Below are 135,973 nucleotides of genomic sequence, written 5' to 3' on the forward strand. Positions count from 1 at the left end.
TATCTAACGAAATTCAAATTTCGAAAAGCTTCTTGTCTTTTGGTTTTGAACATTCTTTTGTGGTGGTGCTCCCACAATCACTCATTGTGTCTGTTGGGGCATGCCAGCGATTCAGTCAATAGATCGCCTTTCATCCTACAATCTACTACTCGTAAATGTGAGCAATTTTTATTATTCTGGTGACTGCTAACGAAATCGATATCAATATCTGGGCTATTAACAAAATCAGTGGAACGGCCGCCATCTATCGGTCTCTGTTCTACGTAAATTTATGGAACTTCTCGGCAATAACAATTAATAAAAATTGAACAAAAAAGAACTCTGGACCGGAGCCTAAGGTTACCCCTTCGAAAAGATATCAGAACTTAATCAAAGACGATCGAATCGAGAGACAACAAAAGAGCATTTCGGAGCGAGACTGGATGCTTGTTCGTGCGACTGGTATTCCAGTCATAAAGTTGGCCAAAAACCGGCACAACCGTTAAGGAGCACATAGTTCCAGAGTCTAGACTGGGTAATCCTTTGAAGATCTTGTCCAGGCGATAAACTTGGCTATCTGTCTGATTAGTGGGGCCTAATGTGACAGCCAAACGACGTTCCAGTTGCAGTGTGAAGTGAGTGTTTTCCTTCCATTTCCATTTCCAGTCCCACCTTAACTGTAGTTTTGAGTGATGTAATTGGAGCGGCTTCTATTTGTGGCTGGGAATGGGTCCCTGGATGATGATGATGATGACCCAGGGGCAAGGCATAAATCAACCAGAAACCGGTCTCTCCTTCCCATCTCTCTCTCTCTCTCTCTCTCTCTCTCTCTCTGTCTTTCTGTGTGTGTTTTGGTAGCCATCCTTAGGTAAGAAGTTGGCACCCTTTTCCTCTCTCTCTTGAAGGGTGATGCATCAGAGATCCAAGAGTTCGTTCTACCAATATTCATTCCCCCCGCATGTGCCAATGAGATTTATTGTAGCGCCTGTGTGTGGTCCCTCCTCCTTCGCTCTTGACTTTTTTGTTATTACTTTTTGTATATATTTTTTGTTTAATTACAATTCAATGAACTTCGAGTGAACTTCGCTCAACAGGTGGGCCCTTTCTCTCAAATGATTGACATTGAACTTATCTCAAAAAATGATATCATCTACACAGAATACTTCTGTAGCAGAACACACCGATTTCCAATGAAATCAATAATCGGATTCTCATCTTTTTTTGAATGTCAGCCTCGTATATCAATTTCATGTGGTACCGTTAAATGATGCGGCAAACCCCAAAAGGAATTTCCGAACGAACCCAAAATTGTGCTCCTTTTGAAACATTACCTAATCGCAGGGCCTAAAGACCATTGCCAGTTCCAGAAAAAAGCACTAATTAACTGGTAAAAAAAAAACAGAAGAGGAGCCACGCCCTCGAGGGCTGGCTTCCAAACCAGAACCAAGATACAAATATATATATATATGTGTATCTTTTTTTTTGTGAAGCCCTAATTGAAACAACTTTATTACCAACCAAAATATCGAATATTGTATTTGCCTGGAGGATATTTACAAGAACTCGGAGGAAGGAAAGGCGTCAACGTACACAATTTTTATGTGTGTGCAAACGGATCTTTCGGAGGCTTTTTCGAATCGATTGGAGTGGCGCCTCGGACCTCAGTCCGAGTCCCGGGTTACTTCTTTTACAACTTTCGCAGGAAATGGTTCTGGAAATGCTGCAGTTAAAAAATTGAAACAAATAATTTACGAGCTCATAACGAAACCCGAGAGAGAGAGAGAGAGAGAAACAGAGAGGAAGCTGGAGCCAAGATCGATTCGACTGCGACTCTCAGACGACCCGCGATAGATTAAGAGTTCATTCAGAGTAAAAAAAGTGTCAACTATCAGGGGGATTCACCTGAGAGACAGACATAGCGATAGGGAGTGGGGGGGTAGGGGGTATAAGGTTTCGCCGATCAAATGAAATTGATATTTTCCAAAGAACAAACAACATTTCTGTTGAATTTTTCGATGGTGCAACAGGTTTTTTTTTCGTCGTTAGATCATTTTATTGTCGTTTGTTTTTCCCCATAAAATATTTCGACATTTTTATTGATTTCTAGTTGCATTTTTGTCATATTTCTTATCCCCCAAGTGACTCATTCGCTGGGACTTTGGCCTCTTGACGCGCATTCGTTTGCGTAGAGCCCGGGCCGGACGCGTCATTGGCAAACATTTTGGTCATGCACCATAAAACATAACCAAAAATACAATAGTTTTGTGCCAAAAATATCTGAAGGTGAGGTTCTGGAAAAGTGGAAAATACGTCAAAAGCGAAAAACCGCAACAATTGACGTTGCCAGGATTTTTAATTTTAAATTGCTTCTGGAATTGAGGCATGTACTTTCTGCGGTTCTGTGTGGACTTGTGCACGTAGTCCCATTTTCTGCGAACCAGTCAAGGGTATAATATGCAGATTTGTATTGCGAAATAGGCGCCAAATCTTACTCATTTCCGATTTGGCTGTGTTTGTTTGTTCTATAAATTTAAAAATATTTCTTTTTGCGGTTATTCTTTGAATCTTAAAAATATCCCGCTCATGTTTCATTAAATAAAAAAAGACTCCCCTTATCACTTACCGAAATTTAAATTCCGCGCCCATCTGCCCTCCGGCTAGATGCAACTCTGAGTCATGTGCTGCCATCTGGCAACCCTATGCCTACTACGTAGGCAAGGCAACCGCGCTTACGTTACGTCTTTCTATTTGTCACTGTTTCGGTTTTTTTTCCTCGACCCGGACTAAAATGGCTAATTTAGTCGCTAGAATAACGGTTAAAACGGGCGCACTAGTCACGCAACGCACAAATGTGGGCGTGACAGTGTGCAGATATGCCAAGTACTCGAGTGGACCGGTGAACACAAGTGGATTTAGCAAACGAACGCATCGCTTGCTGTCGCTGCTGGGCGGCAGTGCAATTTCCGTGGCGGCAGTAATTGCATTCATAAAGCTCCGTGCCCTGGACAATACCGTGAATGCAGTTAGCCTGAAGAAACGCATGGTAAATATGTCCATAAAAAACCGCAACAGAATAGTGGGAAAAAAGTTGAGTGCCTGTTGGGAAAAAAGTCAATAATCTTGGACGTAAAAAGACTCGCGCAGCTATTTTTAGATTGGGGCACTACTACGTTACGCTGTGCTGCGACTGTGTTGCTCGCTTCGTTACGTTAGCCAACAGCTGTTTTCAGGTGGTTTGTTGTGCTCGCGGCATTCGCTGCACTATTTTCGATCTTTACGAGTTCATTTAGGCTTTAATTAGCCAATCAATGATTTAATTAGCTGTTTAATGTCAAGTTCCTTTCGATCTATGGATTCCGTGGGCTTACACGTAGGAAAACCCAGAAATTTGGTTCAGGGTCGTTATCATTCCACCACTCCACTTGGATGTTGTAATTTTTGTTGTCGTTTTTGTTATTCATGTCGGTGCGTGTCCAAGTTCAATGAAACAACAATTGCTAGGGAGGAGGGGTGGCTTTTTGGGAGTCGAACCTTTTAATACCCTAACAGGTGGATCTTTTGTATGGCAGCTATATGATATAGTGTTCCGATCATGCTGGTTCCGATTTATATGCCTCTTTTAATCATACAAAAGATCTATGCTAATTTTCGGGCCAAATATTGGTAAACTAATTGAGTTCCAAGGGAACCCTCTGCCAAAAACAAAAGCCCCCTTAAAGCAGCAACATTTACCCGCACGTCATTTGTCAACCTGTTGACATTGTCTCTGGGTGGGGTGGGGGGGGGGGGGGGGGGGAGACAGACGCTGACTGCAGGTGCGTGCCGCCCTACAGAGGGTGTCTCCGTAGATAAGACCCCCGAGTATTTCCTCGATTTGTGGTGTGAAATGTTAATATTTACATTGGTGGTAGGAGTGGAGGTTGGTCTTTGAGCAATTGCTTATCAGAGCAGAGCTTTTGGAAGTAGGTGAGAGATAGAGGATTATATTCCAAAGTACTTTGTATGGTCATTATTAGTCATGTTAATGGAGGTAGGGGAAGCCCTTTATTGATGGTGATCGTTGCTTGAGGAAATCCCATTGATATTTCCTGTGAAAAGATGGCAAACACCTCATGAATATGAATATTGAATATTTCAATAGATTTGTCCAACAATGACTTGATTGCTTCCTTCCTAAAGGAATATCAAATTACCCACCCAAATCTTAATTTGCTTGTCGGCAGAATCTTCAAATTCCAGACAGATCACCCCATCTTTCTGCGTATCTCAAGATCAAATACCCATAATGCCACATTGTAAGTGCCACAAATTCGTACGAAAACATGCCACACACCTTGAAAAATGCATTAACAGCAGCGACAAGGAGATATATGATATGATATGATGAAGTGGCAAAGTAGTTATGATACGGATACGCCCACGCACCTGCAGGCGGCTGTACCGAAATGCTGACAGAATGCCAGTTACTGACAAATTTATCTATTCTATCAATCGATCTGGTTGCTGGATCTGATACACCCACAAAATGTATGTACCCAATGCCAGACACAGGCGTGGCCTGAGCTTCAATCCGGAGTTTGGTTTTGGTTTTGATTTTGGTTTCAGTTTTTGTCCCTGACATGTGTGTTATGACAACTGCGCCGACGACTGCGCCTGATGATGATGAATGAGTTTTAATTGTTGCCTATAAAGCCACCAGCGCCTGCAGCTATATCGAATCTCCTCTCCTTGTTGTCTGATCTCCACCAGGTCCACCAACACAGTGGATCCAAAGCCACGGATATCTGACCAAGAAGCTGGGAAAGAAATAAGGCAAATATTAGAAGAAAGTGTTTGCAGATAAAAGAGGTTCAAAATGTTAAAGATTTAATTAGGGACCATTTCATCGTAGGCATTGTTTCAAAAATCATCTCTTTCTAACATCTGTAAAATAACAGAATTTAAGTAACGAGCACACAAATAAATGTTCATGTGAGCATCATTACTATGTGCTCAACAAATATGCTCTTTTCTTCGCATAGTTCTTTCTCAAAGAAATGATCTTTTTGTTAATTTTTCAAGCCATATTCTAGAAATGTTTTCTTGAGACTTTCCTGCCTTGAGTGGAAGCTTCTTTGGCGGGAGTTGAAACTGCCATTTTCAAATATTTTTTTAATGAAAAAATTTAATAAATTACTTCTTTTAGTTACAAATAAAACCCACCAAAATGTTTTTGCAGAATACTTTATTTTGCATCGATACAAAATTACTGAATCGGTGTCCTATATCTTACACCGTTTGGTAAATTTCTAAGGCTACTTCTTTGACTTTTGAACTACTGTTCCTACCGACTGCAGCCTGCCGAATGATGTCAGCTTTTGGCTTTATGAAGAATTGTATCTGTGGCCTCTTGGTGTTTTGGTCTTTGGTTTTTTCGGTCTTGAAGCGTGGGCGTGGCTGCTGCCGCTGCTGCATGCACATGTCTAACATTCAAATTGGCCTTTGTTCGGAATGAGTGTCTGTGGCAGGAGGAGTAGAGTTATGGCCTGGGAGTTGTCTTTGCACCACAAATAAAATACAATTGAGTCATTCCTGTGGGCCCCCCTACGAGACAGGGTCTAGATTACACGTTATTTTTTTCGGTTTTGTGGGTGGCATTAAGTGTCAGATTTATTGGGATGAGGATGTTCTCAAAATCAATTTGACACTTTATTTGCCCAAAGGCGCAAACACACAACGTGGGAATCCTGTCCAGTCGATCGTCAAAAATTCAAAATTCAAATTAAATTTAAATGCAAAAAGATCGGTGCATGTACGATCCGAAAACCGGATCAAATTAATATTTCTGAGAGCAGTTGGAGGCCTTCCCACTGGGGGCAGGCAGGCATTAATCAAAACGTCACCAGATTGGAGACCCCAGACCTCAGAGATCTCGGAGCAGATCCCCCAAAAGCTTTTGTTGTCTCGGCTTTGGGTCTGCCTTTGTGACCAAGCGGCGGAAATATCAGTGTTCGTGGCGCGATCCAATCATTCCATTGATTTATTTCAATTATACGAGAGTATGCCATGCCCCCACCAGTACAGGCCAGGCCAGGCATGGCATATCAAGTTACCTTTAACAATCCTTTCGATTTGGCACTGATTCAATGTTCCATCTTCCACTCTTTTTTCAGCGCGATGATAGCGAGCTGGAGAATGTGAAGCTTACGGCACGGGAGCGTCGCTTCATCAAATTTGCCTCCGTGGAGTTCGACGATCAGTTGTACATGACGCCCCAGGACTTCCTAGAGTCGGTGGTAGAACAAGAGCCCAGACGTGAGTGCTATTTTTTCGATATTTTTAATGCATTTTTCTACTAATTATACTTTGTTTTCATAGCACGTCTGAAGCGCCGACAGCTGTCCAGCGATGAGGTGGACAAATACAAGGAAAATACACCTGCATTGAAGAAGGGCTCCACGCGTTTGTTCCGCAATTTGAGAGATAAGGGTAAAGGACATCAGTAGAGTCTTTTTGGAGCTTAAAGAGAATAGGGATATATGGTTTGCATCAAATGATGATCTAATGCGAGCCTTAAGGCCTTGAATACATCAATATTATATTTAGAACTCAAAGAAAATAAGAATCGCCATAAATTTGTTTTGATGGAAGCCTTAAATAGCTTCAAATTAAATTTAAATTAAGGTTTCTGCGAAATATACAGTCTCTAGCGTTGAATGTGACCTTTGTCACCTTTGAAATATGTGAAATTGTTGTTTAGGACCATCAAAACGATCAAATTCAAGAATTTAGTCATATAGAACGGTCTTCCACATTAAGAAGAGACTAAGACCATATGAATCGATAGGATTCTGCCTCTATTGAAAGCTTTATAGAGCAAAAACCTGGAATAATGTATGGGATAGATGTCTTAAAGCCATGAAAAAAGTTTCTGTAATAAAATAAAATCATAGAAAGTTGCTAAAATTGTATAGAAAACTAGATTATAGTTATATGGCATATATACATTACTTTGAAAATTTCTTTAAGCTCCAAAACGGATGGTTTATATGCACATTTTCTCATAACAAACTTTTCTTTTGAATTCCAGGCATTGTCTCCTACACGGAATACCTTTTCCTGCTCTCTATACTGACAAGTAAGACGATCCATGATTAAATCTTCAGAATATCCCATTTAATATACTTTAACATCTAAATTTTATAGAGCCCAAATCTGGTTTTCGCATTGCCTTCAATATGTTCGACACAGACGGCAATCAGCGCGTGGACAAAGAAGAATTTCTAGTGGTAAATAGTGGGTGACTGCTACCCCTACCATTCATGGGTTCTTTCTATTGATTTCCCATTGATTATCGTATGATTTACTTATAATTTATAATGCGTTTATTCATTAGATAGTTTCCATTTTGGCGGGCGCCTTTAAAGAGAATCAAAATATTGATCCCCAAACCAAAAGAATTGTAAGCATTGTTTGTGTTTCCTTTCATTTAATTTAATTTAAGTCTATCATTTAATACGAATTAATTGTGAAGTAATGGAAATTCGTTAAAGCCAGCCCTAGGGCAATGGATGTAAGCAGCACCAACAGACAGTCAGAGACTCAGACACCTTGCAATTAAGATATGATTTCCATTTATTTTTCTATCCGATATATAATTTGTTTTATTTGTTAAACCTCATGTGTATCCTCCTCCTCCTCCCAATCCAATCGTATCGCTAGCTGTCGCGTTTAGTGTCCTATGAGGAGCAAAGAGAGATGCAGAATAGCCGTATGCCCATGGCCAAGAAGGGTCTTGTAAGTGGGAGAATAAATCCGTAAACAATTGTGTTGGCTTCGCTTCAAGAGCAAAAAAAACCAGGCTCCAAATATGCCTCAAAGTCGCCTAAGTCCTCCGCTTACGTTGTGTTATGCTACGTTCTGTTGATATTCGTTGTTACGTTACATTAAATTATAGATCATATGTCTATATGTACATATATGCTGTTGCTTAAGTATACCTTTTGTATTGCCTTTGAAGTTACTTTTGTTTTAATGTTCTTTTGCGTTTATCGTTTTTTATACCCCACCCCAAAACTATCAAAAATTCCCACCACAAACCATAATCCTCACTAAAAATAAAACCCCCCTAACTTTTCTTCTCTCTAAAACCCAAAAACCCCAAAACACAAATCCATACTATCCATGCCGGCATGTACATATCCCAGATGGAGCGCATTTTCAGCGGCGCTTGGAAGGAGAAGCACGGCGAGCAAGAGTCCCCGGAGCTCGAGCATGAAGTGCCACCCATTGAGGTAATCCCAAGCATGAGATCGTCCCCAGAGTGTGACTAACAAGTTCTGGGTTAGAGCCCATAGTTTTGCTAATCCTTTCTGCCTTTAATCATTCCTAGAAGAACTATGTCAACGACGGCGAGGGACTGCAGCGCCGTCATGTGGTTCCGACCACTTTGCAGCTGCATTTCTTCGGCAAACGCGGCACTGGCGTCATCAACTATGACAATTTCTATCGCTTCATGGACAATCTGCAAACGGAGGTGCTGGAACTGGAGTTCCATGAGTTCTCCAAGGGCAACAGCATCATCAGTGAGCTGGACTTTGCCAAGATTCTGTTGCGGTACACATATTTGGCCACCGATGAGTACGATGTCTTCCTGGAGCGACTGCTGGAGCGTGTCAAAGATGAAAAGGGCATAACCTTTCATGATTTCCGTGACTTTTGTCATTTTCTCAACAATTTGGATGACTTTACAATTGCCATGCGAATGTATACGCTGGCCGATCGGGCCATTTCGAAGGGTGCGTCTATATATCCTTTACTCTCTGCAGAGACCCAATCTATTCTCCCTTCTTTCAGAGGAATTCTCACGCGCTGTGAAAATCTGCACGGGCTATAGCCTCAGTCAGCATTTGATTGACACTGTCTTTGCCATATTCGATGCAGATGGCGATGGTCTGTTGTCCTACAAGGAGTTCATTGCCATCATGAAGGATCGCCTGCATCGCGGCTTCAAAGTAAGTGGTCGTTTCTTTGATTACAACGAGGCTCTGGACGCCTATGACGAGCCCGATTATCCCATATTTGTGGCCTGGCGCCATCGCGTCTGCCGGCACTTGGACTACTTCATTGACAGCGATGCGCTTTGGCACTAATTAGCTTAATTAAATCACTCGTTTAGTTGCTCGTTGCTGTATCATTTTATAACCGAATGTCCTGCGCTCTCTCTCTAATCTCACTGTTTTTGTTACTCATTTGATTGTGCTTTCGTTTTGCCTGTAAGCGTTTTTAGCTCTAAGCTTAATGTTTTTCTTAGTTAATTCAAAATCTCTTAACAAAAGCAAGCACATTTCATATTAATTTTAGTATTAATTTTTACTTAAAAATTGGCCATACAATCATTAAACTCTGATTTGCACAAGAAATTTGATTTTTATTGGTTTTGTTTCCTGAAAAAAACATCGAAATGTAAGGAATTTGTTAATATGTTTTATTTTCACTAAAATCTTCAACATTTCCATTGATTTGTGTACCTTTTGCGACCATCTATATAGTTTTTTAGCTGCTTATATTTTCTTTTCCTTAGCAAGAGGATGTTCCCGATCTAGACGAACGTCTAGAGGTATCCCTTGAATCGCTCGAGCCCCAAGGCGATGCGGAGGTTAGTGGGTGCCGCCAAACCCACAGTATTCTTTGCTTTTCACTTGCTTTTTCTCTGCCACCCAATCACTTGTGTGTCTCCCCCATTTTCACTTTTCTTTTGTGAGCCATCACCGCCTCCCGGTCTTTAACTAATCCAAAATCAATCCTTACAGTCTGTGGCCAAGTCCGAGGGCTGGGATGCCTTCAGGTTCTGTGTGCGCCAGGAGATGAAGACCCTAATGAAGTCCTCCAACTAAGGCTGGATCGCGGCAATGCCACTCGAGGGAGGGAGGAATCAATCTACGCCAAAGTGAAACAAAACAAAAATTCTAGTTGCGAATATTGCTTTTCTTCTAAAGAATCAAAATCTCTTGTATAGAAACTATGTATTTAAAAAACCATTGTTAATGCATCGAATTATTTATGAAATTTATGAAAAATGCCTAGAAAATGTTGTTGAAATCCCTTTGTTATAGCATAATTAATAAATTGTTTTTTCATGTTTTTATTAAATATTTATTTAGTTTTTCATTTTGATTAAGACTTAAAGATTTGCTAGAAAATGCATTCAATTCAAAATCGCATAGAGATGTGTCTCTTTCCAATCCTTTTTACTTCTCTCAAAAATTAATACTAAGGTGATTTTTAGAATTAGGTATTCCGCTCGTCAGGGTACGGACGTCCTGCCCGGAAGTACAGCAGGGGGTACAGCACTTAACTAATGCATAAATATAGTATCTAAGTATATAATTCGGTATTTGTCTAGATCATTTTTTCACTATATCAAAAACAGAAAAATAAAAATTATCACAGTTAAATTGCGTGCATTCGTCAGACGACGATGCTACACCCTATAGATCCTATATCGTTATCGTTATCATTACCATTATCCGCTCTGTTAACATCATCTATCTTTTTTCTGGTATACAAAATATATATATATATCCTTCCATCATTGCACATTGTTTTTGCTACTGAATTATTGGGAATTGGTTTTGGAATAGTTTTTGCAGCATATACACAAATTGCAAAAAATATTATTAAAAATATATACTAATAAAATTAATGAATCAATAAATGATTGCATTTAAATCATAAATAATTGATGAATCTGTGTGTATCCTAGTCCTGTGTTGTGGGCGGCAAAGTCCAGCTCACGTACTTCTCCTTCTCCTGCGTGTCCTTGTAGGTGCTGCGATTAGCGGACGCCTTCGAGCGACGGAACTTGAAATTGGCAAACACATCCCGCTTGGGATCACCCTCCAGCGCCAGGGGCTGGTGGCTGGCGTCCAGCTCTAGGTTCCGCTGCAGACCGACTCCCGCGATGGGCAGCTCATCGCTGGCTTTGCGGAAATTATACGAACCCTTGCGCAGCTTCAACTGCTGCTGCAGCTGCTGACTGGCCGTGGATGGAGGCGTCTTCTTGGGGCTGCCAATCTTCGGCAGTGGCTTGGGATCCCGCATCAGCAGGGGAAAGAGCGCATCGTCGGCCTCAAAGTACCAGGGACGCGAAAAATGATAGCCAGCACTGTAGTAAGGCTTGAAGATGGGCTCGTTCGAGCAAATACTGAAGGCGTGATACGCGTGCGAGATGAGCTGCGGGAAGCGTTCCACCCAGTAGTTTGTGAACTCGTGCGGTATGCAGCCGAGCATCTCCTGGGCCGCTGGCGTCAGCTCATGATAGTGATGCTTCTTGTTGCGCAGCGCCCTCAACAGATCTCTCACACTGGCGCCCATATACCCGCGATACTTTCGCAGGTCATCGGTGATCATGGGATCCAAATGCTCATTCCAATCGTCCAAGACCACAATCCGGCCATTCTTCTCCAGCGATTTGAGGGGCTCGGTATGGAACTGCAGTTTCTCCACACGATCGCTCACGTCCTGCAGGAAGGAGAGCATTTTGGGCTCATCCCAAAACAAAGGATGATTGCCTATACAGCGTGCGGGAGGACGCGACTGGGCATCCTTGTGTATCATGTCGGAAATCAGTTGTTCAGCCAGAACCTACAAGAAAGGAAGAGAAAATTAATGAAGAGAACGCTTGAAGGCAGGCATTTTTCTGCTTACAGTCTTGCTATTGTCGCTGTCATCATCGGAACGCAGCTTCGACAGATTGTACTCATGCGAGAGTATGTTTGCCTGGCGCTTTAGATTGTCTCCAAAGGCATGATGTCCCCCACTCAGGACATAATAGTAGACGCAGCCCAGCGAGAAGATATCCACAGCAGTGGTCTGTAACAGAAAAAGCACTTTAAAAGAGATCCCAAAGGAAGATCTGCAGACGGACGTACCGTTCGTTGTGCCCTCATCATTTCGGGAGCTATCCAACCATCTGTTCCCGTAACGCCCGACCGACGGGAGAAGCTTGTCTTTCCAAAGTTCAACTTTTTGCACAAACCAAAATCAGAGATCATCACTCGTACCTTGCCCCTGGCATCGGGCAGGGAGATCAGAACATTCTGTGGCTTGATATCACGATGGACAATGTCCAGGGAATGCAGATGACTCAATCCGGAGGCTGCTTGTCCCAGAACCTGCCACACATCAATGTGATTCTGCAGCTCCACCGAACGATCGCCTTCGGTGTAGTCCTGCAGCGTGGCGGCACACAGCTCCACGGCTATGTAGCGGAACTGACGATCCTGCTCGGTGCAGAAATAGCGTACAACATTCTCATGGGCATCCGATTCGCGTAGCAGCGCCACTTCGCGATCCGCAAAGGTGAAGCATTCGGGAAGGAGTCGCTTGACGGCCACAGACCTCTCCTCGAAAGACCCCTTGAAGACGAAAGTGCCCTCGCAGCCCTTGCCCAGTACTTCGTTGGAATTGAAGCTAATCTTTCCGACACGCACCTGGCCATTGCCCAGATCAACCAGATCCTCGGCACTGATGTTGCTGCCATTGCTCCCCTTGCTGCCGCTTCCGTTTATGCCATCCGCAGTCATGGCCAGCGTTTTGGATCCATTTTCGCTCTGCTTCTGCAGCTCCCGCATAGTGCTGCAGGTGTACCAGAACAAGGCAATCATACCCAGAACGATCACAATCAGTATCTGATGGACCTTTCCGCTTGGATGTTCCATGAACCACTCATTGATGAAGGCCTGAACCTTGTTGCTGTTCTGCAGGATGATGGTCTTTGTCCGATTGATGGTATTGCTGTTTGTCCGCTGATTAATGCCAATCTCCACCAGTTCCGGATCCGTTTGCACGCCAATATCAGCGGCATTCTTCTCATTGTTGGCCAACAGCCCATAGCCATCATTATAGTTGTCGATAGTCGCCAGACTCTGGACATCTTTGCCACCCGCTGGCGTGGGGGATAGCTGCAGATTGGCATTCGCTTCATTGGGCATATTATAGTGGCCCAACATGATGCCCGAGTGCTCGCGCAGCACATCATTGATGTAAACGGTCTTGGGATCCGTTTCCTTGTTGGTATTTTGCTCCCCAACGGGTCCATCGAGGAGTTTTACGGGTGGTGTGGTCGATATTCTGGCCGTATTCTTGTCCACCAGCGAGGGAATGGCATACAAACCGCTCTGGTGCTCGCCCACATACAACGATTGACTGAAAGATTATAGACTCATTAGGAAAGTTGTCAAGGAAATGGTCTAACCTCCGACTTACAATAGTTTCACGGTGTTTACATTCCCTGTTTTGGATTCCTCGAGTATCGCCTGATAGGCCTCATCCGAGAGCGTGGTAAAAGGCACACTGAGCAGCCCATCGGGCCCCAGCAGGAAGGCAGCCACTACGGGACTGCTCAGATCTCGCTGCCACAAGAATTTCCCATGTTTGCGATCTAGGGTCACGATCTGTCCATTTGTGGTGGTCGTCAAGTGGATGTATTCTGCGGAAACCAAAAATGTATTAGCCAGGGAAATGCTACTGAAGATTCTTTCTCCTATTTACCATATTCCTTGACCAATTCTGGTGGCGCACTCAGCGCATTGTAGTCATAAAATGTTATATTCCATGGCTTGGCATTCTTGTCCTTGGCCAAGCTATCGAACATCATCACTGTGTACTGTGTTCTGCCCAAATAAATGGCCCGCGAGGTGGCCCAGCCAATCTGTTCGCCCTCCTTGCCATCCATTGTGGCATCCCCAAAGCCCATGACCTTCTCGCGTCTGCCTGTCTTCGGGTCCACCATGTACCAGGTGTCGCTCTTCTTCCCGGAGTACAGTATCCCGTCCGAGGAGCGACACGGTGCATTGGCCACCAGTTGGGGTATGGTGTAAGGCAGCTTCTTGAGGCTGCCCATCTGCCCCAGCTGATAGATGCTGCCATCTCGTGGATCTGGCAGAAAGTGTGGCACTTGGAGGTTCTCCTGCGGCTCGGCTACAATGGGGGGATCTGAAATGGAGGAGGGTGGAGGTATTTGCGTGATTATTAATGATTCATCAATGATTTCAAATTTAAATATTGATTAATCGATTCAGTGAGTTATCGATGACATATCAAGCAGTTCAATGAAGGTAGTCCAACAAGCAGTATGAAAGGAAAAGCAGCTCAAGTAGTAACAAAGTAAGCTTCTCATAAATTCCCACTTAAAATACTTGAAGATAAGACGTATCTTCATTTCTTTGGCAAAAGGGGGAATCATAATCTTCATAGCCTCGAATCGACTATCTTTCATACATTTTCGAATGCATTAAAGGCATTTATAAAAAAAGTTAAACTCTTTTCTGTCGTACCTTCAAATTGGTGTAGCTTTCATGTGAGTTATCAACCCAGTTTACAATCTCTAGAGCTTGAAATGTAATAAAATCTGTATAAAATTGATTCCAGATAGCCCTTATCTTATTTATTCTATACAAATTTAAACACGCGAATGAGGCTAGGGGAAGGTGTAATCAATATTATGATCGTCTGTTGGCAACGAACACTAGCCATAAACATTTGGAGCCACATTTACAAACCCTTTCCACTGAAAATCAGAAAACCTATTCATTCAACAGAATACATTGTATTTTATTTTCCTTGAACGAAAATAAATACCCCGCGAGAGTAATTTAAGCCATAGAACAGTTGGTTAAACAACCCATGCATTCTTCTGGCAGATCTTTGTTTCTTCTACATACTATATGATATATGTTTACCCCCCGGCAACCAACCTGTTGGCAATTTCTGTTATCGCAGAATAACGAACAAATAACGACTTGAGCGACAAATGCAAATGGCTAAAGCATGGGGACTGGGTGGAAGCGATAAACAGAGTCGGAGTCAGAGTCAGAGGGAACCAAAAATTGATATATTACCAAAGTCCCACGCGCTTCCAGGCACTCCATAATATCTCTCCCTACGGAGAGTTCTTATCAGCACCCCACACCCAAGGCACATGGCTGTGCTAAAAGAGGGATATATTTACTAATACAATCAATTTCTGGGGCAGGTCATTTAACCCACTCTGGGCCGCCGGGCCGCACTTTCATTAGCATATAGATTCTAATTAACTTCCACCGCTATGAAGACACCAAAAACAAGTTTCCGCCGACATGTGATGAGGTAATATTGAAAGAATAAAAAGTATCCCATCCCGCCCTATTCATATATCAGAAATATAGATCTGTTATGTTATGTTATGCCTGGGCAAATCGTAGTAATTATTGTGTATCGTCCCACAAACAAATTAATGGCTTCAATGAATCTCATACGAGTGCACACGAAAAATATACTATATTTTACGGATGTATATTTTACTTTGAAAACCTCAGGTCAGGCCAGGCCTGTGGTCCATATGTTTTTTTCGCCTGTGTTGATGATTGCAGTTCCCCGAATACATGCGACAAGCATTGAAAATTTCTAATTATACAGACGTTCATCCGAAACCAAGTTATCGCATAAAACAATCTTTACGGGGCGTGGATTCTTTTTTTTTTGTGTTTCTCAAAAACCAAAACACATGTGCTAGGAGGATTGAAATTATTATCTGGGGAATTATTGGGAGGCATAACTGAAGCATTATGTACTATTTGGAGACTAGCAAAATGCGTTTTGAGAGCATTATTAATTGAAAATGTTAGCACAGCTATCGCAAAAGAAATCCCAAGAGTACTATTAATAGGAAAACTAAGAGAGCTGCGAACCAAAACAACATAAAAAGAGACATCTAGGGTTTAAAGAAAGTCGAATTTCGAATGCTCTTTTTGAATTCAAATTCAAATTGGATTATCGATAAGCCAAACAAGGCAGCCCTGGCATAAGAAATCTGACACTAGTGTCATCTTCCTCTAACTACAGTTAATTTATTTACAAATGATAATCAGTGCCTTAATTGGATAAAAAGCCTTGTTTCAAATGGCTTCTATGACACAAAAAAAATCAATAATATAGCAGTTCTAATTGTAAGTAAGTACGTCTTTGTCGCAGCTGTAGAGACGAGGAAGAGGAGGAGACAGTGAAACATCTGTTCTGCTCCTGCCCAGCTCTCAGCAGAAGAAGGCTACAGCACCTGGGCGCAGCCTTTCTACACGACATCTCAGAGATGTCCAAACTATGTCCCAGGAGGATAGCGAACTTTGTGAGAGCATCTGGATGGGATAATTGCTGACAGGAAGTCTCACAACGCAGGAAGGAAATGATCCTATGCGGTATCACAACGGGCCGAAACCGGCCTAAGTGTGACGGGTTCCGAGCGAGCCCGGCAGCCGCCTCAACCTAACCTAACCTAAGTATTTCTTTCATTGACCAATAAACACCTGTCTAAACGATTTGCATATCCCACTATTTGTGTTCCATTTCTTTAACCTTCGAGACGATGAATCACATTTCCATTGTTTTGCTAATTCTGTAACATGCTTTAAGCACCCCAAACGAGTATATTTACTAGTAAATACTATTCTAGAGCTTGACCGGCAGATTATAACAACAATTATAACCTGTAGACCATTAAAAATCGCAACGTCACGCCTGATAAGTAATTCAAATTGTCTGACAAATCGCTCCAAAGTCTAAAAACACCCACAAAATGGGGTGTAGAGTATAAGCAACTGGTGATATCGCGAAGGCAACTTAATTGAAAGGAATTGTGTGGCTGTCTAGATTGCGTATATACGTGAGACCTCTTATCAGGGCACAACGCAAAGAGAACATAGCATGAGAGGAGGGAAAATTATAGAGAAGGAAACGTACTATACATCTTTCCTTCTAGCGTTTCACCATCTGTTTGTGTTGTTACGGATGTCACGGCAGTGGCTACCGATGAGCTCATCAAAACGCATGTTTATGTTTCACAGAATTTCGCACAGATTGCATTCCAAAGTGCATTTGCATTTGCATGGAAAGTCTTGGAAGGAGTACGCCGGTGTGGTGTGGCATATGGGGGCATATGTCTCATGTCTCACACACAGTGGCACGCTCCATAAATGGGGTAAAAAGTTTTGGGAAGCAACCACAACTAAAATATAGAGCACGGGGCATGCGGCTTTGGCTTTCATGTGGACGTGGAATGGGGAATGAGAGCCGGTCGGGGTTTCGCCTTCATGTGGATGGAATGGGAATGTGGAATGAGTATGGTCTGCGTTGTGCGGGTAATTACCATCTGCTATTGTCCAGCGTATTTCACTTGTAATCGGATCGATGGCCGTGAGACCGCCACCCAAAGTGGAGAACACCATCAGGGCCTCCTCATCGCGGGCCAGGTCCGTGCAGTCCTGCAGAAAGTATGTTAAAAACCTCAAATGATGACCAACATAACACACAATTTGATGAAATATTAATTGACATTTGTGGGACATGCGTGAACGCACTGAAAACCACCCGGCTGGCTGGCTGACTGCCCGCCTCTTACCGTCTTTTCTTCAACGCTGCTGCTGCTGCTGCCACTCACAACTTCTGCCGAGTCGGCGGCCTTAGCTGATGCAATCGAGCCGCTGGCAAGTAAAAACAACACGCTACAAACTAAAACGTAGAATCCCATTTTGCACAACATCATCAAGGGAACAGAGACGGGCAGAGAGAGGGGGACGAGAAAGACCGTGTACAATATTTGCGTTTTTTTTGCACTTGCAATTAGTTTTTGTTGTATAACTCTGGCATATTTTCATGCCCTTTTATTTCATTTCAATTTCTAAACACTTCCAGCACTTGCAGGGGCTTAATTCACGCATTTTATTTCCATTTCACATTCACTTAAATTACTTCCATTCGCCATGTTTCGATATCGGGGATTGACTTATTCCGATTACGACTTATCGATAAGATGTGTAATGAACAACCAACTTAACCCAACTTAGCCCTCTCTAATTAAAGTATTCAATTCTCTCTATTCAAGTAGTTCGAGCTAACCCGCAAAATAAAGTCTTTAAAGTATTCTCTCTATTCAAGTAGTTCAAGCTAAGCCGCGAAATAAAGTCGTTTTTGTAAATTTTCCTTGTATATCCGTCTTATCTTTCCTCTTTATTAACAAACAAAATAACGATATCTTTCACCTGAACTGCACTAAAATTCTTCAAGATTCATAACTTTTGTGGAAATATTTATAATCCCTGTGGTCGACAACGGGTTAATCGTTTCTATCCATGATGAAAAATCACATTCCTCAATTTGGATATTCCGTGGAATATTACCAGCTATATAGCACATTTAGCCAGGCCCACATAATTTTATACAATAATTGAATTAATTTTCTACTTGTCTGGCTTATTTTAAATGTTTGCTTTTCTTGGATTTAGTCTAAAAAGGTTTTAGCGAAGAAGGTCAAACAAATGAAACGTAATAAAACTTAAGAGAAAAATCGTTCCAATTGCTCAATTTCTTTATTGCGTTGAATAATGCTGCCAAAATAAAACCCTTAGTTCTGTCCACATAATTTTATCCGATTAATGAATCAATTTTTTATTTAACTGGTGTATTTTTAATACTTGCTTTTATTGAATTTTGCGTAAAAAGTGGTTTTAGCGAAATAAGTCAAACAAAAAACGAGGGGGAACGTGGTGAGTTGCTGCGGACACCGCAACTCTACAGTTATACCCGATACTAAGTCAGTATGGCTCTCCTCCGGCAGACGCCGCTAATATTAAACGACACGACAAAGAATGCGTGCGAGAGAGACAGAAAATCAGTCTGTGCGTGACGTCGGGCGCTGCGTAGCCAATGCAAATTGATTTGTTCCTTTTGGCTACAAAAATTATCTGATCTGATCCAAATTCAGCAACCGGATAGATATAGTAAATTCTCTATGATTCTGCGTTTTTAGTTTTCTCGAATCTGCAATATTGTGGATGCAACAGATTTTCGTCCTTTGTGGTGGCGGATGGGGGTGGGGCGAAATTCTGAGACATACGTTTTATAGTGACATCTTAAAGGAGTGTGTGTACCAAATTTGGTTACTCTAGCCTTAATAGTCTCTGAGATTTGTGGTTGCCTCAGATTTTCGTCCTTTGCGGGGGCGGAAGGGGGTGTGGCGAAATTTTGACACAAAACGGTCAAGGTCCGATATCACAGGAGTGTGGATACCAAATTTGGTTGCTCAAGCTCTTATGGGTTCTGAGATCCTTGAACTCATATTTTGCAATTGGCAAAACCGACCATGAAACCTGTGTGTTAGAGTGAGACAGAGCGAGAAAGAGTGAAATTGTTTTCATGGTTCTGGCTGTAATAATTATACGATCTGGTTCAGATTTTGCACTCTAGAAGATATAGTCATCTTCTACGATCCTGCTTTTTTAGTTTTCTCGTATCGTCGAAATTGTGGATGCCACAGATTTTCGCCCTTTGTGGGGGCGGAAGTGGGCGGGGCACAGTTTTGAAATATTTTTGGAGCAGTGACATATCACAGAAGTCTGGATCCAAAACATCGTTGCTCTAGCTCTTATAGTCTTTGAGCATTAGGCGCTGAAGGGGACGGACAGACGGACAGACGGACAGACGGACGGACGGACAGACAGACATGGCTCAATCGACTCGGCTATTGATGCTGATCAAGAATATATATACTTTATGGGGTCGGAAACGATTCCTTCTGGACGTTACACACATACACTTTTACCACAAATCTAATATACCCCAATACTCATTTTGAGTATCGGGTATAACAAGTAGCGAAATAGGTCAATCAAAACAAACGAAAATGGAAATTGCTCAATTTTGATATTCCATTGAATAATTCTGGCTAACTAAAACCCTTAGTTCTGCCCACATAATTTTAGGCCGTTGATGAATAAATTTGCTTCAAGATTGGATAGTTTTTAATCCTTGCTTTTATTGTATTTATTGTAAAAAAGGTTTAAACGAAAAAGTTAAACAAAAAAAGAGTCGCTGTATTGCGTGTAAGCCGTAGTATAGACCTTTGTATACCCTATTTTGTTAATTTTATATGAAAGTATTAATATTGATATGAAGATAAAACGTAACTAATAAAGACCTTTTCTCAAAATGACATTTTTTAGACATATTCATGTATATGATGAGTGTTTTGTATACATATCTCGATCCTGATACCTATTCTTGGTCCCTACAAGAAGACAATAAGCTTTAAAATATCGTTGAAATATTGAAAATAATATTAAATAATATTGAATAATATTAAAATATATTGAAAATAAATTGTTTTTGCCCAGATAATTTTATATGATTGCTGAATCAATTTTGATTAGGATTAACTACTTTTAAACAAAAACACAGTTTCAACAAAAATGTTCAATAGTCGCAGGTTGTGACGTCAATGTTGCTGGTATTTGCAGACTCATTTCTTGTCAACCAGAGTGTGGTCATTTGTATACCCTATTTCGTTAATATTATATAATGAAACTTGTTTTCTTTTTTTTTTTTGCATTTTTTTGGAATCTTCACGCATTTGATTGAACTGGCGCCAGTTGGGGCAGTATTGTTTAAAAGTTTTTTAAAGAAATTATGAAAACGTACGCTTTCTTGTCCGATTAGATCTGGAAAACCCCCTTGGTTTACCAAAGAGCTATCCAGTCTAAAAAACTTAAAATCAAGACTTTATAAAAAATTTCAAGAAGTGGGTTCTCCTACTTCTCACTCTCGTTATGTAATAGCTCGGTCAAACTTTTCAGTTCTTAATGCTCAATGCTATAAGAACTACCTATCTCGTTGCAGGATACGTTTTTCTCAGGACCCTAAACAGTTTTACTGCTTCGTAAACAGTAAGCGTTGAACGTCCGCACACCCATCCTCGCTATCATTTTGTAATACGTCGGCAAATAATGATCAGGCAATTGCCGATCTTTTTGCCCAGTTTTTCCAAACCACCTATTCTGAGGAACGCTACTCTGGTCAACCGTACCCATACGGATTACCGAGGTCGAACGGCATTTTCAGTCCCTTGTTAAATGAATATTCCCTACTTCAAGATCTTCGACTAGTTAAGCCGGTGTTTTCACCGGGTCCAGACGGGGTTCCAGGTTGTGTACTCAGGTACTGCGCCGAGGCTCTGTGTGGACCATTGCTTAAACTATTCACCCTGTCCATTGATTCCTCTTGCTTCCCCCCAATCTGGAAGGAATCGTTTATAATTTCTCTCCATAAAAAAGGTAGCAAGTCTGATGCAAAAATTATAGAGGTATAGCAAAGTTATCCGCTATTCCCAAATTGTTTGAGAAGGTTTTAACTCCGCACTTGCAACATCTCTGCAAGTCACTTATATCTCCAACTCAGCATGGATTTATAAGGCGGCGATCAACCACCACGAACTTGTTAGAGTTTACCTCTTTCATTATTAAAGGCTTTCAAGGTAACTTACAGACGGATGTTATTTACACCGACTTTAGTAAAGCATTCGACTCTGTAAACCATTCCCTTTTAGCACATAAACTTGACCTTTTAGGGTTTCCGCCCAACCTCCTGAGATGAATTTCTAGCTATCTTTGTTCTAGGTCTCAAAGAGTCCTCTTCAAAAACTCCCTCTCTTTACCAGTAAAGGTTTCTTCGGGAGTACCACAGGGCAGCCATCTAGGCCCCTTACTCTTCACACTCTTTATTAATGACTTGCCTTCAGTATTAACATACTCTCGAGTACTTATGTATGCGGATGATGTTAAACTCTGTGTCCAGTACAAGGACATTTCATTTCATTCTCGCTTGCAATCCGATCTCAATAGCTTTCAGTCATGGTGTTGTGCAAACTTGTTACACCTTAATGCCTCGAAATGCAATGTTATGACATTTCATCGTTCTAACCCTTTGTTGGCTCCCTACACCCTATTTGGGGGTTCTCTTGAGAGAATTACCCTGGTGGATGATCTGGGTGTTATGTTAGATCCCAAGTTAAAGTTTTCCGAACACATTTCTACCATGGTAAATAAGGCCATGGGCGTGCTTGGGTTTATAAAGAGGTGGTCAAAGGAATTTGACGACCCCTATACCTCGCTTGTTCGTCCGATCTTAGAATACGGCTCCTGTGTATGGTGCCCTCAGTACAAAGTACACCAGGACCGTATAGAATCAGTACAGAAAAACTTTTTACTCTTTGCTCTGCGGGGCCTTAACTGGGATGCGGGTGTAAGACTCCCATCTTACTCTAGTAGACTATTATTAGTAAACCTCCCATCCTTAGTTAACCGTAGAAAAATGCTTGGTGTGATATTTATGCACAACTTGATCAGGGGTGACATAGACAGCCCTGATCTGTTGAGCCGCATAAACTTCACGATTCCTATTAGACTGACTAGAAACTTTATACCGTTGTTCCTTCCACTTTGTAGATCGAATTATTCCTTGCATGAACCGTTTAGGGTCTTATGCTCGGATTATAATTCCCTCTACCATATTATATCCTCCACTAATTCTGTTCCTCTTATTAAATTACTAATCCTTACACACCTTTCTAGTAATTAGTAATTGAATTGGTATTTGTATTTTGTATTTTATTGCATGCTTAATTTCTTAATAAGTTTAGTGCTAATTTTCCTCGAATGTTAGTCTAATATCTATCTTTCTGCATGCTCGCGTTTGGTTCGGCTACGCACCGCGCGTCATGCGGCAGCGCCCCTCGATCGGTTGGGCGGGAGGAGGGCTGCGTTTTGCCTGGGATCCGCGCGTAACAGCCTTCTGCTGGTGTCACACGGGCCACTTGACGGTGCAGTAATTGCATCGCCTCTTGATAGATGCAGTCATTGCATGTCAACGTCCATATGAAAAGCGAATGATTGAAAAGGATAAAAGTGCAATCCATTGGAATAAAAGTGATGCAGGAGAGTGAAATAAGTTCTAGCAATACCGATTCTTCTCGCAATTATGGGTGTTTTTTGTAGTATATATCTGCCAGGAATATATGTACACCAACATGGTAATTACTGTAGTTCGCCCTACCTCATATACTTCTTCCTTGCGCGTGGTGTGCCAACTGGTTTTTCAAAAGAGATACTAACAACACATACCACGAAAGCATTTAATTTGTGTGTGTGTAAATTTACGTGTCCGACGCCATTGAGCTATACGGGTGTTGGTTTTAAATTATTGGGAACTAATAAGACAGTTAAGAGACACCATGAGAATCGAAGCACCAGAATCGTTTTGGTTGAATAAGACTGTCTACAGCAATGCTGAGAGGTTATACTACGAGGAATGTAGTCAGATAATCGAGCGGGTAAGCAGTACATACATATATACATATATCGTGCGCAAAGGATTGTGTATGTATTGGTGTTTACATGCCAAGCCGGGGGCGCTGCCACACTGTTGCGTTTACCCGACCACCAATGCCTGATTTCTATCGAAAAATGCTCACACCACACTCAGCTGTTTTTTTGCGACGACAGCTGACCGTTCGACAGTTTAAAATTTGTGGCACTCAAAAAACAAGCCAGGCCGGGCGTAAAGCACAGCACACAAAATTTTGATTAAATTATCTTTTCCTTTGACCCGTAACGTACAGGTTCCCGCTGTCCGCACTAAAAAGATCAAAAAGAAGATCAAGGCGATGGCGGCAAGACAGAATCCACAAAATTTACTTTACGTGAGTACCGTGAAGCGAGCTTTTGCCTTGAACTCCAGCTCTAACGTACATTGTGATACGCATTACAGTTAAATCCCCTCACGCTGGAGGCGAATTTCTTTTTGGAAACCCTGGAGCAGGTGAGCCTCAACAGCGAAGTCGAATTGGATCACGAATTGGCCACGCTGCTTGAGCGCATTATGGTAGGCATCGAAAGGTATATGGACCGGAAACCCACCTATATATTGCCCGCCAACGGACCCGGTGAAGGTGTGGCCTTTGTGCCGCGGAAGGATTTGCTTAAAATCAAACGCACATTCAACTGCATCGCATGTGCAAACCAAATGGTTGGAACAAACATTTCCAAGGTTGTGGCGCATTTGTCCGAAAAGCACTACCAGAATCCCAATAACGTAGTGGTTGCAGCTCAGGGGAAGCAGGATAGGATACAAACTAAGGTGGCACCACGCGGTCGATTGATGGAAGTTCTGCCCAAAAGTAAGCAGCGTCTGTATGTGTGCTTTTGTCGGCTCTTGTCTAAATGCTAATTTTTTTGTTACAGAAGCCAAAACCTTGGTTACTTCCGATCTCACAAAAATTTTCAAGGAAAGGTATGGGGTTGCCGACAAGCTGAAAGTGATAACCGAATACGATGCCATCGAGGAGGATCTAATAGGCGTGCTGACGCCAGTGTTTCCCAATTGGGCGATGCGCATTTACAAGTTCGGTTCACGCATATCCGGCATTGGCACACGCTGTTCCGATCTGGATGTTTTTGTGGATATTGGTAAGTGCATTCACTCACCCGATGCTGATCTTTCACGGACCATTGCATTGCATTGACAGGCAACACATTCGACATATTTGAGCACCGCGCCTCCAAGGAAACGTTGGCCAAGCTGCGGGCTATGCGTCCAGCCTTTTGTGCCAGCAACAAGTGGCGCATCATCAATGTAAAAAATCCCTAAACTCACGTCATTCGTTTGATAATTAACTCGGATTTTTTGAGCAGGTCATCGAGCAGGCACGCGTTCCCATCATCAAAGTCTCCCATCTGACCACCGGCATAGAGTGTGATATATGCCTGAATAGCCTGGGCTTCTGCAACACCAACTTGTTGAAGTACATATTCGATATACAGCCGCTGGGTAAGCAATCCCAAACAAACAGTCACAAAGTCACGTTCCATTCTCAGAGCAATGATCGTTCTTATCTTTGCGGCATAATACAGCTCAATACATGTGCATCTATGCGAAAAACTGGCTGGAACGCTGCAAACAGACGGACATATCCACATACAGCATTACACTGATGGTGATTTATTTCATGCAGCTGCACGGCCTTTTGCCCTCAGTTTTTGCCTTGCAGCATGAACAGCCGTTCAATCAGTTCGTTGGACGTAAGTCGGACTTTTACGGCACATAGCATATATCATGGATCTAATGCTGTTTTTCGATTTCAGCTTGGATTGTGAACTTTGGACAGAAATCTCTTCAGGATCTGCGCCTTCCGGAAGCCGATACGGATGCGCCCGCAGTTCGAAACATTTTGGGCCAATTCTTTGCCTTCTATTCAAAATTCGATTACGAGAGATTTTTGGTGTGTCCATATTTTGGTAGCGCTGAAGTCCAAATTCAGCACGTTGAGAAGTTAATGCCAAATCGGTAAGCTATTTACGTACAACATACACATTGTGGGCTAATTGTTCTTTTTAAATTGTAGTTATAGCAAATACACCAGAGAGAATCCCGAGTGTACATTGCAGTTGCGAAAGCCAATGGTGGTCCAGGATCCCATACAGCTGAATCATAACGTAACGAAGGCGGTAACCCGATCTGCACTGAAGGTGTTTATAGATTATTGCGCTCAGACGGCGTCTCTTATGGGTGAGCCATCAACCAACTGGCGACAGCGCACATAAATACAGAATATGAAACGAACCCTCCGCCCCCATTCTGACGGCAGAATCGCGGTTTTCTTTGCTTTCGACTTGGTGTTTATAAGAGTTTCTTATTGTAAATAAAATGGATTTTGCAACGCTCGCATCGTTGGACAATCCAACCGTTCGCAACAACAAGAAAACGAAAAAAAAACATATTGCTGACTTTGTATATTTCACTAAAAGGCATACAAATATCGCTCAATTGTATAATTTTTCTGCCTTATTCAGCAGGATTTGGTTTCAATTGCACTAATACACTAAAAAGCATCGAATGGCACACACGCTGGATGGGAGGCCAGGAAAAATACAATACCCCACGCTCTTACAATGGCTATACGTCGGGTACACGACCAAAGATCTTCAACAACATATAGATGGTAAAGCCCACGATCATAACCAGGCCCAGGAGATATACACGATTGCGCCAGTGCTGCTTGGACTCCTTCATCATGTTGACCACGCGTATGGCCGACTCTTCCGTTTCCTCAATGCTGCCATTATTATCTATGACAAAGTGTGATTGTTCGCATTTCTTCTCCAGCGGCATTTGTGACTCAATCCGGTGGCTCGCCTCTGCCTCGGAAAGCTCATTGCGGGCAATCAAACGCTGCAATTGTTTGTCCGAATCGCTGAAATAATCAATTCTTAGCAGAAATCCAAGTCAAAGGCGAGGTAAAGATAGCCTACCAAGAAACGCAAACAATTTTGTAGATAAAATCCATGAGAATGCCAGTCTCGAAGAGCAGCGGCAGATCTAGGACAATCCACGAATGTCCTGTGACAAACAGTTTGAACGCCCGCCAGAAGATCTTACGGTGTATTTTGGGATGAGTAATCTGGTTCAGTTTACCACGCAACTCCTTGTCCTCGAAAATCATGCGTGCAAGGACAGCACGATTTATCTCCTTGCTAGGGAGCAGCACGTCCTCGCCAAAAGTAGCGCGTATCTGTTCCCAGGCAGCTTGACCTGGTTCCACGACTAATAAAATTAAATACGATAATTAACGGTAATTGCTCTCAATTACAGCAAACAACAGATTCTTCAGATTTCGTCTACTCACTCTCCCTGGCGATTTTATCTGCATCTATGACGGGAATTCCGTGCCGTTCAAACACTTTGCTAACGGTACTTTTGCCCGTGGCAATGCCACCAGTTACAGCCACAATAAACATATTTCAGTAATACTTAAAACGAGTCTGGGAATGTTTTTTATTTAAATAATTAATAAAACTCTGGATGCAGAAAACGCGAAGAGGACAAAACAAATACTGTTTAACTACTGCTCGATTCCCAGCACTGCCATGCCCCAAATCTAGTATTTTTGATTGAAAATCTAGTATTTTCGATAGAAAATATTACATCCCTGGCTGTCAGCATTTTCCATCACTTTTTTTCATAAAACAAAGATGGCGTAGAATTTCGTGCGTCGTTTTTGCAGCAACTTGTGAATTTCCACGCGCATTTTTTTTGTGAAAAAGCGAGTTTCTACACGAAGTTCAGTTTGCACCTGAGAAGCAATAGTCAATATAAACTCAAAGATCTCTTTAGCGAATTGAAAACAAAGCAAAGATGGTGGACAAAATTGAAATGAGCCTTGACGATATCATCAAGTCGACCCGCACGCAGAAAAAACCACAGGGTGCTCGCGGCGGCCCCGGCGGAGCACGTCGGCCGGCTGGACAACAGCGTTTTGCGGCTGGCGGCGGTCCTCGTCGCGGCGGTGGAGCCGGTCCATCGCCAAGGAAACCAGCTCCAGCAAGCGGTGCTGGCGGCGTGCTCAAGGGTCGCCGTAGTGGCGGTGCCGGTGGTGGCGGCGGCGGCGGCGGGGCCATACAAAAGGCAAAATTCGCACGGGTAATACATACGTTTTGTCTCATGTAGAGCCAAACAAAAAGCATCAGAGCAGCAAGAAAATATCCATGCATTCACAAGGACACTGCCGGAGCGAGCTCGGCAAGCGGTAATGTCCGACAGCTGCATTCCAAACACTCACACCATTGCGTTCATTGGATTCAAAATGGCCACCATGAATGGCAACTAACGGTGCCAGAGCGAAAAAAGTAGCTGTTCAAATGGACTTCTCCACACTCCTCTACTCCTAGGATCGGCTGTTTTGAAGGGAATTCCTCGCCTGGTATCACCTCGTCGAAATCCAGTTCCTTTTAATACAGTTTTTCCAGACAGAAGCAATGAACGATCGATCAGCGTTTCGTATTGAGTTCTTTCTTTCCCCAGTTCCCAACGTTAAATAATTTTCATGCACATATTTTGTGTGTTGTTCTGCATTCGATGGCGCTGGCGCTGTCCTCATGAGGCTAGGATACCGACAACTGCTGCGACTGCTACGACTGCTACTCCCACAATATTTGATACCCAACGCGCTCAAACCAACATACCCTTCTACCTAATACTACCCCCACCTTTAGGGCGATGTGAACAGCGCTTGGAAGCACGATATGTATGATGGACCCAAGCGCGGTGCTCCCAGCTCTGGATCTGGCCCAACCCTCCTGATTGTTAACAATCTGGATTACGGCGTCTCGAACAGCGACATCAAGGAGCTATTCAATGAATTTGGACCGATTAAGAAGGCAGCCGTGCACTACGATCGTTCAGGTCGCTCTTTGGGTACGTTTTGAAGACTCTCCTATCCAATCAACCCATCTAACTCTCTACCTCTCATCCCACAGGCACCGCAGATGTAATCTTCGAGCGTCGCACCGACGCATTGAAGGCAATTAAACAGTACAACGGAGTGCCATTGGATGGACGTCCCATGACCATACAACTGGCCGTTTCCGATGTCAACGCCTTGACCCGTCCAGTGGCCTCAGGGGATATCAAGCATCGTGTGGGCGGCGGTGCCGGTGCAGGGGCTCCATACAAACGCGGTGGTATGTACACACCTAGCGATCACAAAAATCCCAGTCCTAGTACTTACATTTCGATTAATTTTGTAGGTGGCCAGGCCGGCGGACCACGTCGCGGAGGCTTGCGACGCCCGGCCCCGGGCGGTGGCGCCCCCAAGCCCGCTGGCGGAGCACGCCGCGAGCGGAAAGCCCCACCCACTGCCGAGGAGCTCGACGCCGAACTGGACTCGTACATTAATGACATGAAGATCTAAATAGTTAATAGTCTGATATTTTAGTCTAACACAAAAAAAATGAACACCCCACTAGTCTTAAGGTTTACCATAAAGACGGAATATCCCTATGGTACAATAATCTAATTCTACATCAGCAACGACGCCGCGCAAAGGAAAGAACACGAAAAGGAAGTTTGGAACGAGTTCTCTTTTTATCTTAAAAGAGATGGACACATTTAATTTGTAATGCGCCTACTGTGTGTGCGCAGATTAATATTGCAATGTGGCGAACATAGTTGAAATACAATTGAGCTGTATTTATTTAAAATAGAAATATGCTTTAACGAACTGAGAACGAACGAAGATGATTTAATGGACTCTTTTTTTAATTGTTAGGCTAATAGAAATAATTTCGAGCCTGAATAATCTCGTGCTCGGATCACGCATTCTCGATATAAAATAAAACAAACTCAATTTATAATTAAATGGGTTATTGTTTATTTTTGGAATATTACATCAATAATTAGAAAAGGCCGTGGTGTTTTTTTTTGTTTTTTGACAAGTAGTCCTTTTGGGGACACTTATTAAGTACAAAATGCAAAATCAGAAGCTTCGTTTTGGTAGTTATTTTATAGGTGGTAGAACTTTAGTCATGGTTCGTTTTTTTCGTATTATTTTTGTGTTTAGGGCGGAATCACGAGTCACTTAGATGTTCAACAAATGCGTTAGACGTTTAGAATAATAATGAAATACATGAAAAGGCAACGAATTAGGTTAGGATAGGGTAGGGGATAGATTTTAGAGAGCTATGTAGTATGTATTTCTGCGGCTTCCTTTTTCCTGCAGATCCGATTAATGATTTTTTTAATACATATATATATAAATGTAGGTATGGTGTATACGTATGTCTATAAGCGATTTATATTTATAGGTTTATGTTTAGTTGATGATTGTGTATGTGTATGTCTCTGTGGGGAGGGCGACTGAGGATGTGTTGTTGTTTTTTGTTTTGTTGGTGTATGAGTCATTAAATGCTTGTCTGGGCCTCCTCTTCTACCAGAAGCCGCCTGACGAGAATCCACCGGGTGGTACTCGTCCGCGCGCCTCACCATTCGTGGCCGCCGGCTTGTTTCCGGACTCTTTGGGCTGACTGTTGGCCGTGGTCTTGGTTTCCTCCTTCGGGGAGGTGATCTCGTCGCGCAACTTCTCCACCACTTTGTTGGGGTCAGTCGATCCCATGCAGGCATTCAGATTGGAAGAGTTTTGCTGATTGTATTTGGGACGCGGGGCGGGTACGGCGGTTTCTGGCTCCGAGAAGATATTGGTGTGTCCGCCGCCCGGTGGCTTCAGTACACGGCTGGAGGGACGAGCGCTGCTGGTCATTCCAATTTTCAATTCGGTGGATGTCATTTTGTTGCTTTTGTTTTTATCTGCTGCAACGAAAAAAATAGAAACAAACGTGAAATGAATATGCGGCGGATCTGCAGCTCTCACTTTACAATGGCATACAATAAATTCTAGCCCATAGAAATATGTAGTATTACAGTCACGCCACTTGCGGATGTGGCCAGCAGCAGAATAAAGCGAATGACGAAGCGCGCCTGTCGCCCTACTGAGGAAACTCTGGTTTCGAACGGCTAGAGAAAATGAGAAATTCACATGGATGTGTGTGTGTGTGAACTCTCCACCGCCCCAATGGGTGCCTGGCTATTGGCCCCACTCTATACACATAAATTTATCATCTCTATCTCTCTATTTTTGCTGGTTGCGTTCTCTTTACACTTTGCCGTTAACTGTAATTGCGCGTTTTGTTGCTGTCGCACTTTCTTTGTTGTTGCTGTTTTTCGTTTTGGTGTCAAGCCTGACGGCACGGTGGGATAAAACTACACAGCCATTGCCAATAAATAGTATTTCCATGTGGTGGTAGTTTCTGTTGCTTTTTTTCATCATTGCTCTTATGGTTTAGCTGTGGAGCGGGGAAAAGAGGTCATAGTGGAGGCGATGACAAATGCTGTAAAACGTTTGTAATGATGCGTCATCATCCTTTGGGATGGGGATGGCGCTGCGCAGCCCCAGTGGTGTAACGCAGTGGGGTGGCAACATTCACCACACACAGACATATACACGCGCAATTATGTTGGGGCACGGCGTAAAACAAAGCAAAGTGAATGACCGCATTGAGTCAAAGATCTCCAGCAGCGTGGCTATTTTACTTCCCATAATAAATGCTAAATGGCAATCGTTTTTCGGCTAAGCAAATAATTTAGACCATCAGAAGCAGGCAGAAACAGCAGACTCTTATCAGTGCTGCGATGTTTTGAGAATGCCAAAATAGTTTTATCTAGATTTTCAGTTTCCGATGGTGAACCAGCCAGATATTGCTTGAAGAAAACTGAACTGGCAACACTGTGCCTGCCCTTAAGCGCGCTTGCCGGCTCACCCATACTCGAAAACACACACACATGCATATAAATAACATTAACGGTGAAGGTTTGCTGGTATTTCTGTAGAAATTATGAGTAATGAGCGATCTAGATATAGCTCGAAATCGTATGTACTCTCTCGCTCTCGCCCTCTCTTTCGGTCACCCTTCTCCGCTCTTTTTACCTATTGTATTTCGCTTTGTTATGGTTTCGCCATTAGCCAAAGACAAGGCGATCAACAGCCAAATCATATATGGAAAAAGCACATTAAGACAGTCGGAAATCAAGTCTAACCAGTGATTGGGGAATGGGACCTACTTAAACGTATTTTCGATTATAGCTAAAACCGCGATGCACACCGAAACTGGCAGAGCAGGGGGGGCAAGGCAAGGCAGGCAGATTTTTTTGCGCTGTAGTCCGAGATGGCGGCGCGGCGTCAGCGTCACTTCCAAAGAGTAGAATCGCGCGGCTGGCTACAATTTCGGTTTAAACTGCCTCTAGCTAGTTTTTCAGGTGCCTGGCCCCCAGTCAGCCGATGCATGCCATCGTTCCGACTAAATGAGCAACATGGCCGCTAAAAAAAAGACAAAGGGGAGCGCAGAATGGAGCATAAAACAGGGAACGAAACCCAAGAGGATGTGTTATTTATATGCATATGGCAGCTGTGCTAAATAAAATTTAAAGGCAGCTGCACCACACGGCAGACAGACAAACGCACACACACACACGCACATAGCGCTTGCGCTTCGGCACATCCCAAGCCCCGCCATGGGAACAAGACACCACAAAATTCCATGACACAATGCTGATATGCGGAAAATATTGATTTATTTTTGGGCACATGGCAGTGCTGCTCTAACTGTTGATTCAACCCATTAGCGCAACTTTAATGCTTACCTTACAATATACTTGAACACTTATTAAATGGTTTGGCAAACAAACGAAAATTTACAAAAATTCAGCAGAAGACGACGCGCACGGTGACCGTTTATTTTCAAAATTGGTTGGGACTAGAGGTGGAGAACTATCGATGGCACTATCGACACTATCGATGGTAAGGCACTATCGCGCTACTAAACTATCGATGGTTCAATGTTTCGATAGTGGGCGACAGTGGTCGATAGTATGGTTTACCCAGCAAAGAAAATTTGTGTGGGTGGGAAATATGTGTCAATTTCAGTGATAATATCGTCAAGTCGAAAATCTTTCACCACAGTTAAAAACAGTAGGGGAAAATATGAAGAATGCTTTATTGGAGTCGATCAAAAAACGCCTATCTACATATGAGCAACGGACTGTAACTAGGATGGCCACGATATTAGATCCGCGCTTCAAGAATGATGGATTTCAGCTCAACTCAAATGCTGAGCAAGCTTCAGTCTTTCGGAAAGGGTTTTTAGCAAGGCAGGGAAAATTGTCCCTAAACGACGAACAAGGCTCAAGAAGGAAAATGTAAACGTTCTGCTGTTTTTGAATAAAAATCTTTGGTTACAATACAAAACATACAACAGAATCCAAGAAATACAAAAATTTAAATATATATTAAGAATACAAATATATGAACATTATACAGAGTTTCTTTTATTATTTTTAGCTTCTAGTTGGACAGCATATTTCATTTAGAATTGTAATAATGCTTTTAGCATCGAATCAACCGTCTTTTTACACTTTTAAAAACACTCATTTGTATTACGACTATCGAACACTATCGATGGTACTATCGCCCAATATCGATGGTTTTGAAAATACTATCGTCCACTAACGATGGAGCCTACTATCGATAGTTCTCCACCTCTAGTTGGGACCAGTGTAACCGCGGGTCGGTGGATTAAATTTACCGGCCGACCCTCTGAAATATACAGTCTCATTTTAAAAATATACCGTAAATATACTGACGAGTTCAAGTTCTTTTATACATATTCCCCGATTTTGATATTCCGTTGGATATTATTAGCTAGATAGAACATTTAGCCATGCCATCATAATTTTATACGATTGATGAATCAATTTTCTACTTGACTGGCTTGATTTAAATACTTTCTTTTGTTGGATTTAGTCTAAAAAAGGTTTTAGCGAAAATGGTCAAACAAAAAAAGGTTTTAGCGAAATAGGTCAAAACAAAATAGCAAAAGAGAATAGTCGTTCATATTGTTCAATTTGTATATTCCCTTGTATAATTCTGGCTAACTAAACCCTTAGTTCTGCCCACATAATTTTGGGCCATTGATGAATATATTTTCTTCAAGATTGGCTAGTTTTTAGTCCTTGCTTTTATTGTATTTTGGCTAAAACAAGGCTTAAACAAAATAGTTCAACAAAAAAACAGTCGCAATGTTGCTGGAATTTAAAGACATGATGCGTGTATAGCCTTTGTACACCCTATTTTGTTAATTTTATATGAAGATTGTTATGGGCGGTTTTGGAGAGAGCCGATAAGTATCAGGGCTGGAGAAGAAAGAGACAGCGGCATCTATAGTGGATCCTGGGAAGCAGTGGCAGAGTTGCGTGGGAGGAAAGGAAACGGTGCGAGGAGGAAGAAAAAAAAAAAAAGAGGAGAGTTTCCGGTGGAGAATAGTGGAGGCCGCACGTGCCCTGAAAGAAAAAAAAAGGAAACAAAATTGGTGATCGTGGAGACGACGATCCCACCAAGACATCAGCGGCAGGCATCAACATCAGCAGAAGCGGCGGACCGCGGCAGCAGCAGCCCGGTACTGGCCAGGCCGGAAAACTGGTGCGAGAACCGGCAGCGGAGCACCGACACCAAGGAACCGTCAGCGGAGCACCGGCACCAAGGAACCGTCAGCGGAGCACCGACTGGAGACACGTTTCTGTCCCCACACACCAACCCCCCCGGGGAAAGAATCCAGACTTCAAAGCAGAAATAAACCCACACGAATCAATGTCACACACCTTCATCCACACACATCACACCCAACCCACGCATGTATACCCTCATTCATAACACATCACATAACATCACCACATTTCACACATCTACACCCGTCCGACCCACAATTAAACAATATATCACGATCATATAAAAAGAACACCACGATTAAACGTAAACATCAGCAAGCATCAGGAAGCAACAACTTCTATCAAAGGGGGCTGCTAATTCGGCCGAAATAGGGTTTATTTTTTTTTGTTAGTATTTTTTTAGTGTTAGTATTTGTTTCCTTTATATAAACCTAGATTATGAATTAATGTTCAAGAAGATAAAGTAAGAAAATATAATGGATATAAAAATGAAAATTTGAACAGAGTCATGAGTGAATAGAAAACGGTAGTTGGGTGGGACGAGAGCGAGAAGAAGAGTGGGACCCTGAATATGAAAAGGGAGCGCTCATGGAAGGTGGCGCTCATGGAAGGGTGGGACCATGCTAGGGATAACGAAACCAACTATCCCCGCTGACGAAAGTGCCAACGAAGACAAGTCTGTCCTATAAACTAGATTTGTTTTTTTTGTATGTTTTTTTTGTTTTTTGTTTTGTTCAATCCGTCCCCTGACTTATCGGGTCGGAAACACCCCTGACATCCCCGTGAGCTAGCTGGGAACGATAGGCCAGGGTGGCAAAGAGGCGGATCATAACAAGATGAAACTTAATTTATTAAGACCTTTTCTCAAATTGATATATTTTAGACATATTCATGTATATTATTAGAATCTTGTATCTCGATCCTGATACCTACGGATCCTGGGATGACAAAGATTTTGTCACTCCCATCATATCCTTTTCCCTAGGGTATGACAATTAATGTTGCCGGTAATCATTGTTGTGAACCGGTTATGACGACTTATTCTTGGTTATTCTTTCTTCCGTCGAGTATTCCCAGCTATATAGATCTCTCATTTTTGCCCAGATAATTTTATATGATTGCTGAATCAATTTTGATCAGGATTAACTACTTTTAAGTACTTGCATGTTTTTTATTTTGACAAAAACACAGTTTCAACAAAAATGTTCAATAGTCGCAGGTTGTGACGTCAATGTTGCTGGTATTTGCAGACTCCTTTTTTGTCTACCAGAGTGTGGGCATTGTATACCCTATTTCGTTAATAGTATTTTGTAATATTATAATGATACTTGTTTTCCAAGCTGCTTTCAAACGTAATTAGTAAAGACCTTGTCGTAGATTGCTTTTTTAAGGCATATTCATACATTCGATGAGGTTCTTGTATATAAGTCGTGATCCCTATACCAATTCTTGGTCTCTGTAAGAAGACCACGAATTGCAAAATATCGTTTAAAACAGAGACTTTCTAGTTTCTACATTAATTAGAGCCTGGAATGACACACATTTCCGCTATTCTATATCATCCATTTCCCCCAGGGTATGTGTGCATGGAATTAGCAACATGTTTGTGTATGGAATGGGACTCATTTGTTGTGAACCGGTTATTGCCAAATCGAATATTTCAAGCTATAGATGCCCACTTAGCTTTATCCCATAGATAAATGCATTTTTTACAAGATTGCTTCTTTTAATTACCTTAATGTATTTTATTTTGACTAAAATACGGTTTTCAAGTAAATGTTGCCGCAACAGTGTGTATGGAATGAGGCTCATTGTTGTCAACCGGTTATTACAGATTCTACCGGATTCAAATAAATACCAAAATATACGGTCTCATTTTCAAAATATACCGAGTGGTGCGCGCCAAATCTAACTTTTTTGAATGTGAGCGACAAGGATTTAAATGTTGTCAACCTTACAACATTACCGATTCAACAAATACGACCATTCCCTCAATTTTGATCTTCCGTCGAATATCAGCTATATGGAAGATTTAGCCATGCCCACATAATTTTATACAATAATTGAATCAATTTTCTACTTGACTGGCTTATTTAAAACACTTGCTTTTATAGGATTTTCTCTACCCAATTAACCGATTAAATAAGTAGCGAAATATACCTTATAAGTTTCTTAATATACCGTAAATATACCTTCAACTATATTTCGTCTTCAAAATATACCAAAAACGGTCACACCGATGGTTAACTAACTTTTCAATTAAACAGCTAAAGAAAAAAATTAAATATCGTAGCATAAATATTTATATATATTTTAAATAGCAGATTTCCGGTCAATAGAAATTTTTATAAAAATCATCCTTTAAAAATAGCCAGAACTAGCTAAAAAACAGCTGATGTGGCAACATAGCTGGCAGCTTTATTTTGCGCTATCCAATACTAAATACAAAAACAAGTGTTCTTTGCCGTGATAAGGAAGCCGCAATCAAAAGATTTCATTATTTGGTTAAACAATTACAGAGCAACGCGTAAAAACTATGCACTGGAAATAGTCAGAAACATAATTAGTTTACATAAAAAACAAAATGCAAAAGCAAGAGGAGGTCCTATCGCGCCTCAGGCAGATCTTGGACATATTTCTGCGCGATAACTTTTCCACAACCAACAATGTTTACTTTGAGAAGCTTCTAACGCACATAAAGGCTAAGGGTGAGGGCAAGAGTGTGTTTCTTTATGTACTATCTACTAATCAGAGATCTAATTTTGCATTCCACCACAGAGAATGTGTATGTGCTCCAGGCGCCGTTTATCATCGATTGGGTCGACAAATGCATGACCATGGTAATGGAGGACTTTAACAAAATCCATCCGAAGGTGATATCGTTCATGTTGAATCTCACCAGCTACTTGGCGTCCAACGAGTGGATGATTGTGCGCCTCCGTGAACTGGATATTGTCGGCAGGTGAGTCTCCTACCCAGAACTGGCTCCGTTCTAAACCATCTCGTGCAATTACCTTGCAGAACCATTACATTCCTGAAGTCGGGAGATCTCCAGTTTAGTCCGTCAATCAAACTCGGAGGAATACGGCTGATGAAGTCCGTGGCTTGCTTCAGTATGGGTCTGGCATTCATGAAAATCCATCGCACGTGGACATTGCTGATTCAATACTCGAATAACGATCACACGCTGTATGTGGTGCGGGAGGCCAGACAGGTGCTCTACGAGATTCTGTACAAGTCGTGCGACAAGCTGCACGACAAGGCTGTTACCCTGGAAATACTGGCCGAGATAATGAAGCCCATTCATGATAATCTATACAAGACCACTGATCCCGAGGTGCAGGAACGCATTCACATCAATGTGGATGACAATGAGCTGTTGCACAAGATCTCGGCCACATTGGATCTGCTTTCGTACGTTCTGCAGCAGACGCTTGTGCACGAGGAGCGCACAATGCTGATCTCGCTGATGAAGGAGTATCACGACTTTGAAATAACCATTTGGAAACTTATCGACATGACGCACAATCCGTACTTTATGGAAAAGATCTTCACCACACTGAGCAGCTACTACTTTGCCCTTCTGACGCACGAGAAGCTGCTCAATCCGGACGTGACCGAGCCCCCCGAACAGTTCACCGACTTTGGCTTGTCCTTTTTTAATCTCATGAAATTCTTCATTACCCGAAGAGACGGCGTCGGTTTTGTGAAAATGGCCGAACTGAATCATATACTTTGGAAGAAGCTTGGCGCTCGTGCCCCCAAGGAGATCATCATCCAGCATGAACGAGTGTCGTTTGAGAATCAGTTGATCCTCTTCCATATGCTGCCGTTGCTGTTCTCCATGAAATATGCCCAGAGGCAGGCGGACGAGGCTTCTCGCACTGAACTGTTTGACGCTTACGTTCTGAAATTAATGGAAATGTCGTGTGAGCAGACCTTCCGTATGTGCTACAGTATGCGCGATGCATTCTTCACGCCCGAAGGTGTGGCGGGTGGTCTGTTCACGCCAGAGTTGGCCAACAAGTGCATACACAGTATACTCTCTCTGGAGCATGTGCTGGACCGGGAGCAGGCCATTACCGTGTGCCAGGCATTGCTGTATGTGCTCCGCGAGGTTGTGGCCCTGAGTGCCCTCGGCAATTCGGGCCAGGATGACTGTCACAGCGTTAGTAGCGCGGGTAGTGCTGGCAGCATCTACCGTGATCTTTATCCCCGCGGCACGGAGTTGGTGGTGAATGATCCCAAAGTTCTGCATTCCGTCATGGTCGGCCTGCGTACGCTGATCGAACGCTTCAAGATCACGTGGAAGGAGTCGGTGGAGACGATTGGCCTGGTCAATTGTCTGGCATTTGTGCTGGAGAACACCAACATGGATGCCAGAGTGAGAATATAATGAAATATTCCTTATTTGAGGACAGTTTCACTTATTGTTTCTGTATTTTCCAGTGCACTGTCCAGGCGTTGAAGCTCGTGCAGCTGGCTGTGGAGCATTTCCTGTCGCCGAACATGGCTCTGCTGGTGGACAATCTGCAGGGCTCTGCCTTGGTTTGCCTGGGTCCCATTATTGTCAAGCGTATGCATGATACCACGTGGGAGGTGCGTGATACCACGCTGGAGTTGACCACCTCCATAGCCAGCATTTCCCGTATCAGTAGGTTTCCACCAGAAAAACTATGATCAATTATTATTAACAATGATGTATTTGCTTTCATGTAGAGTTTCCCGCCTTTCAGCAGTTTCTGATTGACGCAAAGATACCTCCGATTGTCTACGAAATGGCCAAGAATGATTCAGAGAGCTATGTGCGCGCCTCAGCCTTCAAATGCCTGTCCCAGATGGTGTCCATCAATCTGCTGTGGGAGAATTGTCTCAGTCAACTTGATCTTGTGGTACGATAGTGATCTTTTTATTCCCCTAGACGTTTAACATCCTCTTTTGATCTGCTTCAGGATCATCTACTGTATGTGCTGTATCGCGACAACGATGATCTGGTGCGTGCAGAGGCCGTAAACACTTTGATGAAGATCTACGAACATCGCAAGATCCACCAGAAGTACAAAAATACACTCTTCTCCACCCTGAACTACTGCGTGGTCGGGGATCATCACTCAGAGGTGAAGCTAAATGCTCTGGTTTTCTGGCGCAGGGAGTTTTTCCGCCAGTTCAGCAACCAGGGCATGATCGACGGAGTCTTTCCCACAGTGACCTTCTCCAAGGAGCAGAAGAAGATTGTTACTCTGACGGAGAAGGAGATTCAGACGAGCATTGCAAAAGTGTTTGGGGAGGTGCAGCAATATGGTTACTTTGGCATCATCATTAAGTGTCTGCGCGAAGAGGTTTCTGTGGAAGTGCTGGAAATCATTGTACGAGGCCTCAAATTAATGAACGAAAAGTTCGAGCGTTTCAAGGGCATTATGGAGGAGGTTGAGTTGAGGTCGCCACCCCCGAGTGACGAACAATGTTCCTCGTTTACCTTTAAACCTCAGGAGCCAACGCCACACCCATCATCTGGACGTAGCTCCCCTATGAACCCCAACAAAGCGGATGAGATTATCGAGGGTATATTGAACTCGCAGGATGCACAGCTGCTGGAGACGGCCTTTCAGACGCAAATGCAAATCAACGACGAGGATGACGAGAAGCGGCACTTGGACGAGTTCTACTACAAACAGTTTGCTATGCCTTATCGAAAATTCCTTGTGGAGCTGAAGACAATTGACTTGGATAATTTGATTAAACAGCAAGAGGAGCGGTTTGAATGCATTGAGAACTTTACATCCCTGCTGGATGATATTTTGTGTGCGATAAAGCATGATGATGCGAATATTATTTCCGATTGTTACTAACTTGCTGGTTAAGCTGCACTGTTAAGCGAGCTGGAAGTGTCTTTTCTGAAATAGAAATTATTTTTTTAAATATATTTTTGTATGTCTACATATGAAATGAGATTTCATTCCGAAGAAAGATCGGATAATAATAAAGCAAAGCACCGATTAAATTTAAATATTAAAAAAGATTACAATTATTTAATTGTGGCGCTTGCGTAAATCGATATCATTATCGGAGGGGCCTGTATGTGAATTGTCCTTGTTCCAACAATTTCAATTGACGCGCTCAAAGAGGGCCTAATTGAGAGTTTATCGGTCCCTTGCTCTCTTTGAATTGGTTGAGGCTCTCTTTTTCGCTCTCTTTGAATCGGTTAAGGCTCTCTTTGAACGTTGTATAGGCCAGAATCATATTTCGCAACATATCTTCAAATACCAGCAACATTGACGTGACACCATGCGACTGTTTTTTGTTTAACTTTTTTGTTTAAACAGCGTTTTAGTCAAAATACAATAAATGGGAGTACTTGAAAGTAGTTAGTCTTGAGCAAAATTTCTTCATCAATGGCATACAATTATGTGGGCAGAGTTAAGAATCTCATTAAGCCAGCATTATTCAACTGAATATCAAAATTGAGCTATTGGAACGATTACTGTCTTCGGTTTTTTTGTTTGACCTTTTTCGCTAAAACCTTTTTTTAGCCAAAATCCAATAGAAGTAAGTATTTAAATTAAACCCGTCAAGTATAAAATAGGTTCCTAAATTGTATAAAATTAGCTGGGCAATGCTGAGAGATCTATATATCCTGTAATATTCGACGGAATATCAAAAGCGAGGAATATATATAATAGAACTTGAACTCGACAGTATATTTACGGTATATTTTTAAAATGGGACGGTATATTTTGGTATATTTCTGATTGTCGATTTTGATCTATTTCAGCTTTATCGAGTCCGCGGTCACACTGAACTGGACAGAACAGCCGCGCGTCGACGACGAAAACAAGAAATACAATTTTTAATATTAAATCTTAACGGAGGGCGGATTTGAAAGAACGGCTGCAGAACCAAAATGACTAATATAACTTAGAGTTGCTAAAAACCTAGTAAACAGTTTCATCAGATTATTTATTTACTTGGTGCAGCGGAAGGCGGATTTGTTCGAATGATATTCTCCTGAGTAGGCGGTGCAACATAAATATTTCAAAAATAACAAGAAACATGCAGTTGCACAAACGAAAAGCAAAGCGAAAATATGGCCTGTAAATTATGTCATAAATGTGAAAGTGTTTTCCAGTTGCATTGCAACAACAAATGCAACATCGTCCACGGCACGCATGTGAAAAAGGAGTGTGAGTGGGTAGAAAAAATCAATTGAGAAAGAAAAATTGCATTTTCGCTGCCGCCACCAAAACGAAAATAAGTGAAAAAAATAGATAGATATATATATTAAGTGCGTTCGCGAGTGTGTGAGTGTGTGTAAGGAAACAAGCAGAGTCAAGCAGCAGAAATAGCAAAAGGAGACACAGCAGCACCAGAGAAGACGACGACGACAACAACAACACCAAGAGAAACCCGCCGCCCCATCAGTCGACAGAGCGGCCAGTAATAAAGAGGAGAAAAAATGAGTTCAAGTTGTGAAAGGTGTGTGCCGTTACACTACAACTAGCATTACAACAAATGGCAGCAGCAGCACCAGCAACAACAAAACCAACCTCTAGACAACGCAAATGTCGAAATTGTGTACACAATTTATTAAGAAAGCAAGCGGCAATAGGCAACAATGCAGAGGCTTTTGTTAAATAAATTGTCTTGAATGCAGAAAATTTCAATGCAGAGTGCAGCTGGGTGGTGGGTGGCTTTCACAAGAGAGAGAGAGAGAGAGAGAGTGTCAGAGCGAGAGAGGTGAAGGAGGTCCTCCTCCTCTTTAAGGCGAGCCGCCTGCCGCTTTGACAGCTGCGTGCTGAAGAGAGTGTTTGAGTGAGTGCGTGTGTGCGTTTCTTCGTGTGGGTTTCCAGTGAGCCGCCCTCTCCCCGGTCTCTCCCTGCATTTCTTTAGCTTGATTAAATGCTAGTCTAGAGGCCGGGCCGGCTCGGGTCTTGGCAAATTTATGCATTTTTTGGCTTTTGAGCCAAGCGTGCCTGCAAAATCGATTTTCTTGCAAGGCGCGGCAACAAGCGTCGTGCTGCCAAATATGCCAAAAAGAGAGCCCAGCCATGGCTGGCACCCTCTCTTGCTCGCTCTCACTCCTTATTTGCGTGTGTGTGTGTGTGTAGGAAAGGACGGCCGTTCTCTAACTGCAATTTTCAAATAAGGAAAAACCGGATAACGCTTGACAAAATATGTCTGTGTGTGTGAAGAGAAAAGCCCAATTGAACGTGGGGGAAAACCAGACACACACACACACATTCACGCACATAGTACTATATAATGAATGAGATCTCACGCACAAAAGCCAAATTTGGTCAGCTTTTTTCCGTATAGAAATTTGCCTCAATGAATGAATGTGTGAAATATTGAATGACAACAGCGAAGGGAGGGACTTTGTTACGTTCTTTTTGGGGTTCCTTTTCCTGCAGATTGTTGTTGCTGTTGCTTTTTGGAAGAGTATTTTCTGTTATTATTACTTTGGTTATAGTGTTGTTGTTGCTGCTGTTGCAGGGGCGTGTATTACAAAATATCTTGTACTTACGGTGCATGAAGAGGAGCGCACGGGCGTGAAGAGCATTCCTGAAATGTTTTTTTGGGCGCTCTAAAATAGAAGCAATCGCATTTTATGTCTTATTTATGTGTATTTCTTGCCCGCTCGTTTGCGTGCTATCCGTCCTTGTCTCTCCATCTGTATCACTTTCTCTCTTTTTGGCCTTACAGAATAGAATGGGTAGAAATCATCGAGCCACGCACCAAGGAGCATATGTATGCCAATCTCACAACTGGCGAATGCGTTTGGGATCCACCAGAAGTAAGTTATTCCATTTAAATATAATCTACAATGTTTACAACTCTCCTGGGAGGACATTCTTCCCAGAAGAGATATCAAGTAAGGAAAGATCACCGCAGAAATTTACAGTGAAGAGAGAGAGAGAGACGGGGTTCATTAACCCTTCAAGGGGCTGTGTGGCGAGATCCTCTCCTCAATGATTAGATGAACAATTTGCTGTCCGGCTGATTTCTTCATTATTATTCTGGGTCACTTGTTTGCACAATTTTCATGCTTGTGGTTTGGCTTGCAAATTTTCATAACCCAGTTCATAAAGTGGCGTGACCAAGGTTAATTATATTAAAATATCTGTCGAATGATATAACTATTCTGCTATAACAGCCAGAGAGAAAGCGTTTGCCGTCTTTGTTATTTTGTTCGAGCTTCCCTTTAACCTTTTCTTAATTTTCTTTCATCTTTAAAAGCTTACATTATCCTTTTCTCTACTTCTTTTCATCTTTTATTACTACATTTTCTCTGTCCTTACTCCCTTTCATCCTGCATAACGAAGATTTTCATAGAGTTTATTTTCTTCTCCCTATTTTAAATCAAAACTAACATTTTCATAGAATATTCTTTGCTTTTCCCCCATTTTAAATCAAAACTTTTCCTTTTCAAGCGAGCGAAAAAAAAGAAGGAGAAACTATTAAGTTGGAAATTGTTTGCTCAAAGCCTTTGCTACCATCTCTTTCCCTCTCTTGCTTCTTTTCCTCATTCTTCCTTTTTCCTGCTGGCTTTTCTAATGCGGCAACTTCCAAAAGGTGTTGCAGGCTAATAACTTCGGTCTCGCCCGCAGGCAGCCGACTAGCCAAAGCAGAAAGGCAAACACAGACCTGGTTATCCTCATTTTGCCTCTATACGGTTTCGGTTTTATTTTTTGCCCTCTCAGTGCCGGAAGTAGTGAAAATTTCATTGATTTTGTTGTTGGATGCAATGTCCTCGTCGACTGCTGGAGGACGGCCTCGTTTCGCTCCTGATTGCACTCACACGCATGTAATTTTGGGTGCATGTGTGAGTGCTGGCTCTGCTTCCTTAATGAGAGTCCTGCTTGCATGCTGAGAGAGTGCATAGTCTGTGTTTGCCTTGGGCCTGGCGGTCCGTGGGTGTCCATTTGACGCCATGATTTATTGCATGTGGTCTGCTGCCTGACCCTTTCTCATATCGCCTCTTCATCTGTGTGTGTGTGTGTGTGTGTGCTTGTGCTTTCTCTCTGCCTCTCTGTTACTCCTTCGAGTGTTTATTTGTGTGCATTTCATTTCGGTTTTTGTCACTCTCACTCTCTGTTTGAGTCATAGCCAACGTCACCCACACACGCAGGCACAGACGCAAACATACCGTTCTTGACATACCGTATGACACTTACCGAAAACAACGTGGAGAGAGATGACACCAGAAATGCTACAACATAGGTCCCCCTTGATTCATTATTCCTCTTCAGATAGTACACCATTAAGAGAGTTTCAACAAGAAAATTAGACCCAATGACTTTTGTAGGTCCCCATCGCAGCATTAATTCATTAGCATTAAGCAAGTGTCATACCTGGTCCAACAAAAGAGAACAGAAGAGCAGAAAAACAAATAAAAATGTATGTAAATATCAATGGCTGTTTTTCGCAGCAAGAATTTGATCAACAGAGTTAATTAATTATGCATCGTGGTCTATGAATAAAGGCAGGACATTCCATATTTGCGTAAAACATTTCCCCTTAGAGAATCCTCCTCCCATCTCATTTTTGCGTGCACCCTAAGCGACAGCAAAAGCCCGCCCTCAATTCAGTATCTGATTGCAGCGACGTCAACGCCAGCGTAAGCAGAGACGCCAGCTGCAGTGCAATTGTTGCTGCTGCGGAAGCGAATCCTTTTCACTGCGCAATATAATCTAAAGAATTTATGCAGAGCAGCGTGAAAAAGACATTATTAAAGGAGTCAAGCGGGGAGGGAGATGATCATACTCTACTTCCTCTTCACATCCCCACCGATGCTTCCTCTCACCTCGCTTTGCCTTCATTATGCCACCCCGGCAGCTGTCTAACGTGCTCGAAATTAGCAACATTCTCTCTGCTTGTCACAGAGGGTATGCTTATTTGACCAGATGTTGGTAAAGCAGAATGGAATAGGCGTTTATGACCCCATAAAGTATACATATGTACTTATTCGGGATTATAAATAAAAGCCGAGAAGATATAGCCATAGTTTTTAAATTGAATCAAAGTCGTATAAATCTATTAAATTGCTGCCATAGTTAGATGCGACAAGGGTATTAAGCGCGTCGGCTCTCTAACTGAAACTCCTTTTTTTTCTCTGCCGCTGCCGCTGCTACTCTTCTTGTTGTTGTTGTTGTTGGCCAACTTGCAGCTTTTTGTTTTAGCTGCGCTGCCGAGTTGCTTTTGTTGTAGCGTGCTGCGCTCTTTTTGGTGTCACCAGCAGAAAGCAGAAGCAGCAACAACAAAAACAACAGTAAGAACTGGTGGACTGCGTTCATTGTACGTGATTTGAAATTTATTCACAGTTGGGACTACTTTTTTCTCTCTCTGTCTCTCTGCTTTTTATTATAAGTCGACATGACTCCCTTGCCTTACCCCTCTCACACTCCCTGGGCGCTTTGTCAACTTTTTCATACTTTTTCTGTTGTTGCTTTTTGCTCGTTTGCCTTTGTAAAACTTCCGGTTAATAGGGACCAGCAGAAGCAGAAGAAAAGGCGACAGCAGAGGAAGCAGCCGAAGAAAGCACACAAGAAAAAGTTTTGCCCTCACGACGAACGTCGTTCGTTTCATGTTACAAAATTCGCCCCGAACGAGAAGCCCCCCGAAGCCAAGAATAAAACGATAATGTTCACGTGCGTCCGCCGGCGTCACCCAAAACCAGGAGAAGAGTGGAGAGCTAGAGAGGGGTAGTCCAACGATGGGGGTAACCAAAAGCGGCGCCGGTGGTTTGGCTCCTCAAAAATGGGCAAACCCCGATCTGGGCCGCCCCTTCTTGCAGCCTACCAACAGGTCGCAGGGGGAGACACGATGGTGTCACTGTGCTACTACGCAATCGTCAAAATATTTCAAATTGTTATTGGTGGGTATTGTGCAGGGTATATTGGACTTCAGAGTACTTAATCGTTTAATATTATAGAGAGAGAAAACTCGCTTGAGGCCATCGGTTAAGCGATGGTAGGATATTAAAGCTAATAGTCCTTCTGGCTCTGATTATCCTGTAGATGCATGCACTCTGTTGCACTCCCTGGATGTTTAGTCTGTTGGGTATGTTATAAATCGATGACTTTCAAATGCAGCAGACCTGCCCTGCCCCTCTGCTTCTCCATCGTCGGGCTATTGCCCATAGCCTTCTTGGGCAAGGTATGGCTTCCTGTCTTGGCCAAAGTGTGCCACATCTAACCATTTCTTCCGCGTTGTTTGGCATAATTTGAAAGCAATTACGAAGCCAATTAAATGTGCATAAATATTGTTAACGAATTTTTTGGGGCTATTAGAGATACTTTCAGGCATGAAATAAGAAATTGGGAAATGCCTCATGCATGGGGGGATGCCACATGCGGATGGATGACGTGCGATCTATATATGGTGTCTGGGATTTTCTTAGTCACATTTTATGGTTCAAGCCACGATAAGATCTCCATTACAACCCACACAGATTCATTTGAATATGACAACAAATCAAGCACTTTTATTTGTTTGATTGACGATTATTGATATTGCACATATTTCAATTTCATTTTTCCGGGAGAAGAAAACCCATAAATAAGCTTAAGACTAGGTTTCTTGCACTGCCCGACCGTCGATCTATAAATAAAGCATTGGAAATGGTAAGGGATCTGCATTCCGCTGCCTGCTCCCTCGAGAATGTGAAACATGTGGCCAGGGGCATGGCCATTATCTATAAATCTCGAGACCTTTGATGGTTATTGCTTTTGTCTGGAAAACGGATCACGGATCGTATTAAAAGTTTTCGATAATTGGAAATAACTTTCAATCCTGCAACGCCCGAATTCTGTTTTCGATTGCCAACAATTCAATTCCATTCATTGGTTACCAATAACGAGTGGACACATTCCATTCGAATTCGCACAATTCTTTGAACAGTAGTCGGGGCAGACACTCGTTCATTAGTCCCTCCGATGTTATCGGAGGGGGAGCTCTATTTGGGGGTAGATCTATGTTTGCTGCGGCTTCAAATATTCGCTCTGATGATGACCTAATTTACAAAACGGAAAAACGAAATATTTCGGTTCAATTTTATTTGTTTTTACGTACATACTCGCATGTCTGTATATTTGTGCGTCTGTGGATCATTTAATTTCATTTTGGCTATTTCTGCCAAGCATGATTCACTGTCGGATCGGGGAGGAGAGGGAGCAGAAGGAAGAAGTGTGTTGGTCCATAACTGACCTCGGCAACAGTTTTACGGCCAGACCCCACCAGATTAGAAATATCGTGCGTGGCTCTCGGCTTGCGCCACCACTTGCCGCTGATTAAAAGTTGGAATTGTTTTTCAATAAGCGCCCCAGACGCCCCAGAGAAGCGAACATCTTTGTGTTTCATGTTCCATGGAATAGTGTAGGCACAGATAACGAAACGAATGCATTATAATGCCTAAGAATGATCTATATATAAAGTTTACAATTGGGGAAATTAATGGAGTTTTGATAATGGAAAACTAAATGGGATCACAAATGATCATACTTATAAGAATTTATAAGAATTATTCGCCAGCTCAGTTGTGAAATTGTATATCTATCTTTTCCATGCTTCATCATAAGAATATGGATGACAAACAGCCTCTCTATATCTTGATATCGCTTTTGAGGTCTTTCATCTTAACTCGGATGGAACGGCATGAGTAAGAATTCTGAGTAAAGTTTCCATAGCAAATCCCATACAAATATTACGAATAGGAAAGAAATTTGACGAGTTCTGTTCAAAATTTTTGCCATAGTCAAGTGCAATGCTCTTGAAAGCATTCCGCCCCCTTTCTTGAGCACAAAAACAATGAACTTTTTGGGAAAAGAACAGTTGAAAATCATGTGGCAACAAAAGAGTCGAGTATCAGAATATAAGATACCCGGTAATAAGATATAATAAGAGGAAAAGGGCTCGACTTCTAAGGAATCCCATCTTTTGATGAGAGATCAAGGTCTCCCATACATGACACCTCATATTATGTAAAAACTCTTTCTTTTTGCCTTTTTCTATAAGGGGTATACAATGTTCCATCAATGTGATATGGCGTTTCTCTGTAATTCCCTGCCATATGAGATGAAGATTTAGGCAGCTCTCCTCTTCTAACCCATTGTTGTTGCTGTATTTCCATAATTACAAAAAAATATTTGGAATATCGTACAAGGCCATAAATGAGGCCGAGTCGAGTCGGTTGATGTTTTCTTATAAATAGTACAATCTCTCTCACGCTAGTGGAAGGTAGAGGAAAGATCTGATAAGAAGGGGGGATGGACAAACTGGATGGCTGACTGACTGAGTGACTGACTGACTGACATGCCGGACTTGACTGACAGTTGGAAACGCAACAATGCGAAAAGCGTAACGAGACAACATTGCATAGCATCGCTCAGCCCATTCCCCCCTTCTGATGAGTAGCCTTGCCCCAATCAGCGTCTGGTCGCGCCCACAAATTATGCAACATGCGACGCGGTCTCCCAGCTCCCGTCTCCCCCCAAATGGAAATGGTAATGGAATACCAGAAATGAAAAGCAGCCAAGCTTAAAGCTTTCATTTGCAATGGACAGCCAGCAGTAGTTCGGGTTGCCGATGGGCGGGGGCATGGGGGGAGGGGGACTGGGTGCAGTTGCAACCACAGTAACAAAAGCTGCAGATTAAAAACGAAGCGTGGGTCAGGGCTGTGGTACACGAGGGCAGGGTGTATTACAGAAAGGGTAAGGTCGAGAAAAAGACTGGACTTGGGTTGTTTCACAGATTGAGCGATGTGGTAGTACCCACTACTTTATGCGCCTTGGCTTGACATCTTTTCCTCTGCTTCCTCTCTCCTTTTCCTCTGCCCACTCTTAAGCTATCCTCCACCTCATCTCTCGCCCATTTGAGGTCTGGGGCCTGTGCTTTTGCTGTGGGCGGGCGCATCTGCAGTGCAAAAAGTTCAAGGTCAGCCCACGCTGCATTTTGCAGAAATAACCCTGACTTCTCCGACAGAAAGAGATGCCACACAGAGAGAGAGGGTGAGAGAGAGAGAGAGAGACAGAGTGAGAGCGAGAGCGAGATGGAGCGGATTAAACACACGCGCCTCTTGGACAAGGCCATTGGATGGTATAGGGGAGTGGCTGTGCCAGGAATAATCGAGAAACCTTGTTGCACTTGTTGTATTTGCTCTAAAGATAAAACCCTTCAGATTCAGATTAAAAACACACAAAGCTTTTTGTGCTCTCTCTCCCTCTCAAGTTTGCTGATTAAGCCCAAAAGAAAAGCTCTTGTGTGCAAAAAAAGAAATATACCAAAATAAATTCGTTTTGTGTAATTGTTGGTTATAATTCAAGAGGGTCGCGTATGGAGGGGGTACCAGCGCCAACAATAGAGGATCCAACAAAGCTGGGCCAGAAACGGAGGCGACTTATCATTGCCCAAGACATCACATAATGTCGCTGTGTCGGTGTCTGGCTGGGTCCAGTGTCAGTTCTCTTGAAATTTCGCGAGACGTGCCAAAGTCTTTATGGCGATAAGATGACAAGAGAACTACAATGCAGACTCGTGCAAACAAAAAAGTAGAAACTGTTTAAGCTTAACTGAACTGGAAACGAAATTAGAAACAAGAATGGAAGAAAAGCGTCTGTTTCTAATAGATTTATCATGATTTATCTGGCAAAATGAGGGAAAGTTTCGGGAATTGAGGGTTATTGAGATGGAGATTCCCATATGGCGTCTGTGTTATGTGGAAAACGCATGACAATACCTTTTCCAAGGTTTGTTTCGATTGTTTTTGGAAACAAATACGTATATACCGAATGTTTATTAGGATCCGATCGATATATAGATGAAAAGGAGTATATCGACTCGTGTTCGACACTGATTGATACATATCTTTGATCTATATTCTTTGTAGCTTTACAAATCCTTTTTTTCTGTCTTGCAAAACAGCTGTTTAAATCAGGCATAACGGCAAGGAAGAGAGAGAGCCAGCTGGTCAGCTGATTGTAGGGCTGTAGGGTTGCCAGATAGTACGTATTCTACGGAAGAGTAACGGCCATCAGGCCGCTGTCACTAAAAGACAGCGAAAAGACCCATCTTTTTCAACCAAATGCTCTCTGGTTTCACACATTCCACATGTTGCCCCGATCCCAACCACCTACACATGAAATATAAATGATAATAATAATCCAAGTTATAATAATTTGCCACGCGTTCCGTCTGGTTTCGTTTCGTTTCGTTCCCGTACTCATTCTCGTTCCGTTTGTCGCATTACAGGATGTGCCAATTAAGCGAACCGACTCATCGCAGTGGTGGGAACTGTTTGACACGAAAACGCAACGATTCTACTATTATAATGCGGCCACGCAGAAGACCGTGTGGCATCGGCCGAGCAAGTGCGACATTATACCGCTGGCCAAGCTCCAGACGCTCAAACAGAACACCGATCCCAGTGAGCGGCGGGAGCAGACAACGCCCCAGAAGCATCCACCGCAGCAGCAGCAGCAGCCAACACAACAGCTACAGACACAGCCACAGCTGCAGCAGCAGCAGCAGCAGCAGCAGCAGCAGCAACAGCAACATCTGCCACAGCAGGCATCGCCCATGTCAGGGCCAAATAAGAAGGGGCGTGGCCCGCGGCTCAGTGGCGGTAATGGTGCAGTGGCCAGCTCCGAGGAGAAGCTGCCCGGCACTGAAATGATCTCTAGTCCGCGTGGGCGTCAAAGCTTTCGGTGAGTTGAGTGAGTTGAACCCTGGGATGGCAGGCAACCATAAATTCTGTTTACATATATCTCTGTTTCGAATTGTGTTTACATTCCATTTGGGGGCATCTTTTGCAGCGTCGGCACGGGTGACTCATCCCGCTCGATGGACCTGCAACAGCAGCATCAGCAGCAGCAGGCCTATGCCTCACGACGGTCTCAAGGTAAGCTGCTCCTTCTTGCGTTTGGGAATGACTCATCCTTGAATTGATTGTCTTTTACAGACTCCCGCAATCACTGCAAGGAATCGGGAAAATCCAGTGACTCGAGCCTGTCCAGTGCGCATGGCTATAGACGCTTCAATGATGCGGGAAATGGCATAGGAGGCGGAGGAGGAGTGCCAGCACCTGGACATGTCGAGGGCTTACGTTTGGGCTCCTTGCAGAAGCATCAACGCAGCGGCGGCAAGGATAATGGAGCGTAAGTCGACACACAGAACTATTCCTCATCTCATTGGCCACATTTTAATGCTTGTCCCTGGGTTTCGGTACGCTTATAGCTTTGAAATGTTGCAAGAGAGTGTTAGCTCGCATAATTTACCGCATGGCACCACAACGTCCACATCCTCATCGTATATTGGTGGCGGCACGGGCACGGGCAGTGGCAGTGGCTACGGCGACAAGTACTTCGATCATCAGCTTCTGCCCAATCATATGCAGGGCTGTTGCTCATCCAAATCATCGGACATTGCCTCGCCCACCCACTCCATCCATACGCCGCAGTCGCAAAAGAAGAAGATATCACCAGATGCAGCACCAACTTCCACCCCGTACAATTACGCACAACAGCAGCATCAACAAAGGAACGCACAACGCAGTGGAGGCGGAGGCGGTGGAGTTGCAGGAACACCAGTGGGTAAATCTTATGGGGGAGGTAAAGTGGAATGACCTTTGTGTGGCTCCCATTCTAAACTAATCTATCTTGTAGATCGAGAGTACAAAGTGTCGTTGGCCCGGTCTGGGAGCTTCATGTCTTCCTCGATCAATCCCGCAGCCGCTGGACATCATAGCAAATCCTATCGCAAGAGCAGCGCCGAGGCGGCCAACGGCGGAGCAGCCAGCGATGATTCAATGCACGAGAAGTATTTCAAGTCGGTGGAGAACACACCACTCTCCAGGCGACGGCACACAACCAATGCCACAAAGAGTGCAGGCAGTGCTGGCGGTGGCGGCGGTGCCAGTGGTAGCAATACCGCCACAAGTACAGCGGGAAGCGGCAGCAGCAGCCACAAAAAACACTCGAGCGACTCGAGTCCTCAGAGTCCGATCAGTCCTCAGACCAAGAGCTCGCGGCAGGCCAAAACGAGTGCCACGAATCCACTGCCTCAGTTGCAGCACTCGCCCAGGATACAGGAGCCCAGCCATAGTCTGGATCTGATGAGTCTCGAGAGGATTACGCTGGGAAAGGCGGGACCTATCTCGCCAGGAGGTGGAGGATTAAACACCGAGAATCTGGGCCTGCTGACGCACTCCTCGCGTGGCTCCAACGACTCTGCCCGGCAGCGCCAGAAGTCCAACAACTCGACGGCGAATCGCTCGCAATCGCATCATTATCCCGGCCAAGGATCGTTGCGGCACAGTGCCAGCTCCAGCCTGGACAAGCGTGGTGGCTATCACCACAGCGGTGTAGGCGAGAAACGACGCTCCAAGCAGCAACAGCAGCAGCATCACCTGCAGGCGGAAAACAGCGATGCCGAGTACGACAATGGCAACACTTCGCCGCTGTACAGCAACTGGGATCTGGAGTTGCCGCATATATTGCCCCTCAAGCACTACATCATCGAGCAGGCAAAGCTTTCGGGTCGCTACGACTATCGCGGTGGCGATGGCGGCGACTCAGATTCGTATCACTCGGACAGCCAGTCGGAGCACTCGCTCTCTGGTCATGAGCCGGACAACGAGGACTCGGATGGCGGTTCGGACACGCACGGTGGCTACTTGGAGCACAACTATGGCATGATCGAGGACTATGCCAACATGGGCGACAGTGTCTCCTACTATGCGTATCAGTATCCGCCCTACGATCCTGCTGGAAGAGAGGACATGTAAGTCACCCAAAAAATGACTATTCCTTCAGATAAAACTAACTAACTTCCTCCTTCTTCCAGTTCCGATAATGTGGAGGCTGTGCTGGAGGGTATTGGCGGCAATACGGAGCCCTCAGCGCAACCTTCTTTACCCAAGCCAAAGCCTCGCTATCAGCCCTCATACTACGACACCGTGTCGTACAGTCCCTCGTCCGGAGGAGCCTACCATGGTCAGCAGCTTTACTCGAATACCCCACCCTATCAAGGCCATGGCCATGGGCATGGCCATCACGTCCAGCCGCCGGCGCCGCCGCATCAGCAACTGCATCTGGACCCGAGCGACTCCAAACAGAAGCAATCACAGACGCTGCCCTCGCCCAATCGGCAAATCTCACGTCTGGCCGGCGTCGGTAGTCAGGGATCAGCAGCAGCAGCTGCAGCATCAGCATCAGCATCAGCCAAAGATGAGGCCAATCATGGCCACAGCCATAGTCTTGTTGCCAGTCAACAGCAGGGCACAGGCGCGGCCGCTAGCCTTTCACGTGCGGGAGGCCATAAGCTGGCACCGCCATCGCTCAAGCCCACCATTCAGCAGATCTTTCCGCCCAGCGATCGGGCACCGGGTGGCATCAATAGCGGAATGGGACACGGCGCCACGCTGGCCTGCATGAAGGAATGTGATATCGAGAAGTTTGCCGCCGACAATCTGAATCTGCACTCGAAGGGCATTTTCCGGAAGAAGGCATCGGTGCGGGATATGCTCAGTTGGACCGCGGAGGCCATCAGTCGGCCCATGTTGACCCTCTCACGGGACAAGGCCGACAAGAAGACGGCCATTGAGCTGTTCAAACTGGTCCAGATCTATATGGCCGATCGAAAGGCACGCATGGGCATGAATCTCAACTCTGTGGCCATTGACATCATCACCGCATCATTGCCGCAGCAACAGTGAGTCTTTTTAGTCTATGAAAACTTGTGGAAATGGTGTTTAAATATTTGTATTTCCCTTGCAGATTAAGGGATGAGCTGTATGTGCAGTTGTGTCGCCAAACCACGGAGAATCCCAAGCGAGAATCGCTCATTCGTGGCTGGGAACTGATGGCCATTTGTTTGTCCTTTGTGCCGCCTTCGCCCACCTTTCAACCCACGCTGCTCAAGTATGTTCTCATCTCCAGAGAGATTCTCCATTCATTGACCCAAATTGTATTCCCTTACAGCTATGTCAATCGCCATCGCGATCCTTCGTTTGCCACCAGCTTCATGGAGGTCTGCAAGTGGCCCATCCATGTGCAGATCTCGCATTATGCCACAGTCTGTTGTCGCCGCTTGGATCGCATAGGCAGCAGCGGCAGAAGGCTGGCCAAAAAGCCCACAGAGGATGAGGTCGAACAGGCGAGGGTGAGTTGAAATAATTGATCATTTAAAGAGCTTTCTTTAAACCTTTTCTTGTAGCAACAAATCCTGCGGAACAGCATGTTTGGCAACACGCTGTCAGAGGTGATGGATCTCCAAAAGGATAAGTTCCCCTTCCGCAAGTTGCCCTGGATACAGACCACTCTATCAGAGCATGTAATATAACCCACAGAGGTGTCCCCGAGGAACTTCTCTAACCTTTGATGGTTCTTTCAGGTTCTGCTGCTAAATGGCAAGCAAACGGAGGGCATCTTTCGCGTCTCAGCGGATGTGGATGAGGTGAGCTGCATGAAGAATCGCCTGGATCGGTGGGATGTTCCTGACTATAGGAACACAATGGGTATGAGGAAAGCAGAACTAACCATTGAAGAAGGAGCTTACTAAAGGGTTTTCCTACTATATCTTTCAGTTGATGCCCATGCCCCAGCGAGCCTACTTAAGCTGTGGTATCGGGAACTGTATGATCCGCTCATACCGGATGCCTACTATGAGGATTGCGTGAATACCGAGGATCCCGACAAAGCCAAAGAAATAGTTAATAAGTTGCCCGAAATAAATCAGCTGGTGCGTGTTAAAGAAGATCTGTAGAGTATCAGAGAAGACTTATAAATGAATCCTTTCGATGCTTGCAGGTTCTAACGTATCTAATACACTTCCTGCAACAATTCTCCAATTCTGAGGTGGTGAGCAATACCAAAATGGACTCGTCGAACCTGGCCATGGTGTTCGCACCGAATTGCCTGCGCTGCACATCCGAGGATCCCAAGGTGATATTGGAGAATGCGCGCAAAGAGATGTCCTTTATGCGCACCCTCATCCTCCATATGGACACCACGAAGGTGGAGAATCTGGTCTAAAGAAAATACACCTACTACCTACCTACCTACCTATCCGTATATGTAAACGTTATTAACCTATCCTAACATTACTATCCACCAAAAATCTTAACTGAAACTTGAATTTTTGTATCTCTACAAAACGAGGAAACGATGAATCTTAACTCCTACTTTAAATAATTTTGCTACTCGAATTTTCTCACTCTAATTGCTACCAAAACTCGAACTTTATTATTATTTTGTACTTGTATTGTCTAGGCAGCTTGTTCAGAACAAACAGCAGCAACCACACTCGAAATACTCGAAGAACTTGCAACAAATAGTGCTTTTTGAAACCAAAAAAAAAACTTAAAGAAAAACAAAAAGAAACGAAAGAAAATGAAAATAAGATATCCAAACTGTTAACTCAATGTGTGCATGCCTAGTTATGTGTCAAATTGTAGTTGAATTAATTTAATTTGCATTTTGAATTATTGTTTTTACTTTAAATGGAATTTAAATCAAAGCAAAAGCAAAAGCAAACCAATACTCAAGCAAAGCAACTCTTAACTCTCAATAAAAATAAAAGCAAACCTTGAACCACTTCTTGCAGAAGCCTATAAATAGTTCTAAAATAAAGATAAAAGCTAAAGATAAATATAAATATTAAATCAAATAACAAATCTATATATGTATGTATGAAATTATGGAGAGAAATACAGAAAGAGAGAGAATGAGGAGTGAATCAAATGCAATAAGAGGTCAATGATAAAACTGCTTATAAATTACATTTGCAGCCAACGTAGTGCTATATACGAAATATTTATTCAATTTGCATAAAAATAAACACAATTAAATTAAACAAAGTATCCGTAAATAAACCAATAAACAAATTGTTCAAATCCAAAACCCAATTACAATGGAGAACAACAAAAATCAACTGACACAAAATCTATACACATAAATATATTGTATGGGAGAAGAGCAAGTTTCGAAGGTGATCGAATAAAGTTATATATGTATAAATTAAAGAAGCCTCCAACGGAATGGAAAATATTAATTCCCGCCTTATCTACTCCAACCAGCACACATGCCTATAAGACGGACACATTATAAATTCAGGCAGCTCTTCCTTGGCCACAATTTATGCCCAATTTTGAAGTCATTTCGAACCGTTTGTCTCCTGATAATTGCTAATAATTTAGCGTCACTTGACGACCTAAAGCCCCCCACAGCCCTGGGCACCTTATCAATAGAAAGACAGTGAAAGAGACAGGGAGAGGAAGAGAGCTTGTACGCCATCAATGCCTCGTAGCCCAAATACTGCCTGCCATCTACCAAAAAATATTTCACTATTTCCATATACCATGTGCCATGTATTTTTGTGTGTGCGTACAGCTCTTGTTATCAGCCTTCATTATTCATAATGTTCGTTTAATTTGGCTTCAAGCACAAAATTGTTTGTAAATGGCAGTTATAGCCTTACCATTGAGTGGTACCCAACCCCCACTCAAACGATTCATACATGTATCGATAGTTCTGAGTACCCACCTCACATTCACCTTGTGATTTATCAAAATATGGCCGCGTGCTAAATAATATATCTTTTGGTAGCATAGGCCTGTATGATGGGGTTACACAAATGATTCGTTGATAGCCAACATTCATCTGAGGATATCGAGTGTTTCCCTGAACCTTTGAGATGGATCAGAAATCGTTCAGAGTATAATTTTCTTTGATACTGCTATAAGAAGACGGAACTTATCTAAAACTTAAAAAAAAAAAATACCCTTAATTATAAAAGTCTTGCAAATAATATTTCCTTCGAATATTTTGCTTATTTTTTCATTTTTTATTCCGAATCGTAAAGATTAAGTTCCCCCAAAAATATTAATTGGATATTCTCGCCCCTTGCTTGATAGGAGTACAAATTTTATTACTTGTTGGGAAATCGGAAGATATGAATAGAGTTCCCTGAATGTCGTTTCATATAGAACCCAACCTCTATTTAAACAGTTGTGTGAACACGTTCTTTTATTATGAATTTTGGTAGAATCATAAAAATTTAATCGGCAATCGATTGCTGATATTTCATTGCCTGATTCAGCCAAAGACCACCCATAAAAATCTATTTGTAAATTGGTTAAATCATATTTAGTTCCTAAGGAACACTATCGGAATGAAATCAAACCAAATTGAGTCATTGAGCTAAATCTTTATAAAGAGGTGAGCCATTCCTAAGAGTGAGTCTTGATTCCTGAGTGAAAGGTGTTGCATCGTGTGAAATGAAAACAAGGGGGTAGTCTCATCTCCACCCCCTCTCCTCCTCGTTCTAAGTACAGCCAAATTATCTAGAAGATACACATGGGTTTTTTTTGGGGAGCGACCTGGAAAACAGAATCATAATGGTATCTATCTGGGGAAACTGTTGAATCAACAGCAATAACAACAATTAGAAGCATTTATAGACGCAGTTTGGTTTGCTTTTTTTATCGCCAAAGCAAAGGCCGAAATCAAAAGTAATCCATCATCTGGGAGGCTTTAAGGGGGAGCCCGAGTGCGAGTACAGCTGATAAGGTGTACACCTCTATTCTGCTTACACCCCCAAAAAATACAAAATAAACACAAAACCCTCTTGGGAATTCAGAATTCTCTCAGCGAATAGAACAGTTATACAAACGCATACAATCAAAAGAAAGAGAGCCAAAGAGAGATCAGATCCGAAAGCAATGGCTCCTGCCGTCGAAGAGAGGCGCCAAAGGAGGAGGTAAAGGAGCTACTCTCTTTTAATTTTAATTTGTTTACAACAACAATAAACCAAAAACAAAAATAAATACTATCTCAACAGTAGTACAACGAGGAGAAACGAAGGAAAAAGTGCCGACGCAGTCCGATTCTGATAACGGGGTGATTAACAATTACTCGATCAAACGCACCGACCCGCACAGGAATTGTCGCGATTTGAGGTGGGTTGGTGGCCGGCAGCACCCGTTAGGGGTGTTGGAGTATGGGGGCTTTGATTTATATGAGTGCTGGGATCGGATCGCCGCCCCTGATTGGGTGTATACAGGGTCTCAATACAGAGCGGGTATCGCCCGTTGTCGGAGCTGTCGTTGTCTGCAATTGGAAATTGGTGGAATTGGAATTGGAGTGGAGTGCCATCGAGCCATTGGAGCGCCGCGAGCACCACCTCTTCAACCACCAACCACTATTCCCTTATCAATCTGATGGTAGCGCGCTGGGGCATTATCTATATCGGTTTCTCTCTCTCTGCCTCTGCCTGGGTCTGTGTGTGTGTGTGCGTATATCATATCTACATACCGCTCTATTATTGTTAATATTGATATCTACCCATTAGCACAACATTATATGTACAATCTATTATATTCTGTGAAATCAGATTTAGTACAATTTATTGGGCCCTGGCTCTGGTGCTGGGCCTTCTGCTGCCGGTTTCTACTGTTCATCAATTAGTTCATCGCCTGCGGCCAACGCATTCGCTTCGTGTCTGCGCCCCTCGTACCTTCCGATCGTTCGGTGCTCTATAGGGATACGGCTCCGATCCCAACCTTAACACCTTCATCATGGATATTGCCACACAGTCAAGCAAATCTTCCTTCTCCATAGACAACATATTGGATCATAAGACGCGAACGAGTCACAGTCCCACCGCCACAGATGCCGCAAATCGATCGCAATCGCGTCGCACCTCTGCCCACAGTCCTGTGGCGGCGACAACATCTGTGGTTACCATACCCAAGGCAACCATGGCCACTGCCTCGCCACCCACCACCACATCGGGACCGTCCATCTATGATATATCCCGCGAGACGGTCGCCGCTCAATATGCCCTCAAGAATCTGGAGTCCAGTCAGGTGTTGTCGCCCACGACGCTGCGCTTCAATCCCATCTATCCAGATCCCGCCTCGTTATTCTACCAACAGATGCTGAATCTACAGAAGAATCCTTCGCTCTTTATGCCCCACTTCCAGGCAGCAGCCGTTGCTGCAGCAGCCGCCGCCCAACCGACAGGCTATTGTGATCAATACAGTCCGTTTGCCATGGACTGTGAAGGTGAGTACAAGTAGGGGATCACAGCTACTATAATATAATATAACATACTTACTATACCATATACGTATGGTATGCATAAAGGATAATGAAGGTATATATGGGATAACATGGAGGGGATACATATATCAGAGGCTAGAGAGGATAAAAGGTGGAATATTCCTAACTGACGATCTCTCATAGATATTTAGAAGAACTCATGTAGCTAAAGTTCCTTATGGGAAACTGCAAGATGTTTATTCCGATGGGATTCATAAAGAATTTAGGGATCTTCGAGATTTTCTAAATGGAATGTGAAGAGTGACTAAAGTGGCAACACTCTTCTTACAAAGTCTAGAAAGGATCTCACAAGGATTTGCTGGACATATCTGGGACGTCTATATTCCATATTCCGTATATAATTTAACATTTCCAATGTGAGACTTCCCTGGGTAAAAACTTTCCCCTGGGCATTTTAAATTTTAAATTCCCAATTTCTCAGGTCCACCCACTATTAGCATTCGGTCATAGATAATTGTGAAATACCGGATATGAGTCAGAGAGTTCGTATCATATATCATGAATGAATGAGCGATACAATTATCAATTATAGGCTAAACATGCTGATAAATGTAGCAACTTTATAAGTACTACTACATTCATAAACAAGTGAGATGTTAATCCCATCAAGATATGAGGAAATGTGTACCTGAAAATTATGAATAGTTTAGCAAATAAATGAGGCAACTTTGGTAAGGTCTTAGGAAATTACAAACACAAATTTCTGTTGAACTTTCACACAGAGTTAGCCAGTTTTTGTATATCTCCAGGGATTAAAGGGTAACCCCTGAGACAGTTCCAAGTTCAAGTCAATGAACTTGATGGATAACAAGCCCATAGTAAGTAATCCCTGACATATGGAAATTGATCGACCTTGATGGGAACAAGTCTGAAAATTATGTTAAAGTCCTCATTGAAATACAGTCTCAACCGTTCAAAGTCCAGCACTGTTCAATCTACCAATAATATTACAATGAGGATCCCACACAAAATGGGCCATAAACATGATAAATGTGTGTGCCCTGTGGGATGTTTGTCAAAGTCAAGTGTTGGCGCCAATGCCACTTGAAATCTAACTTTCTCTCCCCATCTGACTCCCCCCAGTTGCATTCTCAGTGCAGTGTAACGGTAGAATAACAATAACCCCACCCACCTTTTGAGAACTCAGCCAGAAACCAGGGGAAATTGTAATATGTACTGATAAAGTCGCCGCCCTAATTCTACCCCTAACTCTGCCACCCGTCGGGAGTGGACAAACATTCCAAATATTTTTTCGGGGGCCTTATCAAAATGACAAATATTTGAAATTGAGGTGAGAGCCGATCAGAAGCCATAAGAGCAGTGCGTTCATATGGGGTATATGGCATCGCTGGGAAACCAAGTGACAACTTTGGGACTATCTATGGGGGATTAATGTGTCTGAAATCTTCTATAGAATTTGAATAACTATAAAGCAAAACCAGAAAAGGCTTTACTAAGATTAACTATCTATACATATAAGAAGCTATGGGAAGGTTTTAAACAAGAAACAAAGTAAGCTTAATATATAGGTACTCTATGGCTCCCATATACTATGACTGCATAGAGTTTTTTTTGGGAAATGATAAAGAAAAAACCTACACATAATAAAGATTTAATAAGTCATCAAGTGATTCAATAAACTGAATCAATCGATTTCTTTGATACAATAAACTGAATCACTTGGAATATGATCCAATCAAAGGTATTGATTGGACTACTTTTGAATTATTTCTGCTTACGGAATAGCAATTATTCTTTTGCAATTTCATTCCTTAAGGAACTACACTTTCTTTTGGATGGCCTCAACTTTTATAACTTCCAAAATCGATATACATATATCTCTCAAACTTTCTAAATTGGTAGAGTATTCTAGCTTCGGTCTGACAATTGTGGACTTTATTGAACCATTCACATTCCCATTTCGATTTCCGATTTGTGTTTGGCTTATCTAAACGAAAAATGCTATTAGAGGCGATTAATAGGCGCTGTCCATCATCTTCTTGTGGCGACAATTGCCATTTGATTTCGATAAGCTCGTCCGTTGACGACGCTCGTCCGCCGCCCCCTCGGGGGAGTGGATCGGTGGGTGTATGGCTCGACAAGTGCTTGATATGATTTGGTTTTTTTGACATACACATTATAAAATAATAACAAATTCAATTCTCAACGAGTGACAAAAAAAAACAAAACAAAAAGCCACCCGTCTACGGGGTATGCAGTAGATCTTTTTTTAGAATGCGTTAGATGTAGACCAGACCGTAGGACCGGAGCTTATCGCGGTATACGCCACTTAATAAAAATAAACGTTAATAAGCGTATTTGTAATGATTTAAATTATGAGCTCTGTTTATTTTTATGACACTGCAATTTCCACAATATATTGGCAAATGGACATAGGTCCTATCTTTGATACGTGTCTAGGGTTATGAGGTAATTGAGTCCCAAAATATTAGATTAGATCAGAATTATTGAATGAGCGCAATTTAAATCTTTCGACAAGTGCGAATTTCCGTTACGTCAACAGCAGAGAGAGCGTCCACCCCACTCTGCGGCAGTGCGTTATCAGCCCACTCGAGGTCGTACCATCGCCATATACTCATACGAGTGCTCGTACAATCGGATTGCTTGTCGGGTGGTAGCCGAACCTCAATTACCAGCAATAGATTCCGCTCAATAGCCCCTGGGACATACTACCACACACTCGTATATGGAAAGGGAGCCGAAACCGAAACCGCACTCGTACTCGTACTCGTACTCGTACTCAATTTCTGATTTCATTCATTTCGCAATGGCGACCAAAGTTTTCAGCCCACTTACAAGTGGGCGTTGACATATTCCCCTGATACTGATACCGATACTGATATATACTCCAATACACATGTATAACTTGGAATAGTTGTGTCTGATTGCTTTGATAAGAGCTGTTCGACAGAGTGGGACGCAGATAGATAATGGGGGAATCGGTCAATTGGAGCGACCAATCGAAATTGAATGAGTGTTCCAATTTATATCTAAAAGATAGCTAGCATTTTTATATCAAACAGAAGTTGTTTCTTTCAAGAGTCACTTTAAGGTTTACAAGGAATTTTTGCATAGATATGGAATAGGTGTAGCTTCAATACACATATACCAAAGGTGTAATTAGGGTGACCTAATCGATCAGATGATGAATTGTGTGCTGATAAACCAGACTGGAAATTCAAAGAATCATTTACGGAAATATTTCTGTGGGTCGGGGATTCTAATAAAAATAATTCGGGTATTATACGAATATATCCATCGAGTATTAAAGAAATTGTTAAAAGGATTTGATAAAAATGTGTTTTCCGAAAGATCAGAAAGATATTTGTGGATATGGAAGGGTTTTATATAGAACTAAGAACTAGAACAGATACTTACCTTTCCCTAAGGTATTCCCTTACTCAAAATCGTACCTCAAATCTTCTCTCAACTCCAACTAAAACCTTCCATTGCTCCGCTCTTTCTCCCTCTCTCTCTCTCATAGGCTTTCCCAATCCGGCCTCCGCTGCAGCCGCTCTCTACTGCAACGCCTATCCGGCGGCCAGCTTTTACATGTCCAATTTTGGGGTGAAGCGCAAGGGCGGCCAGATCCGATTCACGTCCCAGCAAACGAAAAATCTCGAGGGCCGTTTCGCCAGCTCCAAGTATCTGTCGCCCGAGGAGCGCCGCCATCTGGCGCTGCAGCTGAAGCTGACGGATCGTCAGGTGAAGACCTGGTTCCAGAATCGCCGAGCCAAATGGCGGCGGGCTAATCTCACGAAACGCAGTGGGTCGGCAGCCGGATCAGCAGGAGCCTCCTCAACGGCGCCCAGCTCCAACAGCAGCACTAGCTCCGCCTACGGCACAGCCCTGACGTTGAGCAGCCGTCGGAGTGGCAGCGGCCAGCAGAGCGACGAGGAGGACCGCATGTATCTGTCGGAGGATGACGAGGACGACGATGACGAGGAGGAGCCGGCGGAACCATTAGCCGACCCCTTGGTCAAGTGAAGCTCGTGGATTGGGATGGGGGGGACTTACTCATAAGATAGTTCAGTTTATAGTTTAGATTAAATAAATTTATTTCAATTAGCATAATGGATGCCTAGTGGACCCTAGTGGAACTGGTAGCTGTCGAGGCAGGCGCAATTCGGCAGCGTGCAGCGTGGTGCCAGGTTCGATAGGTGCCCCATGGTGACCGGAAAGGAGAGCGGCACAAACCATTTGGGGTAGGCACAAATGGCCGCAGCTGCTGCTGACGGGTTGCTACCAAATGCGGCACTTGGGGGCTTCAGCTCCATCAGTGGTTTGCTTGGGTACTGCAAGGAGTAGCAGCTTTAGACGACTCCTCTCCAGCGAGGTTTTAACACACTCACCTGATCTGCTATGACCGGCCTGAAGGCGCTGCTCCTTTGGGGCATGGCCAGCTGTAGGCTTTGCATTGAAGTATCTGCCATTGGCAGTAGGGATTTGGATACCTCCATGGAAGCTGTCGCTGCTGCTGGAGAGACATTCTCTATGGCCCGTATCAGGTCGAGATCGCAGCGTTTCAGCACCAGCTCCAGGACAGATCGTTTCCTTTGAGGAAAAAGCTGCGCCAGCATATCGATGGCCGTCTGCGAGACATTCTCCCGTCGGGTAGCACTCAAATCCTGGGCCACCGCCGGCGGCTCACACAGTTCCTCCTGCTGCTGTTGCTGCCTTTCTACCGTCATTGGTTGCTTCTCCAGATGTTCATCTTCCTTCAGTTGCTGGGGAGAACTGGGCTGCGTGACGGTCAGGCCAAAGATGTTGCCCGGCGGCAGGGCATCGATGGAGCGTCCCGTTTTGTTGGCCACCAGACGCATGGCAATCGCATCCTCCACCGCCTGTTGGCGCTTCAGGGCGACCTGAAGGCCACCAAACAATTGAAATTAATATGCGACAAGTGAACATCTTCCTCTGACTCTGTTTCTATTTGACTTTTCGACAAACAAAAGCCACAGCAATTCCTTGGGGTATCACACGTCCCCATTCCTACCCTAATGAAATGCGAGACCAGGCCACACTTGTGCAAACAGTTTTGGTAAGCGGATATTTTGCTCGATTTGTTCCTACGCTTTGACAACTTTCCATCATCATCAGCAGGACTCAGGCCTCGTAGATTTCACCAGGCTGGTTATCCTGACTAAATCTGTTCTACGTATTCCATTTCATTGGTTCTTTGAGTTGGAATGGGGGGTGTCTGCCCATCGGGTATTTGTTTTTGAAATTAGAGCAAGGCGAGCATTTAATCTAAAGACAATATGAATGGTATAGCTTATAGGAATATTCTGCTACAGAATTCGGTGGCAATGATTGATTGAATTGAATTGTAATTGTAAATATTTCGATACTGATTGAAAAATCTTTAAGTTTAACGTATTTCTAGTAAGCGGATCTCTTGAAATTTGTTAGATCTTTTGGAATATGGCTAAACAGGTTGAAGATTCAACAAATTGGAAGGATTTGGGTCTTCAACAGTTAAGTATGAAGATACATTTGTATCTTAATGTATCTATCCATTTGGGCTGTGCATTGCATCGGTTTATAATATAAAATTGGACGTTGATATGCAACGACTGAAACCAAGCCGAAGCCTGTGACGAGCGGATGAGCCGCATAACGCGCGACGCGTATTGCAGGAAAGGTGGATGTTTGACTAATATTCTAGAAAAATTTGAACCAAATCGAACCAAAAGAACTAAGCATGCATTACAAATTAAAAGTACGTTTATTAATAGTTTATTAATTAATGTTAGTATTATTAATTTCTAGAGAGGGGGCAATTAGTACTGGATAAAATTTAATAGACCAAATATAGTAGAGCATAGGGTCTTTAGGGTCTAAACGGTTCATGAAAAAATAATTTGATTTACAAAGCGGCAGGAACTGTTTTCATAGTTTCCCCTTGCTTACCTGAGCCGCCATTATGCGTTGCCTCTCGAAGATCAGGACACACTTGGCACACTTGCAGTTCTTATAGGTGCAGAGCTTCTTGTGGCCTCTCAGTTCCGATATAATGCCATGATTACGACAGCGGGCGCACTTGGGGACTCGATTCGCGACCTTGGGCTGCGGGGACTCTACTATTTTAAGACTTTTGGAGCTTGAGCCTGCTAAACGAGAACGCTTGCTGGGCACCTCACTAATAGAATCATCATTGACACTGGCCATGGTGTTTCGTAGCCGTGAAAGGAAAAGACTCAATTAAAACTGATAATTGACCAAAGAAGTTGCAGTGGCGTCGAGGAAGATATTTGTGGCTTTGTTGGGGGCTAGCGAAAAGAAACTAAATTTTGGAAACACTTGGACCCAGGATTTGGAATTGTTTCAAAGCCAACTTGATGCTGAAGCTTTGTTGACTTACGCAGGCGCTTTGGCTTTGCGAGGACTTGCCAAGTTTTTTGTGATTCCATTGGTGGTTGCTTGGAATTCAGACTCCACCCATAAGACTCTGGGTGGGGGTTGTGGGAGGAGCAAAAATTCCGAGTCTCTAATGATTGGTAAAAATAGAATAGGAATAGTTTATGGAAGAAAACAGAATCTGTTTGTAGTGTATATTGTTAGTTTATATTTATTCAAATTACAAATAAATCCGTTGGCGCCAAACAAGTTCAAAAAAATATCATAGGAGTCCGATAAGACGAAAATATCGATACAAATAGATCCCGCAAAAAACTTACCGATATATACAGTTCTTATAAGCAGTGTTGCCAATTCAGACATTTTATAGCTAGTACCGGGTAAATTTATATAGCTATGTGTCACAATTTCGTTTTTTTTAATGCAATTTTTGTGCATTATGTGGCGCAGCTAGTAATATTCGACGGAATATCCAAATCGAGGAATATGATTTCCGATCATGAACACAGAACGGTTAACCCATTGCCGACCAGTGGGTATTAAAGTGCAAACCACGAAAATTATAGGTCTTGACGAATTTTAGCTTAGTTCAGGTGAAAGATATCGTGGGGTTTTTGCAACTGGATATCTTCGATATGCAAGATTAATTTAAAATCAGTAATATTTTCCGCCATTTCTCTCAAGTCGTTTCACTGTTTAAATAGAAGGGGCTTCAGTGGGCTAAGTTCGTCTTATCAGCGGTCACACTGTATTTCTGTTTCCCACAAACCACTGTTTCCCATCACAAAGTTCCAATTGGAGATAGCCAGCCCAGCACGTGTCCCCAAATAGACCGACTTGTTGTTTGACTAGATTTAGACTCTGCCGATAATTATGGTTGCCCAGGAGTCCGATAAAATGAAGGCGCTCGCGCTCAAGTTGTTCGAAATCAATGCGTTCAAATTCGGCGACTTCAAGATGAAGGTGGGGATCAATTCGCCGGTTTACTTTGATCTACGTGTAATTGTCAGCTATCCGGATGTGATGGTGAGTGTTTGTGCGTGTGGCTGTTTCTGTGATATCATCATTAGTGTATCATCATTACTGTACTTAATTTCCCTAGCAAACAGTCTCGGATTTGCTGGTGGAGCACATCAAGGAAGTGCCATTGAGCGCCAAGCATGTATGCGGCGTGCCCTATACGGCCCTGCCTCTGGCCACGATCGTCTCCGTGCAGCAGGGCACGCCGATGCTGGTGCGGCGGAAGGAGGCCAAAGCCTACGGCACCAAGAAGCTCATCGAGGGCATCTTCAATGCTGGGGACACCTGTCTGATTGTCGAGGATGTTGTCACATCGGGCTCAAGCATCCTGGAGACAGTTCGTGATCTGCAAAGCGAGGGTATTGTGGTTACCGACGCCGTTGTGGTAGTCGATCGAGAGCAGGGCGGCGTGGCCAACATAGCCCAACATGGCGTGAAGATGCACTCCCTCTTCACGCTGTCCTTCCTGCTGAACACCCTGCATGTGGCGGGCCGCATCGAGAAATCGACCGTGGACGCGGTGGCCAAGTACATAGCCGCCGCCCAGATTAATAGCGATGGCTCTTTCGTGGGTGGCGATAAGCCCGATGTTACCGGAGGTGTGTATGCTCTATATTTTTTTAGTTCCCCCCCAGATATGGTAAAGATAATGAATACATGACATGCGCGCATGTACGGTTTAGTCGGTCCCGATGAGCTCTGATTGCCCAGCGGCCACAAATCCCCATGCCCCCGGTCTGATTCAATTAGGGACGTGCCATAAACTACCGCCTAAATTAGCTTTTATTTTCCCTTTGATATAAATATTTGTTATACTGCCGCCATAAAAGCTGTTTCGCCCGACTGGTTTCCAATCTGCCTTGAGTAGAGAGCGACAAGATCAGGTTTGAGGCTACTTAAAGCCGGCACGTGATGCCAGAAAGCGTTCAATGAATTATGTCATGCTTATCAGCTAATCGAGTGCCAAAGACCCTCTCCAATTGAATCTATTTAAAGGCATTCTCCCTGCTGATACTAAAAATACGCAAACGTTTGTGTTTCTTTCGCCAGCCAATGACTTGCAGCGCACCAAACTGACCTACGAGAGTCGCGCCAATCTGGCCAAGAGTGCGGTGGCCAAGCGCCTTTTCAACTTGATGGCCAGCAAGCAGACGAACCTCTGCCTGGCCGCCGATCTGACCAAGGCCGACGACATCCTGGACATAGCCGACAAGTGCGGCCCCCACATCTGCCTGCTCAAGACGCACGTGGACTTTGTTGAGGACTTTAGCGAGGGATTCATTACCAACCTGAAGTCACTGGCCAAGCGGCACAACTTTCTGCTCATGGAAGATCGCAAGTTTGCGGATATTGGCAATACCGTTTCTCTGCAGTACGGCAAGGGCATATACAAGATCTCCAGCTGGGCGGATTTGGTGACAGCCCACACCCTTCCTGGTCGAAGCGTTCTTCAGGGCTTGAAGGCGGCTCTTGGCCCGGGTGATGCCAGCAAGGAGCGTGGTGTCTTTCTCCTGGCCGAGATGTCGGCCAGTGGCAATCTCATCGACGACAAGTACAAGGAGAACAGCAACAAGATAGCCACCGAAGGTGCCGATGTGGACTTTGTGGCTGGTGTGGTGTGTCAGTCCTCCAAGACGTTCGCCTTCCCGGGACTGCTGCAGCTAACGCCCGGAGTGAAGATTGACGAGAGTGTGGACAAGCTGGGACAGCAGTACCAGACGCCCGAGCATGTGATCCAGGAGCGTGGCGCCGACATTGGCGTGGTGGGACGCGGCATTCTGCAGGCCTCCAATGTAGAGCAGGCGGCCCAGACGTACCGCGATCGCCTGTGGGCGGCCTATAAGGATCGCGTAGCCAAGTAAAGACAGAGGCTTCCCTTAGCATTCCGTATTTCAATTTGAATAGAAATTTCCCCCTACATTCGGTTTTGGTTAAATAATTTAAGCGCAACAAAAGACAAATTATTTTCACGATTTTAAAATGCATTTATGAATTGAACTCTAGATAAGAATTTTCCACAGAAAAACGTATCCAATGTTAAGATAAGAGTCACAACAAATAGAAGATAAAGTTACAACAATCGATGTGTGTGTTAATGATACGATAACAATAGTATATTATCTGATTCCTAGTAAGAAGCCAGACACTGCAATACGTAGCTATAGTCGCCGGATATATCGTCCTGTAAATGAAATCGAGAGGAGGAGAACATTGTTGAATCTTACGTAGTTTTGCCATCGAACTAAGCAAACTTTATTGTTGTTAATAGCAAGCACAATACTATATTTATATGTGTGCATATATACAAGTACTATATGCAGAATAATTCACAAGGAAAAACACATGTATACAAAATAAAACACACATAAAAAATCAGTATAATCGAGACGTTAGACGTTATTGCACAGAGGGAATTAGGAAACTACATAAATAATTTCATACGTTTCTTTTTTTGTTCTTTTAAGTTTGTTATTTCTTCGAAATGCAACATTTTCTGTTTTTTTTTTGTTTTTGGCTTTTTCTATTTTAGCAGTTGGGGGGGAAATTTGGGTGTATATATCGTATGCTGGCTGGATCCGCTCTACCAAGCCGCTAGTGTGACTAGCACATATCCAATATCGGTTTCCGCATCCTCCTGTGATGTTTGCAGGAAAGATAGAAGCGTGAAAAGAGCAAATATCAGAGCATTTTATTTTGTATACATTGCTTAAGGCTTGGCTTTAAGCCATAAGTAATTCTTTGTAAGAGAATGTTATAGGTTAAAATCGTGTAAAATGGTTGAAGGAAGGAATTCTTGGTTCTATTAGCATATATATTTATGATCTGATAGCAACATACATTTAAATTTTCGCGCGTTTTCTTTGTAAGTAACATGTACATGCCATCTACACGACATGTACTTTACATGCATAAGCAGTGTAAATGAACATTAGCGGAAAGCAGCTTAAGCAGTGTAAATCGCTTGAACTTACTTTTAAATTTTAAAGTACGTTATACTGATCAGGAATATATATCTATGAGAATAACCGTTTTTTTCTTCCACACACATATCTTATATAAATTTTAAACCTTGAAAAACCATTGCCCAAGTTAATGAAAAGTGTTAAGCGACTAACAGAGCGCTGTTAGTAACATGACAGGCAGTGCAGTATATCCACAGAAACTCAAATTGAATTTTATATTTTTTCATCGTTTTTATTTTTTTTATTTTGTTGCGTTTTTTAACGATTTAAATAGCAAATGAGACTCGAAAAACAAAACAAAACCATAGCATAAGCTAAAACATAGTCAAATGTTATATATATATGTATAAGGATAAAATTATGTGCATGTTTCGTGCATAGTTATAATAATTAACATGATGCGAGAGACGGTAGAACTGATTTGTAGAACTGAATCTAATTCTGTGGGCCTTAAATGCACTGTACATTGCTCGTCTTCTTGAAAATCTTGTTCCAGTATAAAATCTACACGAAAGTGTTTAACTATTCGATATCTGAACTCTCTCTTTTTGTACATTCTATTAAGTGTATGTGATAGATAGCTTAAGGCTTGGAACAGACGACAGTGAAAAGGTATTGTTGGAGCTGATTCTTGATTTTTGGTTGGGGGTTTCTTTTCTAGAATCCAACAATGGCCAATAGGGCGCGCTTATAATCGCCAGATGTGTCGCCCTAAAAATATAGAATATGCCACGTTTTAATGTTTTTTTGTATGCACACAAATGAAATTAAATCAAGTTTAAGGGAAAGTTATGGCATTGCGGGAAAGTACTGGGAAAATATCTACAGAATAGATCGATGCATTGCGGATATAGAAGAATGAGTTATGAGGTTTGCATTATAAAAAAAAGAACAGCACCAAAGGCAGCTAAATGATTAGATGGATTATATATCTCTCTGACAGATACGCATTCGATGAGGTGTTATTTTTGGGGTATCACACCCCGTGCAAGGCACAATCAAATGAGTTAATTATAAGGATAGTAAAAATCGGTATTTACCTTGATCCACGACTCCAGGCTCTTGCCGTACTTGTTCTGGAATGCCTCCTTGATGTCACCCAGATCGATCTCCGAGCGACTGACAACGATGCGGATTAGCGTCTTGTCCTTGGTGCCCATGCCAGCCATGGAATCGTGCAGACGCTCCGAGAAGTAATCGATCTTGGACTTGCAGCACTTGACTATAGGAAGAATTTTAATCATAAGTAAATAATTCAATCAGTTAGGAGTCCAAAACGTACCAATGGCAAGGAATCCCTTCTCCACAGAGCCACTGAATTCCTTCTTGATGGCCTTCTCGATGTCGTTGCCGGACAGGTTCTCGTATTCGAGGAAGATCTGACGCAGCTGCTGGTATGAGCGGGTGATGAGGATCGAGTTGAAGGTGGACTCATCAGTGCCCCACTGTCCCTCGCCGGCGTCGTGCAGAGCCTGAGCATCGGCGATGGCCGCAGCCTCATCGACGCCCTGGTTCTCGTCACGATTGCCTTGGACGAGGGACACGCAGAGGCGCTTGAAGTGTCCACTGGTGTCGCCCTTCAGGTCCGACTCCAGAGACTTGCCAAAGCTCTGCTCGTAGAACTGGGCAATGGTCTTGATGCCATAGTTGGAGAGGGTGCAGAGGATCTCAATGATGGCCTCCTCATCGGTACCCACTCCGGAGATGGCGTCGTGCAACTCCTGGGCATAGAACTGTGGCAGCGGTGTCATCAGAGCCAAAATCACATCCTCGAACTTGCCGCCCAGCTCCGACTTGAGGTCCGAAATCAGATCCTTGCCGTACGAGGTCTTAAAAGCCTCCGCAATCTCCAGACGCTGCACAATGCCGCGACGGGCCAGGATTTCAATGATCGCCTTCTCATCGGTGCCGAAGCCCTTCATGGCCTTGCGCAGGATTGCCGCATCCTCAACGGGATCGAAGGGATCTGCCGGGTAGACAGTGGGTGTGCACTAAAGATATAGAAACCACAGAGATTGAGTAAGTAAGTGAGTAACAAGCCTGAGTAATTCCTTATCACAGAGGGAGAGTGCGGCTGATGAATACTTGTGTTTTTTTCTACATATGTGAGGCACGTAATACCCGTAAAGGTTCTGCTCTCTGACTCAGCAGCATTAAGCAGAACAATGTTTTTAGAACTTATTTATACTATATACGATTATTTGCCTTTTTCCTTTTGTTATGCTAATTTAGCTTTGCATTGTACATTATCTGCGGTTCTTTCTTTTTTGGCACTGCTGTCAAGCTCTTATCAAAAAGAGACCTGATAGGAATTCCCAATCAACGGCACCTCATGCCCTATCTGTCAGTACTGGTTTTTCAGTAATTATCTCGACTACGAGTACTCTATACAATTTAATGAACGTGTAATTGCTCCAGTAAATTACAGATAATTGGTTTGTAGATTAAAGGAAAGACTTGGACTTTGTATGAATGGGATATCTTTCAGTGCAGAGAAACACCCTCTTTGGCTTAATAATATTAAGAAATAGAATACAATTCCTTCCCCAGATCCCCAGATTGAATCCATTCTCTACTCACCTTGAACGGATAGTATTCAGCGGAGCTCATTTTGATTTGGTTGTTTGTGGAAAATCTGTAAATGGCATAATAATAATAAATAATAATAATAATAAAGCATAATTATTATTAAATATTTGATGTGTAAAAGGAAACCAAATCGTGCTAGAGGTCGCATGGGAGCTAAAGAACGTGTTCAAACTCAAGACCGGGGCCCTGCCCTATGACATCATTCTAGAGAGGGCCGTGTTGGAAACTCTCGCAGTACGCATACGCATCAAACTACACATTTTCCCCATTGATTTTACGTACCCAAAGAGCCTGATGTTTTTCTAGTTTTATTTCTGCTTCAACCCGAACCAAGTTCAACGAAACGAACAACTGGAAAGGAAAGTGAAAGTTTTCAGTGGTTCGGTAGCTAGGGAAATGGAACTTAAATTGGGCTTGGGCTTGTCTGATAAGTATAAATGTTGTTTCGTGATAGCTGCAATGAGCAAGACGAAACCCACACGAAATGGCCTTATAAACGGATGAGCTCATTCCGTTCTGCTGTGGAACACATTGCGGACATGACACGTTTATGGCCAAGAGAGAGAAAGCTTCAGGGAAATGCCGCCACCCAGCCGACATACTATCCGCATCACCTGCCTCTAGCATAACCAGTTGGGTTGTCAACTGGGACACTATCTTATTTTTTTTTTTTTTTTGGCACATTGAGCTGATATAATCCGGAAAATCAATAGTGCCAAATGACTTTATAGTAAATGGTATTTTTGAACCAAGTTTCGGCAGGGGACATGCACATGTTGCGCCAGAAATATGCGTAGAAAGTCAACAGAAGATACAACAGAAAAAAACAACATTGAAAAAAGCAAAGACGTGGCGAAGCTTCCAAACAGGCCAAAACCATCAACAAAAACGCCTCTGCAGGCCAAAAGCTATAGAGCTATAAACAAACAACAATTTTCTTGGCCCCAACCATAAGATATTGTAGCTCTGGAACCGGTTGTTCTGGATTGTACATACATCTGCTTTTTTTTTGTGTTCAGACACAAAATTTATTGTTTTTTCTGGCAAACAAATTTTTGGAAGTGATGGAAGAACTTGAAAATCAAGAGACGACCACTTGAATGCCCTTCATTGGGGATGGATGGGTTAGACATCCAATTATTCATTCATGACGTTCTTCTATAAATAGCCTCCAAATGATCATTAAGTATGAATCATAGACTCGTGAGATCTGTGACGTCAATGTGAAGCTTTAGACGTGACTCGAGTTTTGAGACCGGAGAGAAAAACTAGAAAAAATGGGCCTTTAAAGAGAGCTCTGGAAATGGTCTAGCTCGTGACTCGTTCGAAAATGTGTGAATAATTTCATAAACAAAAGCTTTCCGACTTCGAACAACTCTTTTCGGACTGTACCTCGAATTTATATTCACGAATGTGTTTTATGGCAATGTTTAATAACTTAGTCGGTAGTAAACCTTGATGGCACACCTTTATAATTGCTCGACCTAAAATGCGATACCAATTGCAAGCAAAGGAATGTCACTTGACAACATACGATGCGATATGAGTAATACTATATAGTGCACTTGTATAGATGTGTCTGACTGTAGTTGGAATGGAAGCTTCCTGGGTGTGCAATTGAAGTTGATTGAATTAAGTAGAGAGATCGGATAAGCAGCACGATTCTTTTTTATTCTAAAGAACTCAATTGGAAATACTTTCGAAAAAGTAAAATAGAGTAAAATTGAAACGAGATGAACCACAAGTCACACGCGTCTGCGGCTGGGAGAGGAGAGCACAAAGCGTTAGAGAGAGAGCGAGACCGAGACCCCACCACATTTGATGATGTCATCTTTGGCTAGCAAATTAAGTGTTTTTTTCTCTCCTTTTATCTGGTTGTAGTTGAAAGGGGCGGCGCAAATTTCAATCGAAAAGTAAATAAATGTGAGATTTCATCTCTCTCTGGGTCCCAAGGTTGTGGCCACGTCCACGTTCAAGTGTTCTGTAGCTAATTCCCAGAATTACTCGTATAGTAATGCCCTTGGCATACGAAATCATACACTTTCTTTTGCACTTTTCGTTTGTTTTTGCACTTGTATTTTGTTGGTGGTCAGACAATACGACACAACGGGGCGGGACACAACGGGAACTAACAAAATGGGTAATCTAGGAGTGAAATTCCACAATAAATTTACCAAGTGATATTTTTAACGTACAAACTTTTCGAAGCGAACTGTAAGCGAGAGAAGAAAATACTGAATCATTTGACGCTCGCGGTCGTCACTTTTATATGTGGGGCTCTCTCTCTCTCTCTCACTGTGGGGCCGCTGCCGCTTCCATTGGAATCATTGGAAGTGTAAAAGCCGGTGTATGGGATCCAAAAGAGAGAGAATGAGAGGGAGTATTGGGGTGTTGGTGAGTTGGCGTCTTATGGGGGGCATCGCTGGTTTACAGACTAATTGAAAATATCAGATTTTTCACTGGTTCTCGGATGAAAATTGATTAAATTATAATCTATACACAGATTCCAATTAATTAATAGCATTATAAAGTTCTATGTATAAAGCTGTGTGTGCAGATCTCATCTAGATTGGAAAACCATGCTCTCCTAGGCTCTAGGCAAATACCGTATCTGGATGAATCACCAGATCAATGGAAGCTGCTGATGCGATAACCATGACGTGAATCTTAATATAGCTTTGATATTTACATAGTAATAATGGCGCCACAGGGAAAAATGTGAGGAAATTATGAGTAATCTGTTTCCAGTATCTGTTTCCAAATTAAGTGGGTCAGTTCATAACGGCTAAAATTTTGAACCGCTGTCGCTCTTCTCTTTTGGTATTCATTTGAATTGTATTTATATTTGTATTTGTATTTACGGTATATTTGTAAAATTTGACGGTATATTTTGGTATTTAATTTAATCGGTAATAACCGGTTGATAGCAATGCGTCCCATCCCAATGCATTTAACATTTTTGGGCAAAATACAAGAAATGCAAGTGTTTAAAATAAGCCAGTCAAGTAAAAAATAGGTTATTCAATTGTATAAAATTACGTCTTCAGGGCAGTGGGTTCTATATAGCTTGTAATATTCGACGGAATAACAGAAACGAGGAATATGTATAATAGAACTTGAATTCGTCAGTATAGTTAAGGTATATTTTTTAAATGAGACGGTATATTTTGGTATGTTTCTGAGGGTCGGACGCTATATTTTTTGTCCACAAATCCGCGGTCACACTGCACTCCATTCAATAATTCCTTTTCGGCAATTGTTTAAAAAAATTGTTTAAACATTTCCCGATAAACGTTCGACAACATTCTGCTACTTTTACAGCATCTGTTCTGCATTTATAGTTTGTGAGAAGCCCGTAAGTAAATCATAAATAGCCGCTATGCAGTTATGCAGCGACACAGCCCCTCCCATTTATTATCTGAATGTAAAAGAAAACCTGCCCCGCCGACTAGTGTGTGTTTATCTTTTGTGGCAGATAAGGATAAGCCAGTAGTATGTGGAAAGCAAGTGCTGGTCATCAGATACAGGCCACGAGTGCCGCCGAAGATGATGACTGGGAGACCGATCCGGATTTTATCAACGATGTCAATGAACAAGAGCAGCGCTGGGGATCGAAGACGATCGATGGCAGTGGCCGCACAGCGGGCGCCATTGAGTGAGTCATTATCTCATTAATTTCGCTGGAAATACGAGTTCATTGTTTTCATTAATGTTCTTTCCCTGTTTACAACAATGCCAGCATGGACAAGTTGCGCGAAGAGACGGAACGCTCGGACTTGGACAAGAAAAAGCAATTATTAAAGGATCAGAATGCTGGCTATGGCTACGGTGGAAAGTTCGGTGTGGAGAAGGATCGAATGGACAAGTCGGCGGTGGGCCATGACTACCAGGAAAAGGTGGCTAAGCATGCCTCGCAGAAGGATTACAGCGACGGATTCGGTGGTAAATTTGGTGTGCAATCAAATCGTGTTGACAAATCAGCTGTGGGCTGGGATCACATCGAGAAGGTTGAGAAGCATGCCTCACAGAAGGATTACTCGTCGGGCTTTGGTGGCAAATTCGGTGTGCAATCGGATCGAGTGGATAAATCGGCCGTCGGTTGGGATCACATTGAAAAGGTCGAAAAACACGAGTCACAGAAGGGTAAGAGATTCTCATTCTGATGGCTCAACAACACTATAGCCACGATTCTTTGTTCTAGATTACTCCAAGGGCTTTGGGGGTAAATTTGGTGTCCAGGAGGATCGTAAGGACAAATCCGCGGTGGGCTGGGATCATAAAGAGGCCCCACAAAAGCATGCCAGCCAGGTGGATCATAAGGTCAAGCCAGTCATTGAGGGAGCTAAACCTTCGAATCTGCGTGCCAAATTCGAGAATCTGGCCAAGAACTCCGAGGAGGAGTCGCGCAAGCGATCCGAAGAGCAGAAACGTTTGCGCGAGGCTAAAGACAAGCGGGATCGGGAGGAGGCAGCCAAGCAGACGGTCGCGGAGAACACTCCCCGAACCTCTACTGAAACGCCGCCACCGAAGGGCAGTCGGGCGGCCATCCAGACGGGTCGGGCTGGAGGCATTGGCAATGCCATCAGTGCGTTCAATCAAATGCAATCACCCGTCTCTGAGACACCTCCGGCACGCAAGGAACCCATTGTCATTCCCAAAGCACTGCCGCCTAAAGTGGAAGTGGCTGACGAACCACAACCAGAGTCACCAGCTCCGGTTGCTGCTGCTGTTCCTGCTCCCGCTCCTGCGCCTGTTGTGGTCAAAGAGGCAGCACCCCCCGCAAAGGTCATTGCTCGACCTCCGGATGTTGTGCCTCAGATTGAGGTTGAGACCGTGGACACGCCCCCCAGAAGTGAACCCACATCCCCAGCGCATGAGCCAACGCCTCAAGTGCAACGTCAGGCCGAACCGCAATCGCAACCGCAACCTGAACCTGAGCGAGAGCCTGTGGCGGAACCGCTATATCAAAATCAGGCGGAGATTAAGGCTGCCTCGCCACAGCCACCGGCAGCTTCCCCCCTTCCACCATCAACGAATGGTGCCACGCCTGAGCCTGCCCCAGAAGCTGGTGCTGCTGCTGCCACAACCTCTGAGGAGGCCATCTATGCAAACTCTGATAATCTTGCCGACTACTTGGAGGACACTGGCACACATGCCCTGGCGCTCTTCGACTACCAGGCGGCCGATGATGATGAGATATCGTTCGATCCCGACGATTTGATCACCCACATCGAGAAGATCGATGATGGGTGGTGGCGTGGACTGTGCAAGAATCGCTATGGCCTCTTTCCGGCCAACTATGTGCAGGTTGTCGAACAAAATTCCTAAGTTCCATGAAACAGTATGCTTCCGTTTGAAATTCACGATAGAACAAAATCAAATTGTATTTACTTTACTTACTAACCGAAACAACAAATAATACAGATGTTGGATTATAAAATCGATCCACTACTAACCCAAACCCATTTTGTGTGCCCCTCCCCCCACAAGCATTGTGTCCCATTTTGTGTGCAACGAACTGCTAGAGATTGAAATTATTATTGTAATTTGTTATTCTAGCACTTGAACGAACTATTCATGGTATTCCATATATATTTGATATATCATTTACAAAAATGACCATTTTACATTCTTTTTGTATCATTTAATAGTATATTTTTCAAAGAAAATACTATGCCAAACTATATTTATGTTTTTCGCCTTAAGAAATCGCATGTGCAAAAATTTTTACATTATTCATTTGATATTTTATTAGTTGCTTATGAAGTTTTTGATGATGTGTCAAAAGAACGATTTTGCTCTTTTTAAATTGTATAAAGTCTATGAATGTTTCCCATGTCAGGTAAAATCTAATGTTAAAGACAGTCACAACAGAAAAGTCTGCTCTTTTGATAAATAAATACTTAATAAAGTTTATCAATAACAAATATTATTTAAGGATGGTTTTCAGAGTCACGACGTCGTTTGGTTTCCTCTTTAGTGTGTGGTAGGGCCTTTGCAGGGCTGCTTCTCTTGAATAAAGTGCCTTTTTTTCTTATCTTTTGCCTACACACTTGACCCAAACAGTGAATAATTCAAGGGATACTTACAATTGCTGAAATGGCGTACTATATACTGGTCGTTTGTAATGAATCATATCATTTATGGTGCAGTGGCAGTGACAGTGGCGGCTGGACAAAGGGAATGAGAACTTTGCATTGTGCCGATTAGTCAGTTTTTTCTTTTCAAGAACAAGCCATATTTCCATAGCTTAGACACGGCGACATGTTATTTAGCTTATCACAAATATTGGGCGTCGGATCACAATCGAAAGAAATGTCAGACCAAATCAAAATCAGTAACCGATAAAATTGATTTATAAATTGAATTTTTGATTTTAGAGGGTATTACGATAAAGTGTGCGTGTTGTGGGTAGCGTTGGAAATACTACATTGAGATTGTCTGTCAAGTCAAATGCTTGTGTGGGACGGGGTCTAAATCTCGTAATTGTATACGCGTAAACTTACCGTAAACCTGTGGTTAATGATAAAACAGAGGGCCAGATAGCGAGGGAGAGAATAGTCCCAGCCCCTACGGAAAATTTGTCGTACGTCATGGGGCGTGGGCACGAATCTGCTGAGGGTCCTGAGGTATTATCAAAAAATCCCCTATCAAAAAACGCTCCAGCCAGCCGTTGGTGGGCACGGCATGTTTTCTCGCTCTGCCCCCTCTGTCCCTCGGGGGCTGTAATCAGCAAAACATAAGCCTCGCGAGCGAGCTACTGCCGGCAGCCAGAGAGAGAGCAGAGGCAGCATTTGTATTTCGAATAAATAGCGGCTACAGTTAAACGCCAGCACTCGTCATTCAGCGGTGATCGTGTTCAGAGGCAGACGTGCGAAACTCAAAACCAACGTATTATCGTTACAGAGGTATGTTAATTTAGCAGCGAGCTTACAGCGAATGAAAAAGTTCGTTCTTAATCGGTATATTAACGGTATATTTCGGTATATTTTATCGCGGTCAGAACAGGGTGAGCATTTACCATTATATATTTAAATATACATTTTGAAGTCGGTAAATATCAATCTATTCAATTTGCATTCAAATCCTTGTCTCTTATTCACTTCCAAACAATTTCTATTTGGCGCGAAATTCTCGTATCCACGACACGGATTTTAGCAACATACTAAATACCCTGGGGAAAAGGATATTATAGAATTGAGGATATGTTTGTCATCTCAGGCGCCAAATCTATTTTAACGATATTTTGGAGTTAGTAATCTTCTAACAGAAACCAAGAATAGGTACCGGGATCGATATATATATCATATGCCTAAATAGTAACATAGTAATAGGGTAAAACATGTCAATCTGAGACAAAGTCATTAGTTATTCGAAACGTTCAGCTTGGAAAACAGAATTTAAATGTTCATTTTATGATATAGGGTATAGATATATCCGAACTAATAGGGGATACCTGTTCACCAGCAACATTCCATACACACTTACGTTTTAATCGGCCATTGTTTGACCTTTTTTGTTTGAACCCTTTTTTATACACAATCAAATATAGAAGAGAACTTAAAATTAGACAATCATGTAGAAAATTGATTCATTAATCGGGTAAAATTATGTGTTTACTTATGAGTGATTTAGCTAAGTAGTAATATTTAACCGAATAGAAAAATCGAGGACTATGATTTTCGAACATGAACACAAACCGATTAACCCATTGCTGACCAGTCGGTATTAAAGTAAAAACCACGAAAATAATACGTCTTGAAATATTTTTGCGTTGTTCAGGTAAAAGATATTGTGGGGGTTTTTTTAAAGTTGAAAGAAGGCTAGGATGGATTTAGCAAGATGAATTTACAACCAGTAATATATGTCGCATTTTCCCTCAAGGTGTTCACCTAGTTAATTAAAGGGGGCTTAAGTGGGCTAAGTTCGTTTTTTCATCGGCATGAGCAGAGCAGCTGGTTGCAAGAAAAAAAGTTATTAAACAAAAAGAGCTGGCGGCATAAGGGGAGGGGACGCACGAAACGAAACTGCATGTCACGTCGCTGTGGCCGCCAGATACTCGTCAATTGCCGTTAAATAAGTCAACAATTGGAAGCTGAAGCAGAAGTTCCTCCGCTGGCACTGACTGGGCTCTGCTCGCTGCTTCTGTCTGGTGTTGTTTGTTCAACGTCACCGAATTCGTAAATTGTTCCACGAGCGGGTCTTACGGAATGAGTAAAATGTTCATAAAATGCATATAAGTGTTGTGTCGCCTTCGTTTAGTGCTCTTCTTGTGTGTGTGATATAATAAAGGAAAACAAAACGGTTTGAAATATTTACCAGACCAATACTGTAATTTTCGCCGCTGCCACCTTCCCATCCATCCCGCACCACCCAATCAACAAGCTGTTGCAAGTAAGCCAAATTGTGTTGAAATTAAACCTAATTCTCGGTTAGGAAGTGGTGTTAACCTGAAATATTCAATAATTTACATTATGGCTTATCTTGTTGGCCATCATCTCTCTCATTTTATTATGTTGAGAGTGAACAAAACATATGTGTGAGGTGTGTGAGTGTGTGTTTGTGAGTGCGCACGCAGGTGTGTGCCAATAACAAAACGTGGGTCCCATGTTGTATTTTAGCAAGGTGAGGTCTTTAAATATCCCTCAAGGAGTGAGAAAGAGTGAAGAATATAAAGCTGTGAATAATCTTATGGAGTTGCTTAATTGTTCTACCTCTATCTCCAAGTCCAAATAAGTAAACCATGTTCAGAGCTTTCCTTGAGAAGACATTACCTTATCGCCTCTTTAACTTATTGAGGCACTCAAAGAATGGTTTTTTTTTTTGATAAGAAACGACTTTTAAAATGGTAATTGCTAAACAATAGGACGCAAATATTCCCAGTGTTTGTGCTGTCGTGATAAAAAAGCCCTAGCGTTTGTACTTCAAAAACCTGCAACGAATTCTAAACTTAAACCGAATAAGTAGAGATCAAAAAAGCAGTTAACCCGTCGTTGGTAAAAAAGTAATTTAAAAGTTGATGTTACTATAATTTAGGAATATTTTCGCTAACATTGTCTGGTGTTTTGTTGTCAGCTAAAAATTTTAAGTTGATTTTTTTGCATTTTCCGCTTATTGAGCAAATTGCTACGCAGTTTTTTAAATTTTTTGTTTTGTTTTGGACAGCAAAAAATAAGCAACTTTTATTTGGAGGGAGGACAAAGTCAAAATACACAAAATATACACAAAAAGAAATGCCAGAGATGGGGGACCGACGTTTTATATACCCTTGCAGATTGATTGATCCTGTTTCGGACATCAGAGATGCTTGAATGGTGCAAAATCATAATACCCCTTTCGAGTGTAGAAAAATATGGAAAATTAAATTGGTGTGGTATTTAATGTAGTGGATTTCTTTGTTTATTTTGGGCGTACACGAGTATTTCATCTGCAGTAATCAGAATTTATGACTTCTGATATGTACAATCAAGGAACTATCAACAATGTTTTCCGCATGGCGAACACGTAGCTAAAATATATACGTACACATATCGCAATATACGATATCATTCTGAGTACTATGGAAGACATATTTGTGTGTGTGCATCAGAGACCCACAACTGGGTAAACAGAACCGTTTAAATGTTGAGACAAATACTACACGTATTCCAATGAACCAGAAAACGAAACCAACAGTTGGATTCATTACAATTTGCGTTAAATCTTGACCATAGATAGAAGCCAATTGGCCATTAATGGCGACATCTAGATATGACCAAACTTGTGTGTATAATATATAAGTAAGGCCTCTACATAATAAGGCATCGCCCGATGCTCTGCAAGTCTTTGTCTGGAAAGCAGCAACTGCAAAGCAGACGCAGAGGAGGCGGCGGCCAGACGAGAGCGCCTGTCAAGGTGAACCAGCTGATGGTATTTCCAACCTGCTGGAGGGAACAATATCTTTTGAAGAGCTCGCCAACAAGCATTCATTACACAGTTATTACACACATGTATAATGTGCTTTTAATCAAATAAACAAATGGAAAGAGTTACATATGTGCAGGTCAATAGACTGCTTGTTGTATCACTTGCAACTTGATATTAAATCGTTTCGTTAAGTCGCAAATAAAACAAAATTACAGACTTGAAATACACTTGTAGACTCTTAGAAATGATTCACAAGGCCTGTGGCTGTAGTGTTATTTCCTCATCCGTGCGTACTATATATTTATATAATATATATATTACAGTAATACGCTGTATCAGCGTTATCAATTAAACGGAACATGTGACTGTCAAACTACGAGTAAAAAACTCGTACATATGTACATCTGTATATTTTCTGTTTTATTGCCACATGTGTACGAATGTATACCGGGAAAATGTTTCTAGTTTTCGGATGATCACTCCAAATTTGAAATGGAATATGGAATGTTATGGCTGCAGAAATCGCAGTCGGAGATAATTATATTTTATAACTTTTTGTTTGTTGTTTTTATTATGATAATGCTAATTGAGTCAGAGATCAGACAGACGTAATAGTAGATGCTCAATTAAATGGAAGTTGTGAGAATCGCAGGTGCAACAATCGCGCACATTGAATATTTTTTTTATGTATAATTAAACGTAGAGCCTTTGATGGACAGTCAAAACAATCGAAGCAGAACTGAACAATAGATTCATGTACATATATGTATGTATAATGACTAAACAAAGGCTGACCATATTCTCGGCATATCTTGCAGCATGTCGTCGAATGAGGCCTATCACAAGAACGTTGAGCCGGGCGGCGGTGGCGATGGTCCAGGCGGTTCGAGTGCGAGTGGGAGTAATGGAGGAGCATCAGGGAGCAGCCATAGCAATCAATTGCATCACCAGCAGATACTCAATGAGACCACATATCTGAAACCGGCCGCCAAGCAGGCCTACTTCAGCGATGAAAAGGTCCTCATACCCGAAGATGATCGCACAAATGTAAGTCTCAATACAAACAAACAAAAAATAGAAGAAAAACTAGAACTAACAGAACTTGACCTTCCCCTTACCAGATGGGTTTCAGTTTTCGCAAGCTGTGGGCCTTCACGGGACCCGGTTTTCTCATGTCCATTGCATATCTAGATCCCGGCAACATCGAATCCGATTTGCAGTCGGGTGCCGCCGCCAAGTACAAAATCTTGTGGGTCTTGCTTTGGGCCACTGTCTTGGGTCTACTCATGCAACGCTTGGCCGCAAGGTGAGTGTGTGTCTGTCTAAATCTCTCTCTCTCTTTCTCTCTCTTAATTTTGGATCATTATATTTTTCAGGCTGGGTGTGGTAACGGGCTTGCATCTGGCTGAAATGTGCTATCGCCAGTACAAGCGTCTGCCGCGTTGGATACTCTGGATCATGATTGAGATAGCCATCATTGGATCCGATATGCAGGAGGTCATTGGCACGGCCATTGCCATATATCTGCTATCGAATAAAGCGTAAGATTCGAATCGCGTGCTATGTGATGATTCTGTATAGTTGATGATTTGGTTGTTTTTTATAGTGTACCTTTGTGGGGTGGAGTGTTGATCACTATTGTTGACACGTTCACGTTCCTGTTTCTGGATAAATACGGTTTACGTAAGCTGGAGTTCCTATTTGGGTTCCTCATCACCATCATGGCAGTCACATTTGGCTATGAGGTAAGCCAAAAAAAAAACCCCCTAAATTTTAAGTAGATTTATTCAAAAGAGCAAAAGTTCCCCTAAGAGGCACTCAATTGTCGGTCGGGCGTGAAAAATTAATAAAATGTTTAAACAATTGCGATAAAAACTCAGACACACAAAAAAACGAAACTAAATGATGTGTGTGATTTTCTCAAAAAGCGATTGTCACGAAATTTGCAAATTACCGAATGGCGCGGGGCGTTGTCATTCTATTGATTGGAGCACCCAGCAAACGGAAGCCCTTTAAACGAACCTACACATTTCTATTAGGACTCACTTTCTTTGCCTCATAAATCAGAGTCACGGAGACACATATTTACAACAGCGATAAAGATAATAAGTAATTGTACATGAGTCGTCTGTCTGCCCCAGTCAGAGCAAACCCCCGGAGATGATTAGATAAGCTTGCACTTGCACATTTCATATCATGTGGCAGATGTGGAAGCACATGATGCTGCCCGGAAATGGGACAAACAAATTCCAGATGGGACAGAGCAATTACAGGCCTTATCTGTTTGTTGTATAAGCCAAAATATTGTATGCCTTATCCATGGGGGACTTTTCTGCGCCATCGAGACGCAAATAATGAGCAAGCACTTGTGGTATTTCGGGGGAATTTTCTGTCAGTACTTATTAATCCCATGTTTATTACCAATCCTCTTAGTATATTGTCTCTGCACCCAATCAAGTGGAGGTGCTTGAGGGCATGTTTGTGCCCTGGTGCTCAGACTGCAATTCAAATGTACTGCTGCAGGCAGTGGGTGTCGTAGGAGCTGTCATCATGCCACACAATCTGTACTTGCACTCGGCTTTGGTCAAGGTAAGACCTACATCAAAAATATCTACGAAGGAATCCATAATTCATAGAGCTCTTGTCTTTTCATTTACAGTCCCGTGATATCGATCGTCGCCAGCCAAAGAAAGTGAGCGAAGCGAATTTCTACTTCTTTATTGAGGCCTCCGTGGCCTTGTTTGTGTCGTTCATCATAAACCTCTTTGTGGTGTCCGTCTTTGCCCATGGAATGTATGGCAAGACCAATAAGGATGTGGTGAGTGGAATCGCTTCGTTTCCCATCTTTAGGACCTAATCATGGATTCCCTTTCGTTATTTTGTTAGCTCGATATCTGCACTGACAAATCGATGTACGAGGATGCAAAAATGTCGTTTGTGGACCACCAGAATGGAACGGCCATCATCGATGCGGATCTGTACAAGGGCGGCCTTTTCCTGGGATGCACTTTCGGTGCTGTGGCCATGTACATTTGGGGCGTGGGTATACTGGCCGCTGGCCAGAGCTCCACCATGACTGGCACCTATGCGGGTCAGTTCTCAATGGAGGGTTTCCTCAATCTACAATGGCCGCGCTGGTGTCGCGTGCTGGTCACGCGCTGCATTGCCATCATCCCAACATTCTGCCTGGCCATGTTTAGCAAAATGGATGATCTAACCAACATGAATGACATCCTGAATGCGGTGATGTCTCTTCAGTTGCCCTTCGCTGCAATACCCACCATAGCGTTTACCTCATGTGCGGCAATTATGGGAGAGTTTGTCAATGGATTGTGAGTGTCTCGCGATATACCCCTACTCTTGGCTTTATTTAATTCTATTTTTTTACTTTTAGGGGCAACAAAATCGTTTCTATCTGTCTGACCATTGTGGTAATTGGCGTCAATCTTTACTTTGTGATTGTCCAAGTGGAGAACATGCAGATCCAAGGTGGTCTACTGGCCTTAGTTTGTGAGTAGTCGTAAATCTTTCATCATTCCGAACTTGCTAATGATTGCCTTTCTTTCTTTTTTGGATTGCAGGCATATTTGCCATTCTATATATACTATTTAATTTATATCTTGTGATACACATGGCCGCCTGCATGGGCAATCAGCGTCTAATGAATAGTCGAGTGAGTACTCCACACACACACACGGGACGGGCGGCACTTATCAATTGGCCTTAAGAAATCAAAAATCACAAATCACATATCGCGAGATATCGCCCATCAACTGGCGGTCTGACACTATCTATTTACGTGACTCTGACCACCAAATGGAGGCTTAGTGTAGGGCTTATGCACTGTAGTTGGGGTCCCACTTCATCTACTGGTACTAAATGGTGTTCTCTGTCTCTCTGTTTTACAGTGGGTGCAGCGTTTTGTGTTGCCAAGCCAGAACAGCTTTTCGATAAAGAATGCCAACTCAACGTATGCCAGGTATGTCCAAGACAATTTCCATCAAATGTCAACCACATCATCACCATACACCCACACGCACCGATGCACAGACACACTTCACACTCACTCACTCTCTCTCTCTATATCTATCTCTCGTTGAGGGAAAACTCTAATCTAACCTTTTAGTAAACTATCTGATCTGCACTGAACTCCTCCGAATTGGCTTTAAAAACTTCAAATTTGTATCTTCCTTCCTACTAATTAAACTCCTCTACTAATCGTTCATCTGGTTACGAACACTCTCAAAACTAAAACTAACATTTCGAAAACATCTTGCTATGCTCTCTCTCTTCTTTCGACTCTTCACAGTGACGTAACCTTAGTTGTAGGCGAATCAGCTACTAACAAAACGGTGAAAGGTCTTGAAACCGTTTCGGAGAAGGTTCCTAACTGAATCATCTTGGTGACTCATTATGGCTAACCTCCCGCCCACACACAAATTCCCTTGTGATATTAACACTAAATCACACGCTTAACAACACTAACAAGTACCTAATAGGGCTCTACAAAACTCTTGAATTTACGAGCATAAGGCATGTCTTTAGGGGATCTACGTTTAGACATACAGCATTTACCCCATCAATGGTGGGATCCTATAGATAGTAAGAATAATATAACACTGGTAAGTCTTCACTGATTGCTTTATCAAGCATTGTGGGGTATTTTGTACTTTATAAGGCTTTTGGACGCTTAGCACGTTGAATAAAGTTTGAATTACTTGGAAAAGTCTTTAAATTTATTGTTGATTGGTCTCGGCTTTAAGTACTAAGAGAATATCATTCTAAACTGGATTCTGATTGAAAAGAAGGATGAAACGGAACACGTATCTAAAGTGGATGGCCAAAGAACATGAAGGAAGACAATTGGAGATCTTTCTACCCAAATATTTCTTATATATTTTAAGTTTCAGAATAGTTATAGCTCTAGTCAACCGCGGATTAGCTTTAATTTAAGGGTTTCTAGTTTGTTGGTTGGTTCAAGGGTTATCAAAAGCACAGTGGGCGTGGTACCCTCAACATCAAATTAATCACAAAAATTTAATTCAAATAAAACTAAAAACAAAATATGATTTGCTAAATTTCTTGTATTATATGTGCTCGACAACCCTGTTCTCTCTTACCTATGTTTTGTGTTCTATCACTGTCTCTCTCTGTTCTCTCTCTCTTCATGTACTGTATTATACTACACCCCACTCTTATACTCTCTGTCTTCTACTGATACCGGATTGATTGATGTTTCCCATTCATTTTGTGGCTAATTGAAATGTACAAAACCTACAACAAAATACAAAAAATATTCCCAATTGACACACAAAAACAAACAAAAACATACACGCACACACGAACAATGTGGAAATGGATTTTTTGGCATTGATACAAAACAATGAGAAAACGTTTTTCAAAATTATTGTTTTTCTAAAGAATGGCGCAAAATATGCAAAATTTTAATGCAACATAAAATAAAACGAAAGATAAATAATAATAAAAATCAATACAAATTGATTTCGGAACGCTTTGAGAACGCGTGCCATGAGAATTTCAATTAAAAATCCATTTTTGATTCCCCGAAAATGTGCTGCTGGCCAAAATCTGATTTTCTCTCTTTGTTGGGGTCTCGCATCAACATCTTCAACTCTGGATCGGACTTTGTACATATGTAAATGTGTATAAATAGCGAGCTGACTCTTAACGATAACGGAATCTCAAGAAACTCGATACAGAATCAGAATCAGAATCAACCCCAACGAAGCCAACTAAGATAGTCATAAGCGATAGATTTATACGAAATTTGTTTGCACTCACTCTTCTGTATGTAAATGTTGTAAAGAATTTATGCTCCTACTCTATAAGTATTAGATGTCCTTGAATCTCTATGTAGCTTATTTATTAGACAATTTGTACGTATTACTTAATCGAACACATTTGGTTGATATTAAAAGATTTGTACAAACCTGTATGCCTGCTGTACTTGATAATGGAGTATCTATGCCTAGTTGTATATGTATTTATTAACTGTAGAATGAAATAAATATTACAAATATTACAAACTCTGCTCCCCTTTCCAGACAATAATAAATACGAAATTCCTCTTAGTGTGTGTTTTGCCTTTGTTAATAACTTTTAATTGTTTCTGTGTGTGTTTTCTATCTCGTTGGAGTTGTTTGAATTTCTATGTCTATCCTATATATATCCTATATTTGTGGGATTTGAAATAGATGTTGTGGAAACAGAAGTTTTTATGTGTGTAACCATATCTTTTCTTCGTAATTTCTTGTGGAAAGAATATCTGATCTACAATGTATATATGGGGCTTTGTGTAGTTCTTGAACTTAATAGCAACTTAGTAGATTTAGGTAATAGCCGAAAGCCATATTAGCTACAGTTGCCTCCCTTCCATGTAGCTTTAGTTTATAGCTTTAAGCGCACAAAGTAAATAAATAAATGAATAGATCTAGGCGAACATTGATGTTGTAAAGAATGGTTTACATTAGAGCTACAACATTTAACAGACAAGGAAATTATCTTCAATTTGTAAGATATATATATGTATATTGCAATATATTGTATACATATATCATTTATATTAATGATCTATTGAAACGATCGATTGGTAGATAGATAGAAATATCGCATTTTGCATTTTTCTTAGTCGGATTGATTGATTGGTCAAGAAAATGCATATTTGGGTGAATTAAAAGATGGGTGGATAAAAGATGTATAACCCAAAAGGGGATGGAGTGTGTATCTATAGATATACATATATCTACAACACAATCTGTATATACATTTATATATATTTTTTTGAATAAATAAAAAACCCCTTTCCAAAAATTTGATCATCAGAATCAGAAACCGAAAGCATTTCCCCTACTTTTCTACCTAAACTGACCGAAGATTGAAGATTTAATCGAGAGAGAGAGATAAGCCACCTACACGCATACCTCAGTCATATCAATCAGCACTTACATCAGTCATCATTCACTTATATCTCTAAATATCCTTTGCAGGATTGCCACGAACGGCGACAACGAGGCGGACGTTATGGATGGCGAGGATGATGCGTAGCCATTACTGTGCTGCACTGATTCCGATGGCAGTGAGGAGGTTTGTTTCAACAACAGCAACAACAACGAGTCCGGGTGCCCCAGCAGCAACGTTAACGGCGGCCCTGGCCAGCATGTGGTCATCAGCTAGCATTGGCATTTGCATTGGCATTCGTCTGCATGGTTGCGACAGCAGCAGCAGGAGCAACAAACCACTCGACAATGGACACAATGTGGCAAAGTTCCCCTGGGCACCAGGCGGAATGGATTGGGTTTTATTGTGGCTTCGGGTATTATTTTTTAAATGGTTCTCCAAGAGAACCGGGGATCAGTGTAAAACAATAACTAAATTCGACTTTTAATGCATACCAAAAGAAAAGCAAAGCAAAGAAAAGAAAAGACCAGAAAAGCACATCCATAACAGATCATCATTATTCGAAATTTTCAAATGATCGAAAAACACTTTTAATTAATGCTAATAATCATAAAGTCTATTAATAATAGGGCTGTGAAATTAACTGAGCGTAAATCGAACCACATTTTATTGTCTAATCGTGTGTGAAATTCGTCTGTAGAAATTGCATACATTTGTGGAACCTTTAGAGAGCAAAGCAATTTTGTGTATTTCGTATTCCTTATTTATTTTATACTGTTTTACTTAAGAACTCTCTTTATGCAATGTTGCACGTTAGTCCATTCGAGTTCCATCATTTTCCTAGCTAGTTCATTATTCATTAAAAATATTTCAAAAATTGTTGTGTACAAAAATCACTATAAATAATAAAAATTGTATTCTATTAAGGATCCATTTTTGATGATTGTTGGGAACCTGTTTGAGGGATTTATATGGATATTTTATAAGGAAGATATGGGATAAAAGTTTCAGCGATTTATGTTTAAACAAATATCATTCTAATTTTAAATTAAATTTTAATCAGAGTCTGATGAGCAGCCTCTCCTTACTTACCGATTGTGTCCACTCATTTGAAGAGAAAAACCTTACGTCAGAAATGGGGATATTACCTAACCCTCTGTAAGGCCTGCTACCAACAGCTGAGTATTTCACGTAATCGACACTTAATTGCTAACTAATAGTTTAATTGATGAAAGCGAAAAGCCTGAGAGATTCATTCATTCGCTGATGAGGTGTCAGCTGTCAGGTGTGGGCGTGGATTAAAACGATAGTAACAATCATTTGAATAGGCGCATCCAATTTGTATTTGGATGGATCTAGAGCTTAGGGAACTATAAAAGGAGTTGGCTCGTTATATTCAAGCTCATCCATTAATTATCCGACAACAAGAACGAATCGTAATGAAGCTTTCACTTTTCATTGGATGTCTGACGATAGCGTTCGTATGGGGACAGCAGCTTCGTAAGTGGAATAAGATCTATCAGAGATTTATCATCTATTTAAGCTAACCAATTTATAGCTCCAGATATAGATAAATGTCAGGCTGGTGATGCGATCTGCATTGCCAAAACTATCACCTACATCTTACAGTCTTATCCCAAGGGAATACCCTCAATTGGACTAGATGCCGTGGATGCCATTAGCTTTCAGAATGTGATCGTTAGCCGGATGGAATCCTCAAAGTTGGATCTAAAATTCCATACCCTCACCGTGCGAGGCTTTGAGAACACCACCGTTCTGGATGCCAAGGGATTCGATGCAGATATACCACGGGTCTTCGAACTGAGTGCTTTTACTCCTCTGCTGCGACTTGAAGGGGAATACGAGACCCAAGGCATTCTTCTGACCATGCCCATCCAGGGCCGGGGACAGGCGTTGGTTGAACTAAAGAATTGCCAGTTTCGGTGCAAGGTGAGGGCTGTGGAAGATCAACGTTTGGATGGCAAACGCTATTTGGAGATACCAAAGGTTAAGTGTTTGGTGGATGTTCAGAGGTAAGCGAAGAACCAGAAGAGTTTTAATCAGTTCTGGTATCTTAATGGACTCTCATTTTGGCAGCATGCACATAAACTTTGACAATTTGTTCAACAACAAGGATTTGAGTGACACTATGAATGATTTGGCCAACAATAATTGGTTTGAAATCTGGAAAACACTGCGAAAAGGCATCAACTCGGCACTGGATCAGGTGGCCGGAACAATACTCAGGCGAGTGGCCAAAAAATTTTCGTATGATGATTTCTTTCAAGAATAGAAGTGAATAGAATAAAATATATGTACATACTCGAATAAATGTTGCATCTTTTTGAATGGCGTGGCCCATCTTCACTTCCGAGACATGAGGCAGAAATTTATAGATACATATATTTGCCACACTGAATTATAATAATAGACTTCTCGTGAACAATGCGGCGACTACTATTACAGGGTGCAGTTTAAGGCAGATTAATGGGCGTATTTTATAACGTGGTATGGGTTAAAGCTCAAGTGATTAAAGCTTTTGCATTTCTCAGCCGATTCCACAATGATAATTTGCCAGCAATTTATCCACCTATATACTATTGCTAGAATCGAGAACTTGTTATGATAATAGTAGCTGGTTTGATTTCCTCATAAATGTTTTCTCGTTGTAAGGAAAACAATTCTATGGATCCAACCAGTTGCCCATCGGCTATGCAAGTGGTTCGAGGTTCGGACGGTTATGAGAGCTTGAACGTTTGTGATCTTCAATAAGTTTTAAGATGCTTTACCTGCCCTTTATATTCTGGATCACTCTGGCGCTCTTTGTCGGCCTGCAATGCCAAACATTTCGTGAGTGGGCTCAAATCAGTGGAAACCGCTTCTAAATATTATTTTCTTTACAGCTGACAAGGTGAATAAATGTCATTATGGAGATGGCAAGTGCCTGGCAGAGTCGGCCAATGCTTTGATTCGTAATTATCCCAAGGGCATACCCGAGATCAATCTGAAGCCCTTCGATGTAGTGACAGTGAAGGATTGGGTGCTGGTCAATGACTCGCGGGTGGGCGGTGCCTGGTACTACTTCCAACTATTCAATCAGGTAAACCTTGGCTTCGAGAACACCACAATCACAGAGATCAAGGGCTTCGATCGGGATCCCACCAAATCCAAGATAGAGATTCATGGCAAGATACCCAGACTGGTGTACAAGGGCAAATACCACGCCAAGGGTCGGATGCTCTGGTTTGTGGATATCAATTCCAAGGGTGACTCGAGCTCGGATTTCCTCAACTTTCGCTTCGATCTGACGCTCAAAGTACGCACCGAATACAGGAACAATAAGCGATACATGAAAATATATGAGGTGGTACCCAACCTACGACTGGATCGGTGAGTAGTTCTTACAGGCACTATGTGTGGTTCGGTACTATATTATTCCTATCACTCCTGGCAACAGCTGGATCATGTGGATGGATGATTTCTTTCCCGATAACTTTGATATGACCATAGCTATTAATAATCTATTCAATCGGAATTGGGTCGAGTTCTGGAACGAATTAGAGCCGAGAATCCTGCTTCTGTTCGAAACGGTGTTTCTGAGCATGTTTGAAGATCTGTTCTACAACATACCATACGATGATCTCTTCCTAGCCGATTCGGAGTTCAATTAGCCATTAAGATATCGGATGTAGAATTCTCTATGCATTTATTTGTGCATTCAAGCATTAAAGTATTCTGACTCGAAACTGGTTCTCCAGACTGATGCACATTCCTGTTAAGGTTGTTGGCCTTATAGAACTCCTATCTATATCTATCTATATCATATCTATAAGTTCTCCCTTAAGCTGAAAGTCCTGGTGGAGTATCGGAACAATAAGCGGTACCTGAAGATGTGCCTATGATGAACTACGATGATCTAATCTATAAAATTAAATAAATTCCACTAGACTACATACATACTTACAATCCATGTACTTGTAAAAACGTAACTCTTTATGTTAGATAATTTTCATTAAAAAACAAACGAAAATGCTAATACAACAAGTAGTAGAGCTTTCGACCGGTTCTACAGACATAGCCCACCCTATAACTAAGTTCTAGTTAGTCGCGATTTCACATCGTAATCGACTGCTGAAGGCGCTGGTACTGAAGTGAATATAAACTGGCTGTAGGCTATGGGAATGCGTGATATATTCACCTTAGTGCTGTGCTTGCAGCTCATCAAATCTTTGCAGGGTCAAATATTACGTAGGTAACTCGATTATTAGACTTTGACCGAGCCCGAATGAATGATCACAATTTCTCTGAAATACCTGTATCCCATAGCAAAGGACATACCAAAATGCCGTTTCGGTGACTCGGATTGCATTGTGGACTCCATGAATAAAGTGATACGACGCTATCCGAGAGGCATACCCGCCTTGGGCATGAAACCCATCGATGTGGTGGACATACGGAACTCAAAGTTCTGGGATAATCCGAAAGTAGGAGCCTTCTGGCTGCAGTTCAATCTGTTTGATCAGGTCAACTATGGCTTTGAGAACACAACGATCACGAAGGTCAAGGGCTTTACTAAGAATCCCACATCGAGCCTGATGGAAATACACGGCAGGATACCGAGTCTCATCCATAAAGGGCGCTACATGTCTCAGGGTCGCGTATGGATCGTGGAATTGAATTCAACGGGCGAACAGCTTTCGGATTTCCAGAATTTTCGATTTGTTCTCAAGCTAAAAGTGATCATGGAGTATCGGAATAACAAGCGCTACCTAAAGATATACGAGCTGAATCCCATTGTCAATATGGATCGGTAAGTGGGAATACTCCTCTCCTTTCACGATTCTAATCAGAGATTGATTTGCAGTTGGGTCTTCTGGCTGGATAACTTTTTTTCAGAGAACACAGATCTCACAATTGCCATCAATCAGGTTTTCAACATACATTGGGTGGAGTTCTGGAATGAATTGGAGCCCACAAATCTGAGAATATTTGCGAGTGTTTTTCGTGATTTGATCGAGGATATTCTGTATAAAGTATCATATGATGATATGTTCCTACCGGATGAAAAAGAGACTCGCGAGAATGATTAAAGTCGAATCGATACACCTTTACATATAGAATTGCATTTATTCCAGAGAAGGACAAAGTTTATAACCGGTTTGGGGGAATAGATTAGCAACAAATGTAGCCCGATCACATTCATGCTAGGCATTTGATTGTTACCAGCAGTTGAGCTTCGGCCAGAGCCAGAGCTGGTTCTAGATAGAATTTAATTAAGTAAACTATACGTGACTAAAGTTACTTCTCGTTTGAAAGTCCGAGACAATATTCAATCGAAAAGTATGAATAAGCTCACTTGGCTGTGCTGCATCTTTATGCTGGAAGGACTTGGTGCACCCCTAGCAGCGGAGTTACGTGCGTAGATGAGCTCGAGGCAATGGTTATCATTTTGTATTCATTGGAATCAAAATTTTCCAGCTGGAGATATTGAAAAGTGTCACTTTGGGGACTCCCCATGCTTGGTGAAGACCATCAATGCCCTGATCAAGCGCTATCCCAAGGGCATTCCAGAGATTGGTCTGCCTCCGTTGGATGAGTACAACTTTCCCGATGCTCCAATAGTTGATACGCCCCATCGCGGCCCCATCTGGATGACCTTTAACATGCGGGACAATGTGAACAAAGGCTTCAACAATGCCACAATCACGCATGTGGAGGGTTTCCTGCGAGACCCCACCAAGCAACAGATAATCCTGAAGGCCCGCCTGCCACGACTCTTGCACGAGGCAACCTACGACATGCAGGGCAGGTTTCTGCTGTTTGTGGCCAACACCACGGGCAAACTGCAGTCGGATTTCCAGAACTTTCGGCTTACTCTGACCATCAAAGTGATACTGGAGTATCGGAACAACAAGCGATATCTGAAGATCTACGATTTGGTGCCGGTCGTCGACATTGATCGGTAAGTGGCAGATAATGCAGAGAGGACCAAGAAGTAATCTTTGAGATTTTCAGCTGGATTGTTTGGTTCGATAACTTGTACAGGGAGAATGAGGATGTCACCATTGCGCTGAATCGCTCCTTCAACAAAAACTGGTTGGAGTTTTGGAATGACCTGGAGCCGGGCCTGCTGAAAACGTTCTCCACTGTTTTTACTGTACTTCTGAACACGGTCTTTGAGCAGGTCGCCTACGACGATATGTTTCTGCCGGACATTGATATACGATTTGGATATAGTCACGATTAACACTGAGAAAAGAAAAGCTTTCATTGTCTTGAATATATCACGATTTATTCAGATTGTATTTGTTTTCCGTATTTATGATACTGTCCATCGGCTTGGAGATCGTCATAGAATATGTGATCGTTGTACGACTCATCACGATGATACATGTGCTGATATCCCTGGGAGCTACTGCCTCGTTTGAACTTTCGATGGTCTGCCTTTAGTTTCAGTAGCTTCTGTCGGATATGTGGCTGTCCCAGATGCTGCAAGGGTGTGGATTCCTCTTCATCATCCTCCTGATCGCTATTCTGGTGACGTTTGCGGCGACGATATGTCCTTCGCATTGCAGGGGGTCGCAGCGGGCGCATCACAATCCGAAATGGCACCATATGGAGGTGTTTCTTCGGCTGTGGCGGCGACGGCTTCTTCCACATCCCTTTGTACTGATCCACCACACTGCAGGTCTGCATGTCCTTGGGCTTGGGTATGCCCGTATCCAATTTGGGTGGACACTGCAGCACAAAGTACAGGTCGCTCTTGAATTTTTTGGAATCACTGCTGCTGCTGCTGCTGCTGCTGCTACTGGTTTCCTCGGTGTCCAGAAGCAGTTGAGCTGCCGGCACCTTGTAGTAGGCAAACATGTTCCGCTCCACCACAATGGCCGTGGCCGTAGGAGATGCCGGTGGTGCATTCAGCTGCTGGAGAAGTCCCAATGCCAATGCCAACTGCCACATGATTGCCGCTCAACTAGTAGTTGCCGCTGCAACAGGCATTGACAGTTTATAAGTCTGTGGCACTTTCAGGCTTGGCTGATTTCTTGCATAATTTGCTTGTGGTTTGCGGGGTGCAAGTTCAACGAACCACCACTTAGGCAGAGACCTTGTTCAATCGATACACGATATTAGAAGTGGCAAAAACGCTATTTTGTTGCCGGAAGACATGCAATTATCTGTTGCTTGGCTCAACAGTTGAATTGTAAATATTTTACCGCCACGTGTTGCAGGCGCCTGCGCTTGGGGTTGCTATAAAAATGGGTATTTTTTATAGAAGCTGTGTTTATGTTTTGGATAGGGTGGGGAGGTCGCCAATTCTACCCCTGAACATCTGTTGCCATCGAAATGCAACAATTCTTGGCGTGTCTGGAAAACATTTACCTTAATGCAAAGAAGAAGTTGTTTGTGGCCAGGTGTTGGCGGGATTTTTAGAGCCTGTCAGTTGTTTGGCATATTGCATGTTGAAAAATTTCTGGGATTGGGCAATCAATTTGTGCATCTAAATGGCTTTAATATATTCATAAACTATCAAAGGTATTTATTAAGTATTTCTGTTGAATATACATACGTGCATGAATATCCTCTGATCGGAGCAGAATCCTGTTTGGATTGCGGCCTTCAGTCGCATATTTTTGTTCTCTAAGCTAGCTGTTCTCTAAGCTCTCACTCTCTTCGTTATCTACTATGCCGACCGAAGCTTCGCGAAGCTGCACTTAGCGATCGGATCGGATCATATACATACATATGTACATATGTATGTGATATTTGAATGTAATCGGTATAATTAATTGGACCATTCCGCTATGTTAAGCTTTTAAGCTTTTTTAATAGCTATTGAGGTTTAATGAATAGTCGAGCAGGTTAGATGTACATATACTAAATGCACATTTATAAGTAAGAGAAAGTGAAAGTATGTGTGTTGTTTGTATGTATGTTGATTGTATGACGAATGGCGGGTATGACGTGATCGTGCAGAAAATCTTAGACGAGAGCGAAAGTGGGTGAGAAAAGGAAACTCTATTTAAGAAACTATCTATACCAAATAGATTTAAGATATTTTTCAAGAAGTAGTCGTTATTTTATATATATGTATCTAGCTGTGTGATACCTCTTTGCTTCAATATCCAATTTAGGATAAACCAATTTCCAATCGAATTATAATGATTGACGCGCCGCTTCACTAGTATTAATCTAGCACTCAATCAATCCATTGGATTCGTGCACATCAAACCAACTTTATTCGCACTCAAAGTAGCACAAATGGCGTGCCATTTGTCATAATCAAAAGATGGCGCCGCAACAGGTTGCCCCCAGCCGTGGCAACCACGATAGCAACGACTGTATGGCACAGGGGAAAATAACAATTCCCCAATCCAAAACAGGGCCAAAATCAACAACTACATGGCAACGGGGTCCTGCCACGATCACTTTTCCAGCCAACGGCACAAGATAATTGCCGCTTAAGTAACGGAGCATTCAGTCGCGTACCATCGCCGCAGGTAAGCAGTCGCAGTTAGGAATAAGTAAAACTATGGATACATCTTAGGGAAATTAAAAAAATTAATTTAAAAATATTTTAAACAAATCGGAAACTAATTATAAATAGTCAGTGACTAAATTTTCCTGAAAAGTATAATTAAATAGTCAAGAAATATGGAAATTTGTGATGTTTTCATGGAAAAATCTTGAATTTGATGCATTTTTGTTGTGTTATGTAACTAGTGAAAATTGTGGAAAAACGTTATAAAACTTATTAAAATTTTGCATAAACTGTTACTATTTGTTTGAAAAAGCTGTTTTATTCCATCAGTTAAAATTGGCTTAAGAATATTGACGATTTTTCAAATGAAACCATATTGACTTGCAGCGATTTATTGATTATATGTATATGTAATCGTGTATATAGTTGTTAGTGGTAACAAGGTCACTCAAACACTTAAAGCTAAATAATATGCATCGGCCCATAGCAAAACAGCAGCAGACAACCAGAATAACAACTGTAGAACCAACAACAGCAAGGAGTAGGCCCCGCAATGGAGCCATCCACCAGCGCCGACGCCGCGGCTGCAGCGGCTGGGGGCGGACCGGATCCAAGGCTAGAGCTGATGGGGTCGTTTGTCATCAAGTCACTTAAACTAAAGCCGGAGAAATGGACTCGAGTCATCACGGTGGAGGAGCACAAGGGGATAATCAAAGAGTTTCTGGACAGGAACACCCCCGTGGTCCTCATCATAATTCTGACGCCAGCGGCACAATTGGTGCCTTCGACCACCTTCCCCCTGTCGCAGCTGAAGAGCAAGGGAGTGTACTTCATAAAGCGATATGCAGAGCCAATACCACGAGAGGATTGTGGCAACTATATCATCTATGGCGACCTGGCCACCCGCACCATTGATCAGCTGTCCGCCCTGGTGGAGGAGGTACTCGTGCCACTTCTTTCCAACGAGGATAACTACAGGAGCTGGCCCATTATGGTGGCCCAGGATGTGCAGAAGCATGTGCACAGCCTCAAGAGCACCGTGCACCAGGTGAAGGGGCAGGTGAGCGGCGAAACCATACTGGCCATGCCCGTGGGCGTGGAGAAGATTGTGAAGGCGGCCAAGGAGCTGGTCGAAACGGAGCAGTGCCAGTTCGACTTGTATCTGAAGAGCGCCATTGAGGGTGTGGTCATCAAGTGGGCCACCCAGATCCACGAGGTCATCAAGGAGAGCCCCTCGAACGCCTTCGCCAATGGCCAGAATCCAACGCCACACACGGGTGAGTCAATGCCGCCACACACATGTTTTTTGTGTGCGAGTACACCATCAGTTATTTTTGGGCTGCCTCCCTCCATTTATTATTTATTGATAAAATTCAAGTTTCCAGATATCCTAGCAACCCCAAAAAATTTGCATGTTCAGGCCCATCCTTTTTTGGTCCTCACAAAGTTTCGTTTTTATTATCTGTTCACGAATGACATTCCACGTGCATGCAATATTTATTTGGTTATTATTGTACCTTACTACCAAAGGGTTTTTGGCCCATGTGAAATGTTGACATTTGACGCAGGCAATCAACTCTATGGAACTCTCTTGCGGGCCTAAAGCACAAGCGATTTTTGTGGTTTTCTCTGGGAAAAAACGTGAATGGTATTAGCAGGATAATATAAATAGAGTCGATTGAATACAGAAAGACCTAGACGGACATACGATTTATATACAGAAAACTGTGCAGAATATAAAATCATTTTCTAGAATTGGTCCATCATAGATCTTATGGGATCTATATGTCTTCAAGTCAATTAAACGATGAGGTCGTTTTATCTATTATTTAAGAAGAAATAAACTAAACAAACCCCCCATAAATGAAATATATCACACAATTTTATAACTTATTTAAAGATATCCATTTAATATCATAAATGTACAAAAGTAATCTTAATTATTACTTAACACCCCTCTTCTCATCCCAAAACAGAGTTTACATTTTGGAATAATCGTCTCAAGAATCTATCGTTCATCTACGACCAATTGCGCAACGAGCGCATTCGAGCCATGGCTCTGATACTGGAGTACTCGATGAGCGCCTACCATCCGTGCTTTCAGACCCTCTTCAAGAACGTCGTTACGGGTGAGAGTCGAGTACCATGCCATGCCACATGAATGTGCTTTTTGCATGCCAACCAGTAATTTGCATTTGATTGAAACTAAATCATCATCATAGCTCTGGCGGAGGCAAAGGACATAACACTCTATTTGAATCCGCTGAAACGTCCGCTACAGCACTTGGAGGAGATTGATTTTGCCGAATGCAAGCCCCTGCTCATACCATTCATGAATATCGTGTGCATTTTGTGGGGCAACTCCCGTTACTATTGTCAGTCGGGCAAAATCACAGTCCTTCTGCAGGAGATATGCAATTTGATTATTTACCAGGTAGAGGCAATCGATGATGGCAATCGGTGATGCAATTCTTGTACTTGATTGATTTCAGGCCAAAAGATACTTGGATCCATCGTCCATATTCCACAGCGATATCGATGAGGCCATGCAACGCCTCACTCTGTCCATACAGATATTAAAGTTCTTTCGGGAACTGTTCGACTATTATAAGGAACGCCTGGCCACATTCTTTACGGAGCCCGAGGAGCGGCCACCGATTTTATGGACTTTTCATCCAAATTCAGTTTTCAAGCGCTTTAATGCCTTTCTCGAGCGCCTCACAACAATTCAGTGGTAAGTGGATTGGAGTTTATTTAAAGTTTACAGACTTCCAAATATTATTTTCTATTCATTTGAAGGTTCTTTTTTACTGTGATTGAATTCCTGAAATTAGAGAAGGTCGAAATCGGTGGACTGCGAGGCCGACAGCTGAGCACACGCATCACAGATGTCTATGTGGAGTTTAATCAATATTTCACGGCCTTTGCCTCGAAGAGCTATGATGTCCTGGATCCGGACGATCATGAGTTTGATGAAGACTTTAAGGGTTTTCAGACCCGCATACTTGAGCTAGACATGAAGCTGGCCGCCATATTGTGTCAGGCCTTTGACGATTGCCACAATCTGGAGAGCATTTTCAAGGTATAACATTGAGAATTGGTTACCCTCTTGTTTTGTTTCTAATTCAATGTGTCTTCCAGCTGATTAGCATTGTGGGCAGCGTCCTAGATCGTCCCAAGATCAAGGAGGAGTTCACCCAACGATATGCCGAAATCGTGCGCATGCTCGACGATGAAATGACCGTGTGCGAGGCCATCTATGACAAGCAAATGGAACTGAGTCGCGAGGGGGACAATCTCTATCCCAACTACAATTGTCCGCCAGTGGCTGCCTTCATACGCTGGTGCCATCAGCTGGAGACCAGAATCACGGCCCCAGTCAAGCACTTCAAGGCACTGCAGCATGAGTAAGCATCACATTATCATCAGATATCTAATCCTACAATTAATCAAATGTTGTTTTGTAGAATCACCAAGACAGAGAAATCATTGGAGATCGTTGAACGCTACGAGTGTCTAATGGTTAAGCTGGGATCATGCAAGACCAAGTTCTTTGATGACTGGGCCCAACAGTTGGCCGGACAAATTGAAGAGAATCTCAAAAAGTCCTTGATAGCACGCGATCGGCGCAGCCATTCCTTGATCCTGAACTTCAGTTCCGCCCTGTTTTCCATTCTGCGCGAGGTGCACTACATGCAGCAGATGAAAATCGATGGCGTGCTCCAAATAGCCATAGACTTTGCCGAAAATAGTGATGTCTTTCGCTCGTACACCCTCAACCTGGAGAAAACCATTGACTGGTACAACAGCATACAGGAGGGCAGCTCTCCCGTAGAGCTTCGACTGATTGAACCAGAGATTAAAACCATTGATGACCTGGTTACAATCGGAGTGGATGAGCTGGTTTGGAATTCATCAGGTAATAAGCCAAGAAATCCTTTGAGAAATCCAAAGCTAAGTAATCCTTTTCTTGTAGATATCATGAGTTATCTGGAGAAGCTGCGCCAGCCTGTGGCCGCTCTACAGAACCGCATGGATCACACGCAGGGTAATCTTCGACAGATACGCAAAATCATGGGCGTCTGGGCCAAGCATCCGTTGTTCGAGCGAAGGGACTGCAAAAAGGACTCGGTGCTGTCGATGGACGAGCGACCAGATCGAACGACCAAGCGCTATGCCGAGATCCAGGCGGCCTCTGTGGAGATCCACAAGCTGCTGCATGACAATATGCTGCAGTTCGATATGGAGCAGAAGCAGGACGATGCCGTCTGGCTGAGCTATGTAGATTTTGTCGACAACATTGTCTATGAGAACCTTTTGCGTACTGTGGGCGTGAGTGTGGGCTATCTGGCGGAGAACATGGATCCGGACAACAACTATGCCCCACTGTTCGAGTCGCGTTTGGAGCTGGTCGAACCGAATCTGGTGTTTGTGCCCTCCTTGGACCCCGAGGATCCGATGGGCTTCAACAATATGCTGATCGAGCTGATGAGAGACATTATGAAAATGGGATCGCTCATCAAGCGGCTAAAGCCCAGCGAGAAGCGCAACTATGTGGAGGTGATAAAGGAGAATCAGGACATAATCGATATGCGCCGCGAGATACTCAACGGCGTGGATCTGGTCATGGAGGAGGCCTCGCGATTCTGCAGGCAGTTCGAACGATACTCGTATTTATGGCTGGACGATCGCGAGGAGTGCATGGAGTACTTCCTGGAATACGGTCGAATGCTGGATCCAGACGAAATAGAGCTGGTGCTTATGAACGACCCCAATCTGCCGCCCCCACAGCCCTGCCAGCCCACAATCGAGGCATTCCGGGAGCAGATCGACAACTACGAGTCGCTGTTCAATGAAATCGAGGACATTGCCGCGTTCCAGGTGTTTAGCTCCTGGTTTCAGGTCGATGTGCGACCCTTCCGCCAGGCCCTGCTTAACACTGTCTGCAAGTGGGGCAACATGTTCAAGGAGCATCTAGTGACCACAGTCACGTCCAGCCTAATGAACCTCAGCCACTTTATACGCAAGGCCGACGAGGGCTTGCTGCAGACAGTCAAGGAGAAGGACTACGAGGGCCTGGTCAGCATAATGGCATACCTGATGCAGGTGAAGGAGCGAGCGGCCAGAACGGACGAGATGTTCGAGCCGATGCAGGAGACCATACAGCTGCTCAAGTACTACGACATGGATATACCCGAGGAGGTGAACGTCCTGCTGCAGGAGCTGCCCGAGCAGTGGGCAAACACCAAGAAGATTGCCACAACTGTGAAGCAGCAAGTGTCGCCTCTGCAGGCCACCGAAGTGGTCAGCATTCGCAACAAGATCGCCCTCTTCGAGATGCACATACAACTGTTCCGCGAGGTCTTCAAGACCTATGACTTTTTCCGATTTGATTGTTACAAGCCCTACCTGCTGATGGACCGCATCAACGATGATATGTTCCTGTGCGAGAGCGAAATGCGTGACATACAGGAGTCGGGGAGTCTGTTCGAGGTCAATATACCCGAATTCAAGGTCCTCAAACAGTGTCGCAAGGAGCTGCGCATGCTCAAGGTACCATTTGATTATTTGTTACTTGAAATGTTCTCTTTTTATCTAGACTTTTGTATGTGCATGTGTTTTAATCTACTAAATTTATACATACCTATGTACTGCATGCCCACATGTGGAACTTTGAGCTTTTACTTTATTCCTTTATTCCCCCCTAATGCATTTACTAATCCTTAAACCTAATATTAACCGTAATCGTTGTTTCTGTGGCCCCCTACTAATCATTTCACACTTGCAAATTGCTTAGCAACTTTGGGATTATGTGAACATCGTTGCGACCAGCATAGACGACTGGAAGACGACTCCTTGGCGCAAGGTCGATGTGGAGAATATGGACATTGAGTGCAAGAAGTTTGCCAAGGATATACGTCTGTTGGATAAGGAAATGCGCCCGTGGGACACTTTCATCAATTTGGAGTCGACGGTCAAGAATATGTTGACCTCACTTCGGGCCGTTGGGGAGCTACAGAACCCGGCCATACGAGAACGACACTGGAATCAGCTCATGAACTCAACCAAGGTCTATTTTGGGATTCTATTCTATATGATATGCCATATCCTTTTCTGTCCTTAAGCCAACCTCCTAATTGATTTGGCAAATTGTATATAATACATGTAAATCTCTATGTCTCCTCGCACCTGAGCTCTTCTCTCAGTTGGGATGCTCTCAAATGTATAGCAAAAAACGTTTTAATCATTTTACTTTCTCCAAACCTTCTTTCGTTTCCGCTTGATTTTGGGGCCCACAAAAAACACCTTATTGTGACCTGGCCCAAAAAACTGTACAGTTCTTGTAAATACCATTTCATTGCAGAGTCTGGCCGCCCTGCCCAAGGAAGTTACCGTAAGTGGTTAACGGCATGCCTCTCAGAAGTAGAATCCTAGTTATCGAATACGTAGTCTAGTCCATTCTGTGCACCATCTGTTTGTTTGATTTTTGTTGACATTTTCGGGTGCATTTTTTAGGTCAAGTTCATCATGGATCACGAGACAACGCTGGCCGAATTGCTGGGCCTGAATCTACACGAATGCGAGGAGGAGGTGAAAAATATCGTGGACAAGGCCGTCAAGGAGATGTCGATGGAGAAAATCCTTAGGGATTTGAACACCACATGGTCGGCAATGGAGTTTGACCATGAGCTGCATCCGCGCACTGGGTGTAACCTCCTGAAGGCTTCGGAAGAACTCATAGAGACGCTTGAAGATAATCAGGTTTGCCTACAGAATTTAATAACATCCAAGTACATCGCCCATTTCCTCGAAGAAGTTTCAACTTGGCAAAACAAACTTATGATCGCCGATCAAGTGATAACCGTTTGGTTTGAGGTGCAACGCACTTGGACCCATCTTGAGAGTATCTTCATGAGTTCGGAAGACATACGCAAACAGCTCCCCGTCGATTCGGTGCGTTTCGATAATATCGATGCGGAATTTCGCGTACTCATGGATGAGATGTCCCTCTCGTCGAATGTGGTGGCATCGACCAATCGACCTGGGCTGATCGAACGCTTGGAGCATTTGCAAAAGGAGCTTACGCTTTGCGAGAAGGCATTGGCAGAGTATTTGGAAACGAAACGTTTGGCTTTTCCTCGTTTCTATTTTGTATCATCGGCCGATCTGCTGGATGTCCTCAGCAATGGCATTCAGCCGGAAATGGTCACCAAGCATCTAACCAAACTCTTCGATTCGATTGCCCGCTTAAAGTTCAATCGTGACCAGGCCAATGAGATCGACACAGCTTCGGGCATGTATGCCAAGGATGGCGAGTATGTCGAGTTCAACGAACTGGCTAGCATACGCGGACCCGTCGAGGTCTGGCTGAATCGCATCCAGGCGGCGATGCGGGCCAGTCTGCGGCACTATGTCACAGAAGCTGTGACAGCTTATGAGGAAAAGCAACGGGAACAATGGTTGTTCGACTATCCTGCCCAGGTGTCCCTCTGCGGATCCCAGATCTGGTGGTCCACGGAGGTGAACATCGCCTTCAGCCGCCTTGAGGAGGGCTACGACAACGCCATCAAGGACTACTACAAGAAACAGATCTCACAACTCAGTTTACTCATAACACTTCTGCTGGGCGAGCTTAGCAAGGGCGATCGTCAGAAAATCATGACGATATGCACCATTGATGTGCATTCGAGAGATGTGGTCGCTAAGATGATTCAGGCCAAATTGGATTCAGGCTCCGCTTTTATGTGGCAATCGCAGTTGAGGCATCGCTTCGACGATGTGGAGAAGGACTGCTTTGCCAATATTTGCGACGCCGAGTTCCAGTATTGTCACGAATACTTAGGCAATACGCCACGCCTGGTCATAACGCCGCTCACAGATCGCTGTTACATCACCCTGACACAATCCCTCCATCTAGTGATGGGCGGGGGCCCGGCTGGCCCCGCCGGTACGGGAAAAACTGAAACAACCAAGGACTTGGGACGCGCCATCGGCATCATGGTCTACGTCTTCAACTGTTCCGAACAAATGGACTACCAGTCGTGCGGCAACATTTACAAGGGCCTGGCCCAGACCGGCGCCTGGGGATGCTTCGACGAATTCAATCGCATAACAGTCGAGGTCCTGTCGGTGGTGGCGGTGCAGGTGAAGTCCGTGCAGGACGCCATACGCGACAAAAAGAAGATGTTCAATTTTATGGGCGAAATGATTAGCCTTGTTCCAACGGTGGGGATATTTATTACCATGAATCCTGGCTACGCGGGACGCACAGAGCTGCCGGAGAATCTGAAGGCACTGTTCCGGCCCTGTGCCATGGTCGTGCCGGACTTTGAGCTCATCTGCGAGATCATGCTGGTGGCCGAGGGCTTCCAGGATGCCCGAGTGCTGGCCCGCAAATTCATCACACTCTATACGCTGTGCAAGGAGCTGCTGTCCAAACAGGATCACTACGATTGGGGCCTGAGGGCGATCAAATCTGTGCTGGTTGTGGCTGGATCACTAAAGGTATGGTGGAGCTTCAATAATCATTACTGGTGTCCCTAATCTATGATCTATGTTAAAGCGCGGTGATCCTGGCCGACCGGAGGAGGAGGTCCTAATGCGCGCCTTGCGCGACTTTAATATACCGAAAATAATCACCGACGATATGCCGGTGTTCATGGGGCTCATCAGCGATTTATTTCCCGCCTTGGATGTGCCACGCAAACGTGATCAGGACTTTGAGCGCACCGTAAAACAAGCTGCCTCCGACTTGCTACTGCAACCAGAAGATAATTTCATTTTGAAAGTGGTGCAACTGGAGGAACTGTTGGAGGTACGTCACTCTGTGTTCATCGTTGGCAATGCAGGCACGGGCAAGACCCAAGTGTGGAAGACGCTGCTGCGCACCTATCAGAACATCAAGCGGAAGCCCATATTCAATGACTTGAATCCGAAAGCGGTGACCAATGATGAACTTTTCGGCATCATCAACCCGGCGACACGTGAGTGGAAAGACGGTCTGTTCTCGGTGCTAATGCGGGATCAGGCAAACATAACGGGCGATCAACCAAAGTGGATTGTTCTCGATGGCGACATCGATCCCATGTGGATCGAGAGCTTGAATACCGTAATGGACGATAATAAAGTATTGACTTTGGCAAGTAACGAGCGCATTGCGTTGACTCCTTCGATGCGTTTGCTCTTTGAGATCTCCAACCTGAGAACAGCAACACCGGCAACTGTATCCAGGGCTGGCATATTGTACATTAACCCCCAGGACTTGGGTTGGAATCCGTAAGTACTATCTATCGATCAGCCTGTCAACTAATCCATCAATCAATCTTCAATTGTTAGCTATGTGACGAGTTGGGTTGAAACGCGTAAAATTCCAGCCGAAAAGTCCAATTTGGTCATGTTATTCGATAAGTACATACCGCCTTCATTGGAAACGATACGCGTGCGTTTCAAAAAGATCACGCCTGTCGCCGAAATGGCCCACATACAAATGCTGTGCCATCTACTAAACTGTTTTCTAATACCGGCGAACACCCCGGCCGATTGCCCAAAAGAATGGCACGAACTGTACTTTGTTTTTGCCTGTATTTGGGCGTTCGGTTCGGCCATGTTCCAGGATCAAGCCATTGACTATCGCGTGGAGTTCAGCAAATGGTGGGTAAATGAATTCAAAACTGTTAAGTTCCCCTCAGGTGAGTGCCACATCACAGCTTCTATATGAAATCTTCCCTGAGTGTAACACAAATGCGATCCATCCAACAAAACAAAAGGTGGAACAGTTTTCGATTACTTTCTGGATAGCGAGACGAAGACCTTCCTGCCCTGGACGGAGAAGACACCCAAGTTTGAGCTGGACTCGGATCTACCGCTGCAAGCTGTCATAGTGCACACCTCCGAGTCGATACGCCTGCGTTACTTCCTAGATCTCCTGATGGATAAGAAGCACCCGGTGATGCTAGTTGGGAATGCCGGCTGCGGCAAGACCGTACTGGTTAACGAGAAGCTTCAATCGCTTTCTGAGAATTACGCTGTCACTACAATACCATTCAATTTCTATACCACGTCCGAGATGTTGCAAAAGATACTCGAAAAGCCGCTGGAAAAGAAAGCGGGTCGCAACTACGGACCGCCCGGCAACAAGCTACTCTGTTACTTTGTGGACGACATCAATATGCCCGAGGTGGACTGCTATGGCACCGTTCAGCCGCACACCCTGATGCGGCAGCATCTCGACTATGGCCACTGGTACGACCGGAACAAGTTGACCCTGAAGGACATCCACAACTGTCAGTATGTGGCCTGCATGAACCCCACCTCGGGCAGCTTCACCATCAATCCGCGTCTCCAGCGACACTTTTGTGTGCTGGCCGTCAGTTTTCCCGGCCCCGAGTCAATAACGGTCATGTACTCGGCCATTCTGGCGCAGCATTTTGCCAACGCGGAGCAGAAGTTCGTACCAATCGTCCACCGAATGACGGCCAATATTGTGGCAGCCACGATAGCGCTGCACAACAAGTGCCTGCAGGTCTTCCTGCCTACGGCCATCAAGTCGCATTACATCTTCAACTTGAGAGACATCAGCAATGTTTTTCAGGTGGGTTCAGAGCACCATTCTCTACATGTATTGTGATTAATTTGTGATTTGTTTCTTTTAGGGATTGCTGTTTAGTTCCACAGAGTGTTTGACGGGATCAACAGATCTTATACGTTTGTGGCAACACGAGACACAGCGTGTGTACGCGGATAAGCTAACTGATGATAAGGATATCGATAGCTTTACCAAAATGCAGCATGACATTGTCAAGAAGTCGTTCGAAGAAATTGACGAATCCGTTATATTCGACAAGCCGAATATCTACTGTCATTTCGCTGGAGGAATTGGTGATCCTAAGTACATGCCCATCAAGGGCTGGACTGAGCTTCACAAACTCCTTCAGGAAGCAATGTCATCGTATAATGATCTAGTCGCTGCCATGAATCTGGTGCTATTCGAGGATGCGATGATGCATGTTTGCAGGTAAGCCCTACCCTCATAAAAATCCCCCCTAAAACCAGGAATAATCTGTTTTATTTTCAGAATAAATCGCATATTAGAATCACCGCGTGGCAGCGCCTTATTGGTTGGTGTTGGTGGCAGTGGCAAACAATCTCTAGCGCGCTTGGCAGCATTCATATCCAGCTTGGAGGTCGTGCAGATACAGCTTAAGAAAGGCTACTGCGTCAACGATTTGAAGGTGTCTTTTCATATGAACCATATACTTAAGCCGCCTATGTTAACAATTTTTCATTTTTAGAGCGAATTTTCAGGATTGTATTTGAAGGCTGGTTTGAAAAATGTTGGCACTATGTTCTTAATGACGGATGCCCAAATCCCCAGCGAGGATTTTCTTGTCCTTATCAACGATATGTTAGCCACTGGCGAGATACCAGATCTATTTCCGGACGACGAAATCGAGAACATAATAGCTGGCGTGCGAAATGAGGTCAAAGGTGCGGGACTGGTTGATACGCGAGAAAACTGCTGGAAATTCTTCATCGATCGTGTGCGCAAACAACTGAAGATAGTTCTGTGCTTTTCACCAGTGGGTTCAACATTGCGTGTTCGGTCGAGAAAATTCCCTGCCATCATTAATGCCACATCCATCAATTGGTTCCACGAATGGCCTCAGGAGGCACTCATCTCGGTGGCCATGAACTTTTTGGCCCAGAACAAGGTTCTGCCCGAGAACCATCGCGATTCTGTGGCTAAGTTCATGGCCTATGTCCATACGTCGGTCAACACGACGTCCAAAGTCTATTTACAGAATGAGCGCCGCTACAACTACACAACGCCCAAGAGTTATCTCGAACAGATTAACCTCTATATCAAGCTGCTCAACCACAAGCACGATGATCTGCAGAGCAAAATCGAGCGTCTGGAAAATGGTCTGGAGAAGCTGCGGTCCACCGCCTTGCAGGTGGCCGATCTGAAGGTGAAGCTGGCCGTCCAGGAGGTCGAGCTGAAGGAGAAGAACGATGCGGCCGATGCTTTGATCGAAATTGTGGGCATTGAAACGGAGAAAGTGCAAACGGAGAAAGCCGTGGCCGACGAGGAGGAAATGAAGGTCGCTTTGATAGCCGACGAAGTCAGCAAAAAGCAGCGCGACTGCGAGGAGGATCTCCTCAAAGCAGAGCCCGCTCTGATGGCCGCCCAGGATGCCCTCAACACCCTCAACAAAGCCAATCTCACGGAGCTAAAGAGCTTCGGCTCCCCGCCGGGAGTCGTGACAAATGTGACCGCCGCCGTTATGGTTCTGCTCGCCCCTGGTGGCAAGATACCTAAAGACCGCTCCTGGAAGGCAGCCAAAATAGCAATGGCAAAGGTGGACGCGTTCCTGGATGCACTGATCAACTATGACAAGGAGAATATACACCCAGAAATCATCAAGGCCATTCAGCCGTATCTCAAGGATCCAGAATTCGAGCCTGAGTTTGTGCGCTCCAAGTCGGGAGCAGCGGCCGGCCTGTGTGCCTGGGTCATCAATATAATCAAATTCTACGAGGTCTACTGCGATGTGGAGCCCAAACGGAAGGCACTGGCAGCGGCCAATGCAGAACTGGCCGCGGCCCAGGATAAGCTAGCGGGTATCAAACGGAAAGTGATGGTATGTTTCCCAAATGATGACTAAATTCTTTTAAGTTTTTCTTATAGCCAACTCTTCTCCTTACAGGGTCTCGAGGAGCAGCTGGCCAAGCTAACGGCCGACTTTGAGAAGGCAACGGCGGATAAATTGCGTTGCCAACAGGAGGCGGATGCCACGCAAGCAACCATCGCCCTGGCCAATCGACTGGTGGGCGGTCTGGCCAGTGAGAATGTGCGCTGGGCAGAGGCTGTCAACAAGTGAGTGTCCCAGTGAATATCTCCTTATGTGCATCCTAGTTAATGTATCTGTATCTTCCACATAGCTTCGTGAAGCAGGGCATTACCTTACCCGGCGATATCCTACTCATTACCGCCTTCATTTCCTATGTCGGTTGTTTCACGAAAGGATTTCGCATCGATCTACTGCTTAAGATGTGGACACCCTTTCTCAAGAGCATTGATCCACCCATACCCACAACCGAGAGTCTCGATCCCCTATCGCTGCTCACCGACGACACAACCGTTGCCGTTTGGACCAATGAGGGACTCCCCAGTGATCGCATGTCGATCGAGAATGCCACGATTCTGTCCAATTCGGATCGTTGGCCTCTGATGATCGACCCCCAGCTGCAGGGCGTCAAATGGATAAAGCAAAAGTATGGCGAGGATCTAAAGGTTATACGGTTGGGTCAGCGCAGCTATTTGGAAAACATCGAGAAGTCCATTAATGCAGGCTGCACTGTGCTGATTGAGAATATTGATGAGAGCTTGGACCCAGTGCTCGATTCTTTATTGGGTCGCAATTTGATCAAGAAGGGAAAGTAAGTGTGGGAGGGTTCACACAGTACTTAAATAAAATATCTCATCCTTTGCAGAGCCCTCAAAATCGGGGACAAAGAGGTCGAATACAACTCCAATTTCCGTTTGATTCTGCACACAAAACTAGCTAATCCGCACTACAAACCAGAGATGCAAGCACAAACTACACTCATTAACTTTACCGTTACACGAGATGGCCTCGAAGATCAACTGCTGGCTGAAGTGGTGAAGGCCGAGCGCCCCGACCTGGAGGAACTGAAGGCCGAGTTGACCAAACAACAGAATGACTTCAAAATCATGCTGAAGAAACTGGAGGACGATCTGCTGTCGCGCCTTTCGTCGGCGGGTGAGAATATTTTAGGTGACACTGCATTGGTAGAGAACCTGGAGACCACCAAGAGCACGGCATCAGAGATTGAGGTGAAGGTGGCGGAAGCCAAGATAACATCGAAGAAAATCGACAAGGCCCGTGAATACTACAGACCAGCAGCGGCCAGGGCCAGTCTGCTCTACTTTATACTGAACGAATTAAACACGATCAATCCGATCTATCAGTTCTCACTTAAGGTAGGCTAATAGGTCATATGTTGTATGGGAATGGATTTTGATTGTTCCTTTGATGTACAGGCTTTTAGTGTAGTGTTCCAAAAGGCCATAGCCAAGGCTGATCCGGGCGAAACTTTGGATTTGCGCGTGTCCAATTTGATCGATTGCATTACGTATTCGGTCTTTCAGTATACTTCGCGTGGTCTTTTCGAATGCGACAAGCTAATCTTTGCCTCGCAAATGACATTTCAGGTGAGAGCTTCTATCACACTGATGTTTGATCTTTGATTAATGAATTGATTCCCACAGATTCTACTTATGAACGAGGAGTTGACATCCGCGGAACTGGACTTCCTACTCCGCTTCCCGATCAAGCCACATGTGACAAGTCCTGTGGACTTCTTATCAAACCAATCGTGGGGCGGAATTTGCAGTCTAGCGTCCAAGGATGAGTTCCGGAACTTGGATCGTGACATCGAAACGTCTTCGAAGCGCTGGAAGAAGCTTGTGGAATCGGAGCTGCCGGAGAAGGAGAAATTCCCACAGGAATGGAAGAACAAAACTGCTTTGCAGAGGCTCTGCATGATCAGAGCTTTAAGGCCCGATCGCATGACCTATGCTTTAGCGTAAGTATCCGCCAGATACTCCGAAATTAAGTACGAATAATGTGTAATCCATTTCATTACAGTGACTTCATTGAGGAGAAACTGGGCTCCAAATATGTGGAGAGCCGTGCCATGGAGTTTGCCAAATCCTACGAGGAGGCCAGTCCATCCACACCGATCTTCTTTATACTCTCGCCAGGAGTTAATCCCCTGAAGGATGTGGAGGCTTTGGGCAAAACACTGGGCTTTACAATGGATCTCGGTAATTTCCATAATGTGTCATTGGGACAGGGTCAAGAAGCCATTGCAGAGGCGGCCATGGATACAGCAGCGAAGAATGGCCACTGGGTGGTGTTACAGAATATTCATTTGGTGAGGAAATGGTTGCCCGTCCTTGAGAAGAAACTGGAGTACTATGCCGAGGACTCGCATCCAGACTACCGCATGTTCCTGAGCGCAGAGCCAGCATCCACTCCCTCAGCTCACATTATACCACAGGTATGTCTACCTATAATCAATATTAAAGATGTAGTGATTTAATTTCCATATCGATTCTAGGGTATATTGGAATCATCGATCAAGATCACCAATGAGCCACCGACTGGCATGCTGGCGAATCTCCACAAGGCTCTGGACAACTTCACCCAGGAAACTCTGGAGATGTCGGGCAAGGAGGCCGAGTTCAAGGCCATTTTATTCTCCCTCTGCTACTTCCATGCCGTGGTGGCAGAGAGGCGCAAATTTGGCCCACAAGGCTGGAACAAGATCTATCCCTTTAATGTGGGTGACCTGAACATCAGTGTGTCAGTGCTGTACAACTATCTGGAGGCCAATGCCAAGGTGCCGTGGGAAGATCTGCGCTATCTGTTCGGGGAGATCATGTATGGGGGGCACATAACCGACGACTGGGACAGGCGGCTGTGCATCACCTATCTGGAGGAGTATATGCAGCCGGATCTGGTGGATGGTGAGCTGTTTCTGGCGCCATCCTTTCCCGCACCGCCCAACACGGACTACCAGGGCTATCACAGCTATATAGACGATATGATGCCAGCGGAGTCGCCGTATCTGTATGGCCTGCATCCCAATGCGGAGATCGGGTTCCTAACCACGCGAGCGGAGAACATTTTCCGCACTGTTTTCGAGATGCAGCCACGCGACGCAGGTGCCGGGGGCGGGACAACGGTGACGCGCGAGGACAAGGTCAAGCAGATTGTCGATGAGATTATTGAGAAGCTGCCGGAGGAATTCAACATGATCGAGATCATGAACAAGGTGGAGGAGCGTACGCCCTATGTGATAGTGGCCTTTCAGGAGTGCGAGCGCATGAATTTCCTGACCAGCGAGATGAAGCGCAGCCTGAAGGAATTGGACTTGGGCTTAAAGGGTGAATTGACCATTACATCGGACATGGAGGTGCTGGAGAATTCACTGTTTTTGGATCAAGTGCCGCCCATTTGGACGCAACGTGCGTATCCTTCGCTCTTGGGTCTCAACAATTGGTTCATCGACTTGTGCTTGCGTCTGCGAGAGCTGGAGACCTGGTCCACCGACTTTGTGGTAAGTCCATCCACTAAACAGTCCAAAAATGCTCTTAGCTGATTCGTTTCTTTTCACTCTGCAGCTTCCCTCTTGCGTCTGGCTGGCTGGGTTCTTCAATCCGCAGTCTCTACTCACAGCCATCATGCAGAGCACAGCGCGACGCAATGACTTGCCACTGGACAAGATGTGCCTGCAGTGTGACGTGACCAAGAAGCAGAAGGAGGAATTTACGTGAGATATGATACGCAATACCCAATTGACTCTTCAGATGACCCTCCCAGCGAGAGGGTGCTGGCATTTCTATATGCAAAAAGTATCGCTAATGCGGTGATTGTTTCGTTGTACATAGGAAGAGTGATATTTAACAGGGGTATTCCAGCTTTGGCTAGTTGTAACCTCTTTCCACAGTTTGTCGACCCTCCGGGGCCCCTTTTCTATGCCATGTAATCTATTTCATGCGATGTTACAACATGTAGGGGGGAGGGCACTTCTGTTTCAACTGCGGCCAATGGCCAGCGACTGTCTTCGCTCCGAGTGTGTCTATTTATAGCCGCAATGCTATTTCATAAGAGCTAATTTTAAAACACCACATAGAGTATAAATAGGAATTATTAATAGCATTGTAATTTACAATTGTCTGTGTGCCGCCTGATTGTGGCTGTCCGCTGTGCTGATTGCTTATTAAGTGGCGCCCTGGTCGACAAAACGTCGCACGTTTCACATGGCGTCGGCTGTCGCCGCTAAGCAAACAATGGCTTGGCACCGGCGCACCGTCGCGACGTACAAGCAGATTAGCATCTAGACCAGCACCAGCCCCCCCAACTAATTAAACTACTATAGATAGACAGGCGGACAGACACTCGATTGAAAAGATCCACGATCTTGTAATTACAGAACGGCACCGCGCGATGGTTGCTGCGTGCACGGGATTTTCATGGAGGGCGCTCGATGGGATATACAGCAGGGCATCATAATGGAGTCGCGGCTCAAAGAACTCTATCCGTCAATGCCAGTGATCAATATTCGGGTGAGTTTTTTGTAATGCAAATTTTTGTTTGGTAAATGCGAAAATCCGAGAATGCTGAATTGAGAATAGATCTGTGGCGTCTCTGAGTTGGCGCATGTTGGAATAAATTCCCAAAAAAACTAGATTCCATTCCATTTCGAATTGTCTATTGCAGGCCATTACCCAAGACAAGCAAGACTTGAGGAATATGTACGAGTGCCCCGTCTACAAGACCCGAACTCGTGGCCCCACCACCTACGTCTCGAATTTGAATCTGAAAACCAAAGACAAGCCTGGCAAATGGATTCTGGCCGGTGTGGCCCTACTTCTGCAGACTTAAATCGGAAACTAATTAGTTTTCTTTCTGTATTCCTAACCTATTTAGTAGAATTTTATAGCTGAAATTTGGAATAATTCGCAATTTAGAAAGACATCTCTGTAGTACAATAATAGACCTAAGATTCGTAGACTTATATACAAATGTTTCTAGTAGAATTCAGACTTAACTTTCGATTGAACTTCTTTGTAGTGCACTTTTTGAAATAAATCACTTCCTAAGTAGTCTTGCCTTAGGCGCACTAGCATAAAAACTTAACAGAAAAGCGACATTTTGTTTACCTTACTGGGGAAATCTCCAAGGCCAAATCCAAAGATTACTTTCTATGGGTAAGAACGATGCATATTTTCATATAATTGTGACTCAATTTTTGTTTGCTTAAAGGTAAAAACCCCAAGGAAATCACCTAATTACGCATGAAACAATACCACCCATCAATTTGGATGATATTCCTGGCTGATAATCGTATGCCGCTGATAAGACTATAAATTTCTATGAGCTTGAGAGCCATGAGAGAAACGCATACAAAAAATCCCAAAAATGTAAAAGAAAAATTCTAAATCAAAAGCGTCGCGTATCCATAAATAACAGACCTACATATAGTTATGGATATACATATGCTACAATACGTATGAAATGTCTGAAACGGAACCATCAAAGAAAATTCATAGACATTTCTGGGGTGGAGTGAACTCGTGGCCGTCGCAAATTGAAACAATTTTCACATATTTTTGCCTTTGGTTTTATTTAATTTTGAATTTTTGTTGTATCTCTCTCTTTCTGATAAGCGTGCGACTGCTTTGGGGTACGAGTCCGGTGGTCCGGTGGTCTGCCGGTCTGGCGGTCTGGCGGTCGATTATGCTGACGAAATTTTCGAAGATGCCACAGCAGCAGCAGCATTGGGCAGCATCGCGAACCAAGAGAGAGAACAGTATTGAACGGTACGTGAACCAATTAACAGCGGCTGGCCGAGGACGAGAATTTTTAGCAACAGCATTTCTGTGACTGCATAAATACATGAATAATTCAAATACAAAACTCCAGCCAGCAACAACAAGGTGGACAACGACAACGACAGCGACAACGTGACGTGACGTGACTTGCCTATAGAGAGAGAGAAGTATCGATCAAACGATCGCCCAATCTACCGATCGATCGGATCGGTGTTCGTATGAATCTTCCAGCCAAGCTAACAGCAAGCCACCACCATCGCAAATACTCGTACAAAACAAAAAACAATACAATACTCGTATAAGAATAAGAAAAAAGTAAAGAGTAAAGGCAAAATGTTGTACAGAGAAACGAAAAAAAGAAAATTGAAGACGACGACACGAGCGTAAATCTTTTTAGCATGAAAAAAATTCTATAAAACTAACAGACACTGTGTGGTCGGACATCATTCGTGCGCTACGACGGCAAACGGCAGACGACAGCCATCAGAGCCAGATACAGATAGCCAGCCAGCCAGCCAGTCGGACAGTCATTGATTGATTGATTGCTGGACCCCAGCGCAAGCCCAAAACCCAAACCCAAACCAAACTCAAACTCGAAACTGAAATTGAAAATCGAATCGCTGTGCAGCCAGCAGTATCCGTATCTGTATCTGTATCTGTATCTAACAGCGGACGGACCACAACCAACCCATCCCATCCCATCACATCCCATCCTATCGCAGCATCCAACGTCCAGTCGCAGTCGTCAAGCCATCAATCAGTCATTTAGTCAGTTTGTCAATCGACCACTCGGACGCTGGACGCTGGCTGGAGGATATCTTTGCGCGGCGCTTTAGTTTCAGTTCGCATTTGGACGCGTGCTGGTGCGGCATCGCCGAGACAGAGAGTCGAGTCGAATCGAATCAAATCGTATTGGATTGAATCAGAATCACAACCCAGAAGCAGAAGCAGAAGCACACACGGAATCAGAATCAGAATCGTCCGCGATTAAACATTTATATACGTAACAACAAAAACAGACACACACAAACACACGTGTCTGAAGTTCAGTGACAAGCCCCAACTCGGGAATATATATTTTATAGAATATATTGAATCATTTCGGTTGACTTTTAATCAACTCAACGGCAGCCACGGCATATTCAATTCGTCTAACCCCCAAAGTTCACACGCAGCAAAAAACTATTGTGCAAAGTGCGTTTAAAGCAGCTAAAGTGCGGAAGTGAAGATCCTAAAATACCTGCGGCAATTAATCGGAAGTCAACAAATATTTAACAATATGAAGCTGTTTGCAGTATTTTTGGCATGTACGTACAAATGGGAATATCTTTTGTTAAGTTTAGTGAGAATATATCAAAGGAACATCGAATGGGTTTAAGCAAAGATTAGATTCCTTCCGTTGAAAATTGTAAAAACTAAGAATGAAAATATTTCAATTCTTTCCATAGTAAAATAATCTTTTTAATGTGGCATTTTTCTATACGAGTATCAATGTCCAGTGCACTGTGACTCATTTATTGACAATTGCTACAATTAATCTCAGAAATATGAAACATGACTATAAATTTTTCGCCAAAGCAGCAACAGCAATAGCAACAAGAGTCTGACCTATTTCAACGATTTGGCCTGGGGAAATCCACATTTCCATGAATCTCAAATTATAGGAGCAAAATGAGGCCCGCTCCATTCAAATGCAATGGCAAAACTTATGAATGGAAAGTTTCAGAGATTCATTGAGTCATTTAACTATCAGATTAGGTCGTTTGGGCAAGGCCAGATTCTCGGATTTAGTTTGGCATTGCGTGCTGCTGACATGGTTAATTGGGTATGCAGCACTAATGCCGACTGCTGGAGACTGTGCCAGCCCCATCCCCAGCCGCCGCCTCTGGGTATGGGGTTCGACATGCCAGACGCTCTGGCGTCGCGAAGAATCGATGGGCGTACTGGTGCTGGTGTTGGCGGAGATGTGGGTGATATCATGGGGGATTGATCAAGAGCACTTTGTATGCGGGTCTGGTCGACGGGTTTCGAGTGATTCTTTTCGCACGCCTCCTGCCTAACTAACTAACAAACTCTGCTGTGATGTCTTTGTCTATTTATAGTGGCGCTGTATGCCCTGACAGTGGTCCAGGGCCTCAGCCTTCCCGATCCCAATGTGAAGTGTGCCATGGATTGTGATACGCAGGAGTATGCAGCCATTTGTGCAGCGGATGACAAGGGTACCACCAGGACCTATCGCAATCTGTGTGTAATGAAGACGGAGAATTGCCTGCAGAATGCAAGTGAGTACAAAAAATGAGAGCTGTATTCCCATCCTTATATTCTTAACTGATTCATATCCCTTCTTTTCTGTTGTGATATTTACAGGCTTCCAAAAGATCAGCGACAAGGAGTGTCCGTAGAGCGATCTATAGTCCAGCAGGAAGAACTTAATCATGAGGATGCTGGAGGGGTCTTCTTTCTGGCGTGGTATTTGTGTGTGATATTTTTAAGTTGTACTTCAGCGGAATACAGAACACGCCCCCGAATGTAATGCAGAACTATACCGTATTCTATAATTATTACGTATAATTTTAAATATTAAATAAAGTAATCTAAATACGCACCTTAAGCCAATGCTTAGTCCGTCATAGTTTTCCTTTAATAAGCGATGACTTCATTCTCATTAATTTACATTCACCCCAGTGAACAATCAATCCATGCTCCCCCAGCCATTCTACCACCCTGATCCCCTAATCTCTGCCCTGCCCTCGTATTGCTCAAATTGAAATTAAGTCATCGGACTGATTTAGCAAATCGTTTCTTGATAGTCCGCCCAGCTCACACACAATACACGCGCTGTTGCTACGCATCACGTGTTTCGTCACTCGGTTAACATAAAACGGATCGCCATCTCCGTCAGCATTTGGAACATTCGCAGCTGATAATAGACACCGACACCCCCTTCTGTGCATTAGATAGCTAGCTGATTTACTATCGAGTAGTCAGGCAAAATTATCCTTTATGCAGACCGACTAAACCTTTGGCTCAAGCAGTCAGAACCTAAAAACTGAAGGTTTGGTTCAAGCAGTGCGACTCTGAACTTGCAGAATTATCCTTTAAGCAGTTAATCGACTATACCTAACGCTTTGGCTGAAGCAGTGAGAATCTGAAACCTGAAGGTTTTGCTCTTTTTTGCTGGGTTTGTGCTTGGGCTTGGGCTATGATGCGAGTCTTTTCTCCTTCGACCTGGCGAAGGACCGGTCTCCTAGAGCGGGCTCTAGTAAACTGCTCCGGCTTCTGCTTCATTTGGGCAGCAGGCGACTCCTCTTTATCGTCCTCCCCTTTTACCTCGTCCTCGATGGCAACGTTGCGACACACGTGCGCAGCACGGCATCTGTTTTTCCTCGATATACTCGTACAATGTTTGTGGTGCATCCTCGCCTTCCAGCAACAGATCTTCCTCCATTCTCATGCTGACATCTTCATAGGAACCGTCGTCAATGTGCTTTTTTGTGCTTTTTCTCCTCCTTTTTCTCCTTGTCGCCAGCCAGATACTATCTAGCCGATTATCTTACCATTTTGCATGGACATTTTCCAAATTTGTATATTCAAATTATTTAAAACGAAGTTGCTTACAGTGTGACCGCGCATTTATCGTTAAAATATACCGTCCGACCCTCTGATATATACCAAAATATACCGTCTCATTTTAAAAATATAACGGAAATATACTAACGAATTTCAGTTCCAGTATACATATTTCTCGTTTTTGTTTTTCCGTCCAATATTACTAGATAGATAGATCTCTCAGCCCTGCCCAGTTAATTTTATACAATTAATTAATCAATTTTCTACTTGACGGGTTTATTTTAAATAGTTGCTTTTATTGGATTTTGCCTAAAAAACGGTTTAAACAAAAAAGTTCCACAAAAAAACAGTCGCAATGTTGTCACGTCAATGTTGCTGGTATTTGAAGACTTGTTACTTGTCAACCGGAGTATGGGAATTTTTATACCCTATTAATGTATTTCAATCTAAGAAATTTTCTCAAATTAATATGCTCTAGACGTATTCATGCTTTGGATTAGTTTCCTGTATATCCTATATATCCCTTTCGCAATTTTATAATATCCTTTTCGCTAGGGTATGAAAACTTTTGGAGTGCATGGAATGAGACTCATTGCTGCCTACCGGTTCAAGGAGAGCCTTTCCCGATTCAAGTTCGCTTATCGATACTAACCGCGAGAGTTGCGCGCCGAATAGAAATGGTCTGAAAGTGAATGAGCGAAAATGATTTAAATGCAATCTATTGGAATAAATAAAACATGTAAGTACGATTCGTGAGCGAATATTTTCTTCTAAAATATACATTTGAAAATTAAATTAAATTTGTTGGGATGTTAAAATATTGATAGTCAATACATCGATATGTGTTTTACCTGTGGTGTCATCGGTATTTTTGTGCGATAGTTCGGCGGTTTATTTTAAATAGAGCTTTAAATAGCTCTTGGACAGAGTTGCCATACTGCGTGTCAGTGTGACTCTATCTTTTACACGGTAACTACACAAGTGCTACATGTCAACTACATATCCTTCTACATATACTTCGAAATGTCACTCTGGGATTATCGTTTTTTGGAACTCAAAAGTATTATTTGAAAAAATTGAATTCAAAGTAACGATTCGAGGTCTGAACTCTAAGAATGCTAAAATATTATGCGTGTATTATTTCTGGGGTTTTTAAATATTTATTGGCAGTCCGGCAGTCTAAGGACTAAAAAACAGCCAATCTTGTAGAAAATTATTTCATCAATCGGATAAAACTACGTGGGCATGGCTGTGGTTTCTATCTAGCTTTCGTTTATGCTGTTGCTGTTTGATCAAAAGTGCTGTTGCTGTGCGTCTGCCTACAGTGGCTTCAGACAGAAAATCCAGATGCGCATACACAGGTTTATTTTTAAGAGAAAATTAACCGGAACTTTAAGTTCAGTCGATGAACTGCTTGCAGGATGGTATCAAGGGATAATTTCGTTAGGACTTAAGCAAGCTCAGTCATTCATACAAACAGTTTAAAATCTTTGTAGGAAACGAAATCCATCAACAAAAGCCTTAAAAAAAACCAAACCTTAAGGAAAAATTTGGCTTCCAAAGTTATTTCAGAGCGAAAATATTTAAATGACCCACCTCAATCCAGATGTATTGTTATACGTGCGGCATCTCCTAATGGCGGGCTTTATCTCTTAGCCAGAGACCCCAAGCCCTACCCCATACATATGTATGGCGCTCTGAGAAATGTGAGCATATTCCAGTGATTAATGCAGGACCTGGCCGATGAGGCCCCACCACATCGAGGACCCTCAGGGGGGTCCGCGTCTCTCGACTCGCAACGCGAGTGGATAAGGAGTCGGTGGGTGCGGCGCCACTTGCCCCGTAATTAAACTTGATTAATTGTCTAGTCAGCATGAAGGTAAAAATCGGCGTACCCATGATAACAAAACGGAAATGGAAATTAATTAATACGAACCCCAAGAACACAAAAAGAAATAATGAAAAAGTTTTCTTTGGGTTATCGAAGACCATCTAACCCCAACACCTATCAGAGATATGTGGATAAGAGGGGGATCTAAAAGCCTCCTCCGAACCGTCCTAGGAGAACGGTAAACAAGAGATCCAGAAGGCAAAAGGGACTGAGTGTGTTCTTTTACCAAAAATAATTATCATCCAATTTATTTTTCACCTGTCTCCGAGCTTACGAGTACGTATAGTACATATCTCAGTTCAGCCATTTTCGAATCTACTTCGCAAAAATTCCATAATCAGCAAACAAATAAATAAACAGCTGGAAAACTTTCCGGATACTTTTTGCACCTTGTGCACGTAAAGGGTTTCATTTTGTCTTGGCACGCAAACTTCTGAGCCAACTCGGCGATGGCAGCCAAAGAAATTTATTTAATTTGCAGTATTTGCATTAAGAAGTTAAGTAAGGAGTAATGCCGGCAGGCGGCAGGGCAGCCATCTGAAGGCGTAAGTCGAGCCGATGTTATCGATTAACGAAGCTGCGGAAGGTAGGATCAGGCATTCTACAAAAAACCTCGAAAATCGAAGGATTCCGGATCCGTTCTGTCCATAAATATCAAGCCAGAGCATCCTGTGAACAAGGGTATGAATTTGTATACCTGATACTCAAAATGAGTATGGGGGTATATTAGATTTGTGGTGAAAATGGATGTGTGTAACGTCCAGAAGGAATCGTTTCGACCCCATAAAGTATTCTTGATCAGCATCAATAGCCGAGTCCATTGAGCCCTGTCTGTCTGTCTGTCCGTCCCTATCAGCGCCTAGTACTCAAAGAGTATAAGAGCTAGAGCAACGAAATTTTATATCCGGACTTCTGTTATATGTCAATGTTACAAGTACATATATTTCAAAATTTCGTTCCTCCTCTTTTTTTTTTGAATTTTTTTAGTTTTATTTTATGCAAAAGCAATCCAAATCAAAACTAATAATTAAACAATAAGAATCCTAAATAAAAATTACTCATAAAAAATAAAAAATAATCATTATTCAATAAAAATCAAAAATAATAATTATATTATTAATGTTTTGATCAAAAAAAAAAATATTTATTCAATAAAAATCAAGAATAATAATTATACAATAAAATTGAAAAATAATAATTATTCAATAAAAATCAAGAATAATAATTCTACAATAAAAATCAAGAATAATAATTATTCAATAAAAATCAAGAATAATAATTATAATAATAATTAATCAATAAAAATCAAGAGTAATAATTATACAATAAAAACGAGGGGGAACGTTGTGAGTTGCTGCGGACACCGCAACTCTACAGTTATACCCGATACTAAGTCAGTATGGCTCTCCTCCGGCAGACGCCGCTAATATTAAACGACACGACAAAGAATGCGTGCGAGAGAGACAGAAAATCAGTCTGAGCGTGACGTCGGGCGCTGCGTAGCCAATGCAAATTGATTTGTTCCTTTTGGCTACAAAAATTATCTGATCTGATCCAAATTCAGCAACCGGATAGATATAGTCATTCTCTATGATTCTGCGTTTTTAGTTTTCTCGAATCTGCAATATTGTGGATGCAACAGATTTTCGTCCTTTGTAGGCGCGGATGGGGGTGGGGCGAAATTCTGAGATATACGTTTTATAGTGACATCTTAAAGGAGTGTGTGTACCAAATTTGGTTACTTTAGCCTTAATAGTCTCTGAGATTTGTGGTTGCCTCAGATTTTCGTCCTTTGCGGGGGCGGAAGGGGGTGCGGCGAAATTTCGACACAAAACGGTCAAGGTCCGATATCACAGGAGTGTGGATACCAAATTTGGTTGCTCTAGCTCTTATGGGTTCTGAGATCCTTGAACTCATATTTTGCAATTGGCAAAACCGACTATGAATCCTGTGTGTTAGAGTGAGACAGAGCGAGAAAGAGTGAAATTGTTTTCGTAATTCTGGCTGTAATAATTATACGATCTGGTTCAGATTTTGCACTCTAGAATATATAGTCATCTTCTACGATTCTGCGTTTTTAGTTTTCTCGTATCGTCGAAATTGTGGATGCCACAGATTTTCGCCCTTTGTGGGGGCGGAAGTGGGCGGGGCAAAGTTTTGAATAATTTTTGGAGCAGTGACATATCACAGAAGTCTGGATCCAAAACATCGTTGCTCTAGCTCTTATAGTCTTTGAGCATTAGGCGCTGAAGGGGACGGACAGACGGACGGACGGACAGACGGACAGACGGACGGACGGACAGACAGACATGGCTCAATCGACTCGGCTATTGATGCTGATCAAGAATATGGGGTCGGAAACGATTCCTTCTGGACGTTACACACATACACTTTTACCACAAATCTAATATACCCCAATACTCATTTTGAGTATCGGGTATAATAATAATTATGATAGTAATATATAATAGTATAGTAATATAATAATAATTATGATAGTAATTATTATTATATATATATAGTAAATAATAATTATAATAATAATTATTCAATAAAAATCAAAAATAATAATTATTCAATAAAAATCAAGAATAATAATTATAATAATAATTATACAATAAAAATCAAGAAATCAGTCGCTACGCAGCGCACGACGATATGCTCAGACTGATTTTCCGTCTCTTTCGCACGCACTCTTTGTCGTGTCGTGCAATGTTAGCTCCGTCTGGTGGAGGAGAGCCAAACTGACTAAGTATCGGGTATTAATTTAGAGTTGCGGTCGCCGCAGCAATTCACAACGTTCCCCCTCGTTTTATATTTGGTTTGCACATACGAATGTAATCTGTTTCATGAGACTATACAGTTTTGCTTTTTATATCCATTAATTGAGTTTATTACTGGACTTCTTGGTAGTCCTGGCCAATTAACTTAAGCCTCAACATATTCATTCAGCTATTCATTTTGCCTTTGTGTTTCTGCTGCATAAATAATTCATTATTTTGCCAAAGGAGTTTCGTTTATCGTCAGCAAACAAGCCACACCTACCTGTGTACATGCCCATGTACATGTGCATGTGCCCACTCCGTTGGCCGGCGAAAAAAAAGGTAATATTAACAGCTTTATCAATCGCAGAAGACCCCAAAACTAAGCCAGCGGGCAGCAGTGAAGGTCCAGACATGGAGGAAGGTGCGTCCGATTCGGTTTCCGATTTCGATTTGGATTTCGAGCTGCATGCAAAAGTTTTGCCAGTGAAATAAATAATGGAAACAAAGGGCGCATAAATATTTGAAGATCGCCCAAATAAGCAACGTATAAAGCAACGAAAGTAGGTGGGAAACAAGTGAATTGAAAATTATTTCCAATTCGTTTGCTTTTCTCATTATAATTGAGGCGGCGCAAAAGTTGCATCTTGTTTCTTGCATCTTGGGTTCGGTTCAGTCTCCTTCTCCTCCATCTGTGTCTGTTTTCCCCCCTGGGCATCGGAGGCTGCTCTTGTTTCTACTTCTGCCCCTGCCACGGACCCTGTCGTTGGGTCTCAAGATTTAACACACAGATTTTGCTGCAGTTTGTTGCGCTTTTTAATGAACATGACTTGACTTGAATCGGTTGCCAACGGCGTACACACATAGGGTCAGATATCGGTTACATAATAATCTTGCCTTGCAGAATTGGCAGGTGAAGGCACTGGACTCCTCTGGAGCAGATGCCTTGGATGATTTGTCAGTAGTTTCCCCAAAAGATGGGTTTTGATTTGCTTACATAATAATTTATTTATTTCTTTGTACAATTTCCTAAAGTTGGATACCTCTATAAAATATTTTTTGTTTATAAAATATATATATCTGGGCCTGACTTCCTTCCTTTCATATTTATTTAGACGTAACCAAATGCGAAATGAAACCGAAAAATGGGGAACAATTTAATTTCAGTTTCATTTTGCGCAAGAAAATGCAAATCAAATTTTCACTTCTCTTTGTTTACAATTTTCATTTCATTTTTCCTAGAACCGTTGCGTCCTCATCCGAGTGGTTGGTGCCGAAGGGCGGAGGAGTAGTACGTTTAAAAAAGGACTGCAGCCCTTTGATAAGCAGATTATACGCTTTTCAGCATTTTCATACTTATTTTTCCTCGTTTCCCTGCGTCCTGGGTTCGTTCTGGCGTAGAATGTTTTGGGGCTTTTCCTTTCGTCTCCGAGTATTGTTCTATTGACATTTGTGGCATATTGTTTTCAACTGAGATTATTATCAAGGAAACGATTTGCATCCAATCAAATTTCATAAATTTAAATGATTTCAACTTAAGAGATGGGAATACACGTGAGATGTCACAATCTAAGCTGTCCATAAGAAGATTTTCTTTCCTGTTCTGTCGCTTCCGTTTAAAGTAAACTTTTCTTCAATGTCCACAAAATTTTGTCTGATGTCTGCCCATCCGATGGCTGCCCATCTGATGGCTGCCGATCCATTTGTCTTGCTTTGTCCGCAAACATTAAGGAAACAGAATGCCCATAAGCTGACGAGGACGAGGGAGAGCGCGCCACGCCACGCAACAGCCGGCAGCTTGTCAACCATGCCCATGGCGCCCACAAACCATTCCACGTCAGGATAATTAAGAAATTTTTCAGTTCCCATTTTGGGATGGCCGCCACACTTCCCCTCCTTCCTAGTTCCTTTTTCCACTGTTGGCCCCTGATGGGGCGACCTTCCTTATCGAAGTAAATGGAAATTGATTGAATTCCATTAGGCCAGGGTAGGAAACGAACTCTGGCCTTTCAAATTAGGCAAAAACTAATGAGCTATGCACATGACCATACCGCCATACCACCGCCTCCTGTCGAGACATTAAAAGCTGTCCAGCTTCCTCCGACTATCATTTGCCGGGGAGAGAAATATATGATCGCAAGGGGAGACGAGAACTTACTTACTCCCGTCCTCTGAGGAGTGCATTGAGCCATCAAGTGATTGAGAAGGAAGTTCTGGGAATTCTGGGGGATGGGCTGGTCTATTACTGGTCTGGTAATGGAAACGCATTACAGAGTTCACTCTTTCGTAATACATAATTAATTGAGAATCGATTTCCAAGCTTCCACAGATTTTCAATGAAATATTTAAAATTTTTTGATATGAATAAAGATGGAATTATGTATATAGCTTCAACGGTTATGATCAGGAGATGGTCTGTATCAATTCTCTCAGGTGCAAATACCTTAAAAATTCACAAAGGATTGTATGCCGATCCCTAAATCACTATATATGCACCCATATTTTCGACTATGATAAAGTGGATTCGAGGACCTCAGGAAAGGCAGCATAATTCGCACGCACGGAACCGTGACAGGATTGTCAGTTGGTCCGTCAGCTAAATCAGTGCAACGCATGCGTGCCACATTCATCATCGTCAGTGGCACACACTCACTCAACATATTGTTGCAACATATTTTACGTGAGGGGTTACCGTTAGGGCTCCACTGCCAATGCCACTGCCCCTTCCCCTCAGCCCAATTGCTCCTGCTTGCGTGGAGATTTTTTCAATTTTTAGCGAAAATTACATCATCACTTATGCTGAATGAGATTTTCTCTTGTCCTGATCCTGCTCCTGGTCCTGACTCGGTGAATTATTAAAAAATTTCTTTGTCAACAAATCACTTTGTTCAGGGGAGTTTGTGTTCTGCGATGGGGGGACGGGGGAGCTCTGCACTAAATAAGGCATGGGTCATACCCACATACACCACTCACTCACATGCGATTTACATTAGCTGGAAAAAAATTTCAAAACGTCGCAAAGAAATTTGTTAACGTTGGAGGGTTGGTTTTTGCCTCGTCTCTGAGGGGCACGTGGTCCTCCTCCGCCTCCTTCCTGATGATGTATGACGGCAAAGGTGGAAAATCGTTTCGAGACATAATTTTGTTTGCCCGACACCTACAACAGCCACATAAATCTACCAGATCTTTAATTCTGGCGGCTTTAAGGCTACACAACAGACCCTTCGCCTAATTTTTGGGTCCAGGCGCCTGCGGCAGTCGTTGACAAATTCAATAATTTTGCCCATTACAAAAGGATATTCCGCTATGTGGCTACGTGGTGCGGTGTGGCTTGTTTTTGTCTGACGACAACCCAGCAAAATTGATTGACGCTGATTTGTGTGTGTGGGGCGGAGAAGGAATCCCTGGATAAATTTAATTTCAACCAAAGAAAAATTGTACGAAATCGACACCTGCCGTGGCGCCAGAAAGTAATCAAAATAAAATATGGATTTTTCTCTTTGTTCCACGCCCTTGCCGCGGGGCGGGAATCCTCCTTCGAGTCTTGTGCGTGTGGAGTCTACCAATCTGCAATTTGTCTTGGCTCTGATGTGCGGAGCGAGTGTGTCTAAGTGTCTGTGGATGTGGCTGTGGATGTGCGAGTGTGGGGCTTCTTCTAAGCCGCTCAGCAAACAAGCGGAAGTTGCCCCACGAAGCGTTAATACTTGCAAATTTGTGATAAGACTTAGACTCAAGTTGGGCTCCCACCCACCCACACCCCATCCCCATTCCATCTTCTCTGGGAGATAATGCACGAAAGCGGGTTTTTCGTGGAGTGCGTGTTGTGGAAGGGGGGGGTGTGTGGTTAAGTCCTCCTTAGAAGTGCTTACTAAAGGCCAGGATAGGTTTAGCCAAAAGGGGTAACAAAGAGATGGGTTTTCGCTTATTATTATCCTCTATTTTCCTGTGTATCTGTATTCCCCCTACTATCCATTATTGATCAGCAGAAACTATACTTGGTAATACTCGAACTTTGGTCCACAAATAACCAAAAAACTTGCCAAGATAATCGCGAAAATAATTTGCCAAAAGTGGCAGGAGCAAAGCTAAGAGCCCACAACACTCGCAGTAGACCAAAAATTGCAGACACATTACCCCGCGCTTCCATTTCAATAATGTGGAACATTCGAGTGTGAAGGCAAACGTGCTCCGAAAACTATTCTGAGCGAAATAGTTTGCCAGCAGCACATCTGCTGGCATCTCTCTCTACTTCTCTCTCTATCTCTGGCAGGCAGGAGAAAGGCCAAAAATTCGTATTATTGAACGGCAATAAATTTGACTAGAAAACAGGAAGTGAATGTGCTGGGGAAATGGGTTTGGGATTGGGATTGGGTTTGGGTTTGGGGATTGGGAAAAACAAAAACCAACTTTTTGGGCAAAAATAGGGAAAAGTTTTAATTACCCATAAAGATGTTCGTACACGAAACAAAAACTACTCGAACAGGGAAAACCAGGACGAAAGGCGAAATCATGGAAGGGCAATGGCAATGGCAATGGGCTATGGCAAATGATTCGGTCTCGGTTCGGTGGAGGAGACGGAAACAGTCCAAGGCGGAAGGAGCCCGGCGAGAGCCTCTTGCCTCGCCCCCTCATAAAGATCATAACGCATTAAATTGGCCCACAAATTGGACTTCTCTCTTGGCCCTGTGCTTGGCCAATTTTTCAGAAATCAATGGCCAATAAGTAGGCAACGCCAAAATCGTTTTCTGGTCAGTCATTCTTTGTGTGCTGGAACCCGAACGAGAGCCTTCTGGTGCTGTTGTTGCTGTTGTTGTTGAGTAATCGCAATTTGGCGCCGTTTACCAGTTACCGACTGCGCAAATGCTCAACAGCCCCACACTCACTCGCCGCCTCCTTTGCGCTGTCATCCATGGCCATGTCCACGTCCACGCCCTCGAGATATCTTTGGCCTGGCTGTTGTGTGTCTCGGGCTTTGAGAAGTTAAGAATTCAATTGACCACAAAATCAAGATTATTGTACGAGCACAAGAACTGAAGTGTGGCCAGGACAAGGAAAAGCCACTTGGCTGAATGAAGGGGCTTCAGTGCCTGCTGTAGTCCTGGCTGGTATTTTGAAGTTAAGCCATGGCGAGAGTCGGAAGCGCCTTTAGCTATCGGACTGGCCACTGGACCGACTGTCTTTACGGACTTAAGAAGTGGTCATTGAAACTCGTCAACTTTCCTCTTGCTGGGGCAGCGGATGCGGGCGATGAGCTGGAAAGTGTCGGATAAATTCGATTTCCCCTGCAGCAATGGACTTATTAAACTGTCAAGATGGACTCATTAAGTGTCGCTCCTGGGAGCTCCTCTAAGCGACGAGAAAGAGTTGGAAATAGAGCCGAGGCCAATCTGTGTAGTTTAATTTTCCTTCTAATGATGTCTGAGAATTCCCATGCTAATAAATATCTATTTACACTTTCAATCATATTTCATTTTACTGCTTGTTCAACTGCCGACAATATTCTGTGTGGCACCACTCAATTAGCCTGCTAACGTCACGACCAGACCATCAAGCAGAGCACACTTTACCACGCCAAAGACCAGGCCAGTCCAGGCCAGAGCAGATCAGATCAGTGTCCCAGTCCCTGTCCATCCAGACACAGCGCACCCAATTCGGCGCTGTCCATGTCCATGTCCATGTCCAGTTTTTGTTAATTGAATGCAAACAAAACTCAGCGGAAATGTTGCTCAAACACGCCAGGCGACACGACAGGAAGGAGGGGATGAGGGATGGGAATGCCAACCCCAAAATATTATTTATGCTTCCACATATATTGACCATTCATTTCTGGGCTTTTAACGCCTGGAAAACAGTTTGGTTTATTTTGGTTTGGGTGCGCCGGGGCGACCGACAATATTTATTAACTCGTGACCGGCTAGTGGGGCTAAGCATTTAACATTCGCCGGCCGCTGATTGTCGGTGTCGCCTTGCACGGAAATTAGTGAAATTGTATCGCCCTCGACGCTGTCATCCTTGTGGTTGTAACTTAATTAAGCCCACGCCAAATTGGGCAGGGCCAGCAGCCAAGGCAATTGACACAGTGACACCCAGGGTTTCAGGACACAAGGCCTCCCCATGCAGAAGCCAGAATGTTAACATAACTCATCGTTTCTTATGCAAGCTATGGGTATAGGGTATGCAGGGGTATGAGGGACTTACTCGACCGCCAAAACTCTAATCCGAGTTCAAACTTAAGTTTATTTCAAATATTCGTTAGGGTAAAAATATTAAGACTTTTCTTCATTTCAAAGCGCATTAGCCATTCGGCTTTACCAACACCCAAATTTCCCTTGTTTGTCGTTAATTTTTTGTGGTGGTCTGGTTCTTTTGCCCTTTCATGTTGAGGCAGCATAATTTTCAGGCATTTAGCCTGGGCCAGCCCGGAAGCATTTGGCTTAAATGTCTGGTCATTTGTTAATAGGTTCGTGTGCCACAGCCACGGCCACAGCCCCAGCCACAAGGCAACACTTGACGGAAATGACCAAGAAATGAGCCTCCGTTTGCTTGGACACACAGAAAAATGTCACGACTTTCACCTGGCGGGGGGTTAACCTCTACCTGGGGTGTGTTCGGGCTCGGATGTGTGTGCTGCTTCGTTGACTTGGCCAGAAATTAGCACAACATTAAATAACACGATTTTGTCGCTGTGATAACCAGGCTTTATGCTTAATGCTGTCTTGCTCTGGACATGAGTTATGATCCTGTAATAACCGGGGGCTGGGGTGCCACCCCATGAATATTTTATGTGACTTGGACTACGTTTTAATGGGCTGAGTATGTGAATTATGTCTTAGTCTGTTTTAGTTTTAGTGTGGGCCTAATTAGGTCAATGCTTTTTGTAGGTATTAGAGAAGGGTGTCCTTTACTTCCAAGATGCGGAGACACTGTGATCGTACCAATAGATGTCAGAGCTTTCGAGTCCCAATCCATTTTGGTCATTCATTTAGCTCGAAACTAGCTCAACAGATGGATTCCTCTGACACCCCTTTTCATCAGCCGCTTTTCCAGTGCATTGCATAAAAGTTTTCCTCAATTAGCCAGAGACTTGTCCGCCCACTCATTTGGTAATTTTTTTTGGCCTAGCGAAACTTTTCTTCTTCTGGTAGAGTTCTTCTTCCAAATGGTAGACATTTGTTTCCACATCCACCATGGTCCTCGAGTCGGTTAGTCACTCCGTCAGTCAGTTTGTGGGGGAACAGGGCATGGGTATAGGGAGCAGCATCGGCATCAGCATCGGCCCTGCGGTCGTTCATTTCATGGCCTGGATCATCAATAACTCATGCCAAGCCAATTTGTATACTTTGGACAGTTTTGTGTTCGGTTGTTCGGCATTCTCTTGACTTTTGGCCAGCCATCGGAGCAATTCCAGAGGAGAGCGATTCGAGCAATGAGCATGGGACCGAGTAGAGCAGAGCAGAGACGGAGACAGAGACTAGGCTCAGAGAGCCGAGACTGAAGCCACATTTCAAAAACAGTTTCCAAGGCATAAATCACTTAAATGCTTCAGGAGCCAAAGAGCCGGGAGGAGGAGGAACCGGCGGAACAGTTCGATTTGCCAGCTTCAAAAGTTTTCCTTTTCCCTGTTCCCCCTGTTGCCCTTTGTTGCTGTCTTCATTTGGAATTTTTTTGCCTATTTTCTCCTGCTCCGATGGTCGCTGGTGCTCTACTGTTGGTTCTTTTTATCATAGGGTAAATTGATTTTTTGTTTTGCTTTTGCCAGAAATAACGATAAATTGAGCAGATGTCACCAAGAGGGAGCGAAGAGAGAGAGAACCGATAGGCGAAACTCCCGAATTGAGTTGAGTTATAGTTGGAGTTGATGTGTGGCTTTCAGTTACCTGAACTCTGGATTGGAGTGGTCTTTCCTTGGCATATCGTCGCCTAATTTGTGGAAAATTGAGATTTATGGCCCTGTACTAGCTCTTTAAGTTTCTTACGAAATTTAAGTCTACCCGAAAAGGATTACCCCAGTGGGAGGTGTGAGGTGGGGGATGTGGCTCTCTTTTAATTATGATTAATGACCGGCTAATGACTGTTCTCGCCCTTCGATGGCATATCAATGTCACACATCAGCGACTCCTCCGCAGCTCGAAAAAGTTGCAAATTTATTGAAATTCTCTGTAAAGCAGAAACCAATCAATAATCGATACATCCCATACCAACCCATAAATACATATATTTAAATCCTAACATATTGCTGCTTAAAAAAAGGAATGCAAACATAACGACAATTTCACGCTACAAATGTTTCGATTAAAAATTTCTCGTTTCCTTTCTTTTATTTTTTGCAAATGTCGTTTTGGGGTTGCCAATAAACCACACCCCTGCCATTCCAGTCCGATCCGCCCAGCTCATACGAGTGTGTAACGGAGAAAACAAAATACGGCGGAGAGTGAAGCATAAAGAAGAGTCAGAAGGAATGAATCCCCGGCAGCCACTCGCCGGACTCTATTTGATATTTGCTGAAGCACGACAATGAATAATAACTACTCGTACATGGAATGCATATGGTAGAAAAAAAGCAAAAAAGGAGCAGGACCAAGCTGGGACAACCCTGAAAGGATTGGCAGGGGTCTAGGGTTGCAATTTAAAATGTTCCTCTGTTGACGATATTTTTTGTATGTGGTTGATGGCGGATCGAAGATGGGGTGGAAAATTTATTGCTATTTGGTTTAAGAATAATTACAAAAAATCATATAAAGAATGCAGGATAGATAGTGGGATGATTCGGCTCCAAATCAATATATCTATCTATATCCCTAACCTTTGTAAACTATCCATGTCCTCCCACTCGACCCTTATCTGCAAGAGCAATTACTTGAAGCGACCTGCACAGAAATTGCAACACAACTTTTCCAAATAATTCATATTGGCGACAAAACTCTATCTGTCTCTCTGTCCCACCGATCTACAGGAGTTTTCCTTCTCTGTTCTGGTGTTTCAGTATTTATTTGCCATTTGCCAGAGACTTGTTTCATATTTATCAAAGTCTGTGGCAAATAATTTTATTAACTTTGGCGCAAAACTTCAGCAATGAAACCAGCCTGATTTCGACTGCAGAGGGAGGGAGGAGGCGGCCAGACTGAGAACTGTTCGCGAAAAGTTGCAGTAGGTACAGTTTCGCTACCTTTGCTACTCCGTTCGGTCCAGGGACAACTTTCCAGCACTGGCGCGGGCTGGCAACTATCTGTAGCGCATATTTTATTATTATCCCTTCGCACAAATAAATATACTTTTGCGCAAATTACAAAGGGCACAACTAACTGGTGACTTTAAGTTGGAAAAGGCATCTATTCTATATATATGTCTGTTCCCTGTTCCCCGTTCCCCGTTCGCCTTTCGCTCCGTCCATTGCTGCTGCTGGGGCTGTGCGACAAAAAACTTTCGTCCAGATCTAATCAAAAATTCACTTAAAAAGTTTGCACCACTCGCAGTATGAGGCTGAATGACTTCAAGTGCAACCTTCGCAGTCTTCGCTTCTTGTTTTTGTTGCGCTATGGGGCTTTGTTGCAGTTTCATTGTTGCACAGAAGGCCGAGGGTGCACAGCGTGTACTGATGCTAAAAGGACTTCCACAACCAGCACTTAATGAAATCTTCTAGTGCCAGGCCCTCTTTTTGAGGCAGTACTGAAGTTAACCAAAGGCAGAGATTGGCAGTCGGAAACACCTTATAAGGTGGGAGAGACGATGAACTTGTAGGGTTTTATTAAAGGGAATTTGAAATGAAATGGAAATGTTGGTGGCGGATCACTTGGAGAACTTTGGATTGTAGGGAAAGAAGGCCCCTGCAGAGTGGTGCTATCTCTACATAGTTCTTTATCCAGTATTAACCCTCTTTAAGGCGTAAAAAAAACAAGGACTCAATAAAGCTCACACCCAATCCTTAACCGCAACAACAATTCCATTTTGATTACATCAAGTGGATGCCATCTTCCAATGGAAATTGCAGTACAATCCCCCACACAATGCGGAGCTCGAAAATCATTTAAAATCGTTGAAACTTGACTGCCACATTGAGAGTGACATAAATGAAGTGTCAATTTTAATATCCCGAATCCCGAGTCCCGAATGCAAAAAATAAACCAGCAAATTGAGCAGCTGGACGGGGCCAGACGGCGGGGCAGTCTCCTGGGCAACATGGGGCCCATAGCCCGACTCCCACCATCCGTCCTCCATTCGTTCAGGAACAAATTGCATAAAAAATTTCGCGCACACTTAAAAAATGTTCAAGTGCAGTGCCAAAGTCGAAAGCAGGAAGGAAGGAAGGAGGCGGGAGGCGGGAGGAGCTGTCTGTCTGCGTTTCCCTCTCATTTTGGTCCTTTTTGCCTTTTTTAAATTTGCACAAAATTGCAAATAACTTGCAATCAAGGTGCCAGAAGAGGCAGGGGGGCAGCACGGGCCGGGGCAAGTAACTTTGGAGTCACAACAAAATGGCGATGTCTGAGTTGAGTTTCATTCTGCCGGTAAACGTCTGGGAATCAATTTAAGTTAACTCGAGTCTATTGTTTCAGCATCGCTTGCCGCGCTTTAAGCTCTTCCAGACTCCTCCCCATATACATATATCCCCTGCCCCTCCCCCATCCAGCCCTGGTCCGCAGCTTTTGTCGTCAGCTAAGGAATTTTTATGAGCTGCCGTCGCTGCTGTTGCAGCTGCCGTCCTCGTCGGCTTTCTGTCTCTTCTGTCGCACAAACTTTAGTCTCGACTCCGCTTGTTAATATTTCACCTAGATTGATACTGGAAAAAATCTGAGGCACATGCGGAGAGGGAGCGCGAGGCATGCCGCCAAGTGGCTCGGTGGGTCCTGGGTCCACAAAGCAGCTAGGAATTTCATTATATGCCACCCGAAGCCAAAGGACAAAGACATGTTTTTAATAGTTTCGCATGTTTGGGCTGCCGGGTTTTTAGTTTTCTCTTCTCTTCTCCTTTTTTTTCCTGTTTGCTGTAGTTCCCCGCCTTTCGATTGTGCTCGGCTGCAGTCTGGGAAAAGTTTGCCAGATTTTTGGCCCGTGCATTTTGAATAGTTGCATTTTTAAGCAGTCCATGTAAAGAGCATAAATTCTGGGCCCTTGCATGGGTTAATCATGATTATCATAATCAAAAGGAGTGGCGGGAATTGTGAGTGCTGTGAAAATATTTGTACTTGAAAGCTAAAGGAGGATGAGGGATGAGGATAAGGGTTATCATATAGACGGCATTCTGTAGGAACTGAGATTGAACTGAACTCAGTTGGAACTGCTTCCAGTCGTCAGATTTCTTTCATCTCAATCACAAAACCTGTATCTCTCCATCTCTGTATCTCTGCAAAAGAAAAAAAGGGTCACTTTATTTATGAACCCTGTTTTCCAGGGCGTAACTCAACCGAAATCGAAACCTTGTTGCACATCTATTAAGAGCAAATGTCAAAATTAATTGGAACACGTACGGACTGGCGGCAGGGTTCGACTCTTGTTGTTAGCCATTTCTAACCCTTTGCCCCAGCTCCGGCCATGTGGCCTGTGCCGTTGTGCCACATTAACTTTCGTTTTCAGTTTTCGATTTGCTTTCTACCATTTCTTTCATTTTTCTAGGGCGTGGCTGGGCGTCTGGTATGTTTGGAGAGATTTTTGCAGAGTCATCGCATGATTACGTCCATTTTGGGGCAAGTAATCATGTTGTGCACACATACCAGCGCAACGTTGAGTAGGATCGGTGGCCGGTCCTTGAGCAGGCGGAGCAGCAGCCGGACACAATTATCGGCAAAAAGGCTTTCAATTTCACTTGGTTTGCTTCGAGTAAACAGCTTTGGAGCTCCTTTAACCACTCCCATGGCCGCTGGTACTGGGCTTCCCTTCGGTCGGCTTTCGGTGGCGCTCAAGTCAAGCATGCAACAACCGCAAGCGGCACGCAAACGCATCAAATCAATGAAAGTGCCCTGCTATCGCTACCAGTCTACCCGGCTCCGTCCTCCACTCTTTTGCACTTCATTGAATCGTCGACAACTGGCCAGCAAAACGGGACCAGGCCGGATCCGTGTCCGTGTCCGGAGTGGAGGCCCAATGAAGCTGAAGCTGAAAACGCTTCGAGCTCTACTTAAAGCATTTTCCATTCGCTTTATTTCGCCCACCACCCCCTTCCTGCATTCCCTTTCGGCTGCAGTGGGTTTATGAAAATGCCAAGAAAATCGACCAAAAAAAATTCCTCATCGGTATCTCTGGTCATATTTCGAAG

The 135,973-nt window shown here is 43.3% G+C and overlaps 21 protein-coding genes and 1 long non-coding RNA gene across 36 annotated transcripts; 15 read left to right on the forward strand and 7 right to left on the reverse strand.

The window, feature by feature from the left end:
* Positions 1-2,752: 2,752 nt before the first annotated feature.
* Positions 2,753-10,048, forward strand: LOC6594644 (calcium uptake protein 3, mitochondrial). Of its 8 annotated transcripts, none has more exons than XM_026994612.1 (11): positions 2,753-3,022; positions 6,132-6,273; positions 6,337-6,447; positions 7,049-7,096; positions 7,165-7,247; positions 7,355-7,420; positions 7,681-7,755; positions 8,166-8,252; positions 8,351-8,756; positions 8,815-8,972; positions 9,771-10,048. In XM_026994612.1, the coding sequence occupies exons 1-11, from the start codon at positions 2,768-2,770 to the stop codon at positions 9,852-9,854; spliced, it is 1,515 nt and encodes a 504-aa protein (XP_026850413.1). In that variant the 5' UTR covers positions 2,753-2,767; the 3' UTR covers positions 9,855-10,048. The 8 variants fall into 8 exon arrangements, with proteins under 8 accessions (XP_026850413.1, XP_026850415.1, XP_026850416.1 ...); XM_026994614.1 differs by having other exon boundaries at positions 8,354-8,756; XM_026994615.1 differs by lacking the exon at positions 8,166-8,252 and adding an exon at positions 9,542-9,616.
* Positions 10,049-10,110: 62 nt separating this feature from the next.
* On the reverse strand, positions 10,111-17,723 carry LOC6594645 (serine/threonine-protein kinase/endoribonuclease IRE1). The gene is made up of 7 exons (XM_026994610.1): positions 17,393-17,723; positions 17,141-17,255; positions 13,513-13,956; positions 13,228-13,450; positions 11,892-13,167; positions 11,668-11,832; positions 10,111-11,604 (listed from the first exon to the last, which is right to left on the reverse strand). The coding sequence occupies exons 1-7, from the start codon at positions 17,534-17,536 to the stop codon at positions 10,720-10,722; spliced, it is 3,252 nt and encodes a 1,083-aa protein (XP_026850411.1). The 5' UTR covers positions 17,537-17,723; the 3' UTR covers positions 10,111-10,719.
* A 5,277-nt stretch (positions 17,724-23,000) lies between these two features.
* LOC6594290 (terminal uridylyltransferase Tailor) lies at positions 23,001-25,593 on the forward strand. Its single transcript, XM_002019902.2, has 9 exons — positions 23,001-23,152; positions 23,441-23,521; positions 23,590-23,998; positions 24,063-24,287; positions 24,347-24,453; positions 24,513-24,648; positions 24,732-24,899; positions 24,963-25,164; positions 25,223-25,593. The coding sequence occupies exons 1-9, from the start codon at positions 23,054-23,056 to the stop codon at positions 25,419-25,421; spliced, it is 1,626 nt and encodes a 541-aa protein (XP_002019938.1). The 5' UTR covers positions 23,001-23,053; the 3' UTR covers positions 25,422-25,593.
* Positions 25,594-25,595: 2 nt separating this feature from the next.
* Positions 25,596-26,650, reverse strand: LOC6594291 (dephospho-CoA kinase). The gene is made up of 3 exons (XM_002019903.2): positions 26,504-26,650; positions 26,130-26,421; positions 25,596-26,071 (listed from the first exon to the last, which is right to left on the reverse strand). Exons 1-3 carry the CDS (start codon positions 26,613-26,615, stop codon positions 25,774-25,776), a joined length of 702 nt encoding a protein of 233 aa, XP_002019939.1. The 5' UTR covers positions 26,616-26,650; the 3' UTR covers positions 25,596-25,773.
* A 284-nt stretch (positions 26,651-26,934) lies between these two features.
* LOC6594292 (THO complex subunit 4) lies at positions 26,935-28,891 on the forward strand. The gene is made up of 4 exons (XM_002019904.2): positions 26,935-27,297; positions 27,870-28,071; positions 28,134-28,337; positions 28,404-28,891. The coding sequence occupies exons 1-4, from the start codon at positions 27,013-27,015 to the stop codon at positions 28,565-28,567; spliced, it is 855 nt and encodes a 284-aa protein (XP_002019940.1). The 5' UTR covers positions 26,935-27,012; the 3' UTR covers positions 28,568-28,891.
* A 248-nt stretch (positions 28,892-29,139) lies between these two features.
* LOC6594293 (jupiter microtubule associated homolog 2) lies at positions 29,140-29,961 on the reverse strand. The gene has a single exon (XM_002019905.2). It carries the CDS (start codon positions 29,936-29,938, stop codon positions 29,582-29,584), a length of 357 nt encoding a protein of 118 aa, XP_002019941.1. The 5' UTR covers positions 29,939-29,961; the 3' UTR covers positions 29,140-29,581.
* Positions 29,962-36,255: 6,294 nt separating this feature from the next.
* On the forward strand, positions 36,256-39,715 carry LOC6594294. Its single transcript, XM_002019906.2, has 6 exons — positions 36,256-36,416; positions 36,487-36,670; positions 36,730-38,092; positions 38,158-38,362; positions 38,428-38,600; positions 38,661-39,715. Exons 1-6 carry the CDS (start codon positions 36,293-36,295, stop codon positions 39,555-39,557), a joined length of 2,946 nt encoding a protein of 981 aa, XP_002019942.2. The 5' UTR covers positions 36,256-36,292; the 3' UTR covers positions 39,558-39,715.
* An 818-nt stretch (positions 39,716-40,533) lies between these two features.
* Positions 40,534-55,330, forward strand: LOC6594295 (hornerin). Its single transcript, XM_002019907.2, has 14 exons — positions 40,534-41,181; positions 42,409-42,499; positions 49,951-50,405; positions 50,514-50,599; positions 50,660-50,855; positions 50,935-51,308; positions 51,363-52,479; positions 52,543-53,409; positions 53,475-53,618; positions 53,679-53,859; positions 53,914-54,030; positions 54,091-54,214; positions 54,284-54,438; positions 54,507-55,330. Exons 1-14 carry the CDS (start codon positions 41,162-41,164, stop codon positions 54,729-54,731), a joined length of 4,152 nt encoding a protein of 1,383 aa, XP_002019943.1. The 5' UTR covers positions 40,534-41,161; the 3' UTR covers positions 54,732-55,330.
* A 2,931-nt stretch (positions 55,331-58,261) lies between these two features.
* Positions 58,262-62,828, forward strand: LOC6594296 (hematopoietically-expressed homeobox protein Hhex). Its single transcript, XM_002019908.2, has 2 exons — positions 58,262-58,763; positions 62,326-62,828. The coding sequence occupies exons 1-2, from the start codon at positions 58,274-58,276 to the stop codon at positions 62,826-62,828; spliced, it is 993 nt and encodes a 330-aa protein (XP_002019944.1). The 5' UTR covers positions 58,262-58,273.
* Positions 62,829-62,932: 104 nt separating this feature from the next.
* LOC6594297 (doublesex- and mab-3-related transcription factor A2) lies at positions 62,933-65,066 on the reverse strand. Its single transcript, XM_026994574.1, has 3 exons — positions 64,755-65,066; positions 63,194-63,706; positions 62,933-63,136 (listed from the first exon to the last, which is right to left on the reverse strand). Exons 1-3 carry the CDS (start codon positions 65,010-65,012, stop codon positions 62,933-62,935), a joined length of 975 nt encoding a protein of 324 aa, XP_026850375.1. The 5' UTR covers positions 65,013-65,066.
* A 916-nt stretch (positions 65,067-65,982) lies between these two features.
* Positions 65,983-68,115, forward strand: LOC6594298 (uridine 5'-monophosphate synthase). The gene is made up of 3 exons (XM_002019910.2): positions 65,983-66,227; positions 66,304-66,820; positions 67,272-68,115. Exons 1-3 carry the CDS (start codon positions 66,075-66,077, stop codon positions 68,081-68,083), a joined length of 1,482 nt encoding a protein of 493 aa, XP_002019946.1. The 5' UTR covers positions 65,983-66,074; the 3' UTR covers positions 68,084-68,115.
* Positions 68,116-68,185: 70 nt separating this feature from the next.
* On the reverse strand, positions 68,186-90,930 carry LOC6594299 (annexin B9). 3 transcript variants are annotated; one of them, XM_002019911.2, is made up of 5 exons: positions 90,921-90,930; positions 71,765-71,819; positions 70,467-71,175; positions 70,225-70,406; positions 69,396-69,895 (listed from the first exon to the last, which is right to left on the reverse strand). In XM_002019911.2, exons 2-5 carry the CDS (start codon positions 71,792-71,794, stop codon positions 69,842-69,844), a joined length of 975 nt encoding a protein of 324 aa, XP_002019947.1. In that variant the 5' UTR covers positions 71,795-71,819; positions 90,921-90,930; the 3' UTR covers positions 69,396-69,841. The 3 variants fall into 3 exon arrangements, with proteins under 3 accessions (XP_026850244.1, XP_026850245.1, XP_002019947.1); XM_026994443.1 differs by lacking the exons at positions 69,396-69,895; positions 90,921-90,930 and adding an exon at positions 68,186-68,403; XM_026994444.1 differs by lacking the exons at positions 69,396-69,895; positions 90,921-90,930 and adding an exon at positions 68,577-68,856.
* Positions 75,073-77,407, forward strand: LOC6594356 (hematopoietic lineage cell-specific protein). Of its 2 annotated transcripts, XM_026994442.1 has the most exons (4): positions 75,073-75,128; positions 75,249-75,428; positions 75,513-75,916; positions 75,975-77,407. In XM_026994442.1, the coding sequence occupies exons 2-4, from the start codon at positions 75,268-75,270 to the stop codon at positions 77,099-77,101; spliced, it is 1,692 nt and encodes a 563-aa protein (XP_026850243.1). In that variant the 5' UTR covers positions 75,073-75,128; positions 75,249-75,267; the 3' UTR covers positions 77,102-77,407. The 2 variants fall into 2 exon arrangements, with proteins under 2 accessions (XP_026850243.1, XP_002019948.1); XM_002019912.2 differs by lacking the exon at positions 75,073-75,128 and having other exon boundaries at positions 75,238-75,428.
* Positions 79,775-89,456, forward strand: LOC6594357 (protein Malvolio). 3 transcript variants are annotated; one of them, XM_002019913.2, is made up of 12 exons: positions 79,775-80,167; positions 82,498-82,726; positions 82,801-82,985; positions 83,056-83,220; positions 83,286-83,424; positions 84,113-84,268; positions 84,339-84,497; positions 84,566-85,011; positions 85,074-85,189; positions 85,261-85,352; positions 85,588-85,658; positions 88,687-89,456. In XM_002019913.2, the coding sequence occupies exons 2-12, from the start codon at positions 82,499-82,501 to the stop codon at positions 88,742-88,744; spliced, it is 1,815 nt and encodes a 604-aa protein (XP_002019949.1). In that variant the 5' UTR covers positions 79,775-80,167; position 82,498; the 3' UTR covers positions 88,745-89,456. The 3 variants fall into 3 exon arrangements, with proteins under 3 accessions (XP_002019949.1, XP_026850242.1, XP_026850241.1); XM_026994441.1 differs by lacking the exon at positions 88,687-89,456 and adding an exon at positions 85,989-86,405; XM_026994440.1 differs by lacking the exon at positions 88,687-89,456 and adding an exon at positions 87,354-87,635 and having other exon boundaries at positions 79,776-80,167.
* LOC6594358 (circadian clock-controlled protein) lies at positions 89,919-90,946 on the forward strand. The gene is made up of 3 exons (XM_002019914.2): positions 89,919-90,097; positions 90,156-90,630; positions 90,695-90,946. The coding sequence occupies exons 1-3, from the start codon at positions 90,037-90,039 to the stop codon at positions 90,888-90,890; spliced, it is 732 nt and encodes a 243-aa protein (XP_002019950.1). The 5' UTR covers positions 89,919-90,036; the 3' UTR covers positions 90,891-90,946.
* A 363-nt stretch (positions 90,947-91,309) lies between these two features.
* LOC6594359 (circadian clock-controlled protein) lies at positions 91,310-92,560 on the forward strand. Its single transcript, XM_002019915.2, has 3 exons — positions 91,310-91,447; positions 91,501-91,987; positions 92,055-92,560. The coding sequence occupies exons 1-3, from the start codon at positions 91,378-91,380 to the stop codon at positions 92,266-92,268; spliced, it is 771 nt and encodes a 256-aa protein (XP_002019951.1). The 5' UTR covers positions 91,310-91,377; the 3' UTR covers positions 92,269-92,560.
* Positions 92,561-92,734: 174 nt separating this feature from the next.
* LOC6594360 lies at positions 92,735-93,708 on the forward strand. Of its 2 annotated transcripts, none has more exons than XM_002019916.2 (3): positions 92,735-92,845; positions 92,924-93,407; positions 93,462-93,708. In XM_002019916.2, exons 1-3 carry the CDS (start codon positions 92,773-92,775, stop codon positions 93,685-93,687), a joined length of 783 nt encoding a protein of 260 aa, XP_002019952.2. In that variant the 5' UTR covers positions 92,735-92,772; the 3' UTR covers positions 93,688-93,708. The 2 variants fall into 2 exon arrangements, with proteins under 2 accessions (XP_002019952.2, XP_026850247.1); XM_026994446.1 differs by having other exon boundaries at positions 92,794-92,849.
* Positions 93,709-93,879: 171 nt separating this feature from the next.
* On the forward strand, positions 93,880-94,902 carry LOC6594361. Its single transcript, XM_002019917.2, has 3 exons — positions 93,880-94,012; positions 94,076-94,559; positions 94,613-94,902. The coding sequence occupies exons 1-3, from the start codon at positions 93,940-93,942 to the stop codon at positions 94,842-94,844; spliced, it is 789 nt and encodes a 262-aa protein (XP_002019953.1). The 5' UTR covers positions 93,880-93,939; the 3' UTR covers positions 94,845-94,902.
* On the reverse strand, positions 94,889-95,573 carry LOC6594362. The gene has a single exon (XM_002019918.2). The coding sequence runs from the start codon at positions 95,555-95,557 to the stop codon at positions 94,889-94,891; it is 669 nt and encodes a 222-aa protein (XP_002019954.1). The 5' UTR covers positions 95,558-95,573.
* Positions 95,574-95,808: 235 nt separating this feature from the next.
* LOC113567275 lies at positions 95,809-96,213 on the reverse strand. Its single transcript, XR_003409390.1, has 3 exons — positions 96,165-96,213; positions 95,978-96,103; positions 95,809-95,845 (listed from the first exon to the last, which is right to left on the reverse strand). It is a non-coding gene; the product is annotated as an uncharacterized LOC113567275 (long non-coding RNA).
* Positions 96,214-97,616: 1,403 nt separating this feature from the next.
* LOC6594363 (dynein beta chain, ciliary) lies at positions 97,617-114,675 on the forward strand. 2 transcript variants are annotated; one of them, XM_026994561.1, is made up of 27 exons: positions 97,617-98,353; positions 99,053-99,205; positions 99,299-99,510; positions 99,569-99,810; positions 99,876-100,158; positions 100,218-100,483; positions 100,544-100,995; positions 101,053-102,629; positions 102,874-103,146; positions 103,441-103,470; positions 103,593-105,581; positions 105,640-106,352; positions 106,413-106,765; positions 106,844-107,667; positions 107,729-108,090; positions 108,151-108,307; positions 108,368-109,717; positions 109,784-109,953; positions 110,019-110,516; positions 110,571-111,081; positions 111,142-111,312; positions 111,370-111,686; positions 111,749-112,163; positions 112,224-113,225; positions 113,290-113,438; positions 114,102-114,234; positions 114,389-114,675. In XM_026994561.1, exons 1-27 carry the CDS (start codon positions 97,630-97,632, stop codon positions 114,551-114,553), a joined length of 13,491 nt encoding a protein of 4,496 aa, XP_026850362.1. In that variant the 5' UTR covers positions 97,617-97,629; the 3' UTR covers positions 114,554-114,675. The 2 variants fall into 2 exon arrangements, with proteins under 2 accessions (XP_026850362.1, XP_026850363.1); XM_026994562.1 differs by lacking the exon at positions 103,441-103,470.
* Positions 114,676-115,967: 1,292 nt separating this feature from the next.
* On the forward strand, positions 115,968-118,114 carry LOC6594364. The gene is made up of 3 exons (XM_002019920.2): positions 115,968-116,810; positions 117,606-117,785; positions 117,871-118,114. Exons 1-3 carry the CDS (start codon positions 116,783-116,785, stop codon positions 117,903-117,905), a joined length of 243 nt encoding a protein of 80 aa, XP_002019956.1. The 5' UTR covers positions 115,968-116,782; the 3' UTR covers positions 117,906-118,114.
* The last annotated feature ends 17,859 nt before the right edge of the window (positions 118,115-135,973 follow it).

This window comes from Drosophila persimilis, unplaced genomic scaffold (assembly GCF_003286085.1).
Source record: "Drosophila persimilis strain 14011-0111.01,24,50 unplaced genomic scaffold, DperRS2 tig00003933-arrow-pilon, whole genome shotgun sequence".
Classification (NCBI taxonomy): domain Eukaryota; kingdom Metazoa; phylum Arthropoda; class Insecta; order Diptera; family Drosophilidae; genus Drosophila; species Drosophila persimilis.

Coding starts and splice junctions, on each gene's coding strand:
- LOC6594294 (XM_002019906.2), top strand. CDS start 36,293: ATGCAAAAGCAAGAGGAGGTCCTATCGCGCCTCAGGCAGATCTTGGAC. Junction 36,671..36,729: donor GAACTGGATATTGTCGGCAG/GTGAGTCTCCTA, acceptor ATTACCTTGCAG/AACCATTACATTCCTGAAGT. Junction 38,601..38,660: donor TCAGTCAACTTGATCTTGTG/GTACGATAGTGA, acceptor GATCTGCTTCAG/GATCATCTACTGTATGTGCT.
- LOC6594360 (XM_002019916.2), top strand. CDS start 92,773: ATGGGAATGCGTGATATATTCACCTTAGTGCTGTGCTTGCAGCTCATC. Junction 92,846..92,923: donor TTTGCAGGGTCAAATATTAC/GTAGGTAACTCG, acceptor TGTATCCCATAG/CAAAGGACATACCAAAATGC. Junction 93,408..93,461: donor CCCATTGTCAATATGGATCG/GTAAGTGGGAAT, acceptor ATTGATTTGCAG/TTGGGTCTTCTGGCTGGATA.
- LOC6594291 (XM_002019903.2), bottom strand. CDS start 26,615: ATGTTTATTGTGGCTGTAACTGGTGGCATTGCCACGGGCAAAAGTACC. Junction 26,422..26,503: donor AGATAAAATCGCCAGGGAGA/GTGAGTAGACGA, acceptor TAATTTTATTAG/TCGTGGAACCAGGTCAAGCT. Junction 26,072..26,129: donor AAAATTGTTTGCGTTTCTTG/GTAGGCTATCTT, acceptor TGATTATTTCAG/CGATTCGGACAAACAATTGC.
- LOC6594296 (XM_002019908.2), top strand. CDS start 58,274: ATGGATATTGCCACACAGTCAAGCAAATCTTCCTTCTCCATAGACAAC. Junction 58,764..62,325: donor GTTTGCCATGGACTGTGAAG/GTGAGTACAAGT, acceptor TCTCTCTCATAG/GCTTTCCCAATCCGGCCTCC.
- LOC6594297 (XM_026994574.1), bottom strand. CDS start 65,012: ATGGCCAGTGTCAATGATGATTCTATTAGTGAGGTGCCCAGCAAGCGT. Junction 63,707..64,754: donor AACGCATAATGGCGGCTCAG/GTAAGCAAGGGG, acceptor GGTGGCCTTCAG/GTCGCCCTGAAGCGCCAACA. Junction 63,137..63,193: donor GGCCGGTCATAGCAGATCAG/GTGAGTGTGTTA, acceptor TACTCCTTGCAG/TACCCAAGCAAACCACTGAT.
- LOC6594299 (XM_026994443.1), bottom strand. CDS start 71,794: ATGAGCTCCGCTGAATACTATCCGTTCAAG. Junction 71,176..71,764: donor CTGAATACTATCCGTTCAAG/GTGAGTAGAGAA, acceptor CTATATCTTTAG/TGCACACCCACTGTCTACCC. Junction 68,404..70,224: donor GCCTGGAGTCGTGGATCAAG/GTAAATACCGAT, acceptor TTTCATTTACAG/GACGATATATCCGGCGACTA.
- LOC6594359 (XM_002019915.2), top strand. CDS start 91,378: ATGCTTTACCTGCCCTTTATATTCTGGATCACTCTGGCGCTCTTTGTC. Junction 91,448..91,500: donor CCTGCAATGCCAAACATTTC/GTGAGTGGGCTC, acceptor TTTTCTTTACAG/CTGACAAGGTGAATAAATGT. Junction 91,988..92,054: donor CCCAACCTACGACTGGATCG/GTGAGTAGTTCT, acceptor TCCTGGCAACAG/CTGGATCATGTGGATGGATG.
- LOC6594361 (XM_002019917.2), top strand. CDS start 93,940: ATGAATAAGCTCACTTGGCTGTGCTGCATCTTTATGCTGGAAGGACTT. Junction 94,013..94,075: donor ACCCCTAGCAGCGGAGTTAC/GTGCGTAGATGA, acceptor AAAATTTTCCAG/CTGGAGATATTGAAAAGTGT. Junction 94,560..94,612: donor CCGGTCGTCGACATTGATCG/GTAAGTGGCAGA, acceptor TGAGATTTTCAG/CTGGATTGTTTGGTTCGATA.
- LOC6594363 (XM_026994561.1), top strand. CDS start 97,630: ATGGAGCCATCCACCAGCGCCGACGCCGCGGCTGCAGCGGCTGGGGGC. Junction 103,471..103,592: donor CCCTGCCCAAGGAAGTTACC/GTAAGTGGTTAA, acceptor TGCATTTTTTAG/GTCAAGTTCATCATGGATCA. Junction 105,582..105,639: donor TTGTGGCTGGATCACTAAAG/GTATGGTGGAGC, acceptor TCTATGTTAAAG/CGCGGTGATCCTGGCCGACC.
- LOC6594298 (XM_002019910.2), top strand. CDS start 66,075: ATGGTTGCCCAGGAGTCCGATAAAATGAAGGCGCTCGCGCTCAAGTTG. Junction 66,228..66,303: donor TCAGCTATCCGGATGTGATG/GTGAGTGTTTGT, acceptor TAATTTCCCTAG/CAAACAGTCTCGGATTTGCT. Junction 66,821..67,271: donor TAAGCCCGATGTTACCGGAG/GTGTGTATGCTC, acceptor TTCTTTCGCCAG/CCAATGACTTGCAGCGCACC.
- LOC6594364 (XM_002019920.2), top strand. CDS start 116,783: ATGAAGCTGTTTGCAGTATTTTTGGCAT. Junction 116,811..117,605: donor GTTTGCAGTATTTTTGGCAT/GTACGTACAAAT, acceptor GTCTATTTATAG/TGGCGCTGTATGCCCTGACA. Junction 117,786..117,870: donor GAATTGCCTGCAGAATGCAA/GTGAGTACAAAA, acceptor TGATATTTACAG/GCTTCCAAAAGATCAGCGAC.
- LOC6594295 (XM_002019907.2), top strand. CDS start 41,162: ATGAGTTCAAGTTGTGAAAG. Junction 50,856..50,934: donor GGCGGCAAGGATAATGGAGC/GTAAGTCGACAC, acceptor GTACGCTTATAG/CTTTGAAATGTTGCAAGAGA. Junction 53,410..53,474: donor GCATCATTGCCGCAGCAACA/GTGAGTCTTTTT, acceptor TTTCCCTTGCAG/ATTAAGGGATGAGCTGTATG.
- LOC6594292 (XM_002019904.2), top strand. CDS start 27,013: ATGGTGGACAAAATTGAAATGAGCCTTGACGATATCATCAAGTCGACC. Junction 27,298..27,869: donor AAAAGGCAAAATTCGCACGG/GTAATACATACG, acceptor CCCCACCTTTAG/GGCGATGTGAACAGCGCTTG. Junction 28,072..28,133: donor TCGTTCAGGTCGCTCTTTGG/GTACGTTTTGAA, acceptor CTCATCCCACAG/GCACCGCAGATGTAATCTTC.
- LOC6594290 (XM_002019902.2), top strand. CDS start 23,054: ATGAGAATCGAAGCACCAGAATCGTTTTGGTTGAATAAGACTGTCTAC. Junction 23,999..24,062: donor GATGGAAGTTCTGCCCAAAA/GTAAGCAGCGTC, acceptor TTTTTGTTACAG/AAGCCAAAACCTTGGTTACT. Junction 24,900..24,962: donor GTTCAATCAGTTCGTTGGAC/GTAAGTCGGACT, acceptor TTTCGATTTCAG/CTTGGATTGTGAACTTTGGA.
- LOC6594293 (XM_002019905.2), bottom strand. CDS start 29,938: ATGACATCCACCGAATTGAAAATTGGAATGACCAGCAGCGCTCGTCCC.
- LOC6594356 (XM_026994442.1), top strand. CDS start 75,268: ATGTGGAAAGCAAGTGCTGGTCATCAGATACAGGCCACGAGTGCCGCC. Junction 75,429..75,512: donor CGCACAGCGGGCGCCATTGA/GTGAGTCATTAT, acceptor CAACAATGCCAG/CATGGACAAGTTGCGCGAAG. Junction 75,917..75,974: donor AAAACACGAGTCACAGAAGG/GTAAGAGATTCT, acceptor TCTTTGTTCTAG/ATTACTCCAAGGGCTTTGGG.
- LOC6594358 (XM_002019914.2), top strand. CDS start 90,037: ATGAAGCTTTCACTTTTCATTGGATGTCTGACGATAGCGTTCGTATGG. Junction 90,098..90,155: donor CGTATGGGGACAGCAGCTTC/GTAAGTGGAATA, acceptor ACCAATTTATAG/CTCCAGATATAGATAAATGT. Junction 90,631..90,694: donor TGTTTGGTGGATGTTCAGAG/GTAAGCGAAGAA, acceptor TCATTTTGGCAG/CATGCACATAAACTTTGACA.
- LOC6594357 (XM_026994440.1), top strand. CDS start 82,499: ATGTCGTCGAATGAGGCCTATCACAAGAACGTTGAGCCGGGCGGCGGT. Junction 82,727..82,800: donor CCGAAGATGATCGCACAAAT/GTAAGTCTCAAT, acceptor TCCCCTTACCAG/ATGGGTTTCAGTTTTCGCAA. Junction 84,269..84,338: donor TGCACTCGGCTTTGGTCAAG/GTAAGACCTACA, acceptor TTTCATTTACAG/TCCCGTGATATCGATCGTCG.
- LOC6594645 (XM_026994610.1), bottom strand. CDS start 17,536: ATGATGTTGTGCAAAATGGGATTCTACGTTTTAGTTTGTAGCGTGTTG. Junction 13,451..13,512: donor AGAATTGGTCAAGGAATATG/GTAAATAGGAGA, acceptor TGGTTTCCGCAG/AATACATCCACTTGACGACC. Junction 13,168..13,227: donor GTAAACACCGTGAAACTATT/GTAAGTCGGAGG, acceptor ATAATCTTTCAG/TCAATCGTTGTATGTGGGCG.
- LOC6594644 (XM_026994611.1), top strand. CDS start 2,768: ATGGCTAATTTAGTCGCTAGAATAACGGTTAAAACGGGCGCACTAGTC. Junction 6,274..6,336: donor GGTAGAACAAGAGCCCAGAC/GTGAGTGCTATT, acceptor TTGTTTTCATAG/CACGTCTGAAGCGCCGACAG. Junction 8,253..8,350: donor ATGAAGTGCCACCCATTGAG/GTAATCCCAAGC, acceptor AATCATTCCTAG/AAGAACTATGTCAACGACGG.
- LOC6594362 (XM_002019918.2), bottom strand. CDS start 95,557: ATGTGGCAGTTGGCATTGGCATTGGGACTTCTCCAGCAGCTGAATGCA.